At 38.9% G+C, this 140947-nt stretch overlaps 11 protein-coding genes and 1 non-coding gene across 15 annotated transcripts in view; 7 read left to right on the top strand and 5 right to left on the bottom strand.

Annotated features, from left to right (window-relative positions):
- The window catches only part of celf3a (cugbp, Elav-like family member 3a), a 46406-nt gene extending 36234 nt beyond the window's left edge, over positions 1-10172 (bottom strand). Inside the window, exons 1-3 of the mRNA XM_088010342.1 lie at positions 10039-10172; positions 3409-3561; positions 881-963 (exon numbers count right to left, since the gene is read on the bottom strand). Of these exons, the coding sequence (XP_087866468.1) occupies positions 881-963; positions 3409-3553 (228 nt within the window). The 5' untranslated portion in view covers positions 3554-3561; positions 10039-10172. The remainder of the gene's footprint in view (positions 1-880; positions 964-3408; positions 3562-10038) is intronic.
- On the bottom strand, positions 6936-27766 carry rprd2a (regulation of nuclear pre-mRNA domain containing 2a). Of its 2 annotated transcripts, XR_015764638.1 has the most exons (11): positions 26940-27766; positions 20722-20851; positions 19823-19974; positions 19077-19129; positions 18862-18988; positions 18589-18764; positions 18108-18450; positions 17083-17448; positions 16470-16640; positions 14577-16368; positions 6936-10248 (listed from the first exon to the last, which is right to left on the bottom strand). XR_015764638.1 is itself a non-coding variant. In XM_014987715.2 (10 exons), the coding sequence occupies exons 1-10, from the start codon at positions 27100-27102 to the stop codon at positions 14789-14791; spliced, it is 3261 nt and encodes a 1086-aa protein (XP_014843201.2). In that variant the 5' UTR covers positions 27103-27766; the 3' UTR covers positions 13877-14788. The 2 variants fall into 2 exon arrangements, 1 of the variants encoding a protein (XP_014843201.2); XM_014987715.2 differs by lacking the exon at positions 6936-10248 and having other exon boundaries at positions 13877-16368.
- A 908-nt stretch (positions 27767-28674) lies between these two features.
- ciarta (circadian associated repressor of transcription a) lies at positions 28675-36155 on the bottom strand. The gene is made up of 6 exons (XM_014987718.2): positions 35942-36155; positions 32491-32757; positions 32334-32409; positions 32181-32259; positions 31930-32083; positions 28675-30466 (listed from the first exon to the last, which is right to left on the bottom strand). The coding sequence occupies exons 2-6, from the start codon at positions 32755-32757 to the stop codon at positions 30083-30085; spliced, it is 960 nt and encodes a 319-aa protein (XP_014843204.1). The 5' UTR covers positions 35942-36155; the 3' UTR covers positions 28675-30082.
- A 4275-nt stretch (positions 36156-40430) lies between these two features.
- Positions 40431-42240, bottom strand: mrps21 (mitochondrial ribosomal protein S21). Its single transcript, XM_088010340.1, has 2 exons — positions 42085-42240; positions 40431-40938 (listed from the first exon to the last, which is right to left on the bottom strand). The coding sequence occupies exons 1-2, from the start codon at positions 42165-42167 to the stop codon at positions 40758-40760; spliced, it is 264 nt and encodes an 87-aa protein (XP_087866466.1). The 5' UTR covers positions 42168-42240; the 3' UTR covers positions 40431-40757.
- Positions 42241-45880: 3640 nt separating this feature from the next.
- Positions 45881-52790, top strand: crabp2b (cellular retinoic acid binding protein 2, b). The gene is made up of 4 exons (XM_014987719.2): positions 45881-46085; positions 49688-49866; positions 50882-50998; positions 52462-52790. The coding sequence occupies exons 1-4, from the start codon at positions 46004-46006 to the stop codon at positions 52510-52512; spliced, it is 429 nt and encodes a 142-aa protein (XP_014843205.2). The 5' UTR covers positions 45881-46003; the 3' UTR covers positions 52513-52790.
- Positions 52791-57318: 4528 nt separating this feature from the next.
- scamp3 (secretory carrier membrane protein 3) lies at positions 57319-65069 on the top strand. Its single transcript, XM_014987720.2, has 9 exons — positions 57319-57752; positions 57943-58023; positions 59129-59239; positions 60046-60166; positions 60321-60449; positions 61461-61620; positions 61719-61820; positions 63407-63524; positions 64377-65069. The coding sequence occupies exons 1-9, from the start codon at positions 57699-57701 to the stop codon at positions 64509-64511; spliced, it is 1011 nt and encodes a 336-aa protein (XP_014843206.2). The 5' UTR covers positions 57319-57698; the 3' UTR covers positions 64512-65069.
- A 141-nt stretch (positions 65070-65210) lies between these two features.
- Positions 65211-74139, top strand: rnf115b (ring finger protein 115b). Its single transcript, XM_088010336.1, has 9 exons — positions 65211-67110; positions 68521-68579; positions 69992-70052; positions 70138-70328; positions 71914-71982; positions 72091-72169; positions 72305-72398; positions 73344-73459; positions 73589-74139. The coding sequence occupies exons 1-9, from the start codon at positions 67033-67035 to the stop codon at positions 73712-73714; spliced, it is 873 nt and encodes a 290-aa protein (XP_087866462.1). The 5' UTR covers positions 65211-67032; the 3' UTR covers positions 73715-74139.
- Positions 74140-75885: 1746 nt separating this feature from the next.
- On the top strand, positions 75886-111066 carry ash1l (ASH1 like histone lysine methyltransferase). 3 transcript variants are annotated; one of them, XM_014987725.2, is made up of 27 exons: positions 75886-76040; positions 76974-77094; positions 82377-83156; positions 85151-89507; positions 93484-94150; positions 94242-94412; positions 94534-94628; positions 94857-94930; positions 95025-95070; positions 95436-95544; positions 95666-95872; positions 95972-96112; positions 98693-98801; positions 99216-99365; positions 99652-99719; positions 100051-100217; positions 100351-100503; positions 101425-101479; positions 101760-101892; positions 103161-103430; positions 103552-103638; positions 103744-103834; positions 104626-104764; positions 104851-105023; positions 105174-105340; positions 106919-107372; positions 108627-111066. In XM_014987725.2, the coding sequence occupies exons 3-27, from the start codon at positions 82557-82559 to the stop codon at positions 108716-108718; spliced, it is 8775 nt and encodes a 2924-aa protein (XP_014843211.2). In that variant the 5' UTR covers positions 75886-76040; positions 76974-77094; positions 82377-82556; the 3' UTR covers positions 108719-111066. The 3 variants fall into 3 exon arrangements, with proteins under 3 accessions (XP_014843211.2, XP_014843209.2, XP_014843210.2); XM_014987723.2 differs by having other exon boundaries at positions 106919-107399; XM_014987724.2 differs by having other exon boundaries at positions 75886-76244; positions 106919-107399.
- A 118-nt stretch (positions 111067-111184) lies between these two features.
- On the top strand, positions 111185-118440 carry lrrc71 (leucine rich repeat containing 71). The gene is made up of 17 exons (XM_014987726.2): positions 111185-112027; positions 112699-112749; positions 112816-112944; positions 113239-113346; positions 114439-114514; positions 114601-114672; positions 114828-114896; positions 114998-115157; positions 115241-115324; positions 115466-115537; positions 116460-116561; positions 116644-116695; positions 116777-116850; positions 116939-116965; positions 117054-117162; positions 117405-117499; positions 118275-118440. Exons 1-17 carry the CDS (start codon positions 111961-111963, stop codon positions 118392-118394), a joined length of 1467 nt encoding a protein of 488 aa, XP_014843212.1. The 5' UTR covers positions 111185-111960; the 3' UTR covers positions 118395-118440.
- Positions 118441-119236: 796 nt separating this feature from the next.
- On the top strand, positions 119237-121328 carry rps27.1 (ribosomal protein S27, isoform 1). Its single transcript, XM_014987733.2, has 4 exons — positions 119237-119344; positions 119960-120068; positions 120161-120271; positions 121075-121328. The coding sequence occupies exons 1-4, from the start codon at positions 119339-119341 to the stop codon at positions 121101-121103; spliced, it is 255 nt and encodes an 84-aa protein (XP_014843219.1). The 5' UTR covers positions 119237-119338; the 3' UTR covers positions 121104-121328.
- Positions 120784-120913, top strand: LOC148156445 (small nucleolar RNA SNORA35). The gene has a single exon (XR_015764721.1). It is a non-coding gene; the product is annotated as a small nucleolar RNA SNORA35 (small nucleolar RNA).
- A 2324-nt stretch (positions 121329-123652) lies between the features above and the next one.
- On the bottom strand, positions 123653-134046 carry LOC106918179 (small conductance calcium-activated potassium channel protein 2-like). The gene is made up of 9 exons (XM_014987730.2): positions 133186-134046; positions 132381-132476; positions 130312-130599; positions 129594-129715; positions 128240-128381; positions 128050-128160; positions 126611-126738; positions 125485-125554; positions 123653-123992 (listed from the first exon to the last, which is right to left on the bottom strand). Exons 1-9 carry the CDS (start codon positions 134044-134046, stop codon positions 123768-123770), a joined length of 2043 nt encoding a protein of 680 aa, XP_014843216.2. The 3' UTR covers positions 123653-123767.
- Positions 134047-140947: the final 6901 nt, after the last annotated feature.

The following is a 140947-nucleotide window of genomic DNA, read 5'->3' as shown; positions in this document are numbered from 1 at the left end:
ATTGACCTAAGACAATAAATTCTTAGTCTGATTTCATGTCAATGACATAAGTGTATGCAACTAATTAATATCTACCATCATATGAGAAATAATGGCAGCATTTATTCTACAACGTGTTTAAGATATTTTTATATTTTTATTTTAACATGAATTATGTGATACTAAAAGTAATCTCTAGATGCAACCCTAAATTACACATCCTCTTCTCTCTTCCCTCAAAAGTTACAGTCTTCTTTTCAGCTGACATTCCAGAGTGGGAAAAAAAAGACATGAATGATGTAGATTTGAACAAAAATAACCAAAAGGAAACGGGGGTGATGCCTTGTTAGTAAAAAAGGAAGCACAGCACAGCAGCAAACTCTGGGAGCGCACACTCTTTCTTAGTAATTCCTTGCCTTGTCGCTTTGTCTCTCATATAGGCGGTTATTATAGAGACGCGGCTGTCATGTCATATTTAGCTCTGGAAATGTCATTTGGCAGCACACCTGCTGCCTGGCTATGCTAATAAAGCTAGGTTTAACTTTGATTAGAATCCAGAGAGAAGAAGTGGGGGCAGAAGAGAAGAGGAACGTCAACGAGATTAAGAGCTGGAAGAGTCACTCCAGCGGTGAGCCTCATGCAGACATCTCTCTCGACCCGTGACATGTCAGTGCGATGACTCATGCCTTAGCTGGATGGATATGTCTGGATGCATCACATATGAAACATAAGAGGAAGAGCAGCCCCTGACCTTTCCTGGAACATATCGGCTAAAGGGTGAAGTCAAGCCCACATGTCAAACTTGGTTTAAATTCCTTGTGTCCACACGCGTCTGTGTTTGTGTGTTCCGATAGCCCGACCCGACAGTTACCCCGGCTGAAAAAGACAATGACACACTTACCCCTGGTAGGGTCTTCTGCTCGTGCAATGCATTCTGGGCTTTGAGGGCTGATTCTCGTGCACAGTACGTGAGGAAGGCACATCCTGGAGAGAGAGAGAGGCAGGAGGTGGAGAATCACATGTATGCTGTGATTGAATTCAAATCAGTTCAGTCTGCGTGCAAAGCTGAAACAAAAATCGTCTCAAGGCACTTCACTTCAAGGCGAGCGATCACGATATTTTGTGGTGCAATTGTGATAACGATAAAAGTGACGAAAATAACTGTACGGCGGTGAGGGCATGCCACGGCATGCGTAGCTCCACAAATACAAAAGGGGCTCTTGAAAAACATTCCCACTTGTAATATGCTTCTTTAGGACACCAGTCAAATAAATAAGTTTGATTTATATATATATATATAACTGCACTTAATCATATTTTCAAATTGATTGATATCTATTGATGAGAAAAGAAAATGGTAGAAGAAGCCACAAAGTTGAAGATATCAATAGCAATGTCCAAGAAAGAGACATAACATTGTAGAACTGACCCGGAAGAACTTTCTAGAGAAAAGAAAACGATAACTCTGTGGCTTTGTCCTGGAAAGCTAAACGCAAAAGTGATGTGGCTCGTCTCCTTTCTATGGGAAAGACACTTAAAGTTAAAAAGAGCAGCAGCTCCTTCGGTTGCTTTGTCCAGGAAGGAAAACATTTGATCAGGGTTACTTTCTATGAGAAAGAAAAAGAAGACTTTATCGTGCCAATAGCTCTGCCAGTCGATTCATCCAGGAAAGAACGGCACACAGCCGACAACACAAAATCTTACCAAGTATTTTTTGGTCCCATTTCTAAATATCCTAGTGTACTTGAAACAAAATGAACTTTCAAATAATTTTTGAGCAAGATGTATGGGTTTGTTTGAAGTAAGTAATTCCTTAAAAGAACATTAATACTGGTAGATTATTTCACTTGTAAGACTTTCTTCCCATTGTTGTAGGTTTTAAGTTACTTTTGTCTTATTTTAAGTGCACAATGATATTTGCATTAGAAACTAGACTAAAAATAATAGTGAGATTTTGTGTTTTTGCAGTGCGCCTAAGCAGAGAAGCCCTGATCCATGAATACTTTCTATTGACAAAAATAAAAACAACTTTAAAGACTTAATGGAAGCCGTAGCTTCTTCAATGTCTTTGTCCATAAAAGACACAGCTAAAGACTAAACTAAAGGCTACTTTTAGTTTAAACTGTAAGAATAGGATAGTGACAGCAACAGCTCATTCAAATGCTCCGTCCAACAAAGAAACATCAAAACACAAAGAGTGCTTTCCATGGGGAAATAAAACAAAGAAAGTTCATACAATGAAATATTTAGCTTTTTTTTCATGCCCAGTATGTTGTTCTGTAAATGAATGTTGACTGAAAACATAAAGACAAACCGCTCTTAGTTTTTAAAGCCGTGTGAGATGCCTGATCATAAAGTCTGGAGACACAAGTGTGAGCTTTTAATATCACTCCGCTCCAGCACAATGTATGCAGTCCCACATAATAGAGAAAGGCTTTCATTAACCTTTAAAGCTCCCTCACATCATGAATATGTAAATATATGCAGAATAGGTGTTATAGGTGTTGGAAGGCTGATACCACCTGGCCCATACGTCTCCCAAACGACTGATGCTTTTTGTGTTGTTGGGGTTTTGTTGGTTTTTTTTTTTCTTTTTTAATTGAAGAGCCTTTTTGTTTTCCCTCCATCTGATTTGCATTAGAAATGACAGTAAGGATCATTGTTCATCTTAGATCGCTTCCCTGGCCCCTGTCCATCTGTCAAATGAGATTTGTTGATTTTTCTTGCAAAATATGAACAGCCAGCTCGCCATGTGATTGTCTTGAGTGTTCAACTTTTGCAAAAGATTTTGTATTAATTCAGCTGGTCCAGGATGTTGTCGTTGAGCAGCAGTTAATAAGGAGAAATCTTTGTGTTTAGAGGTAAAATGTAACATCTTAAGCTAAAAGTGAACTCCGTGATTAAACCCTGAGGTAAAAAAAAAAAACTCCTAATCTAATAGTCCCTTTACTGGCTTTAACATTTTTATTCAGCCGTGTCATTTTCAGCATTAAATCTGGACATGACAAACGGTCAAAGCCTTTATGTGCCTTTGATGCTAGACTTAGTGTTATGCTTCTTGTTCTCAGTCACAAAGCCAAATTAATATTCCTTTTGATGAGCATCGTCATAAAAAGCACTCCTGCACTTTTTCAAACATGGTCTTGCCTTCATTTATTGATCAATTCTGCACAATACCTTTTCTCTGACCTCAAAGAGATGAGTCATCTTTAAAGAAACATGTCCCCCCCAGAATAAGACTTCCCAACAGAGTCTGCAATCAATTTAGGGGTTAATGCCAGAGATCCTCGTTAGATCGATGGCACACTGTGTCTTTGGTGAGACGGTCGTTTAACGTAAATCATATTTCGCAGAATCCATTTGCAAATGAAAATTACAGCTGCAGACAATTTTTGCGACCTTACACTTTGTTCTGACGGAGGCGTTTACCTTTGTGCATCCCCGTGTACTTGTCCTTTATCACCGTTAACTCGTAGATCTTCCCAAACTGTTCGAAGATGGGCTTCAGGTCCTTCTCCTCCAGGTTTCGGGGTATCTGCCCGATGAAGAGCTTGATTGCGTCAGGCTCCTTCATTGAGAAGTCTAAAGAGGAACAAAACACACACACACACATATTTATAACAGAAACATAGAGTGGAGGCGTTCAGGAGCCTGGAGGCTTAAATTCACACTGCACAGGAGGTGCAAACAGGAGGCCGGGGATGGAGGTGCAGATGGGAGCGTTCAGTTGAAATGGCTGGCTGAAACGATGGTTTGTACTTTCTCTGTGAAATGTACATCGTGATCCTAATAATGTGGATTCTGGCAAACACGAAATTCACCAACAAAGTTGCATCGTGTTAAAACAAATGTAAAAATCAGTTGCTACAGCTTCCTAATCAGAAAGGAAGGCTTTGATGCATCGTATTTTGGATGCTCTGCGTTCACATAATAATACAGTTAGGCCTGTTGACTGACTCCTGATTTAGCTTTTGCTAAAGCTAACAGAAAAGTCCACATGTCATGATGGGCAACAATGAGTGGAGCTGGAAGATGCAAGTTAATCGTGACATTCCGATATTCAAAATAGCACAAAATGTTGCAAGACAGTGATGAGCAAATAGCGCACACATGAAACACAACGACCATGCAATGCCAAATGTATCACATTTGACATTTGAGGCCTCGTCTACCTCCTTCACAAAGTTATTACATTTTGGTAAGTATAATAAAATGGCTGCAAAAGCCTTATGTAATAGTTATAAAACAAAATTTAAAGATTTTAAAGACTTAACCCTTTTGTTATTTCTGATACAATTATTTATCTGCTAAAGTACTTTCCTCAACAATCTGCTGCAGCAAGTAAATGTGCTTTTTAATTAGTAAACGCAAGTATCAGTCAGTGTTGCGTTACAGAATAAACGTTTTTGGTTCTCTAACAATTAAACGAGCGCAAAAGCCTGATGTACTGAATACGATACAAACAAATTTAGAAAACAAGGCGACCAAAAACGGTTCCTGTTGAATAACGAAATACATTCGATACTTTTTTAATCTGAATTTTCTGATGATTAGGGCTTTAAAATGACACCAGAGGTATCATTTTTGATACAATTATCTTCTAGACAGAAAAAAAAGTTAGCACTTTCTTGAAAATCTGCTTACAAAACACATTTTTGGTTCTACAAATTAAATAACTGGAAGGTCTACTTCATCAGGTATATGACAAAAAAAAAAGACAAAATCCTATTTGGTGTCATTTTTGTTGTCTTGCAAAGGCACCCAGGTTCTCATTTCATCAAAATTTAAAACGGTATATAAACGTATGAAACCACAGAAATATATATAAAAAAAAGAACAAACATATACCATTGTGCATAAAATAGAAGTAAAAGAAAGCAAAATATATAGACAAATATATTAAACTGCATGTAAACAACAGCAAAACTGCCCAGTATTGAACATCAGTACCACAGCTGCATGTTTTTCTTAACATTTTGTGCCCCTAAAACAGTCTAGGATGATTACATCAGAGGGATCTTAAAACCTACAACAAAAGCTAATTTTATACACATAGTCATAAAGTTTGCTTCTGGGAGAACTGCAAGCTATTTCTCAATTTAAAAATAAAACTTCTAAAGCAGAAAAAGGCACAGTTCAACAATATGCTTTGAATAAAAACGCACAAAAAACAAAACAATCAGTAAAAAATAAAATAAAATAAATATATATATATATATATATATATATATATATATATATATATATATATATATATATAAATGCTGTTCCCTTTTAGGGGATTTTTTTTTTTTTTTTGGTATAATGGATAGCACACCCGCTCTTTTCCCTGCATTATAACCATATTTTTATACGATTTTTTTTTTCCATTACTGTAGCCTAAACCAAATCCTTCCTGTGGATTTGTGGCAGATTTGAGCTCAACATGACAGCGTGTCAGTCAGCACAGCTGGAGAGCTCTTTGTCAAGACATCGGTGACAACAACAATGACCTGGACGCGATTTCACGCATTTGAGCATAAAAACACTCATAAAAAAAAACACACACACACACACACACACACACACAAAACAAAGAGTTGAGAGAATAATACCTGTGGTGCTGGTCGTGGTATTTAAAAAAAAAATCGGAGTGATCTGATTTGATGTGTCTTCCTTCCTTCCTGTTGTTTGGTTATTATTATTTCTCAGTTCATCTGTCCGTCTCTGAATCCTGTAACAAGTTAGGCCCGCACGCCCCCTAAAACAACACAACTAACATCCAGCCGAGGTCCTTTATTCGGCATGAGCGAATTTTACGAGATCTCGGTTTTTTTCCGCTACTGTTTTCCACACAGATGCCCTGGATTTCTCTTTTCTTGAATAGAGAGGAAGGGGGTGGGGGGAGGTGAAAAAAAAAATAAAATAAAAAAAATAAAACAAATCTCCTACTGGCGTGGCTAAAGAGAGGGTCTTGTGACAGATGAGTCTTTAGACTTCCCTAATTCAGCGGACCGTAGGGAATTGGCAGTCTGGCTGGCTGTCCTCTCCTCTTCCCTGTGTGTCTGTACTCCTTTTGACGTCGTAAGCCGGTGTCTCCCTCCCTGTCCATCTCAGCTCCATCCCTCCCCCTGGCTGCTTGAGCCGTGATGTCTGCCGCCAGGGCCCGTCGCTAAATTACCGGCACCAGTGGAGGAAAAAAAAAAGTATGTGCTGCAAAAACAGGGGACGCTCCTGCTTACAATGTGTTTTGCGCTTACAAACAAAGCTTGCGCTACACTTAAATGTTTCCTAATTTCCACTTTTTTTTCTAAAGTGGAAATTAGCGATGACTACTGAGGTCGTTTTAAAAAGAAATTACAAAAGGGATTTAAGTATGGCGGATGTTCAGGGAGGAGCTTTAAATATTAAACATGATTTTCAGTTGAGGTGGATGTTAATGCGCTCCATTTAGTCCGCTGGTACGCTTGTATTTATAGACGGAAATACAATTTTGTACAATTGCATTGGTTAAAATTGAAGAAGCAAAGAGAGAGAGAGAGAGAGAGACGGGGGAAATTTGCATTATTTTTTGTTTTCCATTTTTGGCTTCATTTTTGTAAATTCCATAAAATCTGGCCAGCTTGTGTGGTTAGTTTTGTTTTCCTTACATTTTTAAAAAAGCCTCTAAAACCAGACAAAGGAATCTGTGTCCCTTCTACATTTTTTGTCATTGACAAATCTTTTGATTTCTCCATACTTTTCTATAGTAAAATTACATTTTATTTCACTGTTTTATTTTATTCCCCTGATTTTCACTGGTGTGAAGAAACAACTGAAAAAATCTTTCAAATGTAATGGGAAAAAAATGCACGTGTAGGGTCAGATCCTTCAAATCAAATTACAAATCTCATCTTTTTTCTCAACAACGACTTTAATCGTTTAAAGTTAACATCTAAGGTGATTATGCACGGTGAGAAATTAAGATCAGATTGGCATTCATGAAAATAAACTATCTTTTATTATGATGCAAAACATAACACTTCTACAGCAATGTTTTAGGAAAATGTGTGTCCAGGCGACCCAGTTGAAAATTATATTGAACCAGAATGAGTTCCTGCAAATAGTTGACACGATTTACAAGCTCTATAAAACATTTTTTTCAAAATCTATTTGCATGCATGCATGCATACATGAGATGGGAGAGAAATATAAAAAAATAGTCAGCAATAAAACTGATAGTATCTGATGTGGTGGGAAGAATAAATAAAGTAAAACCCTTTAAGAAAAAATCATTTTGAAGACATTTTGTCCATCCCAATCTTTGCACAGGTGGAGATAAATAAAAGGAAGGGGCACTAGACGGTTACACTGAGATTTCCCCAATTCACACGTAAAATTGTACTCCTGATAAAGAAATAACATCTTTTAGGCACAGAACACAACCTGTTGGAGACATTGTGTTCAGAAAGGTAGCGTTTATTTTTTCTTCTTCTTCTTCTTCCTGAAGGTTTTCCGTTTTTCCCGTAGCCTGTAAAACGCAGTCGGTCCCTGACATCAAGCGCTTTCAAATCCGCCTTTTGTTCTCGCCGTGGAGCTGGCCGTGGTTCTGAAATGAATCCTCTCAACTCGTGTCACATCACCGGGGATGAAGGGAACGTTCTCTGAGAGGGGCTGAAGGATGAAGAGGGTGGGGGGAACAGCAGCAGCAACAAACGTTATTTAAATGTTATTTGACGACACGCACAGAGACTCTCGGGGTTACACGCCCTCTCTGAGATTTGGGCAGCATGTAAACAATGAGCCCACATGACAGCGGGCTGCACACACCCCGGCACACATGCGCACACGCAGAGACTTCAAAGGAGTCACGATCTGGACGTGCGGGGCTCAAACCGCAAAAAAACACGACGGTGGTTATATTAAACTGAACCTATGCGAACAAATATCCCTCTTTTTCCATCAATTCCTTCATTTCCCTGCGCTACAGTTCCCCTTTAGCTCGTCTCGGAGGTTAAGAACCGCCATCTGCCGTCAGTCACCAAATCCGGTCTAAGCCTGTGCTGCAGTTGTTGCCGAGACCCGATTCTTACACAGTTGATCGGGTATTAATTGTTCATGCAAGTGCTTCGGAAACGTGATCTGTGTCATATACGCGCAGCGGCTGGAGGTTTGAAACCAACACTGACATCTGGTGACGAGCTTTATAACCCACACGATGACGGCAGAAGAGCTTTCATTATTAATATCCAGCGTAAGAACAGTAAACAGATGTTGCGTGAGTGGATTTTGCTGTTTTATTCGCTTTTAAAAGCAGATGCACGGAGTCAGAGCTTATAAATGTAGTGCGGAATACCTCAAACGCCCCAGCAGCAATAAAGGATTTACTAAAAGTAGTGCACGGATTAAATTAGGCTTTTGTGGCTGCTTTTAAACTGCATATTACCGCAAACAACTGGTCATAACTCGCATATGACGATATTTCTCCCTTGATTTTCACGTCAAGATATATGTATTTTATTAAGAACAGAGAAATTCGGGTATAAAATCATACATAGATTGCATCATAGCTCTTCATGTGCAATGACAATGAACTTTTTCACATGTAGTCATGACTAAACAACCTGCTTTGATGGGTTTCAATGGGATTTGATGTGCCAGAGGTCCTAAAGTGCCACCGTCTTATGACTTTTGGATGCATTCCTGCTCCAACAAACCCGAAACAAAATCCCCCTTACTGGAATGTTAGCGAGTTTTACAAAAACCTGGTTATCAACAGTTCCTTTGATTCAGGTGTGTTGGAGCAGGCATGCATCTAAAAGATGCAGGACAGTGGCGTTCAAGGTTCTGAGCTGCAGACCCTTGTCGTCGTTGTGAATAGGCCTTTTGCTTGCTTCCCTCGTTAATGCTTATTTCAAATAAAAATAAATTACACAAAGGTAGAGTCTGTTCACTAATTCAGTGTGGGTGGGGGGAAACCCACAAAAAGAATCTTATAGTAGTTTTTACTGTCTTACATGAGTCTCAAATCTATGACTTTGTTTTCTAAAAATCAATCAATTTCTCATCTAATTGTGATTGAAGACATCTTTAAAAAAAAAAAAAAAGAAAAAAGAAAAGTTTTAGTCAGTAAAAAAATACGCAACTGCAAAACTTAGAAAAAGCTACTTTCCTTTAGTGACAAATTCTAAACATTTTGCAGCAGGGAAATATATATATATATTTTTTCTGATGATGATTTGGGGAAATTTGCTCACAAACAAAAGAACAGCCTTGAATTTTTATGGAAGTTTGATTTTAATATGAACATACAGGATAGATTAAATCAAAAAGTAAAAGAAAAGAAATAAATATTTGCATGTTACTGACTGAACAAAGCATTCGATCTCCAACACCAGCCTTCTTTGTTAAGCACAATGTTAAGATGTTTCTTCCAGTCGATCAGCAGGTTTGGACACATCTCAGTTGGTATTTTGGACATTTTTTTTCTGCTCTTAAACTCTTTAAACTCTTCGCGTTTACCAGATACCACTTGGCAACGCAAAGCCAAGCTGCTCCAGGATCCTAAAGTGATTCTTTTTAAGTTTTTTTTTTTTAAATAAAAGTCCTAACTGGCAGCTTTGCCCGTCTGAGCCTAAAGATGAATACAATTGAAGGGCAATTTTGTTTACAGAGCCTATATAATGCAGTTTTTATTTATTGTTTTAATAAATAAAACAATTGTTTAATTGTTCAATTAAACAATTGTTTGTTTTGCTCATTTACTTTAGATATTGAAAATGTCTTCCAGTTCCAACGTCAAATGAAATGAACGTTTGTTGATCTGTTAGAGGATGCATTTGCAATATTATGCCTTTTTCATTACATTCGCTGAAAATGGTTTCAGAACGACAAAATGATTGTTTATTGCAGCGACTTCTGAGACAAAATATCGTCGAGCAAAATTTGGTTTCATGGGCCGGCCCTGGAAACACCAACCAAACTCGACACAAGCCAAAAACGACACTCAGGAAAACCTGGAAACGCCCAACTCCAAATCAGATTTTCTTTTTGCCCAGCCTGTCTTTGATTGTTTAGATTTTTCCCACTTTTGACACTCACTGTGGTTTCTGAAGGGTTGGAAACTCGGAGCTTGCTCAGCTTGCCGCGGCGCTCAGCATTCGTTACAGACCGTGAAGAGCCATCATCACCGGGAGCAGAGCAGGATTCAAAGAAGCCCTCACTTCCATCAGCTAACATGTGGCACAGCAGAGTTTTTTTTTTCTTCTTCTTCTTCCATCACATCAGACACATCAAAGTGGCTCTGGATCCCTGAGGATGAGAACAGGAGGGGAGGGAGGAGAGAGTAGTGTTAAAATTCAAGGAAAGCAGGTCTATTCCAAAAAAAAAAAAAAAAAAAAAACATTATTTCTCACTTTGTCGTGCAAAACCTGTGCTATACATAAGCATCCTCTTGGTGAAAACACGTCAATTAATTGCTACATTTCTTTCAAAGAGTCTGTGATGTAAAAGATCCCAGAAAGGATCTGCTGACACCTGAACATGTGCCTCCTCATCTACTGTTCCCAATTAGTTTTACGATTTCGTTTCTCACACATAACTCTCAAAAAACCCCGATGTTTCCCATTTACTTTTATTAGCATGTACCTTTTTGTTGTTTTTTTTAACAATCTCATCTGCTTCCGTTTTTTTTTTTTTTTTTGTCATTATGTAGTTAAAGTAGTTCTGACTGCAGCTGATCTGTAAAACCCCAGCCTAACACAAGATCATTTTAATTATAAGAAATGTAAAGAAATGCAAAAGAACATCCTAAGGAGTTGCAGGATAACATAATGATTACATCATTACCGGTTTGAATTTAAAATAAATGACCAGTTAAAACAGCGTCAATTTAGATCCTGGGTAAATCCATTTTATAACCTGTTCCTGTTTCTGAATAATTGGCTCTACTGAAAAGGTAATTTTGGTCATTTTCTGGGCTAATTTAACACATATGTCCAGAAACCTAAACTTTTATGCAACTAATTACAGCCAAACGAGAATAGCACGACAATTTGCTCACTTCCTGTTGAGTAGAAAGTGATTTTTGTGGCCAAATTAAATGAGATCAATACACACACACACACACACACACACACACACACACACACACACAGAAGTGTGCATTTGCTAAACTGCAAATCTAAAAATGTCAACTTAGGAGAAAATGCTCTATTTTTCCTCATGTAAAACAGCCAAACAGTAAAAAAAAAAAAAAAATTAAACCTCTTATTTTCTAAGTTGTTCACGTCAACATTAAGAGCTGTTTATATTTTTATTTTCTTAAGTCGTTTTAAAGTTGTCCCTACAATTTGTTGACTAATTATCTGTCCGTTTCTAATATCTTGAGTGGACGATACATGGTTCAGATATTAAAAAGCAAAAGTTTAAATGTAAATATGTAAGAAGTAGAATTAGATTAATAATCTACCGTACAGCAAGTTTTCAAATAATTTTATTTTCGGAATAACCTTATTAGCGTTATGTTTTTATGTCTGTCAAACTGTTGTCTTTGTTTTTTTTTCTCATAGATGAAACAACAGAAAATTAATAATTTAATGACAGACTTCTGGTAAAGTATCAAAAGATCCATTCAAAACTAGTTCTTGATGTTTGTTCAAAGTAGAAAAATACTGATTCATCTTAGTTTAAGAGTCTCGATATTCCTTAAAGATATACACAGTAATGACCAAACTTTAGCAATGTTCTACCTGAACCCTGAGGTTTCGGAGGGCCTAAACTCTTTTGATCTCAAATTGTTTTTTAATGTACCTTCAGTGTATAAAATGTTTGAAAAGAACAGTTTAAGTTTTGATAAGCTGTGGTATTTAAATTTCTTAAATACACTATTATTTTCCAATCTCACGTTAAATTTAATCTAATCCCCAAACAAAAAGCTGCAGCAACATTTCAGGTAGTTTGTCGCGTGGATAAACATTTCCAAAATGAAGTCTAAAACCTTGATATAACTTGTACTAAACTATCAACCTATTTTAGTTTGCATACTTAAATTAAACTTGTGTAACAAAACAAAAACTAGCTGTAGCCCAGCAGGCCACATCCTACTAAATAAGGCCCAGAACATTTGAAAATTCTCTAAAAAAAAATAGTCTGGAGCTGGACTAAAAATGTGTAAAAAATAAAAATAAATAAAAAGCAGCTAAAGTTCAAGGCATCTGCACAATTTTTTATGTACAGTTAAGAAAAAGATTACCTCCCCTTTAAAATTTGAATTTAGAAAAAAAATTAAGAGGAAGAAAAAACATTTCTAAATGAACTAGTTTTAAAAAAGAAGCAGGAACACGGTGGTGGAAGTATTATGCTATTGGGTCAAAAATGGAGGGGAAAAAAAAGATCAGACCTTTTTATTGAGGCGTAGCAAAAACTGCTGCTTAATTCGGTGCTGTTGTTCACAAAGCAGGACAGGGTCATAAAAATAAACCACAATGGTCTTAAATTTCAAACAAATCATCATTAAGCTAAACATTTCAAAGAGTTCGGAAAGAAAACTAGTGAGAGATCTCTCTAAAGTCCCCAGAACAACTGCTAAGATAATAATGAATGATTAAGTCAAGTCAAGAAATAGTGTCAAAGATCATTCTGCGCAGGAACAGACTCAGCAGGAGAAAAACTCTGCAGAGGTGACACCTCCAAGCCAGACTGAAGTATGTTAAAGACAGCTTGAAGGAGCATTGTGTGTTGGAAGCATTTGTTTAGATGAGACCATGTTTTCAGAATGGAAAGGAGTCAAGTCTGAAGATTTAAACGAGAACTTTGCTTCCTTGAACAGGTTAGGGTACGTCTACGGACTTTACAAAAGTCCGTAGACGTACATTAAATTGTTTCCGTGCAAAATCATTCTTAGATAAGATTTTGCCTGTTTTGAGCTCCTTTCAGAATGAGCTGTCCCAAAGCTCTCCCAACTCAATGTTTACTATGTGAAAATGGCTGCAAACAAATGCTCGTCTTCGAAAAGCAGAAGTAGACCAACAAAAATGCAGCAGTGGTTTCTGAATAGTAAGTTAACAACAAAGCACTTGTCTTTTTCAGTAGCTATTGTACAGCGCATAAAGTCGTAAAACTATTTAAAATTATCAATGAAATGTTTTTGAATAGAATTTGAAAACCAGAAGACCAAAGATCCTGGAGCTCAGCCCGGTTGCTAGGTGACGGGCTGGGCTAGGCTGGAGTTGCTAGGTAATGGCGCAGTGCCCGTAGAATGTGGCGCAACATTCTGGACGTTTATGAAACGGCTGATTTTTCAGACACCAAAAACATTAACTTATTGCCAAAAAACTAAGTTTTTTTTTTTTTAACCTTATTGGTTTTCTAAAGAGCTTAGGCCGTTTCAGAAACAGTAGAAACCCAAATGGAAGTATAAAACCGCGCCAAATGTAAACGTTGTTCCCGATAGCAAACAACCGCTTTGTCTTCCTACATCACAACCACCGGAAACATGTCGCTTCACCTCAAAAACTACGCCTGCTGGGCAAATGTTGACGCTATAAGCAATGACATGAAGGAGAAATTGAGATAAAAAAAAAAATCAGTGCCAGAAGGTTATAAACTCTGAAGGACCTAGGGAGATTTGGTGCAAAAGAAGAACGGGCCGAGTTTCGACATTAGACGTGTCAGAAACAAACGACTGCAGGTCAGAGAAGTTAATAGATTTAACTCGTTTCGTGTAACCTTTTTATTTATGCGCGTAAAAAAAAAAAAAAAAAAAAAAAACAGCAGTCAAAATCTTTATGAGGGGGAGGTAATAATTTAAATAACTGTACCCTCCGTCACATTAGAAAAGTCCCTGGTGTATTATTTAAAAAAAAAAAAAAAAAAAAAAACTAAGTCCAAATTTAAAACAAACAAAGCGTAAAAGTTAAGAGAAAGGAAACAACACACATTTCAAACTCAGATTTTTATTAGTCAGTACAATGAAATAAAAACTGATAATATCTTCACCTCCTGCAGATATTTACTCCTCGGGGATGTTGGTGATGAACGATGAAGGAACAAAAAAACACCTGACGCCTCCCACCTTTCTCGATTTGCGGCGTTCTCCTTTTGAGAAACTTAACTGAGATGTAAAACTTATCACTGAAGACATCTTGGCGCACTGGCTGAAGGAGCGAGCATGGCTTCACAAATAGGACATTTCCAAGTTTGAACAATGAAAAGAAATAACGATTAACCAACTATGTTGTCGGAAAAGGCAACGTAATATTTTTTCTTTAAGCACACCAAAATGAATTAAAGTGGGATTTAAATTAATATTTGACAAAAATAACTACCGCTATACTGCGGATTTGGAAGGCAAGCAGTTAAAACCGCTCGACGGGAACTAAATTAGAGGAAAACAACATGACAGCAACTACATTTTCTGCTAGCTGGTAGCAAAATTAATGGTCAATAGGCCTGGAGGAACAGAAATATGAGGGACGGTCTGTGAGGAGTAAACCTACAGCTGACTGCATGTGAACTGATTCAATCTAACCTTTATTAAGCTAACGACTTTTACAAGTTGAACATTTAATGCGGTGACTCATACTGGAACAAAAACAACACAAAAACTGAATTATATACGTATATATTTATATATCCACCTCTGATTTTCTTTAATCTTCTGTCTTCACAGCTCAGCAGCCTTCTCGGAGCGTCCCGGGATCTTGTCCGTTTTTCCCTCTTCGCCGCCATTTTTTTCCTTCTCGGTTTCTTAGCTTCTGAACTGTCCGTTGGTGCCCACTGGGATCTGCACAGCTTTAACAGAGTTTGGACTTCAACTCTCTTGATTAGCTACAGATTCAAGTCGGAGCGGTCAGTACCGCGGGGGAGGGAAGGGTCTTTTTGGAGGGAACATCGGACCCCCTCCTCTCGGGCCGGGCCGCTTGCCTCTGAATCTCGGGTCGGGGCCGTTGAAACGGGGGAAAGGCGCGCGAGGCGGGCCTCTGGGGGGCGGATGCCGGGCTAAGTGTGGGGGCCGAGGCGGAGGGGGCCGCTGGATAGGGTGGCGCATTTCGTGGCGAGGAGGAGGCGGCCGCCTCGGCGCGAACTGACGGGGAGGAGTGGGGTTGTGCTGCTCATGGGCAAAGTAAGGGTCCCTTGGAGGGGAGAGCGGGGGAGAGAGGTGCCCTCCGCCTCGTGGGTACGGGTGAGGAGGACGAGGACGAGGAGGACTCCCAGGTCTGAAATACGCATCATCAGGTGGATAGTAGGGATCATCATGGAGGAAATGCTCATCATCATGGTAATGCATTTCCTCCTGGTGAGGTTGCTGCGGGCGATGCGGGTCATGGAACAGATCATCCGGGTGATGCAGTGACGTATGCTGATGGTCATGAACCACCATGTTGCTGAAGCTGTCGCCTCTGCTCCCGATGTTGGGTGCAGGCTCCTGCTGTGGGGGCTTCATCAGACCACCCACCGGGTGCGTCAGCAGGGGTTTGAAAGTAGGTGGCGGTGGTGGGGGCGGTACTTTTGGGACTGGAGGAAGAGTAGCTCTAAAGAAAGCAGGGGCAACGGGCGGAAGCTGCTCCGGAGTTTGCTCTTGTTGGTAGGGGTACAGTCCTGTTGTGTTGTCTCTAAGTCCCGGCGCCAACATGTTGTAGCCGCCAGGCTGCCGAGAGCTCCCGTCAGGGTGGGGATCACCAAACCAACTCTGTTCATTTGCCCTCTGAAAGCCCTCAATTGTCTGTGAGCCCCCAGCGCCACCTGCAGCTCCAGGCCCTCCTGGATGCATGGCAACATGTTGGTAATGTGCAGCTGGCGCAGGAATCCCGCTCTCCACCATCTCCTGATTGCCAAAGGGGAAGGGCTGGAAGACCTGCCCGTTTTGAGCCAAGCCTGGCCGCGGGTGAGCTACATGTCGGGGGTTGTTGAGGTTCTTATTCTCAAATGCTACAGGAAGAGCATTGGCTGCTTTGTCAACAGATGACGTATTCTTCCCAGAAGGGAATGGGACCGCCACCGGCTTGTCCATGATCTCATCTTGAGTGGGAGTGCCTCCTCCCTCGTCCCTCACTGGCGTTCCCTCCTGGTTGTCTGTGCCAGTTACTGGGCTAAAACTCTCCCCTCGCACAGCCGGGTTTGTTGGAAAACTCTGGTCGAACGCACTGAACACGGGATTCCCCTGCAGGAAGTTGTGTATTTTCGACTCTAAGCTCGAAGAGGAAATAGACAGTTCTGGATCTGTACTCAAATCCATGTCTCTGTGCAGAGCCTGGACCAAGGCAGAGGCTTTAGGGGTCGGTTGAGAGTTCTGCTGTGCAGGTGGTGGAACGGAGAGAGACGCGCTCCGAGGAGGTGCTGCTGATGCAGATGAGGATGGGTGAGAGGAAGCAATCTTGCCTGGAGGGAACGGGTCCGGGGCCATATTTGGAGATAGTAGAGGAGTGACACCTAGATGAAAAAAGAGACACGGAGAGAGAACACAAATGAGCATTTACCGCAAGTTTACTGCTTTCAACATGAAATCTAAAATAAAACAGATGATAACCAACCCTTCAAACTGCTTTGGCTCTGAACTTTGGACAGGGCACTCAGAAGGTCTGCAGGACTCACATCCACCTTGGAGAGGATGTTCACCAGGGAACTGGCATCCTGAGGGACTAACGGAGCGGAGGGTTTGGGTAACAATGGTGGAGCTGCAGGACGATTCTCCACTGCAGCTGCTGCAAGACAGAACAGGCAGGACAGTCAGTTACACTGTTATGACAACACATATTTATATTTGTCTGTAAATACAGATGTGTGTGTATTTGTATTTATTTGTCGTTTTACCTCTGTTTTTCATTTTGATTATTCTTAAATGAAGAAAAACGTAACACTTTTGCAATAAGTAGGAATGTTGACATTGTGAAAAATATGCAAAAAAAAAAGAAAAAATATAAAAGCATATGATTGGCAACCTTAATGGCAAGAACATTATGTCTAAATGAATACTTAATCTAATTTTGTTGTGGAAATTCAATACAGTTGCTATACAAAACATGGAAAGACTGCTAAAAGCTGCATTTTTTATATGTACATTTAAAACACAAGTTGTCATTTTTAGCTAAAACATCACAAAAATGAAGCTTAAAAAAACACACACAAAAAACAACCAGTACTCACTTGTAGTCTTCATGACTGGGCCCAAGCTGTTGAGGATGGAGCCAATTTTACCCAAATCAACACTTTCCAAGGCAGCTACAGAAACGGCTGCAAGAGGAGCTGCAGAAGCAGCTGCAGGAGCAGACGCAGGAGCAGTTGAAAGGATGTTTGTGGGAGCATCTGCAGGTGAAGGGATGAGCGGAGGAACGGCTGAGGAAGCGGTTGTTGGGATGGTCGCAGGAAGAGCTGCAGGAACTTCTGCAGGAACAGCTGCAGAAGAAGCTGCAGGAGTTTTTAGCTGCGGCCCGGTTGCTGCTGACGGCTCAGTCTTTGCAGGGATTGGAGTAGACACCGCTGGCTGGGTGAGGGATTGTTTTTGCTCCTCAACTGAAATGAAAGAGGTGATAGAAAATATCCAGTAATGAAGCAGTAAAGGCATTTTACACACCCAGCAAGGTCTTTACTTTTTTTCTTTTTTTTAAAAAACAATGTAGCTGAGATATTCATTTTATATTGTACACAAAGTCCACACGAACCTGTTGAATTACACCAGAGGGCATTGTTATAAACATGCCAAACCCATAGGGGGCAGTGTAGCACAAAGCTAAAACTTATGGCAGCCCTTGAAAACAAACACAACTTCCTCTTATGAATGAAATATGGAACCTGGAGGTAAAAACATAAATGAAAAATAAGAAAGCAAATAAACAAAATCAGAACCTCTCTAATAATCGCCAAACAATAACAGTGGTCACACGTGTGAAGTCAGCGCAACATTATTTGTTGCAGAAGGTAATGAGCGGACATCTAAATCTCAGGTTTCCAATGTAAACACATAAACGCAAATAAGGAGAATTGTCACATCTTCAGTTTGGCCGGAGTTTTTATGAGTAATTGTTTTTAGTGACATTAAACGTAATTCATGAGTGCATGTAAAATTTATTCGGTTTCCAAGACATTCGGCCACGTGTGGAGAAAACCTGAATGCGTCATTGTACATTAGCTTCCATAAATTAAATCACACAGGTAACTAAAAACCGTTGTACCTATGATCCCACCACTGTCCATTTCGTCCTCAGAGAGCTCCATGTCCTCCACTTCCCGGTTGTCGTCCTCCCCAATGGGCTCCGCTTGTCTCGGGGACGCTCCGGGAGAAGACAGAGGACTTGGTGCCGGAGGCTCGGCGTCGTCCTCCATAACCGAACCGTCCAGGTCTGGATCAGGGTTAGCCAAGTCCAGGCCATGGAACGGAGACTCGGATCCGGTCGGGGACGGAGCGTCTGCGGTAGGGGAAGGTATGGGCGACTCGTCCAGGTCCGGCAAGGTGGACTTCAGGGCGTCCAGCTTACGTTTGAGGTGGGAAACCCGATTTGCGAAGGTTTGGTAGGCCTGAAGAAAACAGAGAGAGTTATCATTTATGAACAAGTTTGGGAGTGGCTTACAAATATGACAATAAATCTTCATTCCTTTGACATTTTAATATAAGCATAAAACAGACACCTGACATCTAAGACATTAAATACTTACATTAGCAACAATCTTGACCTCTTTGTACTGCATCTCGTAGAAGATGTCCGCATTCCCAAGAGCTTCAAGAAGCGCAGGGCCAGTTTTGCTTTGTTTCTCAAAAAACTTGACAAACTCGTGCAGCTGAGCGCTTCCCTCCTCAAAGTCTCTGGAGAACTTTTTTCCTCCTGCTTTATCTGCAAGAATGGATCACAAAAGAGTGATTGTGAGGAAAACATGACTGAATTTTGAGGTAAAAACCGTCTTAGATTGTGCAGCACTGAATGTAGGCACCTTTGAGTTTCCTGAGAGCTTCGGAGCTGAAGATGTCCACCCTCATGGCAGCCAGCTGTTTTTCTCTGATGTCAACTTCCTCCAGAGATTTCTTGTACTTGGTCAGCTGGTCGATAAAGGCTTGAGGCTGAAGCAGGAGGAGTCGCATTCTCAGATCGATATTTAGGTTAAATGGACACAGAAAGGTCTACTGTGCTTATGGAGGTCTCACTCACCACAAACTCAGCAACAACCTTGGATCGCAGATCAGCTTTAGACTCAACTGGAGCTTTAAAAACATGGAAATTAACAAACTGGACTTAATAACTCATATTTGTAGCAGCACACATCAATCACAATTACATTTAACACATGAAAAAAGATAAAAGTATAAGCGCATTAGGGCTTTATTGGGCCTGTCACGATAAATTTTGCTGGATGATAAATTGTCCCAGCAATTATTGTGATAAATGATAATATTGTTTATCACAATATGATTTTTTTTAAGTAATATGCTGATACTAGCAAAACTGTCCTCTCAAACAGCAATAAACTTTAATTTTTGAAGACTAAAATACTGAAAATGGAGGATATTTTAAGTATCCAAAGCAGAATTTATCAAGCAATTAATTGATAAATTGCTTATTGCAGCAGGCTAAGGCGATATGGAATTAGAATTTTACCGAAATATCTTGTGGTATTTTAGCACAATAACGATAAAAATTCAAAAACTATTTGTTACGTCTCTATAGGTAAATGTAACTGCGCTCTCTTGGAACAAATAGTGGAGAAAGCACCAAAAATAAAACTGCCAATCATACTATTGTTTTTGTTTTTTTTAATTTAACATCATTAATTGAAATGTGTTGATACAACAATAAATCAAAACAATTAACATGGTGAGAAACTTTCCATGGTAAATGATAAACAGTACAACACGAGTAGCCAAATTTAGAGTTTGGAGGATTAATGCTGCGCTCACTTTTTTGCTCCACAGGCGTCTCGGGAGGCGACTCTTCTTTGACCAGGACATTCCTGAGATCAGAGACCAGCGTCCCCGAATAGACGTCCCTCTCCTCCCAGATGGTCAGGATCCTCTCCACGGATTTCATCGTCTTGGGGTCGCCCTCGAGTCTGGGGAGAAAACAGAGAGGCGAGACCAAAACAACAGTGAGGGATGTTAGAGCTGTAACGAGTACAGACCATTTTTACTCACAATGTGGAAGTCATTTTACTGGGATTGTTTTTTAATCAACTCCGTCAATCATACCAGGTTCAAAATTGTTGGTTAAAACCAAGATGGACATTTTAGGACCTGGCATGTGTCCTTCAGGGCGTTTTCACACCTGATAGTCCGGCAAACTCGGTTCAATTGGGGAACAAAGTTACAAAATTTGTTACATGCATGTTCAATACACATCTCATATCTTCTGATTTTTATTTTGCCATGAGTTTTGTGGTGGGAAATTTTATTATCTGATGTGTTCTTCATACAACCTCACAATGATGTTTTACAACACAATCTCCTCTTCTGATCGTAATAAAACGTGTTGGTATTTTGTATTTATGATGCAAAATATTACAGACAAAAAGCTTTTTCATGTTTCGACTTATTTAAAAAGTGTTCGGTTGAGAAGGTCAAACTAGTCTACTCGTCCGCCATGGAAATTGCATTAGCAAATTGTTCCCCTCTGGTGTATTTTTCTTAACCTCAATGAGGTTTGTGAGCGCCTACCATCAGTTCCAGCCTTGCTGTGCAGGAGGAAACATCATCCACATTTTTATTTCTAGAACAAATTTCACAATCAACCAGGGGAAGGGAGTTTTTTTCTGCAGAACCCCGACGACGTCCGGTCTTCTTTGTTGCCAAAAACGACTTACTTGACCAGCTGGAAGGCGTCCGGCAGCACCTCGGCAAACGCGGTGCGGTAATTGATGGCGTTCTTCCTTTTGCAATTCTGAATGACGTCGTTGGCGAGGTACAGCAGGTTCAGTCTGTGGGAGGCGTTGGCTGCAGAGAAAAGAACAACATTAGTGTGACCAAAAGAAACTCGTCCTTTTAAAGACACTGAACTGCTTTCAGAATCCCCAATCCGCCAACGGTAACTACTGAATCAGAATCAGAAAATCTCATGTAGTCCATATGACATAATATATTATTTGATCTGGACTGGCAACAGATCAAAGATGAAAACAAATGTGATTTAATGAAAGAAAAAAAAAAAGAATAAAGAAATGTGAATGTAGAGGTTTGATGTAGGGATGAGCAATTAAAGTGATGAAAAATAACTACTTATTACTTTTTTATGAGGTAACTGGTGTGGCTGTGATAGCATGATGCAGCCACAATAACCCACAAACACAAATACTGCTCCTAAGAAACATTCCCATTTGTAATATGCATCTTTTGGACACCAGTCATAGAAAAATTAGATTTCTTTACCACTAAACTGCATACACTAACATCATTTAATCATATTTTCACATTTATTGCCATTTACTAACATTCTCATTGAACAAACAGTTGGAAAAAATAGTGAAACTAGAAAATCCGAACAACATGGAGACTTTGGTTGCTTTTAAACATCAATAATTAGACTTTATTGTGATAAAAATAAATCTAAATTCTCATCATGATAAGAATTAATCATGAAAAATTATAAACAATACAATAAATGCCCACTAACCAGTAATAGACTATTGCTTAGTGTCCCTACACAAAGAAAATTTGAAATTATTTGGCCAAAAAGTTGTAACAAATCAGTATTTTTAGTCCCAATTTACTAGCTACATTTATTATTTCTAAAATAAAAAATAAAAAAACACTAGAAAACACATTGTTTCATTATAAATTAATAAATATTGAATCAGTGGTTGTATTGTGGGTTTAATATAAATAATTTTAAACAGAGAATTCTTTTTTTCAATTTTATCAGAACGTTAAACTACAAAGTCATGTAAACCCAAACTCAACAATTTACAGAAAAGTGGTAACATTTCCACAAACAGCATAAAAGCCATAAGGTTTAAGATAGACGTGATATTTTACAAAGAGAGTTTAAAATCCATTATTTGTTTACCAGTTTCATGCACAGAAAGAAATCAGAAATCAGAAGGAAAGAAATTACTAGAAATTCAGGAATAAGAAGTTTGTAAAAAGCAAAAGTTTTAATACATTCAAATACTCTGTCACAGTTTCCAAAGGTTTAAGTCTTTTTTTTACTGAGAGGCCTAAAGGGTAACTGAGTTTTCTACAGTAATATGAAGCACAATCAAGCTTGAAACTGCAAATTGTTGTCCTGTAGCTACACTTTTGTGTTTTGATCCAAAAAAAGCAGAAAATCCAGCATTTTAATGCCTCAAATGATCAAAACACTTGCAAGTAGTAACATTTCCAAGGTGAATTATCAGCAATGTTTTATTATAATCTTGCTAGTAGAAATAGTGACCGTACTCACAGAACGGCAACTCAAAACGACAAGTTCAGGATGCAACAAAAGTGACCAAAACACCAGATAATTCAACTGTAACATCTTCACTTTAGACATGATGAAAAATCAGCTCTGGTTTCACCAAAAGACCGTTTAATAAAGTGGATATCTGCACTTGTAACTCTGACATATAAACTGCACAAACACAAATACATTTGAGGATAAAGGGACAAAAAATAATAATAAATAAAAGCAATAATTTGGTGTGCACAATTAAACAATTAGCTGAAGCACCTTTTATTGAAGTCCAAGAGTCAGTTTTTTTTAATCTGATTAACCATTAGGGACAAAAGGATAACTGGGTTGAATAATTAATTACAATCATAAAAAGTTCTTAGGTAAAATGAAATTTCCACAAATGTAAAAACTCCACAGCGTCTTAGTAAAACAGGAACCTTTAAAGCACCAAATGTTACGAGTAGCTATAAATTAGAAATAAAAATAGATTAAAAATGTAAAATGTGTCAACTGTGGAAATTTTTTTTTTCAAATTAATTGAAAACAGTAATCAAGCCTTTAACCTAATAAGGGCAATAATAAAAACAAAAATCAAGATCTTTATCTACTTGACTCAGACGTTTCAAAACAAATTTCATCTGAATATAATTTTTTTTTTTTTAGATGCCTCAAAATGAGACAAAACAAAATAATGTAGGAGAAAATTCTGATGAAGGGTTTAATTTCAGATTTTTATAGACTAGAGATATCCTAAGTCTCAATTTATACAGTTTAAATTAGCTGAGCTGAGCCATAAATCGATTAAATCTTCTCTTTTTCAAGATTTAATGTTTGGAAAATCTGGATTTTTCTTTTTTTTTTTCCCACCAACGCTCTTCTTGGATTTCCATAATTCAGACTGATGTTAGCACACCCAACAACCACCATCTCGTTTGACAAGAATATTTACCAGCTTCTGTTTATTTTGACTCTGAATTCAACTTTTTTTTAAAAGATATTTTCTGTCATTTGTATTTTTTTTTTTAAAGGAAAGAAATGAGGCGAAAAAAGCCGTTAAAATTGGAAATCAAATTTGGTGTAAAACGTTAGACAAATCTGAGATTTTATTTTTAAGCCATACCTTTTAAATGGTTAATGTATAAAACAGTGGTAGATGTAAATATAATGGTGATGCTATGATCTGTGCACAAAAACAATACAAGACTAACTTAAAAGTAACATTTTATCAATATGCAGAAGCTAAAAAGTAAATAATTCCTTACTATTGGTGAAACAGTACTTGTTCTATTGGCAGATAAATTAACATATGGAAAAAGTGTCTTGTTATAATTGAAATAATCTGCCAATGGAACAAGTACTTTTTCACCAATATTAAGGGATTATTGACTTAAAACAAGCCTCTATATCTTGCTAAAAAGCTTCTTTTAAGTTAGTTGTGTCTCATTTCAAGTTTACTAAGATATTTGTACTAGAAGCTAGACCAAACTACTTGGTAAGATTTTGTGGTTTTACAGTCAAATCAATGGAAAAAATATATATATATTGGGATCAGAGAAATCAGGCCCTGCTTCAAAATATTGACCTGTTTTATTGCTTTTTTTTTATTTACATTTGGTGAAAGCCTCCTTGTCATCACCCTAATCTTTAGCTCTGACTCTGGCTAGAGAGCTACAAAAAAAAAAAATCACTTCCAGTGAGAGGAAGCATGTTGGTAACTTTAGATCAACATGAAACGACCGATTCAAAAATAATGTTGTTATTGCAGCTTTTTTATGCTTTTCTCTGCTTTCAAATGAGCCACACCAGATAAATGTTGAATCAGAGGTAGGAAAAGCCAGGAAATTATTTATTGTGGCCTTAGTTTTTCCACGTCATAAAAACCCGAGATTTTAAAAGTGTTTTGCAAAAGTTTTGTATTCACCATAGATGAAACGACTCCCTCTCAGACCTGAAAAGGCCTTTTCATTTAAATGATGTTGTAATTATCGTATGTACACTTCTTTTTCTGGAGAGAGAAAAATTATTTGGGTGGAACCAGATAATTGGGATTTCCAGAAGATGAAAAGCTTTTCTCTTTTCAAACAGGAGTTTATCATTTGTGGATAAATTGTACAATACAGAAAGAAAGTATGAAAACAAGTAAGTCAAAAACAGCAATATAAAGCTACACAATGTATTTTACAGACATAAAACAGAAAAATGTTTATTTTTTTTCATGAAATATTGATAACAAAAGCCTAACAGAATCAATGACTAATTTAGTGTAATCTGTAATTGCTTTGCGTTCTGCCATCCTTCAACTTCCCAAACTTCATCAAAAAGCCATTTTCTGAAACTTATTCATCTTTCAAAAGTATTTATCTTACACCAGTCAGTAGCTTTATAGAATCATAATTGACCATTTTCACCTTAAAATAATCAGGAGCTGGTGGCTTTCATACAATCTGGTGAAAATATCGTCACATTAAAAAGCATCTTGACATGTTAATGGGAATTTACTATTTTCCAGTCAATTTAGGGGTTCACTCAAGCATCCCTACGTTTTAAACTGAGAGGATATGTTCGTTTTTTTAGTAAGTGATGGTTACCGTCGGGCAATATTTCGCCGCTGTTGCTTTTATCATCAAAATGTTCTCTCCACTCTTTGAAAGCTTTTACAACTTTTACTAAAATCTGTTAGTACCTTTGAACATAAAGAGAGGAAAAAGTCCAACCAACTCTAATGAAAAAAAATAAAATAAAATAAAAAATTACAGTTTATCCATGTCCTGAAAACGGCCAGAGCCAAAGACTGTTAAATTCTGATCTTTGGCCGGTCAACCAGTGCCTTACTAAAACAAAGACAATAATTAACTGTACCTTGACTCCTCAACTAAAGACAAATATGTGCTTACCAGAAACAACTGAGTGACTAAATGACACCAATATTCATTGATAATCATACACTGGGAATAAATTAATGATTTGGAAAAACCTGAGTTCTCAAGCAGCACTTTAAACAGTTTTGTTTTAAAATGCAAGTCGTGCACCGACTCCTGATTCAAATCATAATTATACGAAACCCAAATTAATCGTTCTTGTCAAAACTATTTTCAAACGCTCCAACAAAACCAACCTGATTTTAAAATGTTTATGCTGTAAAAGCAACCAGAGAGTCTCAACATGCTACCACTAAAAAGGTCTTCTTTAAAAAAAAAAAAAGAAAAAGAGCCGATCTGATCCTCTCCCCTGGACAGCTGTCACATTACCTGTGATCAACAATGGTTCACCTCAGAACTCATCAATCAGAAAACCATTAACAACCCCATATTAAAAAAACAATAACATCTCAGCACATCATAAAGAAGCAAAAACGCATCTTTTAAAATTTCTGCTTGGAAATTGGAACAATCTGTGTTGTTGTAGCAAGTTGCAGGTAATAATTGTCCAAAACATACAATTGTTTTGTGTACACCCTCATACATAGAGTTACTCCAGAACGTCCTGAGATTATAAATTATTAGACCAAATTTAAAACATTTGCAAAGTCTTGCATGAAAAACACTGTATGCACCGAAAGGAAAATTACATTACATTTTTATGGATGGTTCTCACCACTAACACACAGACTGACTGAACACATTTTTATTTATTTTTTTACCTAGATGATTTATTTTCAAAAATCCTCATGTTACAGTGGCTCTGGAGGTTTGGATTAGATCATCCCAGAGATTATCTAAACAGCCAGGTAATCCTGGGCAAAAGTGGAACAAGCTCAGAGGACAGGACAGATGTATAAATAAGAGAATAAGTGTCTAAACTTTCCATCTTTCTAGTAATGTGACAGGAGCTGGACACTGTCCCGATGAGGTGAGGGTTGGATAGACGGAAAAAATGGATTAGTGGATGGACAAACAGATAAGATGGTCAACAATTAGACAAATCCTTTCAGTGCACGTCTTACAGTTTGGTCTCAAAGACAAAAATACACTTATCTATAAATCACTGACTGGCTCAGCACCAAAACACATTAAAGGCCTGTTGTCGTCATGTCACGTTTCCAGAGACTCAAGTCTTCTGGTTCTGGTTCTGCTCTGCATCCCCAAGATCAGAACCAAACATGGAGAAGCAGCGTTCAGCTTCTAAGCTCCACGAATCTGGGACAAACTTCCGGAAAACTGCAAAACTACTGAAACACTTAGTTTCTCTAAATCGAGGCAAAAACACTCATTTGGTTGATGATGTTGCCTTAATAATAGATGGAACATCATTTATTTTAGTCTATTCCAACTTTCCCCCGTTATATCACTGCAGCGTAATGTTTTTGCTTGTTTGTCGAATGTTTTGTTTACATCTTGTAAAGCAATTTAAATTGCCTTGTTATTGAAAATCAACTTGCCTTGTGCATTTTATCTTTTCAAAGTGATTCAGACCAGAAAAACACCTAATGAAGTTCGAGACTGTAGAAACATAGTGTAAGTAACTTGGACTTTAAGCAAGAACTGACGAATGCTAGTAACTCTTTAAAAGCGGTGAAATAGCCCTTTCCTGAAGTAAACCTTAAAGTAGATGCAAACCTTAGCCTAATCTTTACACAATGCAATCGTTTCATTGATAAAACCAGTTCCGATCAGGTAAAGTGGGCTTCAGGTAGGTGGTAAAGCTACTCACATTTCCTCAAACACTTCATCCACTGGCGCACAATGAGGCTGTGGTACTTCTTGTTGTCTATGCACCATGTTGACAGTCCCTGGATGGAGTCCATCGTGTTGGTCAGACCTCTGAACCTCTTGTCCAGTGTGGCTTCCAAAGATCCTCCTGTTCCTGCTGCCATGTCCACAGAAGCCAATCTCTATCACTCCAACATTAACTTAGCTTGGGTTAGCACTTAGCTTAGCATGCTAGCTCAACCTTACACAAACAGCATCGCGTTCAAAAGCCGCTCGGCAGCCTCCCGCTGTAATTTCACACAAAATTAAAATTCGGCTTAGTTCTTTTTAATCCTCTCTTCCTGTTTAAAAGTTATCCAAAGTGAGATTCTTTCCCAGAGATAATTTGTCAAATCATTTAACACTTATGGTTAAAACTTAGCGCCTTGTGACATCCTGGTACACGGACAAACACTTCCGAAACACGCTATCTGTAGCGCCCCCTGGTGTATAGGAATGTAATATTAAATATGGAGCCCCACCTCCTGCGTTTTATTTATAACGCAGGACTTTTTTTTTTCTTTTTCTGCACCAAAATAGTACCATGTAAAATGTTTAAACCATGCCTAATGTCTACTTTTTTTGCAATGGTGCAAAAATATATACATTTCAAAGTAGTTTTATACGCTTCACGTATAGATATGAGTTTGGAAAACGGACATCGCAACCAGTGTTTTTCTTCTGCTTCACGGGAAGAAGTGGGAAACACCTAAGGAGTTTCAGCAATAACTGCAACAAGGTATTGAGCGATTAAGAGAGCAGGAAACAAACGAACAGCCCACTCTTTTTATTTTTATTCATAGAAAAAGTTTAAGCCCATTTAACACATTCCTTCAACTTCAAATTTATTATTTTGTGTTGGTCTGTTACTGTAATGTGGAAAACGTCAGAGTGTGTAAATAATCTTGAAGGTGTTTTATTAAAAACTCCAAACCAGCAAATGGAGTTAATAAATCATTTCAGTCTTTTAATATCTAAAAAGATTTTTCAAGCACTCGCCAGTAAGGACAATATGATTTACAAGAAACAAAGAAATGGCCTCAACAAAAAAACAACTGGACCTTTTTAAAACGTACAACTGCAAAGAGAGAACTTTTGTCTTATTTCACAATTATAGTCACATATTACAGTTTAACAACAAAAACACCGAGTTTCATTGTACACATGTTGTTCTCTGCCTTGTGCTTACCGTTTCTACATGAAGTAACATTGAATTATCCAAAATAATGAAGCCTGAGAAACACCTGCACAAAAAGCACATCTGGTTTGCAGTGACACGTTTTCTTTAAATCATTTATAAAAATTATGCACTTGATTGTTCTTTGTTGTATAATTTTCACTGTTATTTATGTTTATATGTAAGGCTCTGACGATGACAAACCATCAGAGAAGTCATTCAACATGAATGAAACTTCACCAAAATGTTTTTAAAAGAGTAAAAATGATGAGTTCAGAAATGGAAATGGTTCAGTTCCTTTCATCTTTACCACGTTTCTTATTGCACTTACAGTGTTGCCAATTTTATGAAATAATAGTGATAAATCCGTTAAAATGAGGCACAGAAGTTGGTTTCTACTTCCGCATCATGCTTGCTTTTAGTATATATTATGCTACTATTCTTCAAATGTTTCCCTGCACAGTGACACGTGTTTATAATTCAAGTACCTCTGAGGTGCAACACAAACCAGCCGATGGAATTAAAAATATCAAGTAATGCTTTTATAAATAATCTCACAACTTTGTTGATGTTCACAGACGTGTAACATTTCCTCATTTTCATCCAAAGTGCAGATACACAAACTCAGATGCACACAGGCATAAATATTTTAAGTTGTTTGCTACAAATTTCCACTGCAACATATTTCCAATAAAAGCAAAAGGTGGCAACTCATACGATAAATAGCACAATATGCAGAATCGAATTTAGCCGAGTATTTCTTTTCTTTTTTTTGCTCACGTGTTTTTGCAGAAAAACCCTTTTCCTTTTCATATTAAGTGGAGAAGCAAAGCTAAAATAAATAAAATATTTGTGACATCATTATAAGCCACTTACAATTTGAGAATGTAAAAATGTCTTTGTTTGGCACATCTTGGGAGAAGTTGCATGTCTTTCCTACATCATTTAGTTCCATCTGTAAAAACGCTGGACAGTGTGAGATAATGTAAGTCAGCAAGATGACAAAATCTACCAGAAAGTAACTTAATCGTAGCTGGAAGCAGAAAATGGGCAAAGGAAGCTCCTTTTCAATTTTGGAGCGTCTCCAAGTCACTTAAAGAAAACTATATGTAAAATAGTCATAAATATCAGCTTTTGAAGGCGATGTGACTGATGAGAGCTTGACTTCTTGTAAATGTAATATTAATACAGTAAAATTCTCTTAGAAATCCAAGGAAGCTGCAAATTATTATTATTTTTTTACTTTTACAATTTGCCAGAAATCAGCAATGAGGCTACTACTACTGCAGGACAGAGTAAAAAATATTAACGGTATGTGACAAATGTTATCCCCTGTCTAATACTTTTATTTATTTATTTTTTTTAATCCTTTGCCATTACTTTTTGGGCTGCCTTAAAATATGTAAAAGTACAAAACAGTAAAAATCTGCTTTATTGCACAAGAAATATCAAATATTTCTAAGCTATTTTAACTCGGTTCTCCACAAAGCATCACCTTCCTACAAACAGCAGCTTCTGAAATAATAATAACAATAACAATAAAATCATTATTGGTATTATTTTCAGAATGCTGTGCTGCTACTTTTCAGGCTGTCGTATATTATGAAAAAAATATAAAAACAGTAAAAACGGCTTTAACACACAAGAAATATAATAAAAAAATTCAAGCTCCTTCAACTTAGTGTCATAGAAAAACATTACCTTCCTGCAAACAACAACAACTCCTAATAAAAATAATATAACACGGCCACTTTAGGAAAAGAAACCCAGAGAGTCGGGGGTTAATAAGTATCTTCCTCCACCTCCTCTGGTTTAATGTGCCTTGCAGGCATGGCAGACTGGCTTCAAGCCAAACCTTATACTTATGTAATCCGGTCCGCCCTCCAGCTGAGGTACCTCCATGTGATAGCAAGGTCAGCCTCAGCCAGTTAAGGTGAGTCAGTCGTAGGAACGCTGTTGCTCGAAGACACCACGCAGTCCTGCGTAGCTGGGCTGCGGCGCGAGGAGGGCAGAAAGATCTCAGTGCGCTTCGGGTTCTCGCTTCCTCTCGTGCTACATATATAAGCCCTGCTTAAAGGGCCAGTCCTGTCTGTAAACCTTTGCCCTGCTGAGCAGTTATCCACTTCTGTGTCAGCAGTTTTCTCCTCTGACGTGATCTGATTTTCTGGAGCTAGAGGAAGACATGTCGGAGCGGCGGCGGTGTCGAGTGAAGAGGCAGCGTGGCACCTCTCGTGTTCTCTGTGTTGACGGTGGCTTTGCTTCGCCGGGAGTCTGTCGGCAACATCGGGGTCTGACCAGCTCAGCTTTCTCTTCTGCAGAGGAAAAAATAGAACCAAATGTTGCTACTGTTAAAAAAAAAAAAAAAAAGTCTTGGAGGAAATAACAAGCTTGAATTACAAAAACACCACATCACGGATAACAGATGTATGAACGGGGTATAGCTAAACATAATTTATTTCCCTTTAAAGGTGATCTCTGTTTACTAAACTGTCCTTAATATAAAGTGACAAAAAAAGTATACATACTCCTTACACCTTTTTAAGTTATAATCACAAACTTGAATGTATTTTGTTTTCTGTAATAGACCAACACAAAGTTGTGAATAACACACATGGTTTTGAAAATACAGAATACATGATTTTAGGCATACATCTGTATTTAGTCACCCACAGAATGATGCTGCCGCCACCATGCAGCGATGGTGACTTTATCATCTTTGAACCTTCTTCTCCAGTCTCAGTTTTTTGCAGGTTTTCTTCCAAAATTACGCTTTATTTAGCTCCACCCATCTTCCCAATAACACCGAGAAGCTTTCCTGGCTGTGCAGAAAGGAACCCATCCTTGCAGCATGATACTGCCACCACCGTGTTTCAGTATGAGGATGTGGTGTTTAGAGTGATGGATTGTGTTAATTCTCCTCTACACAAACATCTATTTTTTGCAACCTCACCATGCTTCTCCACAGCCTTATCATTGATCTGATTGTTGTTGGTCTTCATAATACCCTAAAGTTATTTTAAAATAACATCTGGATTTATACTCAGATGAAATTACACACATGAAAGACATGAACTGAAATTTATTTCGTTACCAGAGAAAACCTGGGATGAACACAAACTTGCTGACATTTTTCCAATTTCATTGGTTTAAAAAACTGTTTATTATTTTGCATCTAGTGCACATTTATTCATTACTTTGTGTTGGTCAGTCACAGGCCTGTCAGGATGAGAAATTATTCCAATAATGATAATATTGTCATTTTTGAGACAATTGTTAACAGATGTAATGATAAAGACATTTCACCCACTTATAGGTGGGTAAACTTTAATTTACAACATTCAAACCTCTAATAAATATTCAGAATAACCAACAGAATAAATAAAATGGATTATGAAGTCTATGTATATAAAATTGCCCTTCAGACTATAATTATAATAAAGCTCAGACAGACAATACCACTAGTAAGGACTTTTGTAAAATAAAAATAAAAATTCAAAATGGCAGCTTTTCAATTATTTTAAAGAGCAGAATTAAGCAAACTACACAAACAAGAATGCAAATGGTAATTATTGCACTCATTTTAATTTCTCATGCGATTAATTGATTTATTGCTTATTGTGACAGACTTAGTCGATCACATGAAACCCAAACACAACATGCTGAAGCTTATAGCATGTCGACATTGGAAAAAGTTTAATTATATTGTTTGACATCAATAAACTTTTCCCATTGTTTCTAAAGGCACCAGCATGGATTAATGTCATTTGATTCTCACCTTGACCGGCATGTGGAGCTGATTTTTCCTCCGATGTAAAGCAAGTGAGGCAGAGCTGGTCTGCTTGGATTTGTCCTTGGACTTGAACGACCCCTGAGGAAACCACATTGTGAGCAGCATCTCTATCTGCAGCAGATTCTGGAGGTATTTCTCACTGCAACACAAATCAATGTCGAAACTATTAGTATTAGCAATAATGACATATTTGCTGGAGTTGTTTAATTTAGAAGCACTTTTTTTTTTTTTTTTACCCCATTTCAGGTTTCTGTAGAATCCCAAGAATTCGCTGTAATCTGTCTATGGCAACACTCTGCTGAAAGCTGGTTAAGCCTATGAACATACATCAGAATGTCAGACAAGTTGGTTTATTACACAGCAATATTTGGTGTAATTAATCCACAAACCTTTGTCAAACCGTCCAGTCTGTAATCCCTTTAGAAGCTCCAGCAAAGGGCGGATATACCTGTGCAAATCAGCACACTGAAAATACAGACAGACACATTTTGTTATGAAAATGAAACACTAGGAGGAGAAAGCTTGTTTTAGTGAAACTGTGCTCACTTTCTTAGCGAAGGTCAAGTCTCCTGGAGTTGATGACCTCAGTGCAGCCGCTTCAGGAGACAAATGTTTGGCTTCATCCGGGTATAGTTCACATTGATCGCCATTAAACTTTGAGTGCAGCGAGCTTTTTAATACGCCGTCCCCTTCTCCCTCAGAGAAGATGTCTGCCTCGTCCTCAGTCTGCTCGCTTTCGCTGGGGGGGAAGCTTGGGGTGGAGGGAAGCGAGTCATAAGACGGCCATTTGGAAGATTTACCTAATGAATTCATCTGCGGAGACATACAGAGTTAGTGCATGATGGTTATTGTTATTGTTGTATAAATGATCTGCACTGAAACTTATTTCACTCCTAAAAACTGCAGGAAAAATGCAAAGTATTTCAAATACTGACGGGAACATATTTTTTAATACACGTCACTTTTTGCTTTCAGTGAAAAAGTGTCCACAGAGAAGAAAGAAAAAGCAAGTCGCCATAAAAGTGTCCGAGTCTGTTGTGGCATACACTCCAGTTCACTCCTTAAAAGTCGCGATAAACAATCATAACTGAAAATGTCACCAGTCAAAGAGGAAAGGACGTCATATTTTGGGGAAACATGAAAACGTACATCAGGGTTTACACCAGCCTGGCGGGCCACCAGGCTTTACTTGCATTCCCTCCAGGCTACGCATTGTTTATTTATTTCTTTTAAGGTTTTTTTATGTTTCCCCTTTTTGAGACTTTATAGTTGATGAACATTGAACTGCAAACGTACCATAACTTCAATGTCACTAAAAGAAAACAACTGCTGTAAATGCTAGCTATTATTTAAGCACAATGAATTCAGGATATCTGTACTTGTAATTTAAGCATTGACACTTGCGATTGAGTGCAGCATAAGAAGTTTTAAAAGATGAAGAGGCAATAAGGTGGTAAAGTCATAAAGAAACTACCACTAAGTTGGCCAGAAGAAATACTTTCAATAAATCCTTGTTAAGATGTAAATAAGGATTTTGGTCACAACTAGCTGGATAACCTCCTGACTACCAGTAGTTCATTTTTGTCCTCTGTAGAGGACATTTCTAAACTTGAATATCTCCCACCCTCTGCATTCTACTGAATTAATTCCTTTTGGTATCTGGAGAGGACATTTAGGGCTTTTCAATGATACCACATATGAAGGGGTGGGACTTTTGTTCGTATCTTTTTCTAATACATAAAAATTGTGTTCATCAGTAATAACACATTTTATTGGAAGAGACAAAGTAAGTGCATAAAACCTTTTATTACCTTACAAAGAATGTGGGATTTTAAAAAAATGGTGATTGGACAATATTTTTTTTCCTGGTAGTCAGGAGGATAAACAACTCATAATCTAAAGTTGACCATATATTCAAAGCAGAAAGACATTTACATTGTTTATTTATTTATATTTCAGAGTTAATCACATAATGGTTGTTTTTCTACTTAATCAATCTATATTCTTCAATAAATGGCACAAATTTCCACACTGCCATGTGCATATTAAAACCAATATCAGTATACCAATTGTACAGACCTGTGACTAATGTCTGGCTCGTGTTTGAGTAACCGTAACGTAATGAAGATAAGTGATCAATTTTGACAGTTTATTACACTGGGACACAGCAAAAAGAACACCTGTACCACAGGTGAATAAACTCAGAAACGTCAGCGTAAAGACACATAAAAGATACTTTCTGTTCTGCTATAAAGAGATTTAAACTTTCTCTGTGTTATTCTTATGAGAGAGGATGGGGAAAAAAGAGACTGCATTATGTCAATTTTGATTTTATTAGGAGTATTGTTTTGACAAATTATTAAACCTTTTCTCGTCAGAAAAAGAACATTTGTTATTTTACAAATTTCTATAGAATATGAATTTTTTAAACTATTTGAAATTAAGACAAAATTACCTGCAAGAACCTCTCTTTAGCCTTGCCATTGGTCTGTATCTGTAATTGTTTGTTGCCATTTGCTTTGCGTAATTTGCTAAAAACTAAACTATTACAACGGTCACCTAAAGAAACACAGTTTTTAAATTTAGAACAGAAAACTACCACTTTTTTATTCTGCCAGACTCCAACCTCATACAGTTTATTTCTTTTGTTTTTATTTTGAGTTCAGCAAAACACCAATATAGATAACCAAGATATAATTTGGTGCATAACGGGGAACTATCTTGTAATTCATTTTCTGTTGGGAACATGTAGCACATTTTTCTCCATTCATGGTCCGACTTTGTGAAAGGTTGAGAAAAAAAAGTTTGCATAATTTTGTATGCACTATGGCTAAAGACAATTGAATAGGCTAAAGTTGGAAGCACAAAGTAATTTGCCAAACGAATATTGGTATCGTCTGGTAATGCAAGCAAATATTGGAATTGGCCCATTTTCCCATTATCACCTCTGATCAGTGATCAGCAGGTCAGACACTAAAAATGGTCTCCCCCCACACCCCTAGTTCTGAGTCAAGAACTTTTTTGTTCTTGAATCAGAACTTTTTAGTTCTGATTCAACTTTTTAATTGAATCAGAACTAAAAAGTTAGAAAACTCACATAAATGTTTATACATATGCAGAAGAGAAAAAATATTGTAAAAGCCGTTCAGTAATAAACAGTAGGCTCAACAAGCACTTGTTAAAAGTAAAAGTGGGGGACTGACTGTATAGGGACGGACATCACCTAACCCTTGGTTTCTGTGATTACCAAAATAAATTTGCAATTCACAAAAAACTACACCAAAGGTATTCCACACATATACAATATACCTATGAACAATTTCACACACAAAAACACAAACTAGAATGTGTCAACATTGACTGACGAATGTTGTATATGTGCACATGGAGGAATTGTCATTAGGAAAATCATGAATAAAAATATGGGACTGACTTTGTATTGTAAAATATAACAAAAATGGAAAGACCCTAACCAGCCAGCCAGTGGTCGGTGGACGGACAATGAAACAAGTTTACATAATGGAATAAAATCTGCAGCTGAAAATTGATTTCTTCATTGGAGATGGAGGATAACCCCTCAGAACCGTATTTTTATTTGGTAGGTGCCGTGTCAGAAATTGTTTTCTTTCTAGTTACTATACATTATTTTTGCGGTACGAAGTTTAAAATGGGGGGGAAACTGTTACACAAGAGTCACAAGGGGGTGCCTAAAAAGTTCACAACAAGCCTGGAAATAAATCATTTGAGACACGCACACTTATACAACACTCCTCTGCTCGTATAAAACCTATGTCCTCATCTGTTAATGAATTTCCCCACATTTTCAATCCAGTCAAGTTAATAGAGAACAGTTTAACCCATTTTTTTCTTTAAGAATGAACCACCAATGTTTAAATATATGACTGTTTTAAGCACGCTTTTCCTATACTGCTTCTCCACCTCCAAATATATATCTGTGGACGTCAAATAATCAGACGTGCAAAGACGTAGTTCTTACCTTTCTGCTAGAAGAATCCAGAAACTAACTTTGCAAACTCTACTTTCAGAAACTGTTCCCCACAAGCGGAGGGAACTTGAGCACAGAGCTAGCGGTGAATAAGCTCAGCTGTGAATCCCGTCTTGTTCTCCGGTTCAGCTTCGGCTCCTCCCTGTTCCTCCAGTCGACTGTGTCTCGCTTTTCCTCCACTCACTCCCCATACGAACAAACAGTACCAGAACGGAGAAGCTCAACGGCCGCCGCACGTGCGCCAAAGGGTACGGCGCTGCGATTGGACGAGAAGCGAGAGCGCTCTCATTGGACGGAAGCCTCAACCAATCGGCGCTATCCTTAGTTTCGGGTTGGTCTGTACACGCGGTGACACCGCCTCACCTCCGAGATCCGCACGTGTGAGTGTTGTGGCTCGTTGAAGAGGGGAGCTGCACGCGGCTGCTGCTGGCAAGTGTTGAAAATTTTAGCTTTTCATAACAGGGTCACATTTGGCCTCTTCCAATGGATACAACGCAACAAATGAATAAGAGAAACAGCAGGTCACGTTTAGAGTGTATTATTCAGAGACACTCCATTATATCAGTGTTTTCACCCTTTTTTTTATCAGCCAGTCACATTATCCAGTAAGTCTCCAATTGTGGTAAATATGTAGACTGAAGACAGCAACGTGACTTAAATAGCACTGTGAAAGAAAAAGGCTATACATCTATGATTTCACTTTTTTTTTCTCGTTTACAGGTCAATAGACACTGCATGGTATAAATTGTCTTCCTTGGAGTGAAACTTTAACTTTAATCATTCAATAATCCCAAGTATTTATTCATAAATGTGAGCTTCACTGTAAAATATTTTGAAAATGTAATGAAAGTTTCTCGTGTGAATAGTTTATTAGGAATTCTTTCTGTTTCTATTTACAGTTGTTGCATTGTTCTTGTGTTTTTGATCATGCTCATTTGGAGTTTTAAAACCTTAAAAGCGAAGAAATACACTATTAATGACTTGTTTTGCTTCTAGTTGGTAGCACAACATAACAGTTATGCTTAGTTTGGCTCTAAACCTCAGATCTGGGATTCACGTCACAACCAAGTTAACTTGGTGTACTGGTTTGTTTTGACCCTGGAACATTTTTTGGTGCTTTGCTGTTTCAGTCCTTTCGTAGCTATTTTGGGAGAGGGGGTCAAAGTCAAAGTCTGGACCTGAATACATGTGAGATGCTGTGGCCTGACCTGCAAATAAGTTGTTCATGCCCAAAAAATCTTCAGCGTAACTGAATTAAAACAATTCTGCAAAAATAGACGGAGTCAAAATTCCTCCACACTGGTATAAAAGGCTCATTACCAGTTGATGCAGGCATTTGATGGGAGTTGCTGCTTCCACCTGTTGCATAACCAGTTATTACCTTCAGAGAAACAACTACCTCCACACATTTAAGCTTGTCTATTTTGGGTGGCTTTTGTAAAAATGTATTATGTGTTTGTTCGAGTTTATCTTCATCTTATATTGAACAATATTAGGTGATCTGAAGCACTAAAGTGAAGTGAAATCTTTATGGGGAAAGGGGACGTTTTCACAGCACTGTATGAAATAAACAATGCAAATTTAAGCATTTTATTTCTATAAAGTTGTCATTACTAAATTTCACAAAATTGGGATACATATTTGCAGACTGTTTGAAGTTTCCATAGAGAGGGCTCTAAATTAAGTCCAGCAGAATTACATAATAGCACATAGACTGAAGGAGTGAATCACTAATTCAGTGCACATGAGATACTCAAAAGAAAGGATGTGAAAACTATGGAGAATAAAAAAAAATCTTCTAATCAGAATGATAATTATTAAACGGTAAAGTCAATATGACAGAATAAAAGGAAAAGGCACTGCTGCTAAAATTCTGGGTGTGAAGGAGAAAGTTCAAACATGGCTAACTTTTTTAAACAGTAGCAATCAACCGAACACATATCACCTGAAAGATCAGAGAACCAGAGTTTCCTGTTAGACCGTACAGTAGAGGCGTCAGGTGCAGATCAGCAGTGTACCTTTTTATGGCTTTTTGTTGCAACAGGCTTGACAAGTGTTTTGATATTTGCACAGGAACACTTTGTTCAGGAATTTTTTTTTTCCCTTTTTGATTGCGACACAGCAGATATTGTAACCATGCAAACACACACAGTCACAGCAACCTGCTGATAAAGAACCCAGGGAAGCAGTACAGTACGGCCATTACCAAAGGTTCTATCTGCAGACAGAGCCTCAGTGTACTGAGGGAATAAACCTCCTGATTTGTTGGAATCTGTCTGAATTTCTGAGCACTTATCACAGAAACAATCTTACACTGTACATGCTGTCTAATCTACAGATAAGTGATGACAGCCCAAGTTTTCACCTTTACCTCAGTTGGCATTCGTCCCTGCACATGCTTGTGTGCAGGTTGTAACAGAGCCAGCAAAAACATTTACATATTTCTCAATAATAATGCTGTCAATACATAAGCAACTCAGCAACATAATTGAAATAACTTTAACTTGTTAATGTATTTAATTTTAACCATCAAAGAGGTCAGACATGATCTTAGTTTCTGTGAGTCATCGTTTCTTTGAACTTTGTCACACGTGTTTGCAGAGAATACAAAATTGAAAGTTACATTTCTGTCTGAACAGGAGCAGAACTTTTGAACTGATTGTCTTTGTCAGCTGCCTGAAAGAAAGAAAAAAAACTGTCAAGTTACTTGCTTTGTTCCAGTAATAAGGACTCAAATCCACTACAGTTCCCATTTCATGTCTTCATTTTCCAATTTTCTCAAAGTAAGTTGATTTGCCATTTGTTTGTCCAAAAAATATCTGCCTCTGAAAAAGAACAGAACAGTTTCAACTCCTCATCTCCATTAAATGCAGTAAGTATGGAAAACAAAATGTGCAATGGTCGTTCATTAGGCTGTACTTGACAAAGAACATAATCAAAAAGTTTCAGAAGAAGAAAGAAAACAAAGACATTTTCTCCTTGAACTTCATTTATCTCTGGTAATTGCACATTGTAAAACCTTGTAATTGTCTTGTAACTTAAGCATTCTGTAAGAATTTAGTGTATTTTTTTGTTTTGTTTTTTAAAATCTACATAGACTTTTAATTATTTTTTTTGTTAAAGACAAAAAAATTATTGTAATAATTGTGAGCTGAAAGAAAAATTTCTCAAAACATGTGTGGGTTATGTCTGTTATGTCAGAGAGCACCTGTGAGAAAACATTTTCAAGTCTTGCCACAGAATCCTAACTGGATTTAGGTGTGGACTTTGACTGGACCATCCTAAAACAGGGATATGTTTTGATCCAAGTCATTCTATTATGATTAGGATCACTATGCTGCTGGAGACACACCATCTAATATTACACTATTACATCAGACCAATAAGAAAATAAGGGGTTAATAGAAATATATATTTACTACTTGTTATGAGGTTCTTACTTTCAAAAAGTACTTTCAATCTGACAAAGAGGCCTCATAAGAACACATTGTAATTCATGGACTATGACTATAATTTATTTAAAGACTCCAGTTCCAACAAGTACACTGTATTCTGACAATCTATCTTGCTAGCAAGTAACTGCCAACAGGTTGTAGGAGTTATATTTCATAAAAATCAATTAGCATCCAGCTCAAATAATGCAGAGCATTTCATTCAAGCTTCCTTGTTAAACTAGGAACAAGCAATGGCAAAATCTCTGTTCAAAGTCAGTTTCATGTCAGTTATAAAAATGTATTCCACTTAAATTGTTTCTCACTGTCATGAGAACACAACAGGCATTATATAGCATTTTCAAAATTATTGGCCTTTTGGTAAATATGTATAAAAAGATTTAAACTAATTGATCTCGGTTGTAACAGCAGCAGTCCAGCTTTAATTTGAGCACATTTATTGTTCCAGATGTGGAGCCAAGATGTGGAGCCAAGATGTGGAGCCAACAGCTCCACATCTGGGCAAAAGAGGCGATGTTCCACAGTAACTTGCCCTGTGACATGTGCAGCTGTGAGATCAGACAAAAGCTCAAGTTGTTCCACTGTAACAACACTGACATTCAGAAGATATTAAATCGTAAAATGTTTTCTCAAATCTGATTAAAAGTTAGCATTTTATATGTAAAGGGAAGACTATTGCAAGCAAAATGCTTCAGCAAATGTAAGTTTCAGGCAGTTTGTAGTCATTTATTCATTTTTTATGATTACATTCCTTAGATTAACTTGAGTTCACAGACTACATGACTTGGCATACAAATTCAAAATCCATAAAATTGTAGCCTATATATTTAAGGGAAGACTATTTATGGTTGATCCTTTTTTTTTTTTTTTTTTTTTTTTTAAACTTAAACAAAACTTTAAGTGACTGGTCTGGAAGCATATGTAATCAACAAGGCTCTTTTTTGTTTGCTTTTAGCAGCAACTAAAAATTATAAACCTAAACTTCTCATAATTGACATAAATTCTTCAAAAACAAGTGTCAAGAGATCTCAGGTACAATTATTTTATTAACACAACTTTAGATGACAGATGAACAAAATGAAAGGAGACAAGAAAGTATCACATCTAGGTGGTCTTCCTGTGGCTGCAGGGGAGAAAACAACCACAACGTGGTAACACCAGAGATTACTGAGTGTGGATAAATGTTCATCTTTCACAGCTTGGATGAAACAAGAAAGTTGCAGAAAACCATCAGCCTTTTTTTTTTTTTTTCCAAATGAATGAACATCTAAAAATGTTCTTCAATTTGCTTTTGTCCATTCCCATCAGATGTAACACATAGCTAGTGTCGTCCTTCTTCAACACATTCAATCTCCCTAGCAACCGAGCCAGGGATCCTCTCTGTTTGTCCTGGAGACAAAAGCAATCTTTCGTGCCATTTCCGTGTGGTAAATGCGCCTGCAGTTCTCAAAGTTTTTCCGCTGTCGCTCTCGGCAGGGCTTCTCGAAGTAGCGTTTGCGCTTCACCGCGTCAATGATCCCATCCTGGGTTAGGATTCTGGGGGATGTCGAGAAAAAAAAAAAAAAGGGTGAACAGCTAAGTGAGGAAACACCAAATTCAAAACAAGGAGCTCTGGAAAGGGATACTGTCAGTTTCCAGTTTCTGTATTTCACAACAATCCCAGGTGGCATAAATCTCCTCCATGAAACAAATCTCTTTAAAATAAATCTGACTTAAACATTTTAATTTGTACTATACTTACTCAGACATTTTGGAAACAAGAATGGTGGTTGAGAATCTGTTATGTGGGTGGGCCTGTTTTCCCTTTCAAATAAGCTTTTATTACATGCAGAACAGATTACTAGTCTTCATGAAAATCCTGGCAAAACTACAGCAAAATGTAAATGTCTTTGCATTTATAAATTATTTTTAAGGTGCTACTGATATTTGAGATCAATATTTTTTCCTAATCAGAATAATCAGATCTGATTTTATTGTAAAATCCATCCAAACCCTTCTTTCCTTGAAATAATGCCTACAGAAAAGCTAAAACAAAAGTCCACAATGTTGTACTGGTAAATACAACACTGTATTTACCAGTGTGGCTTTCACCTTTGTAATAACCTTTCTAAACACCTGAGAGATCCCAGTGATGAAGGAATAAATAATAAGGAATTTGAATAATTGTATTTCATGTACTTTACTATTTTTGTTTTATTGCAGTTAAATTTGATGCGCGTTGTTTGAATGACATAAAAGTTTAGTTTAACTCTTATTTACTTCCTAATTTTCATTCTTTTAAATCTAATGTCTCGACACCATAATTAACAACTGTCCAACGACATAATTAGCTCATTAGATTTGTGCGTGTGTGTTCTTATTGGCTTCTCTAGTTAGAAGAACTTCCTGCTGACCTCTTCGTTCATAAACAGTGCTCCATAAATAGTTCGTCCCAATAAATTAGAGTATTTTTGGAAACCAAGTTGTGACACACTTCAAATCCCTTGTCAAATACATTTAAAGGTATTTATTGATCTTGCGTAACAAAACGGAAAGAAATCCATAAATGTGTCGCCTCTCCTGCGCAGTCGCACTGTATGACCCTGAACTACTAGCTCGCGCTAGCCTGGCTAGCATTAGCGTTCAGTTCCCATCAGCTAAACTGATATTAAAATGAAATTAGCATGAATTTGTGAATTTAACCTGTTCAAGGTCTTGTACGCGATATCGACATCGCCATCTTGGACCATCACCGTCCGAGCTATGAAGCGTAGGTGCCGCGCCATGATGAGGCAGGAGCTTCCCTTATTTGTTTCCGGCGTGCAACGACTAACTGGGAAAGGTTCCGGATTCAAGAGTGTGGGGTTAAACAATCGCTAGGTGGCGCGTCATTCAAATAACCTCCCTATTTGAGTGATACTAATATGAAAACTCACAATTCTAGTATTATGTACCTAGTTACTTCTGTTTTACACAATATTCTTGCAATTACCCAATATTTAAAAAAAAAAAGATTTATAAAGTTTGTGCTTTTGAATCTATTCAGACCATTTTTCCAGTCTAAAATGTCAACATAGATGTTAAGAAAGCATACTAGCATGTATGTATGTATTAAAAATTACTGAGTTCATACAAGGTACAATGACTGACAGAGTATTGAATGATGTTGTTACCATAGTAACAAGCAGAAGGATTAGATTAAGCTATCCATCAGGTCTGGATCAGATGGGACGCCTGTGGAAACATGAGGCACACCATTCACCTCACAAAAGCACTCATGATATTATCTATTCAGGTTGGGTAAGCTCCTCTCCAAGTGGCAGCAACCTTGAGATACAGTATAATCCTGTTTGAGTTGCAGCAAGATTGAAACTATTCTCAAATGCTGAGTTTCTTAAAAACATAAAATAAAAATGGGGTAGGGGACCACATAAAACACTTACATGGCATCACTACCTAAACTGGGACTCAGATAAAAAGACAACAGTGGCAGCTTTGAGTTTAGAAGAGGATGGGGATAATGGGCTTGATGATACACTAACCCTGGACACTGGAGCACTGCTATGACAACAAATCTGGCCAAATATGTGCTTCCCTCATAGTGATCTTCTATTTTCGCAGGGTATAATAACAAGCTCCTAATCAGAACAGATCTAAGTAATGTGTACAGAGTGGGACTAAATCTGTAGTGAGCAGAGAAGGAAGTCAAGATTTGAAGCCTTTAATTGACCTAATTGTTAATATGTATACTTTTAATAACACAAAGAGACAAAACATCTGACATTTGACACCAATGTAAAGTCTAGACTGAAGACACTTTGTTGTTGTAAAGCAGTCTTACGAAGAGGATGCTCAGGGTTGTCCATCATTTTTTTGATTTTATGAGAAATTGTTTTTTGCACAATAACCTTTACAGTGGCTCTCAAAAGTTTTTAAAATCAAGAAATCGAGACCATCATAAATCTTTTACAAACCCTTTTCCATACATAATTCAGCATTTATCTTGTACACTTCAAACAATGATCAAACAAGAAAGGAGAAAATGAAGTAGATATTTTCATTACTTTGTTGGAACACCTTTTGATTTAAATCAAAATTCAATCTTTTTTTCGCCATAGCAGAAAACATTTAATATTTTTCTCAAACTTTTGAAAACTTTCTCAAAATCTGTTGAGAACTTCTGTTGTTCAGTTAACGCCAGAGACTTTCTAGGTTTTGTCCTGGATTCAAGCTGGGTAACTTAAATTTTTTTTCTCATCAAGTTATTCTTTTGATGGTGTTTGGACACACTGTGACACTGAAAAATGACATATCTCATGTTCGGCTTTGTAGCAGACACCTGAAGGATTTTGCGCTGGTATTTTAGAACTGTTCATAGCTTCATTGGTCAATAAAATCCAGCTAACCTCATCTTAACTGATCACATTTTAAAAGACAAAATATACACGTTTCTGGTGTGATGTGCGACTATGTGGATAAAAACAGGACTTAGAGGAGAAAAAGTTGGCTCTGTATCCGTTTAAATGATGTAAGGAGGGACAGTTAAGATGTCGACAAACGACAGCAGCTGCTCTTGTTTCTGGTAAGTAACTCTTGTTTTTATTGAGTGTGTGTACAACTGTTGGCTGCAAAGAATTTGCCTCCTGGGGAACATTAAAATCCCTTTGAAACATGAAGCCTTTGTAGAACCTAAAGCACATGTTAAAAACCTCTGATGCACATTACTGTGCAGTTGTCAAAAGCTATCACTCATTTTTTCTAATTCACCTTTTAGTAATTTAATGATTGTTTCTGATTGTCTTGATTCCTGCAACTATGAAAATAAATTTACTTTCCTCTCAAACATCAGTGAGAGTGACAGTTTATTATATTCAATAAATTAGATGAAACTTTTTAGGTAATTATAACAAACTTCAACCTAACTATCTGCTTTGCACCATTTGTTTTGCATAATTTTTGTGCAAAACTATAAGTGTAAGATTTTTAAAATAACTTAAAACGTACAATTTGTGTACTTGGTCTTAATAATTTCAAGAGATGTAACTGTTGTTTTGTATTTGAGAATGATTGAAAAAAAAATCTAATTGGATCTAATCTAATTTTTTTGAACAGTCATGTTTCAAAATGCTTGCTATAATTGTAAAAAAAAAAAAAAAAAAACAACCAGGAATTCATTTAGTACTTGGAACTCTATTTGAGACTGAAGATGCTTGGAAAGAATAAATAGGTTTACCAGATGTCCAATGTGTGCAATTTTTCTAAGAATTATCCCGCATCAAACAAGCTTTAGCAACAAACATTGGGCCATTTTTCAAGTCACACATAGAAACTCCCATCATTGGTTAATTTCCAGCCCATTTCCATATGGAGACCATATGGAAAAGTTGGATGATTTATGATCTTTAAAGCCCCAGTTGATATTTCACGGTCAAAAATGGGCTACTGATCCCAGCTTTGGGAACCAGTGAACCACATAAGGAGCCATTTGTGGCCCTTTGGCTGAATTTGCGCAGTCCCCAAACTGCAATTCAAGAATAACAACTAATTTTTCCGTCCAGATTGAGTACTTGATGGAAATAGAGACTTTTTATTTGTAAAAAGGGTAAAATTATTACTGACATATGTTTCTTTAAAAAGGTAAAACGCTAAAAACAACACAAAGTATTTGTCTTTTTTTTAATCAGGTTATTATTATAAGTAGAATAATGTTTATCCCGAGACTTTTACAGAAAAGCCGACTTTAACTGCAGCCAAATCAGTTTTTATCTGACTTATTAAAATTGGCTAAATATTGGCTAAATTAGATCACATTTTTAAAGAAAGTGACCCCAATCTCTTTTTTATACTTAGAATAAATTTGTTCAGTCGAGCCAAAAACAAAGTGAAAACTAGATGTCTTTCTTTTAATACAAAACCGCTTTTTTAATTTTTGGATCTACAATGAATAATGTAAAAACAGACAACTTTATTTGCTTTATTTTAGTTTTTTTTTTTTTATTATTTTCTTGGCCACCGTTTACATTTGACCCAACAATTTTGGCCCATGTGATAAAGCAGGAGATCTATCGGATCCATCTCCTGCTGCAGTGACGCCACCTGCTGGACATCTTATCTTTTGCTCTTCCAACTGAACAAAACCTTCACACCGGATCTGATTTCACATTCCAGCTCTTCAACATTGAACTGTTAATTTCTCCCCCCGTTTCTCCTTTCACGAGTAATGTCTAAATGTGGAGTTCTCATTTGTGCCTTGCGTGAACACGGCTAGCAACATTGCACCATTCATCCAATAAAAGAAACAAAAACAATTAACACATTTCTTAGCTGTTAATCAGCATCAAAGGTCTTACTGGAAGTGCATTTTTTCCCAGCTCGTATCCAAATCTTTCACCACGCTGCAAGAGGTGGAGGGTGTAGATGGGCTCTGGAGGGTTTGGGGGGGAAGTCCCCCCCATTCCCCCCCCACCAGTCTCTGCATTGGCTGGGTCAGCATCAGATTCGGCCGAGCCGAGGGGCCAATGAATGGAGGCGCAGATGCAAGCGGAGGAGACGGCTTTTTAGGAACGGACGCACACAGAGCGGAGTGCTCACAATCAGACTGCTGCTCTAATCTGCACCCGAAATGGAGAACAAAGTGACAGATTTCTCTGGAAAATGGAAAATGAAGTCATCGGAAAACTTCGAGGAGCTTTTGAAAGCTCTGGGTGAGTTACTAGTTATTACATTTTGTTATTGTGACGCATTGCTCTGTGATTTGGATACACTTTCAAAAACCTGCATGCTCACAACTACGGAACTATCAGGTTGCAAGCTTTGTTCACGTTTTTAATGCTGCTGATTATTCATTAATTGTTTTCTAGTTCAACCCTGCATGTGCAAATTTTTAACCCGCTCTTATTTTCTCTATACTTTGTCTCTATCTTCCCAATTATATATATTAAAAAAAAGAAATAAAAAAAAACTATGAATCTGATCTTCAGTTCGCAGTTTTCAATGTTTTCTGAAGTTCTTTTAAAGTTTTTCCATTTTCTTTCTTTTAGTGAATAATGAGCCAAAGACCTCTAGAAAATCTGGAAAACTCAAGATTTTTTTTAAGGCATTGCTTTAAAATCTGCACAAGAAAATTGATGCCTCTCATTGCAAACAAAATTTTGCGAACCTTTCATGAATTTTAATTGCAGAAAATCCACACTGCTTTGAAGTAAACAAAAATCAAGTGTTACGCTTTGAATGCCTTGCCAGAATCCAGGTATATGTCCTCACTGCAGGGGACAAAGGTCAAACGAGGGCCACATCATGGCATCCGTTAAAAATCTGAGGTCTAATTTCCTGTGGACAAAAGTTAGATTAGACTCATCTAAAGCAGTGTCCTCCTCATGTGGTTGTAATTACAGCCAATGTAAACTGAACTAAGCCTTACATGGGCCCCAGCAGCCAGCCAACGCTGAGCCTGACTTTCCTTCTCCGTCTCCCTAAGGCCCCGGGCAATCCTGAGCTTTTTGTGTGTGTGTGTGTGTGTGTGTGTGTGTGTGTGCGTGTGTGTGTGTGTGTGTGTGTGTGTGTGTGTGTGTGTGTGTGTGTGTGTGTGTGTGTGTGAGAGAGTAGGTTACCTCCTCTAAGTACCAAAGCATGAGCAAATATGGTCTAAACTGAATCAGATATCTGAGTTGTCTTGATCCCTCTGAAGTGAGGCCAACTGACATGAATGACGGCAGAAGATTAGGTGTATTCTTCATCATTAGACATCTATAAAACAAACTGAACAATTTGAGAATGTTCTGTTTTCATACTTTTTATTCAACATGAGTAAATACAAAAAGTATTTTTTATTTATTGGAGGGGGGAAACACCTGAAATAAGACAAAACCAATGTACAAAGAGCTTTTCAGCAAAACACAGCAGCTAATTCTTGAATATTGATATAAAAAAAAGTACTAGATCCACTGGTAAATAATTATACTCATAATATGTAAAAAATGTCTTGTTAAGTGAAATAGTTGAAATGACTTTATTCACCCCACAGGATTCCAACTTCCCTTCCTTTTTATTATCAGTATATGTAATGATAAACACGTGATCAATGTCAACAGAATGTTCAATACTTTCACTGAAGTCTGACCCAGAACCGCACAGCATTCTGGGGGATGTAGGCAGAGGAAAGAGGAAAAACTTTAGCTGCTCAATCTCTCACAGCTAGTCAAGCAAGGATGGTGGAATCAACTAACTCACTCACTCTTTGGTTACCTAGCAACGAGTGGTTACCTAGCAACGACATGTTGAGTAACTCGCCCAGCAGCAGTTTAAGGTTTCACCACAGTGCCTCATAACTGCTTAAAAATAAAATAATCAATGGCATGGAGTGAAAACTTAGGAAAAAACAGAAAAGATCACATCACTAGTTTAGCAGTACTTTAGGTATTTAAAACAAAAATAAACTAATCAATAACTATTGGTATCAACTGATATGAAATGCTTATTGTGAAAAGTTTTTTTAGCCATATCGGCCCAGTCCTACTTTTTTTTTTATAATAGTCTCTTATTGTAAAATATCTTAAGGTCATATGAACTTTGAGACCTTTTTTCACATTTTTTGCCTCAGTGTTTCCTCATCGTGGTCGGAGTAGATGTTTCTACATTGCTCCATTGGATTGACACTATATAGATTCCTGCTAGTAGTGCCCGCCAATTTAAAACAGGCTAGTAAAATCCAGGAAACATCCCTAACATTCTGACTTAAACAACGAGTCCAAACCCATCTGAGGCTTTAAAGGCTTGTATTAGTCATCCTTGGATGCTCTTACAACAGCTTTAGTTCGCCGATGCATATCTCACTCTGGTTTCTAGGCTTCCATCCGGGGTACAGTAGGTTGTGTATTTGCACAAGAATTAAACCAGAATGTTTGCAACCTTATGCCAAGGACGTGATTTTTCTACAGAGAACCGAACACAAACGCTTTCTGATGACGACATTTGGTAAACATCCTCACCGCAGCCTCATATTTTCAAGGATATGCAAAGTGTAACAGTGCTGTTCTTTTTTGTTTTTGCATCCACATTCCCAGGTTTTTCTAATTTTGCTTCATATGGGAAACAAAATTGTCGCACCTTTATGGTGCTGGAACATCTTGTTTGCATTAAACCGGGGAGGTTAACATCATTTTGTTTTTCATAGAAAGAACCTCTGTTAATTTCACCAAAGTGAAAAAGAAATTGGGAGAAATCAACCCTCTTTTATCTTTGCGCAGTATTATTTTATTGCTGTTTCTGTAATTTGTGGCACATTGAAATATAGCAGATGTTGTGCCTTGTTCCTATTTAGCGCAAATTATGGAGACTAAAAAGCCTTTTTGAGGCATGATGATTGATTTGAAGAGATTCATTCTTGGTTTTGGTTCATTCCGAGTAATAAATCACAAATGATTGTTTCCCTTTGCTACTAGCACTTGCAAAAAAAAAAAAAAAAAACATTCAGAAATTATGCAAGATTACAAGTCGTTATGGAAACAACCAAACCCAAAACACTGAGGGGAGAACATTGTGAAATTTATTTTGTTGTTGCTTTATCAAAGCGTCTATTGACTCCCAAAATATCAGATAACATGGTTTCAATGAGCCCAGGGCAAGAAAGAAAATTCCATCCATTCTTTGCTCAGTGCCTTATTACCACAGGACGCTTTTATATGTGCTAAACTTTCATAAAACAGAACTGAAGGCAGATACTGATTCATCCTGATGGATTATTTACCACAATAACATTGAAAACCACTGGCATGCACAGCTGTGATTATACATTATGGACCACAGCTGCCAGCTTGGCTTTAGCTCTATGTGTAACCCTCCTCTATGGTCGACTTCGCGACAGAGACATTCAGGCTCAACGTATTTATTCCAAGAAAAGATCAAATCAAGTTGGTGGTTAACATCAGTCCAGCAGCTTCTGCCCCACAGTAACAAATGGCAACAGAAAAAAAGGGGAGGAGCTGTCAGTTACCGGTTACTACGGTAACCACCAACTGTCAAGAGCAGTTCAGTTCATTTTATTTTGGTAAATTATCAGCATTAAACACAAGAAATGAAAACAATAGCTATAAACAAACCCATAATTTACCCAAAAAAGGAATAGGCTGAAGCCAAAGCTTATACTTGCCTACCCCGTTCATATACTTAGCAGCCTACGTCTGAAGAAGCAACTTCTTGACTAAACGAAATAAATTCAAAGAATAAATAAACACATTTTGACAAACTTCACATTAATAATATTTTGTATATTAAAATAAAACCCTGTTACATATGTGTGAATCCGTAGGTGTTAATGGGTTCCTGAGGAAGATTGCAGTGGCGGCGGCGTCCAGCCCGGCAGTGGAAATCACCCAGGAAGGAGAAACCTTCTCCATTAAAACATCCACCAGCGTCCGCACCACCAATGTGTCTTTCACCGTGGGCCAGTCCTTCAACGAGGCCACGGTGGATGGACGGCCATGCACGGTACGCATCGTTTTGCTTCTCACAAAGCATTCCTCTATAAAGCTGTTATTACGTGCATACCAGAATCTGCTCAAGGACAGAGCAACTGGCGGCAGCTCTGCCTAAAAGGTAACATGTGGAAATAATTTTGGGCGAAACTCAAGAGTCAGTCTGAGGGATTTTACGCAGAGATCTGTTCTTGATTTCTTTGAGCTGAATGAGTGATGATCATGGTTCCTGACTGCTTGTAAAGTTTTTCTCACAGAGACCGACTAGCAGTCTCAACCATGCCTGATCAAAATTAATTGTCAAAAGAGGCTTTGGGTCAGTTTGTCCCTCTGATAGCTCACATACAAACATGTTTTATTGTCCTGTTTTCTATTTAGTTCTGTCATGCAGACCATGTTGTACTAAAACTATTGCATTCTCTGCAAAAACACAAAATCTTACCAAGTATTTTCAGTCCAAAATTACTCATATGTCTGGCAGAATTAGATTTGAAATTATGTCCATTTAACCCAGAAGCTTATTTGTTCTATTATCATCCAAATGATCATCCAAATGATAATAGAACAATGTCACTTAGGGGAAAAAAATGTTTTCTATTTACATTTTATTAAATATCTGACATATTAGAAATGATTTATAAGTGAAAAATCTTTGTTGCTATTACAGCAATAAAATTCAGTTCAGTTCAAAAGTTCTTTATGAATCCCAGAGAGAAATGAAATGTCGTTATAACTGTAGTTTTATTCAAGGAGTTGTAGCAGTCTGTGTTCCAGTGGTTCAGAAAAAGCCTCAGACTTAAGACACTCTGTATTAAAACTACTTCATGAAGAGGATGTTCAGTGTTAGGATAATTATACAAACCCTGCCTATAATTATTATCCTTACTTTAAACCTTAGTCTACCAGAGGAATGACTAATTTTGCTTACATTATGTGAGCAGATTAAAGAAAATTGTAGGCTATGAAATTACACACGCTGCATTTCAAAGGTCTGGTTTAAGTTTTTCTTCTCTTTTGAATCCCTGTAGAGTTTTCCAAAGTGGGAGACAGACCGAAAGATTAGCTGTGAACAGACTTTACCAAAAGGTGATGGACTGAAGACCGCGTGGACCAGAGAACTGACCAATGACGGAGAGCTCATACTGGTAATTATTTTGTCTACACTACAAATACTACACAACTTTGCAGAGGTAAATAGGAAAACTAGATGCCTGACTACACTTACAACTGTAAGGTAGTATGAATTATTCTGTGGTCAGTTATTCGAATGGTTTTAGAGAGCTAAGTTTCTAGTTTTCTACATTTATTTGTTCTGGAAGCATACATTTGAAACCAGATATTCTAGGCGCAGACTGGGATCTTTCTGCATGGAGTTTGTATAATCTCACAATGAATGCATGGGTTCTTTCCATATGCATGTACCTTAATTTTTGGAGACATGTCCTGTGGTCTCATTTAGATAAAATTTAAGTGTTTAGTGTGGCAGCATCATGTTGTGAGTCTGTTTTGCTGCAAGAGGAAGTGCTGCACTTCACAAAACAGATGGGTTAATAAAAAAAAGAACATTATATGGAAATACTTAAGCAAAAAAAGGTCCTCTTAAAGTGGGCTGAGAGCCAAAAAAGCCAATGTTTTGGAGTGTCACCACAACACCTTGACCTTTGTCCCCCTTTAGGGACTGAGAAGGTCCCTAAAGAGGCAAACAAGATGGCCGACAAACACGACTTTCTTAAAACAGTTCTATCAGGAGGAATGAGCCAAAACACCAGCAAACCACAGTGAGAAATTGTTGAAAGATTCCCCAAAATGTTTGATACAAGTCATTGAGGTTAAAAGGAAATTGTACTACAAAGAATTTTGAAAAAATATGTAATAATTTAGGCATTTAGCGAATAGAAATAGTTGTAACAATCATAACTGACCTAAAACAGAAAGGTTTTGCCTGATTTAATTCCAGACAAAAAGAAAGAAATGTTACATATCTTTTTGTAAACAATGTACATCTGATTTCAACTATATGTTTCTAATATTACCAAGTTCCTAGTTTGGGGTGTTTTAAGGATCTTGGATATAATTCCTAACTATTTTTCTAGTGCTCTAGTTTTCTAAGACTGTAATGCCCAGCTCAAATGAAACACCTGTGTCACAATCTTTTAACAATTTAATTTAAAATGGAAATCTCTAAAGCACAGAGTTATTTGAACTCAGTCGATTAGGACTTTCAGACATTCCGGTTTGAGCTGGACTCACAACACAAGGTGTAAAAACTTCCTTCAAACATCTGTCCAGTAATAATAAGATGCTATATTATTACTGATTATCCTTATTCTGCAAACTAAAAGTAGATTTGACATTAACTTGTGAAATTTTCTCATTTATTTAACCAATGTTAACTGGATCAAATGTACAATACGTCAAAAGAAAAACATCAAACAGTTACTGCTAGGGTGTGGTGTTAAAGAAAACTCCATATGAAATTATATAGTTCCTACTACAACGCAGGCCATACACTCAGATTTTCTTTGTATTTTAAACAATAAATTAAACAACTACACAAAGAAAGTCTCAGAAGTGAAACCCTTTGCTCTTTCTGTCTGTTTTCTTTCAGACGATGACTGCCGGGGACGTTGTCTGCACCAGAGTTTATGAAAGGGAATGAGGACATTTTTACTGAGTACTGTCATATAATACTTCTGTTTGCCTTTTCATGCATGGTTTTCATTTACTCGGCTTGGTTTCTTCATCCTCATCCTCCTCCCAGCCACTCAGTCCTGGTCAAGTCTTTCCCCAACCAATGAACTGGACAGAAAGGCAAGAAACTGCCTTTAGCATGAACATTTTCTCTTATGGTATGATTTAATCAAGATATACATTCCATTTTATTTCTTTATCCCTGTGCCTTTATTAGTTTGAATTTTAATAAACTATTTTATATGATTTTTAATGTTTACTGATTATTTTTTGAGCTTTTGCTGCTGCCGTTGCACCTTCGTCACTTGTTTCCTTATAACTTGTCATTGCTACCCTGTCTTTTTTTCCTTTTTTAATCTCCAGAGGCGTTTTTCTTCTCATTTCCATACCGTGTCCTCTGTGCGCCCTCTGTCATCAAAGCTGACTACAATATGCACTTGATTAGTACCAAAAAACTCCCGAGGATGGTTCATATTTTCTAAACTTTGCAACAAGACACTTGGCACAGGCAAGGGGGAAACAGGGAGTGGAGAGGAAAATGAGTAAGAGAAGGAGAGAGGGTGGCCATGAGAAAATGAAATCATTGCATCTGGAGTGGTTATGCTTGCTCTGTAACAAGAAAGTGTTCCGTTTTTCGCTCTTCTCTCTGATTTTTCACACAGGTATGAGGAGTTATTAGGCCTCCTCATGAGCATACCTCAGACTTAGACTCGTTTTGGACAACATAGACGCAAATATTTGCATACTTAGAGTTTAAATTTGAGATCTAACAACTTTAACAGTCCTGCATTTTCAGACAAACTCTTCGCCTTTTATGAAAAATGAGCCTCGGGGGGTCTACCCGGCACTTCCTGATTGGAGGACGGCGACGGTTCACAGGCAGCGATGGTTTTTCCAGGTTTTTAAACAGCATGTAGACCAACTCCCCTGTGATCTGTCTCCCCGAGTACATACACACACAAAGTGCTGAGAAAGCAGCCAGAGCTCATGGCCTCCTTTAAGCTGAATATTCTCAGACACATCAGTGGTCAGATGTGTTTGTTTGACTGTCTCCGACGCCGCTCTGACTGAACATTCGATCCAGGTAAAATACATCTGTGTTATTGTGTGATCTCTTCCAAGAGTCTGAGATTATTAATGAGGCGGAAAGGGAGAAAAAACTCTGCATGTGCTGGACTTTGTTTGCAATCGCTGCAATGCGTGAGCTCCTTTGGTTTGATACAATAAAATCCAAGATGATGTGACCTGCAGCTAAGGAAATACAAGTGGCTCTTTGGTCCTTCCATAATGATTCTTAATAACTTTGGCAGAAAATTAAAAGATACTAATTAATGTTTTTAAGTGCGGATATAATAAACTTTTTAAACAACTTTTCAAACTTTTTTGCCCTGAAATTCCACAAAGAAGGACACTAAAAATACCAGTGATATTTTTTAGGTTTTCAGTTAAATAGATGGCATATTGTTAATTTGCAGTGTCAGCTTTCTTTTCAAATATCCTGCTGCTCCAGAAGGAAAACTCTTCTGCCAATTCCAACTCCAGTATCACTGTTGCTGCTGACGTACATAGAAAACCTTTTGTGAAAGTTGCAGTGTTTTAGTCTTGAAACTGAATAAAACACCTAACCCAGCAGTTTTCTTTCAACTAGAACTCTCTTAGATCGTCATTTCGAGATTTAAGCTCTTAGGTCTGACACAAAAACCGTCATCATTCTCTTCTTTGTGAGATAACGTTTGTTTATTAATGCATGTTAACCTAAATGTTTGTAGACAGTTGTAGGAAATCAGAGCACTCAGAGAAAATCAAGAGGTGCATGGGAAAATCATAAAAACTCCACAAACTCTGAACCTTTTTTTTTTTTGTACAGAGTAAAAGGGGTAACAGCCACACTGAGAAAGAATGAAATTGCTGTAATTTTCATAAATAACTTGTATGTTTCTAGCTCAACTTTGTTTTCTTTTTTAAAGTAACAACTATTATGAAGTCAAAAATGTCTCAGAGGTTGTAGATCAAAAGTACACTAATAAGTTAAGAGTTATTAGAAACAACATAATTGTGCAATGCTTTCACAAAGCTTCACCATCTTCAACATGTGTCACAGCCAGAAGCTTTGTTTGCAGTGGCGTCACTGAACCCCATATTATTGTGTAAGTGCTCATCAAAACCACAGTACTTGGTGTACAGTGCTGCACTCTGATGTTGGTTTCCTGGTGTTTGCTCAAGAACTGAACCAGCCACATGTGTTCACCTCCCAACCCCCCCCAAAAAAGTCCAAACACAAAATTCTACTGAAATGACCTCTTTGACAAACGATTGTGTGCCTCAGTGGAGCAGTTTGGAGCTGTTCCTCCTTAGGCGGGTCATTTTCCACACACAACTGTTATGCCAGTTCATTCCTCAGGCAGTGATGTCATGGAGAACTGCTTTGCTCAGTTGGATGAGGTGGAATGCTGCGGTTTCAGGACAACGGGTCCGCTCCGATTCAACGATTGATTGAGAACCAGATGGACGGATCGGGAGATGTTTAGTGACAAGAGCCTGGTAACCGAGAAACAGGAAGTCAAACAAAACTTTGACTTCTAATTGATCATCGGAACAATTGTGATCAAGCTGTGGGATGTATTTTTTTTTTTTATAACTGCGACTCTTATCAGTTTGGATCATCCATAGACTGAAATATCTCATATTAAGTCAGATTGGATGTAGTACATGTAGAAACATTTGTTTTTAAGTTCTGGTCTCAGATTTGGGCCATTCTAAAGCATAAAAACTCTCCATTCTCAATCATTTCATTGTAGTTCTGGTTATATGTTGAGTGAGATTGGGTAGGGGTGAGTTGAGTACTCAAGTTAGAGTAGCACTACTTTAATATATTTTTACACAAGTAAAATTAAGAGTCAAGGAAGTTACTCAAGTAAGAGTAAAACAAGTATTTGGTGAAAAAGCTACTCAGATACTGAGTAACTGATTGAAAGATCAATCATTTAATATATAAAAACGACATCATCCGACAGACAAAAAACATAAAGTTATGAGGAAATGTTGGTATTTTAAAGCCCAAAGTGAAAATAAGTTATAACTTAATTACAAATTAATAAAATCAGGCAAGTGAAACATTAAATTGTTTTTCAATGTAAAACTTATTAAAATTGAACATAAATTGCAGGTGTGTGTCTGTGTCTGGTGAATCTTTGGTTAAAACAAGTTTCTTCTTTATTCAGTGAAGTTACTCACTGTGCATTTATATAGTATCTATAAATTTCATTCAAGTAAGATACTTCATAATAAAATTACCTAAGTACAGTGTAGTAAAAATATTCAATTCCCCCCCCCCCCAAAAAAAAAGTTACAAAGCAACTTGTAAATGTAAATTACACTCTTTTGGACTCCATTTTCTAAGTAGAAGACTATAAATTATGCAATGGATTCTGGGAATAAAGGTAAAAGAGACTCATGCTATCCACACGTATCAGATCTTAATAAAATAAAATTAAATAAAATAATATTACATTGATTGATGCATGTGAAGAGATGTCCCAGGAGAGGAGAGATAAATCAAGCAGGTTTGGGGATTTGGAGTTTGAACATTTGTAACAAAATCTCATGACCGTCCTCATCCATGTGACCCCATGAGGAGAAGATTAAAAGAGAGTAGGGCTGATTGTCCGAGGGCAGCAGGGCATGAAATGTGGATAAATGTGCATAAACTGGTGAACATGGAAAAAAAAATCTTGTCTGCTGCTGTTCAATCTGAGATTACGGAGATAATGGATGAGGAGCTATACTGCCTTTCAAAGTTGGTGTCCCCCCTCCCCCACAATAATATTTATTCATAAACTGTAAGAAGTTATAAAAAGTGCTTAACAGTTTTAAATTAAGAGGCAGAGTTCAATTAAACTGGGTATTTAAATCTCACTTGTGTCATCTGCAATAAGCAATGAACAAGAGGGACATCTACTGGTAAAAGTGATAATTACCTTTTTTGATCTAGTTTGACATTTAGGCGTCCTTTTCCTCCTCCTCTGGTAATTAGGGATAGAGTTATGAGGTATTTATAATCATACATTTCAGATAACATTATATGATCATTAATAATATTAGAAAAATGAAAGAGCTGAGCCGTTCTTTGGATATGGTGATATGTAATTTTAATTACAGTGGCTGAAATGGGTCTCCAGCATGGGTGGTCCTAGACAGGGGCCAACGGGGACCGGTGTCCCTGTAGTAGAGCTGTTCGTGGCTGCTGCTATTGCTCTTGTACTGAGGAGATAATATGAAATCAGTTTCTTATGGTGATATGTGCTAGCAGAGAAACTGCAAATAATTGGTCCCTTAGATTGCTTTCATCTTTTACCTTCACAATTTTACTTTAATAAAGCATTAAAAATTAAAGGGTGGCACTTTTAGCTTTAGCAGCTAAGCTGCTATAGCTCAGTTAGGGGTCTGCATCCTGCAGCTAAGGAGCAACAAGTGACTCTTCGACACAATTAATTAATTAATATTAACTTCATATATTAATTGATGAAATATTGCACTACTTTTTTGTTTCATTTTATGGCCCCATGAAAAAAAAAACATTGGCTTCTCAAATAAATTTGGTTTAGAACAACCAAAACCAATATTTACTATAAATAACTACAACATATTTCCCTTTAAAATAAAATGCTAACTTTATTTTTATTATTATTATTATTATTATTATTATTATTATTATTATTATTATTTAGAACATGTCTGTTTTCTCGCCCCCCACCTTTCCCACGTGACTCCATGCCGCAGCAGAAGTCACGTGACCACTTCTTCTTGTTTTCCTGTAGCAGAAAATATCTGATTTCCTCCGCTCTTCCTTGACTTCACAAGACTATTATCGAGACGTTAGCGGCTAATGCAGACACAGAAACGCCTTTCCAGCCACTAGTCATTAGTCTAAATACAAAAGATGAGCAACGAGCCACCAATGTAGCTATCTATAGCTGACCGGATAACCCGACAGCAGCAAGCGACATCTGCCTTTTTCTTTCTTTTTTTTTTTTTTTTTTTTTTGACAAGAAACTGAAACTAAATCCTCGATAAATCTGCTTGGCTTGTTAGCATTAGCTTAGCTTCTTTTTCCCCTAACGTTTACATCAGCTGTAGGAGGCAGTGGACGCTGTCATGTCGAAATATACCAGCTTCCCCGAACCGACGGAGGACCAGAACCCTTTCCAGGTGGGTGACAGGAAGCTTGTGGGGGTCCTGACGGATGACAGATCTCTGCTGCTGCTCATGTGACCTGCTGGGCCCATCTGTCCTCTTTAGTGACTTGCCTATTCGCATTGTAGCTTTTGTAAACCGATGTGGCAGAGGGAATTCAACCAGTGTTATAGCTGTTATAATGTAGTTTGTTTTTGTCTGCTAGGACCCTGCTGTGACTCAGCATAGCAGCAACACCGAGTATGCAACACTGGACCTTTACAACCCGTTTGATAAACCAGCTGGGGTGAGTGTATTACATGGATTGTGTGAAAAAAATATTGCATTTTTAGATTTTTTCCCCCCCCGCCTTTTGTCATTGAAGTTAAGGGTTAGCATCATCCGTCTGTTCCTCTATCCATCTGTCACGCAGTTAATCTGTCGATTATTCCTTATTTCTTTAGTTTTTGCTTTTCTCTGGTTCCATTTCCTTTAATCCAGACCAGAGTAGAAATATTTTATAGTGAACTTTTATGTCTAAATGTACTTAAAAATGTATACAAACTATGTGTAAGATGCTAATCAACTTGCACAGTTCTGTACAAGAGCTAATGCTAATGCTGCGAGAGCATTTGAAGTTTTACTACTACAATTGCATGTCAATAAATTTGAATATTACTGAAAAGTTTATTTATTGAGTAACTCATTAAGTGAAACGCTTTATATATGTGTTAGTTTATCAGAATTGTTTATTTATTTGAGTTTAATATGATGAGTTTCAGCTTAATTAGAAGATTAGAATTTTGCACCAGAACAATTAAAGCCTCATCGGAATATATTTTCAAAGTTATTGAGATGTACCTGTATATTTTACATTACAGCTTGTGATTTATAGATACAAAGTTGGTCAGTATCCATTCTGTAGACAAAAGTTCACAGATTGTAATTAAAATGTTCTTTGTAACATCTGAGCTGAGCAAGTCCTGTTTAAAACTTTTCACAGAACTCCACTATTGATTTTGCAAAAAGGTTAGACCATTTTCATCATTTTAAAATTTAATTGTTCAGGTAAACCTTGCTCCTTTTAAGCACACCATAATGAAAAAGCAGCTGAGTCAGGAATTTTACACAGAAATGTGCTTATAAATATGATTATATAGATCTGTAAAACTCAGACGTCTAACCATTGATTGTTTTAGTGCTGACAAGCATCAAAGTGAAACACTGTTCAAATTAAATATCTGTAACATCATTTAGCTGTGTTCAAAAAGTCTAATTGGTTTTCTTAACATTACTGTATTCTGCTGCTATGAAGAATTTCCAAATGAGTAGTTTAAAGTAACTTAAATGTCTTTTTTATTGACATTTATGGACGTGTGTTTCTTCTTTCTTTCTAAACAAATGCGTTGCAGCCTCCACCGCCATATGAAGCCTCGTCTCCGTCTTCACCTCCGCCTGCGCAGACGCCGCCCAGCAGAACGACACCCACTGAGCCTCGCAACTATGGCTCTTATAACGCACAGGTACTCATGTTGTGAGGTCAATACTATGCTTTTATTTCAGTGGGAGCTAGGTGCCCATATAGATCTGACAGAGAGGACATACTTACAGTGACTTGCAAGAATATTTACATCCATTGAACTGTTTCAACATATTTTAATTTTAATTTTGTTTGACAGACCAACAGAAAGTAGTTATTAATTGTTAAATAGATTGTGGAAACAATGTGCATTGGTCCCTGGAAAAGACAAGTGTTTTGTTGTTGCAAGAAATCACTTGCTGCATTCTTGTTGGTTGTGCAGGAGGCTCTACTGCTGCTTTTCAAAGATGTACGGTTTTATAATTGTGCATCTGTTTGCAGTAGCTGCTGGAGAAGACAAGTGTTTTGCTGTTTCCTTACCATCCAGAAATCACTTGCTGCATTCTTGTTGGTTGTGCAGGAGGCTCCACTTTTACTTTTCAGAGATGCACATTTGTATAATTGTGCGCCTCTTTGCAGCCGTTTTCACCTGTGAATGTAGATGTTGATTTGGGGGCGTGGCCAGTAGCACATTATTTGGATTTAAAGTGACAGGAGGCCCTTCTTTTGAAAAGAACTCAAAATAGGCAAAACTGAGCAGACTCAAATGTCATTATCTAAGAATGATTTTCTGCAAAAAAAAAAATGTTACACACATGTTTTGTATATCCCATAGACCTATCCTAACCTGTTCATCATTTGGATCTGCAGCTAACACATGTACATGTCCACTATCATTATTTAAGTAGTAAAAGCAGACTTTTAATGTGGAAATTGACTTTCCGTTTGCCTGCTGTCTCTGTGTGTAAGCCTGCAGTGAATGCCACCACAGCGGAGCTCCTGAAGAAGCAGGAGGAGCTCGAGAGGAAAGCCCAGGAGCTGGAGAGGCGGGAACGGGAGCTGCAGTCACACAGCCTCGGCCCTGGAGCCTGTAAGACGCAACCAATTTTTTATGATTTTGTTTGTAAGGTGGAATGTCTCCTACTGGTTCCCTCTGAGATTTCTGCTACGCTGGGTTTATCAGATAAATATATAAAAGGCTTTGCACTTTCTTTGGGTTTACCTGTTTCTGTTTTCTTCTGCAGCTCGTCAGAATAATTGGCCCCCTCTGCCTTCGTTCTGTCCTGTGGGGCCCTGCTTCTACCAAGACATTAACGTGGAGATCAGCCAGCGCTTCCAGCGAACTGTCACCATCATGTACTACTTCTGGATGTGTGAGTTTATCTCTGAAATATATACTGTTGAAATGTAATAAACTTTGGTTTTCTTGTGGGTTTAACTTCACGATCTGGGCCTGATAAAAAGTATGACTCAAAAAGTTGAGAACAAACCCGTGAGAAGAAGTTCATATCGCATGCGGTTCTGCTCGGATGTTTATATAAACTCACAATAGACACAAGTCCTATAATGTTTATTTTCTCTAATTCTCCAGTTTTCTATGATTTAACTTATAGACTCAAATATATATGTACAACTAGAGCTTAAACTAACAATTATTTTAGTAATTTATTATTTTGTCAACTATTCTGGCAATTAATCAAACAAAAAGTGGACACATTCTGCAGATTTTTTTATTTAACCATTTAAACCGTTTTTTTTAAAACAATGCAAATAAATAATTCAATTCATCTTCAAATAAGAAAATCAACATTTTATTCCCTGAAGTGCAACAACATTCCTTTAGTGTACGCTTGATCATTTGCATCTATACTTAATTTTATTTAATTACGCTTTGGGGTCAATAAGGTTCTTTTGAATTTGAATTAAATTCAATCTGCAGCTAAGAATATATCAATACCATCTAGTGCTAATCTGTTGATTATTTTTTGCATTAATACATTAATAATTTGATAACAAAAGGTACTTAGTAGATTTTTTTTCCAATGCCCAGAAATCACATCACTATTCAAAAACTACATTTTGAATGCAAGTAAATTACACACAAAAATGCTGCTTTGACACAAATTTTGTTGAAAGGTTGTTGAAAGGTAATTTGAGAAAAAAAAATCTTTAGAAAAATTTAAATTCACCCCAAAAATACAAGATCTCACTATAATATATGTTGCTATTTACAGACGAAGGACTCAGGAGAGATTAAATCTAATTTGAAATGATGTTGGTTGTTCTTCTTAAACCAAATCCTGACACGCTGGTTTGTTTCTGTGTGCAAACGGGACGGGTTTAGAGTCTTTGTTAATATTTTTTCTGTCTTTTCCAACATGCAGTCTCCGCGTTCACGCTCGTCTTCAACCTGATCTCGTCCCTGGCCATGTTCTGCGCCGACACGACCAACGGTTCCGGCTTCGGCCTTTCCATTCTCTGGGCCCTCCTCTTCACGCCCTGCTCCTTTGTCTGCTGGTACCGACCCGTGTATAAAGCCTTCAGGTGAATCGCAGCTGCTCATCAGCTCTCGTGTTCAGATGAAAATATTGTTTTGACTGTTGTTAATTGCTGTGTGTTTTTATTTATTTCTTCTCTTGCAGGAGTGACAGCTCCTTCAACTTCTTTATCTTTTTCTTCATCTTCTTTGCCCAAGTCTGCGTCTTTGTCATCATGACTATTGGGATTCCCGGATCAGGATTCAGGTATAAATGCATTTTTCTCCTTAATTAGAGAAATGTATCTCCAGGAAGGGGAACGATGCTGTAGTTGTATTTTAGATCCCAATAATTTAATCTCTCCTCACAATAACAACATTTTCTTTTCTTGTCATGAAATGATGATTTTTAAATGGGAAAAGGTCGGTTTCTTAGTTTGAATTAAAAACAAAATCAAGTATATAGTTACAGAGCAAAACACAAGTAAGGTCACATAAAATCAAGCATGGAAAATAAGAAAGAACTGAAAGTTTTTAAATAAAATGCTGCAAGGTTGGTAGAACAGGAATGCTTTGAGTTTGCTTTTAAAGTGAGACGCTGTAGTTACTGATCAGAGGCATCCAGAGAGCAGAACCATAATGACTTAAAGAACCGAGAGCCGATCTGGAGTTGATTTTGTGTGTAACAGGACCTTTACTTGAAGACCAGAAGGGCCTGTCTGGGATACATTTAGGAAGGGGTCGGGTCACTGAAAGCTTTAAAAACGATACAAAGCTTATTAAATCTCTTCACTGTAAGTCGGTGGAGAGACTTTTAGATTGTTCTCAAACTTTTAGGTTCCAGTCAAAAGCCTAGCTGCATCCATTTAAATTTATTAAATGGACGTTTTAAGTTTTCAGAAAAGAGTGCAATACAGGAATTATAATTTAGTGGAAATAAAGCCGTAAATATGTACATATTTTTTAATCAGGATGTGTCAGGAATGATGCGACTTTTCTTATGATATTTTTCTAAGATAATGAAATTTGGTCTGTTTGAAAATGAAGATCATAATTCATAATCAGTTTATGTGAAGTTTATGGGAAGCTCGCAGGGTATAACCATAGCCAACAGCAGATTCAACAAAAAATACTGGCACATTCTGCAGATTTCCCACTTAAGCATTTTAAACAATATTAGAAATGCACTAAATGATGCAAATAATTACATTACGTTTTTGAATAACAAAAAAAGCAGCCTAAAATGCAGTAACATAGCATGCTTTAGTGCACAAATGATCATTTGTAGCAAAGGATGCATCTGCAGCTACAAAATACTGTCTACTAATCCGTTTATATATTTTTTTATTAACAATTGGACAGCAAAATATGCTTAAATGGAAATTTCTTGTTACATAATTTGAACCAGGTGAAGCTAAAATGTCATTTTAGGAGTTCTGGGTAGAACAGACGTTTACACATTTTGTATATGTTTGGCTTAATTACCACTCTGCCTGTGTCGTTATTTCATTAAATTGCCTTATTTTGCGTCTGTATACTCCAGTTAACGATTAATCAATTACTAAATTCGTTGACAATTACTTCAATAATTGATTAATTCCATTAATCGTTTCAGCCCTAGTTCAATTGCAGTTTTGTGCTCATTTAACTGTAGAAAACTCCTTGGATGGACCACTCATAAACTACATGTTTCGTGCTAAATTGGTTATAACAGATCAATCTCTTTCTTGGATTTAATTTAATTCACTGCATTTGTATCCTAAGAGAGACAAGCACATCAAAACGTCTTGGTATCGTCATGATTTTCTCGTTCTTATCGTCACTCTTAGTTTCTCTCACTATTTTTCTACCCAGCGGCTGGATTGTGAGCCTGGCTCTTCTGAATAAAAGCACTGGCGTTGGCGTGCTCATGATTTTGAATGCCACCCTCTTCACTGCCCAGACCGCCATGGGGGTTTTCCTGCTGAAGAAGGTCAGTAGCTTTCTATTTGTAGGGTGAATCCAAAGTTGGACGCACACGTTAAGGCTGCATTTTGACAGAATGCTCCTCAGATTGTGTGTGTGTGTGTGTTTTTTTTTAATAGATCCATTACCTCTATTTCCATAGAGATTTGATCTAATTAATTGCTGTAAACTTAAACCTGGCTACTTGGCAATCTTTTACTGCCAACCCACAGATAGTGTTTATGGCTTACTTTGACTAGGATTACGTTGTAACTTTTTCTTTGTGTTTCTGTTCCTGAATTTTGAATAAGGGGATTTTTGATTCTGTTATTAAAAGTAACAGCTAATAATAAAAAGCTTTGATTGGCCATTTTTCATCACTCTAAACTTAAAGTATGAATTTTAAAGCAGATGTTTAACAGCCTTGCTCTTGAAAAACATAAAAAACTACTTCCTATTCGTTTTCACTATTTGGTTTTAAGGTGTGGTGTGCTTGTTGCAAAAAAACTTTTGTGATAATCGAAAATAAAGCCAGGAAGAAAATCCACAAATCTTGGCTAAAAAATTATACCTTAAGTCAATTTGAGCCTTAATGTTGTCTTGGATTGATGTTTTGAGTATTTTTCCACAAGTGCTGCAGTTTTGGTCGATTCCTCCAGACATAACTGCTGTAACTGAGTCAGGTTTGTAAGCCAACATCATTGTTTTGTGTCCAAAGTGTGGCCCGTGGGCTCATACATCCAGCAGATAGCAAGCTGCCTCTTAGAAAAGCCACATATCAGGTTCAGGGTGTCGTTTTCACTCTCATTGTTCCGATAATATGACAATGAATTGCTGCACATATCAGGTGTCAGTGTACTCTTCTTCTTCTCCGCCTCAGATCCACAGCATGTACCGGCAAACCGATGCCAGCTTCCAGAAGGCTCAGGCTGAGTTCGCCACCGGAGTCATGTCCAATCAGGCCGTACGCCAAGCAGCTGCCTCTGCTGCCCAGGGGGCCTTCACCGCACCTTGATAGGAGAACGGGATGAGGCGCCGCTTCTGGATCGGTGGAGAGTCGCTTCTGCGAAAGCGGGGGTCTGCTGAAATACCTCCGAGAAAGTTCAAATTTGAGTAGTCGTGCATGAGTTTTCGGGTTTTGAGAGTGTACAGGATGAGCTGCGCACATTGCCAAAATGAGTTAACCAAAAACGCAAAGGTTGAAATTGTGTAAAATATAAAAACAGTGCTGTCAAATTGTCGGAGGAGGAAGGAAACAATGCTGCCTGTGTACCCAGCTTGTTGAAATACCTACATTTATGTTGAAATGTTGCCACTTTTCCCTTCATATCTTCATATCGACAACTCATCCATACATCCTAAAATAGTGTTTTTGTTTTGCTTAAGTGTTAAATAACAAAATATTTAGTTGTTGTTACAGATATGAATACTACTTAGCTCTGCTGCCAAATCTTCTCACACTGTAAAGAGGAAATGTTTTGTTTCTGATATATGTGATTGTTTTGTTGAAGCCTAATGTGATTAAGATTATAACTGTTTTGGTTTTAATTAAAAAAGAAATATTGCCATGCTTTCACAGTCTACAGCTGCTTTCACTGCTTTAGTTGAATTGCAAAAATAATTACTTTTAAATAAAAACAATGATTTGATCAGAATGGCTCTTTGCCCAGGGTGCCTCTGTGTTAGGGGATAGCATTGAGTTGGCCAGTATTCAGTGGTTTATTTGCATTTCTTATATTTGGATTCGTAGTCATTTATATCTTCTTCTGTAGATGTTTTAAAATTATTTCCTTTGAACTTCCCTTTACTGAGAAATTCACAGACGGCAGCCATTTGTCATGTATGTTGTAGGTCAGGCTGAGGGTATTTTAAGATGTGATAAAACGTCAAAGCCTTATCGCTCTTCTCTGAAGTTGTGTAAAAATGTTGCCCGTTTTATTCTTTTTGTAGTTTAGGCAATTAAAAATAAAATTGTTTTGAAGACCACTATTACATATTCTCTGTTAAGGAAGTTAAGTACCTATGTTGTTATGTTTCTGTTTTTGGCATCAAGAGGATGTAGTGTAGAAAACAGAATATTTAGACAATTTTAACATGAATTGAATTATTTAAATCTGATTACAGCGTCTTCAGCAGTTTATATTTGTGTGAGGAACATGTAAAAAAAAAAAAAGATTCTTACTTTCAAAGGCAAGTTTACAGATTTTGTCACATTAAATGTTTCAGATCAAATTCACACTACAGCCTGAAGTGACCCAATTCTGATTTTTTTTTTTACATAATGCGACCTGTATCCGATCTTTTCATGGCAGTGTGAACAGCACAGGTCAAATTCTTTTTCGAATGTGACCCATATGCGATACGTATCCGATTCAAATGCGACCTAACGTCCAGGTCACATTCATCCGAACTGAACGTCACTGATTCTCAACAAATCTCACTGCGTCCTGATATGTGCAAAAAAAGAAAAACAACAATCTTGACGGACTATATGGGGATTTAAGTTGTTAATATGCTGCTCCGGCCGGGCAACAACTTCAAATATGTAAGCTAAGCTCCACCGTTAGCCTCCATGTTTACTTCCGCAAACACTGAGCACTTCTTCTTTTTATGGCGGTTGGCAGAACACTGAGAACGCTGACGCTATTGCGCCCTCTAGTGCGCATGCAGAACGCATACAGGTCGCATTTACTGGCAGTGTGAACGGCCCCGGCAAAAAAATCGGAATTGCCAAAAAATCGTAATTGGGTCACTTCAGGCTGCAGTGTGAACGCACCCATAGAATACAATTGCAAATGCAAAAAACAGACTATTATTTTGGCAGAATTGTATAATGGTGGTCTGAGGATACTTTATATCATCTAGACAAGTTGCTGTAATTGATCAAACCTTTAATCCTAGTTTCTACCAGAAAAATCTGAGGGAAATGTCCAACCAACCATCGCGTAGCAACAGCATCAGCAAGTCTACCTCTGAATTAATTAATAAAAGAAAACTAAATAAAGAGTGGCCAAGTAAAAGTCTGGACTTAATTGCTGTGGTGTGAAATTGAAAAGGTCATTAATGCTTAAAAACCCTCAGAAAAAAATTGCATGTGGGGAATTTATCCTTGATTCTGTAAAAACACAATATTAAAATGTGTCCACTCAATGTTTGTATTTAAAATACATTGTTGATTGTTCAATCAATAGTCGAGTTTGAAAAAAAACAAAAACAAAGTGTTCAAATAAATCATTCTGAATCATTTAAAGCCTTGAATTACAATGACATTAACACCCATGAGGGGCCCAGAGGAAGAGGCTCGCCCAGGGCGGCATTCATCCAAGAAACGCCCCTGGAAACACTGAAAACAGTGGAAAGGACCTGCAAGCCTGGTGTCACTTTTTTTTTTTTTTTTTTTTTTTTTACTTATTTAAATTTTCTTTGTTGTTTTATATTTATTTGTTGCTTTCCTAACCGTGCTGATACTTTTTGCTATTTTATTTTTTGAGTGAGGGGACTGAGAGAGCAACGTCAGACAGTTCCTCACTGTAAACATGGCGGAGGCAGCGGACACACCACAACACCGGTTTTACTGCCACTTCTGCAGGAAAGAGACGGAGCCCCAACTGCCGGTGGGTCTTTTTATATATATATATACATATATATATATGTAGCGTTATTGTCATTAATCTTTTAATTTAAGATTTACAGATTTACTGTCTGCTTCCTTTACAAAATGCACTTTTAATCCCTCATAATTCGCCTCAGAATTATAATAAAGTGAAATCTCTTAAATAAACAGCCTTTAATAGATACTTGGAGGCAGGTCTTGTGCGTGTAGTAGCATGAAACTCTTAAATTAGATGGTGCGAGTAAAATCTGGTAATTCACTTTGCCATATTTAGAAGCGCTTCTGCTCTGTCCAGTTGTCTGCTGTCAGCTGCGTGTCAAACACGAAGGGAGTGCTGTGGGTGTGCGCACTGCTAGCACACACACACACACACACACACACACACACACACACACACACACACACACACACACACACGCACGCACCACCGATAATTCATACAAACCACACAACACTGAAACTCTGTGATCCAATCTGATTTTTCTGAAGGTTTAGATAAAAACTGTTCATTTGGAATTTTCTAGGAGAAGAAGCGAACATAGGAAAACAATATATGGCAAGCCGTTGTATCATTTATGTTTACCGAGCTTATGGGATTCTCCCCAAGGCAGCATACTACAGAGGTAATACAGTATTTTTTTTTTCATGATAGTGCCTCCTACTATTTCAGGTCACCCAGTCATTGTCTTTATTTAGTATATATATAAAAATGGAAATTGTAGGTCCTTTTAGCCTATATGTGTAGTCCAAATTTAACCTGAGCAAAGGTATTGAAAGTCAAGCGTATTTAGTCTATTTGCCAAGCTTTCAACCACCATTAGACATCTGTATGCATCTTTATTTTTCTACCATATTTGATGTATTTCAACAGAAGGCAATGTCAGCTGTCCTACAGATTTTCAGACAAGTTTTTCTTAATCTGATTTTTGTGTACTGAACATTTCCACGATAAAATCTGTAGTCTTTTCAGAGATTAAAATTTCTGGAAAAACTGCAACAAAATCATTTATGCAGTAAGAAATGCAGCTATTTTAAAATTTCTATGCCATTAATTTAATTTATTTATATCATAGATTGGGCTGTCACATTTGCCCAAATATAAGTTGTCTGAAGATATTTAGAGGTCATAAAAAGCCAAATTATTTGACATTTAACAGCGGTTTGATTCAGTATTGCCTCAGAGCGCAACTTGTGGTAAATGTAGAATGACAAGCATCTGCTTTGTTTACAACGTCGCTAATAATCCGGAGCGTAAATCAGATCAAACCCCTGCAGCCAGAACCAGCATTTTTCTTGGAAGAAACCATTGCGGGAATAAACCTCAGCAGATACAGCAGATGATTAAAAACCCAGAGGCATTGCTATGAAATGAGACGAGGAGATTTCTGAAGATGAACTTGTTTTCTTTCAGGATTTGGTCTGCCCCACATGCGAGTCCGACTTCATCGAGGAGGTAACAGAAGACTCCAGGTAAAAAACTGAATGCGCAATATCACATTTTTCTCTCAGTTTTGACGATGTAGTTGGGAGTTTGCCTTATGAAAGTATGCATTACTGAAGATATTTGATATTAAATCATGTGAAAACCTCAGGAAAACCTTCAGTCTTCTAAGGTTCTCAAAAGAACCTGGGAATATAGAGTCTTTACTTAAGTAATTTGGATCTTTTATTCATACATTTAAACCAAACTTTTCCCGGGCTGAAATGTTTGTGCAACAAACAGATTCAATTTATTTCCAAAACAAGAACCGGATGCAGAAGTTTTGATTTATCCTTATTGACAGACAAAGCAAGCATTGAGCAATTTTGCGAAAAAGACAAAAAAAATCTTTGGAGGAGCTAAGATGAGATTTTCAAAAATTAGACAAAAATGTTGAGCAAAGAAGAGGTAGTATTATGATGTGGGTCTCGTTCATCTAATCCTCGCTTGTGGAAAGTTGGACGCAATGTTGTTCTCCAACAGGACAATGGACCTTAATAAAAGTTGGCTGACATTAATTTTCTGAAATGGCCCCAAACTTAAAAGCTTTATAAATTCATGGACTTTGTTTCAAAGCAGTTTATGTCAGTCATAAATATGCTGGAAGCTTATTGGCGACTGCAAAAACTGCTACTCTGCACCTTGCTAAGAGACATTTAGCCAAATTAGTTAGAGTGTATGTACATATTTGAGCCTGTGTGCAAAATATTAGAGAAAATCTGCAACAAGTGCTAAGCTATGCACCCTGTTCTTGTTTTTCATCATTAAACTTGATAATCCCAGCACTCAAAAAACAAACAAACAAAAAAAAACGTGATGATCTGACGTAGTCTTTCTAAAGTTCCAGAGTTTATTTTGAACTTCCATCCAGTCTTGCATTCATAAAGTGAAAGTTTTCAAATATATTAACAAATTAATTAAAATGTATTAAATGTAGCTCTTGGAGCAAAAAGTGAATAACAATTGAATTTTGCAGGGTTCCCCAAAATATTATTTAGAATTAATTATTTTTTGTTTCTTTTTAACAGACCTTTTCATTAAAAAGACACTCATCATACTGGATCCTATTTTGCTCCACCTTTGACCAGTTAAACACATTCAACACCTACTTTTGTTTCCAGATTACGTATCCAAGCTTTCTCTTCCTTTATTTTAGTACGTCATTCAAAAAGACATTCACATTATGCTTTTTTTAATGGATAGTTTGATTTATCCTGAAACAGAGAAGGAACTTTTAGCTTGCCAGTCGGTGCACCCTGGGGCCTTTAGTAGGAGGAAAATTAGGTGCCGAATTTGGTCAGAATCCCCCAAATTCCTTCGACTGCAGAAAGTAAATCCTCCTGCAATCTTTTAAGAGAAAGATGCTCTCCTAATTTTTTTTCTTTTTTGTGTGTGTGTAAAGTTTCCTGCGGGACAGAGCGTCGTCAGTAACAAATGCAGAGTCAAACTTGCAGTTGCCAGACGTACGTGAAAGTAATTGCGTCGTAACAATGGCTCCTTTGTGCCTCAGCCTTTGTGTGACAATTTTCTCTGGTCTCCCTTTGCAAGATATGGCAGCTGGTGTTCATGGAGCGCTCCGCCCTGCTGTCCCACCCGCCCTCCTCCGAGTCCCGCCCAGAGGACAACCAGCAGGTATCTCCGGCGTCCCCGGTCGTTACAGAGCTGCAGGAACAGGACTCGCCTTTTAACTCCGAGCAGGACGAGTCTTCCAGGCCTGAGCAAATCCCCGCTGTATACGGGTATGTTTGTAGACACTTCAGCGATACAGGGAACTGTGTTTGGCTTCCTGGCTCAATATTTGTCCAGTTTTTCTGAAGTTTTTTTAGACATACTTCTATTGCTATTGGTCTAACAAAAGACAATATTTAGGTAGTTTCTTTAGTTAAACCTCTTAACTCATGAAAAGGTAAAAAAAAAAAAACATGTTGCATGCATGCACAACACAAAACCTGGTAAAAAACAAAACAAACAAAAAAACTAAACATTATAAAGGACATATTTTTGTTCCTTGTGACCAGCATAAAAAAACGTGTTCCCAATTCTCATGCCCTTCTCCAGTCCTTGAGAATCACTGTCCCGCATCATTTTCATGCATCCCTGCTTTAGACGTCTGAGGCAGCTCAGTGAATATCTGTAATGTTTAACCTTTCATGAGAATTTCATTCTGTCTAGTGTATTTTTGCAGAAGCAAGTGGCTTCCTAAAACAGCTGCTAGCTGAAAGTGTAGGCTGAAGTGTTAATGCTTGTTCTCATTTCTTAAAACATGACTTTCACGTACTATTCATTTGGGTTTAATACAGTGTTTCTCAATTCCGGTCCTCACGCCCCCCCTGCCCTGCATGTTTTAGATGTTTCCCTTCTGCCACACACCTGGATTCAATATTTTGGTGATTAACAGGCCTCTGCATTACTTGAAGGTCATGCAATCATTTGAATCAGCTGTTCTGGAGTAGAGGCACATCTAAAACATGCAGAGCAGGGGGGCCTGAGGACTGGAATTGAGAAGCCCTGGTTTAATAGGACACATATTTGTATTGAATGTCCTCAAAACAGATGTTAAGATTTGGCTCTTATCTGGAGAATGATTGTGTTGAAAAGTTTTTATTTCTTTGTGTTAAAAGCCTCATTAGAAGTTGTGGTGATGAAGATGCGTGCCAATGCACTCCACACCAAAACATTACAGGAATCTGGTTTCAATTCCCACGTTTTCCGCTTCTGGTGGCATCTAATATGCACCAATAAATATACCAATAAATAAATGCTCCTTAGCTTTTGACCAGTTTTTTTACTATTTGAGACGTCGATCAGTTCTGTATTGTTTTTTTTTCTTTTACAGTGATTAAACCAAAACAATCCGTTTCTTTTGGCGTTTCTCCTTTCACAACAAAGGAGGGTTGCAAGTTTTTGTTTTGGTGGCCTGCAGGGGGCACTGTTTAGTCCAAACTGGATAAACATTTTCAAATGTTAATACTTTTAATTTATATAGGGCCTTTTTAGTGCCTCCCCACTGAGAAAGTTGATTTTTATTTCTGTTTTTGTGACGGTCATCTTCCATTTTAGGCGATACTTTTGACTTTAAACATTCAACTTCTTACTGTGTGAACGACTGAATGTGGTATGAAGAATTTTTGGAAGGAACGGACAGAAAATAAGTGAAAACTAGTTTTAGAAAACCTCTAGAACTTGCAATGTTTATTGTAAAACCACGAGAATGTCTTGTATTATTTTAAAAACATTTATCATGTTGGTTTGAAGCAGCTTAAAACCAAGTGAAAGTTTTCTAAGTCAGACGTTTCACTGCTTGGTTTTGCTCTCACTCAAAAGGATCATGCAGCAGGTCTTTTCTGAACTGTTAGCCACCAGCGGAAGCTCTTCTTCTACTCCAACCGAACTGTGAGCATGCTTTTCTTTTTCATTACTGGTTTTGATTCACGTCAGTTGCTTTTGATTTCACTCTGACTTCGTGTGAGACACTTCCACTCTTTTGCTTTGCCCCCTTAGATCAAGCATGATGCAGTTGTATTCAAACCCGGGAGATTATGCGTGGGGACAGGGAGGCCTCGACGCGGTCGTCACAGAGGTCAGTAACAGCAAAGTTACTGACCACTGGAGTACCACAGCATGCAAATCTAGACACACACGGCTTCTTATGTGAAGCACCAAAGTAGTTTAGATATTATTTATTGTATCATATGGTGTACTTCCTCTCATCCAGTTATTAGAGCGGCTGGAGAACACGGGTCCACCGCCGGCTGAACAGGAGATGATCTCATTGCTGCCCAGTGTTTGCGTCTCTCAAGAACAGATAGGTGGGAATTTTAGCACGGCATGCTGATGTACGTTTGGCCTTATGGCTTTTTAAACAAAGCTTTGTTTCATGATAGAAGTAATTTCCTTCTGTATTTCCCCTTTTCAGCCATTCATCACACTTTTCTAGTCTATGCTGTCCTTCTGTGAGGTGACCTGTTGCTTCCTTGAACAGATTAGGATATATTTATGGGCTTCACAAAACATGTTCTGTTACATCTTTTGCACAAAATCATTCCTAGATGATGAGATTTCAGTTTGTTCAGTTCTGTCTATTCTGAGCTCCTTTCAGAATGAGTTATTGTTTTAAGGCCTCTTGTCACTTTATATTCAAATAAGCTGTTGTTGACCACACTGCTAACTCAACATTTACACTCGCATGTGAAAATGGCTGCAAACAGATCCGCAGTGATACAGCCGTACGTTTTGAAAAGCAGAAGTGCAGCCTCATACACAACCTTCAATAACTCACCAAGTGGTTTTCTGAATGTTAATTCAACAACAAAACACTTGTCTTATCCAGTAGCCATTGTACAACACATACAGGGGTAAAACCAGCTCACCAAATGTGCTGGAGTTCCCCTGGGAATGCTATGTAACGGTGCAGTGTGACTCAACAATCGGGAACTGCTTCGTTTTCCAGAAACTAAAAAACATTAAGTTAGGGGCGTTGTGGTGGCGCAGGGGTTAAGCATAAACCATACATGGATGCTTTAGTCCTTGACGTGACTGTTGCAGGTTCAATTCCTGGTCTGGAGACCCTTGCCCCATGTCCTCCCAAGAAGCACCCAGCAGTTTGCTTCTAAAAGCTGCTGTTTTAGAAGCAGTTGAGACTCAAATGGAAGTACAAAAACATGCAAAATGTAAATGTTGCATAGTAGGTTCCCTTCAAAGGACTCAGGGTAACAAACATGCTTGTACTAATATATTTTTCTCTTTTTTTTCAGACTGCCGACTAGAATGTCCAGTTTGCAGGGAGGAGTATTCGCTTGCCGAATCTGTCAGGAAGCTTCCCTGCCACCACTTCTTCCACAGCGACTGCATAGTACCCTGGTTGGAGCTGGTGAGGATAAAAACTGGCATGCTTGCAAACTATCAACATGACACACTAATCTGGATGCAGAAATTTTCCACTTGTGCTTCATCGCAAATTCATGTGCAGTGATCAAAAGGTTTCCTCTCCTCTTTCCAGCATGACACCTGCCCAGTGTGCCGCAAAAGTCTCGACGGCGTCGACAACAACCTCCCGCCCACATCGCAGCAGCCCCAAGACGAGCTCTCTGACAGGCAAGAGCAACAAGAGAGGGAGGCGATTTGAGCAACGACTCTTCGTGTTGGATCAGCCGCTTTTAAATAAAACACATTACATGCACCGCAGTTCTGACTGCAGCTTAAGCCTTCACGTCATTCACGCGTCTCCGTGAAGGACCTTCATGTTTTCTGCTCTAAGGAAAATGCTATTTTATGCCACGGCTCCCAAGAAGCACCCAGCAGTTTGCTTGACAACATCCTGAGCGGGTGTGCTCTTCTCACTGCGCTGCTCGCTGAGGCAGTTTTCTGAATGACTGACTTTGATGTGACGAACTAATAACCACTGCGCTGCTAGTGGCTGTCAAAATGATGGGCTCTTACAGAGTTATGGGGAAACACTTTTACAATATTGTCTTGGTAAGACAGTTTCAGGATTTTGTTGACCTTTAACCAAGTTAAAGCAGCTATTAAAGCTTAACCCTGTGACCTCCACTCTTTGTACATACTTGTGTTTTATAATGTGATAAACACAAGCAGGTGTTGCAGTCTGTTTCAGTGGTTAGTGAGGTTAACATGGCTGAACATGTAGCTGAATCCTTCTGTATTTTGGGCCTGATTTGGTACAAAAATAATTATAATAATTTCATATTGGCCAATAGAAACTGTTTAACATTTTATGACAAGTGCATGATGAATGAAAGAATATAAAGAACCCTGTTTTCAGTATACAAAAGATGAGAAAATCATCCAAACATAAACATATTTTTGTAATTTAATTAAATACAAGAAAGTCATAATATTATATAGATGCTTTACACACACAGTGATGTTTGGCAAGAATTTATGTCCAGTAATAAATGCATGAAATTATTTTTTTTTGTAGTAGCACCAGATTTTAGGATTTCTCTTTAGTTCTAGTAAAAAGACCACTAATTTTGATACTATTTACCCAGAATGCCCTGTGCTATAGTCCACTTCCTGCTTTTAGAGCAGTCTCTGGCCCGCTTTCATCCACATATGCATTCAAACCGCACCAGAGTTACTTCAGCCGAATCGATACCTGGGTTCAATTAAAGCAAAAAAGGGCTGTTGCAAAAGCACCCTTAAATGCAAGCAATTTTCTTGTTTGTTTCCAAAAATAGCTCGATTTTTTTCAAAAATTTGATTTGCTTTTGTTTTTACGTTTCTAATACCAATAACATAAAGTCAACAGCAAAAATAATTAGAAAGTCGGGCTGTTTTCTTGCATTCTAACACCCCATATTTTCATATTATATTCTATTAGTCCATATTTCAACTTGTGCAACCAAAGTATTTGCTTTATCCTGCCCATATGTGGTAGTATTAACTGTTTGACACCAATGCATTAAAAAAAATGCAACAAAACTTTTTAAAAACACTATTACTCACTCTGATAATCTGTTTTTGATGAATGGTAAAATGCCATGGGGTTGTCCGATGGTGTTATACGTTGAGGTTGGAACAAATAGCACTTGCTAAAGTCAGTATAAATTCATAATAGAATTAGATATCTACATAGGTGTATGAGAAAGTGAATTTTTTTTGTTTCCATTAGCAATTAATACAAGTTTTAATTTTATAGCAGAATTCATTTTTTTCTGAATTCTTAGTTTAATCTCAAAATATCAGAATTCTGACCTTTTTTTTAAATTCTCCAGAATTATTATTTTTTTAAGTTAGAATTTGAAGATTAAAGACAAAATCTGAGAAGAGAATCAAAATAGAATACTTTTTTTCAGAGTTGCATATTTTCCCACCATTTAGTTGAGAAGTTTTGAATTCCTAATGAGGCACTATCAGTTTATTTTTCTGAATTTCAGCTCAGAAACTCCAGCTTCTGGGGACAAATAAAATAAGCCCCATAATTTTTTTATGTTATACCAATATGTTCGTTTTTACAGTGTGCAGTCCGTTTATTTAAAGGCTTTTGTGCTGAGTTCACGTCCTATGTCTGTGCTGTTAATGTACTGTAACGTTACGTTGACCCTCTGTGGTGGCTAACCTAGGCGGTTCCGAGAGTCTGACAGTTGACTGCTGCATACCAGCGAACACACCCTGAACTAACCCACAAAACAACTCTTCACGGTAACCTAGAATAGCTGCAAAAAACGGTACAAATATTTTTTTTTCAGTGACCAAGGACCGCAGGAACCGCTCACAACAGACATTTCCACTCCTCTCCTCCTCCCTCCCTCCCTCCCGTGTGGGACTCAGAATGCCCGTGTTGTACACACACAGTAGCGATACGGAGCTGAGCAGACATGGAGGCCCGATTAACGAGAGAGGCCCGCGCTGACACATCCAGGCCCAGCTAACGGAGACTCGTAGTGGATCTCAGAGCTCCTCTGGAGATATTACCGTCACCAGTCGCTGTAAGGGAAAACGGTTTTACCCGCTACGGAGGGAGAAATTACAGGGAGACCCATTTCGGGTTTCTGTTGATTCAACGCAGCCGCCATTTTGTTGACAGTTTTTTTTAATAACCTTACACGGCTCTGCATCTGCTGTTTTTTTTCCACCACTGGAACATAACCTACATTTTTTAAAATTGCTATTCGGAGTCGAAGTGATTATAAGTGCGTATTTGAAACCGAATTTGGACATTTTTCCCCCTTGGTTGTAGCCCCAGTATAGCTACTGCATCGTTAGCCGCTGTAGCTGAGATGTAGTAACACGAGTGACTACGAGAATGTGACGGAGATGCAAGATTATGGACATCACTTATCCCCGAGTTGTGACATTTACTTTCGGTCACCGCAAATTGTCTTAAAGCTGTAGGCGTTTGCTGCTCGTTTCTAGCCTAACTAGAGCGTTGGTTGCTGTTGTTGCTGGGTGGAATTAGCTTAAATCGCTATTAAACTGGCTTCTGATTGATAGCTAGTTAGCAACTGCCAGTGCCATTGATACATAAGGACCGTCTATTATTGGACGAGCGTTAGCTGGCAGTTTGCTCCATAATAAACGAACACATTTGTTAATGTAGGAGTTATATTAATCGCAAATTGACCAATTCATCCCCGTGTATTTTTAATGTTCTGCCAGCTATAATCGGAAGTATTTAAACACGTTTTTGAGAGGATGCTTTACATGTTGGCACTCAAAATCCACCTTCGTAACTTTATGTTTTGAACCGCTCCTGGCACAAAATCGCTAACTTTTGTGAATCCACGGGGATTTCTTTGTGCCTTTTTATTTATTTATTTATTTAAATCTTTAATAGCTGCAGGCGCTTTGCTTAGATTTGTATATGTAAGCAGCAATCTCAATTCCAGATCTGATTGTGTTTTTGGTTCTACTATTTCCAGCAGTTGGAAGCTAAATCATCATAATAATAGTAATAAAATGTGGCCACCACGTTGATGCGTACATGAGGACAGGACACAGAGCCAAATGATGTGAACGCCGTTTCTGGACAAATTTTCAAAGGTGAGTGTTTTCAAAGATGCTCTTTATAAGACGCGATCAGGGGTAAATAATGCTGCCTGCTCTTGTTTTGTCTGTGTAACCGAGGCACAGTTTGCATCATGTTAATTTCTCAGCACGATTAAATCTATTCTAAGTCATTTCTCATCTTAATTCAATCAACATCTCATTTGTCTGGACATGGATTTCCTCAGAAATATTAGTATGACTGAACGGCCAGTAGCTGCTGAAGAGCTAATCCCAGGAGGGTCTGTGTTGACTGTACAGGAAACTAAATGCCTATTATGTTATTTGCCGTTTGTTTTCACATAATGTACTTAATAAATCAGAATACACATAAAATATGCCCGTCGTTTCACACAGCAAAGCATTGCTGCAGAGCATGCCTGCATGCTTCAGATCTGACTGACACCTGTCATCTCCGATGCGTTTTATTTATACCCTACTACAATGCAGCTTCGGGTTGAAAACATCACAGCTGCTTCTTTGCTCTTAAGGGTCACACTCAGTTCTGGTTATATAGCCCTGCTCCATTGTTAGGCGATGCACAGTGAAGGTAGTACTAAAGGAATTTGGCTGGTTCCTCCCTCTGAGCGGGGCTCAGTCTGTGCAAATACCGATGGAGTAAAAAGCCCTGGTGGAAATGACAGGGCAGACGCCAGCCCCTCATGTGAATGATGTGGTGGAGGGTGGAGGTTGGTGAGTGGGTGGGTTGGATACTATTGCTCTGGCCACAGGGAAATCAGCAGTTATGAACAACGTGTGCAAAAGCGAGGAGAGAGTGAAAGGCGGGGAGGGTGAGAGGGAAGAAATGGGAGGGGGCGCGGGAAGTTGTTTACTACGTTCCTCCAAGCTCTGTCGTCTTATTCGGTTGTTGGTCTGATATTTATTATGAATCCCCTGTTATTCAGATTGTTTGTTCTCACTTTATGTACCGTTCTTTGCATTTTTAAGTCTCGGCTGTTGAAAGACAAAGCAAACAGTTGACAAGCTGACTGATATCCTAAAAGCAGTGGTGTTGTTGTTGCACAGATCTCTAGAGTAACCGATAATGAAATGACTGTTTTGTAGTCTTGCGCAAAAGCTGAAGTACCTTCATGCTCAACTTGAAAATGACAGACTTTAGGGGCTGGGGATTACTGATCTGAGATTAGACCGAAGATCATTCTGGTGGCATTACTAACAGCAAAAGTACCACTGACTGACTTGTCTTAGTCGTTGAAAGGTGAAAGAAGTGATCTGACTCGCTTGGATTTGGGCGCCTGATTTTTGAGTTAGGCGCTAAAGTTGCCTTTTTACATATAGTGCCCTTAAGTATTCTTACTCTTTGAACTTTTCCACTTTTTTTTCCCTGTTACAACCACAACTGTAGTGTACTTTATGGGATAAACTATGTCTTTTATTTATATGTTTATTTTTTTAAACCAGCAAAAATCTGGAAGGTGTGGTGTTAATTTCTGTCCAGCCTGAGCAAAACCTGGAAAATCAAATGTTTTGAAATTGCCTTATTAGTTAATAAAATCCATTTATGTGCAATTTAATCTCAGTATAAATCCAGATGTTGTGCGAAAGCCTTCCTAGTCAATAGTCGACAAGCAGCATCATGAAGATATAGGAACACACCAGAAATCTATGATAAGTTATAAAACTATCCCATTTCACGCTTCTCATTCTCTGTGACAGAGACTTAGTTTTGTAAACTTACAAAGACACGGCCATCCACCTAAACTGACATGGAGAGCCTTTTTATCCAGAGAAGCAGCCAAGAGGCTCATGGTGACTCTGGAGGAGCTGTGAAACTCCACAGCTCAGGCTGTAGAGTTTGTCAACAGGAAGAAAGTTTGTCATGCAAAGCTGGAATTTAAGGAAGCGAGGCAAGAAGAAAGCAATTACTGAAAAATGTTAATGAGGCCTAATTTATATATCCAGTCCACTCTATTGTCCAATACTCCCATTCGAAGGGTGACACCAAACCCAAAGCACACAATGAAAACAGAGTGTCAGATCACAAACAGGGAATGACAAACAGTAATGTTTGTTTTTAAGGGGAGACCTGCTGGTTTTAAAAATCTATCATTATGATTAATCTCTCAGGGATGACAAACATACAAAAACTGCTTTGATTTCCTGGTGAAAAGTAACTTTTACATTTAGTTCTTTTTTTTTTTTTTCTCCTGAGTAGTTTCTGACAAACCAGCACACTGTTGCCCCCTTTGAGGCTTTACTGTGTACCAGTTTCCTAATAATAGGACCAAATTAGGATGCATTCTTTATAATTTTGTTGTATTTGCATCAAGGCTTGCTGTTATAAAATGACTAAACTTTTCCATTGTACTCTGTTATATTCTATTCAAGCTGGCTTAAAATAGTACAACATCCAATTCCAAGGTCCGTTAAGTGTATAGCAGAAAACTAATATCGTACAAAAGTCTGAACACCTCATCTTCTCCGTAAAAGTTGGCAGTGGCAGTATCTTTCTGTGGGAATTTTCTTCAGCAGCTTTAGGAAGAGTGGTCAAAGATTGCAGGAAGGTGGCTGAAGCGAAATACGGGGTGATCGACAAGGGGCCACTGAATGCAAATGTACACCACACTTTTCAGATTTTTTTGTAAAATGAAAAAAAAAAAAATTCCTTCAGTTCATAATTAGGCATTACTTTGTGGCACCAAAAAAAAGGTGAAAGAAATTCAGTCAGACGTTGGATGCAGTTTTCTCATCAGTGCAAATGTTTTAGTGTGCAAGAATGTGAAACGTATTTGTCTCCGTGTTTAAGGAGGATGCAAGCAACAGCGTCAGTCGAGTGGGTGATTGGGAGGAAATGTGTTTTTGATTAACGTTTCAAAACCATGTATAGTTTGTGTGCTGTGACTAGTGCTTTCCAAGTTTGCGAAATCGCTCAAAGGGGGCTTTAAAAAAAAAAAAAAAAAAAAAAAGCACCACAAGGGTGAACAGATTGATTGAGTGTTGAAGAAGTAGGGAGGTGTGAGTTAACTGTGGTATGTGCAACAAGGGGGGAGTGTGACGTTTTGAAGCAAAAAGCTGAAATTGGAGTAAACACCGAAAAGAAAGCAGCAGAAAAATCTTCAGGCTTCATAGAATCCAAAAGTTACGCTTCATTTGCTTTGTGGTTCAACTGAAAACATATCAACTTCTGTTTTTTTTTTGAGTCGTAATCCAAAGCAAACATTGTTAAAGGCTAGACGTACGACCGATTCCTTTTTTTTTTTTTTTTTTTTTTTTACCCTCGTCTTGCTGACGGTGATGCTTAACTGATGGGTCGTCTTATTTGACTTTCCTGAGGCTCCATTAAAGTGGCTCTTTTACTGCCCCGCTCTAATGTAGGGTGCAGGAAAACTGCTGGCACATCGATGCCTAATCGCTCACTCTCAGTTGCGGCTGTGAGAGGAGAGAGGCTGGGAAAGGCTGCCGGATCGTCTGTCTAGTCCCAGAGGACCCAATGTGCTGAGGTCACAGTTCTGAATTGCCTCCAAATGACTTCACAAAGAGAAAGCACCTGCTTGGGGGCGAATCTGCCTAAATCACTCAGTGCCTGCAGGGAGCCGTAGACAACTTCATTGAATCGGGCTGCCCTCTGTGGAGGGCAATTAACAATCATTCTGCTGTTTGTTGCTGGGCTAACGCAGTTCACCAAGTATTAGAGCTTGTAATTCTGCATCTTTTTGGGGTTTTTTGCAAATATGTCAAGATATGACACTACAGGAGACAGTTGGCTCTGGGCCTCTTGGGATTTGTATATCGCAGGTGGAAAATGGCAAAGGAGCTGGAGCCCTGATGTTGGATTTCTTATGTGGAAGAGCCGCGGCTGTGCAAGTGGGTCACACATTATTCTAGGCTGTGAACAGAGCACACCATAAAAAGCCACCTAGGCTGAAAGAGGGGCACTCTCGAAGTAAAAGGATGATTAGAAATGGTTTTCTGCATCTGTTCTACGTTACTCACAAGGTGCGTTTTGGGTGTAGATTGTAACTGCTGGTGCTGTGAGAACCAAGAACTGCTGCTTTGGAAGCATTTTAAAACTAGAAGCCCCTTATGTCCTGGTAATTTGTTAGATTTCATCAGCAATACTTGTTACAGCAATTCTAGAGTGCAACTCGAGTTCAAAAACAGTGAAATCAAACCAATATCGCGATGAATTGGTTATTCAAATTTAGCAGCCGATTAATCGTTCACTGGAGTATACAGACTCAAAAAAAGGCCATCTTATAAAAACAACAACTTACTCAACATATGCAAACAGCCATCGCTATCTACAATAACTCTTTGAAAAATTTAAATTAATATGAGTTATAACAACATTTAATTTCCCTTTCTTTATAAATAAAGCATTTTTGAATTGGAATTTAAAATTTTGATCAGTAATTAAGCAAAAACTGTACAAAAACATGTTGGATTTAAGATAAAACAAACGTGTACAATGTGCCAACTTTTGTATCCGATTAATTGTCAGAATAGTCGATAAACTAATCAATTACTAATATAACCAATAATTGCTGCCATACAATGCATTTGGTTTTTCATAACAGTTATTGTTTAAAAGCTAACAATAGTCAACAGAAAGTCAAAGTTTACAAAATCACTTCAAACTCCTTGGAAAGGTGAAGCTATGCCAAACATTAGATTTATCTCAGGCAAGTATTTGTATGTAAGGGGAGAGAGATCTTGCTATAATTACAATCCAGTGTTTTACATCAATTACTTTTGGTTGTGTCGCCGTGGTAACACTCTGCAACAGAGCTGAAGAGTTTTCCTACAAGAGGTTTTTGGTTCAGTTTTAGTAAATTGAAGTTTGTTCACCCGAAAACTCTGTTGGAGACCAGTTAAGCGATCGCTGGTCCACTTGCAAGCAGCGTCGGTTTGCACGCAAGTAAACCCTGGTGCAGTTTGCTTATCATAACTGCCAAGAAAACCAGAGAAAGGAAGTGATATCTCTTGATATAAAAACACAAGTGTGATGTGAAATCTGTTAAAATCTTTCTCTGCAGCCGCAGTCTCTCCGTCTATGCCATCTTTTTGTTGCACACCTCACCTGCTGCTCATACAGGGCAGCTTCTTGTGAGAGAGCCCCCAGCTGCATGACATTCTCAAGGTGGTTTGACCCACTTTCAAAAGTGCAGTGTTGGCTTTGTCTTTCCAATCGAACTGAGAGCAGCTCATGCAGTTTGCCTTTTGGCTTTAAGGCCTTCTTGCAGTTGTTCTGTTGTTGTTGTTGTGTTGGATTCATTCTTGACCTCTTTTTCTTATTTTACTTGTCTCTGTTTATACAGTTGAAGGTCGGAGAAAGAGGGCTGGATTGCCAAGAAGGGAGAGAAGCCACTTCAAAAGAAGGAGACCTTCCCCCTTACTGTTATCCCCGTCCCCTATTCCCCCCCTTCATTCCTATCCCATTCCCATCCAAGAAATCTACCTGACATACCCAACAATCATCCACACCCCCTAAAGTTCTGATGGATCAGAAGGTTCAGGGGCAAACTGCAACGCCACCCTTACTTCTCTCTGCTGCTGTCTCAGCGGAGCGAGAGAAGGAGGGAGGAGGTGGGAAAAAAGAAGAAGAGAATGAAAAAAAGCAAGAGAGGGAGAAAGAGGGAACTGCCGCCGGTCCTCCTGGCGCAGGTGGACCTGGAGACCCCGGAGGGGACCAGTCCCATTTCTCCATCACGGAGAGCAGCCTGTCCGAGGGAAACGTCAAGCTTAAGATCGGCCTGCAGGCAAAACGCATGAAGAAGCCCCCGAAGAGCTTGGAGAACTACGTGTGCCGACCCGCCTTCAGGGCCACCGTGAGGCACACGAGTCGTGGAGGAGGCAGCGCCCGTGGAAACCGGGCAGTGGCCGCCGGCGATGGCGCTAGCGGTCGGAGCCAAAGCCCTTCAAAGAGCCAAGGGAAGGAGAGGGAAAAGAGTCCGAGTTTGAAAAAAGCACCAGCTACATCGTCTTCACTAGCCCCCTCTGGTAAAGCTATTACTCCGTCTTCTCCTGCTGCTCCGCCTGGCATCACAAAGACTCCATCGCCCTCCCAAGTAAACGGCGGGAGTGCACCAGCTAAAAAGGTACGAGCAGACAAGCTTCAAACTTTGTGTTTTAAGTTCAAATGCACACAATTTGATCTAAATTGTTGTGTTAAAGTTGTATTAAAGTGAACTGCTTCAATGCTTTGTATGTGTTTGAAAACACAGTAGCTTCACAGTGTAGTAAAATAACACAATATTTATTAATCAATATTATATTTACTCATTCTGCATGTTCTGGACTTCAGTCTGTCTTATATTCTTGTTCAAGATAAACATTTGTGGACAGAACTTGCAGAAAAAGTTGTTGTCCTCCTTTGTAAACTTGAACATCATAATTTTTAGTGACTAGTGTTTCAGCTGCTCTCAACTTGCTAGGCACATAAGGATGCAACAGCCTCTAAAGTCCTTATTTTAACATGAACCTCATTGTAAAGGCTAAATACAGTTATATTTTTAGGAAAAATACAGATTTGCTGGATCATCAAAATAATTTACACACACTAATAATAATTTTTCAATCTTTACGCACTAAAATAGAATGTAATAAAAATACAAAAACATTTCTGCAGCTGCCCGCCTCACTAGAAGTGCCCCTGACAGAATCACAGACAGGAAACCGATACCAAGTATCATGAGTTCATTTCAGTCAGGGAATTAGTCACGGATCATTTTAATCAGGACATTTCTACTAAATTGTGCTCAAAGTTGTGCTTATTCATCTTCCGTGAAATATTTTTTTCGGAGCGGTGGAAAGACGAAGCTGACTTAGTAATTACTGTGTTATTGCACAAACAAAGAGAAGGACTTAAATTGCTCTTTAGATTTCATTGTGTTTCCAGTTGCTCTCCCTCTATTCATCGTGTCACCCCTCCAATCTTCGTCCGTCTGTTCCAGCTCGTCTCTGTCCTTCCCACTGCCGCTGCTTTCCAACCCCCCAATTCCCATATGACCCCTCTCAACACCTCTCCCTTACTGTCCCCAATCTGACCTCACTCTGTAGCTCCTCCCTGCTTTCCCTGGCCAAACATGTGCAGCAGAAGTGGCTTGAAAATTTGGTCACTGAAAATGAAATTCATGAACTAATCTTTGCCTTTTGAAGCAGGGCAATATGGCTTAAAAATATATAAATTTCTTCTTCTACCAATTTAGACTTCCAACGTTAGTCAGTTTGTTCCTCATTTTTTTTCCCTTAAAAAATTTAAAAAATGGCTTTTATTTGAATAATTCCTAATGTGAGTTGACCTGAATTCAAAGTTGAAATGAATAGAAGCTGTAAAACACGCTTCAAAAACAAGATAGTAGTTCTTCAATGGGCTACGGTCTCTCTGGAAGCCCAAGGAGTGCATTGGTGAAAAAATATTAAGATTTTCCAAATATTTAATCTTCAAAAACAGCAATTTTGATTAAAATCGATTTATCACCTACATGGGACACAGTGACACTGCCCAAAATACTAAATGTCACAGAGTGTAGGAAAAGAGAGGGAAGAATAAAATATTCATATTTTGCATATATGATGCGTTTGTCATTATTGTTGCCTTTGCAAGAATGTTTAATATTTTGCTACCCTAGACTGGGACGGACATTCTCTTTCCAGCTTTGTACAATCAAGACTACAATGGAATGGCTTAGCTCGAAAAACATATATATTTGAGTGGCCCAGTCAAAGTTCAGGCCTTATTACAATTTGGAAACTGTGTTAAAACCTGGAAATTAACGTCTGAAAAAAAAAACAAAAAAAACAAAAAACACTTGCCATGCCATGTGACTGAACTGGTTCTATTTTGAAAAGAACAGCTGGATAAAGATAATTACAGTATTTAGAAACTGAAAGAGATTAAACACTTGCAGCTATAATTCCAGTAAAATCCTCTTCCTTGACATGATGACTCAGGTTCCTGAATATAAATGCACGCCACACTTTCCAGATTTTTATTTGTGAAAAACATGCATCTTTTTCTTTCCAGGTTCAACATTTAGATGCTACTTTGTGTCTGTCGCCATCACTTACATATATATTATTTTTCATGCAGGGTCCATCAAAGGTAGACTGCAAGGCCGATTCAAAGTCGGATACAAAGTCAGTTGCTACTGCATCAGAAAGACCCCTCAACCTTCACCGACTGCCGCCAGACAATAAAACTCATTCCTCTGGGAAGAAAACACCAACTCCACAAACCAACTCAAGGACATCTTCACCTTCTTCGCCACCAACTGCATCAAAAGAGCCGACCTTTGAAGGCGTCAAACCTCCTCATTACACTTATAGCATGGAAGGTCAGAGAGACAAGGACAAGGGTGTCCAGAGTTGTGGACCACCCACTGTCACTGAGAAATTAGCCCAGCTTATAGCAACCTGCCCACCCTCAAAGACTCCTAAGCCAACTAAACCCACAAAAACAGATCCAAATCCTCCTCTTCCAAGCTCAGGCTTCATGGCTCCCACAGCCAAGCAGCGAGACAGGGCAATGGCCAATAGGAACACATATTCAAGACTAATGCACCTTTCCCCTCCACCGCCGGTGTCCAGACCTCCTGGTCGGCCTTACGGCTCCAGGAACAGAGATGGCGTCCCAGAAAATTCACCCACCCTGACGCAGCTGAGGAAGGAGGACTCGGATGGGGCAGGGAAAGCTATTGTTACCAACATCCACAACAGTATTGCTATAGGCAACAGCAGAAGTCGCAGCAGCAGCCCTGCATTCACTCACAGCCGCCCCACAGTCTTATCTAAGGATGCTAACTACGACGGCAGCAACAGCTCTAGTGGTCTATCCAAGTCACTGTCACGTGGCACTCACAGCTTGCCATCTTCTCCATCTTGCCCAGTTTCTTCATCTTCCTCCTCCATCTCAGCTGAACAGAGGACAGTGACTGCAGTAAGTCACCTGGGCTCCCCTGCTCCCTCACAAGGACACCACGCACAGGAGTCCCTGGCCCTAGCAGAGGAAAGTAGGGCAGGTGAGAGGGAGCAGGGTGGCGACAGCCCCAGAGACCTAAACAAGTGCCCTCCTACAGCAGGAATAGGAAAACCAGAGGGAAAAGATAAAGTGGGAAGTAATCAATCACTGCATGTGGAGAGGGGCAGAAGCTCCAGTCCCAAAAAGCGCAGTCCTAACAGAGATAGTAGCCAACCGAGGCGAACCGCCAGTCCTCCTGAACCCATTAGACAAAGGGTGCCTTCAGCATCTGAGCCAGATGACGAAGAAAGCCCACCAACGCCCCATAGAGACGATTCACCCGATTCATCCCTGGACTCGCCAGATGAGCAGGATAGTAAACCCCTAAAGAAACGCAGGGGAAGAAAACCCCGCTGGGTTATGAACAAGCCGCAGACTTTGCTAGCAAGTCAGGACGGTCTCTTCAATGAGAACAAAACCAGCATGTCTTTGTCTTCAAGTTTAGACGTGCTATCTCCACCAGTTAAAAGACCAGTAGGAAGACCACCAAACCCGAATAAGATCAAACCAAACCCCATGCCACACAGTTCAATGTCGCAGCTGTTTCCACCCCAACCTAGGAAAAGGGGACGGCCAAAGTTCAAAATGCCAAGGCTCGATGCCCCAGCTCCAGGGAACCCCTCTTATAAGCTGGCCTCTTCCAAGGTCTTTTCGTCTCTGCTGAAGTCCAAAGAAGAGCAGGACCCACCTGTTCTTCACCCAGAGGTAGACCTAAACCCTCCTAAGCCCATACCTAGAAAACGTGGACGTCCCAAACGCCTTCCTCCGACCTTACCCCAAGAGGGTCAGCCTCCCACGTTGGCTCCTGAGGCAGGAGACATGGGAGACAAGCGGTTCTGTAGCAAAGGAAACGGGCAGCTCATTATGAAAACTATTATCGGCAAAATCAATAAGATGAAAAGCGTGAAGCGGAAACGTATTCTGAATCAAATCCTGTTGGGTCCAAGAACGGAGGAAACTCCTAAAAACAACACGGTCGGAGTGGTTAACTCTACAGAAGCTACTACCCAGTCCTTGTCCTCCCTGGCTGCTTCTTTTGGGGGGAAATTAGGGCCGCAAATTAACGTTAGTAAAAAGGGAACAATATACATGGGTAAGAGGAGAGGACGTAAACCAAAATCTGTATCCAGTTTCAATGCCTCGTCACCAGAACCCTTCCTGTCTCCGAACACCACTTCTCCTCTACATCACCACTCGCAGTCCCAGCAGCACCAGCTGTCCTCGGAGGTGTTTCCCTCACCCTCCCTGTCGCAGTCCAGTGGCGGCCACAGTCCCATCAGTGATGCCAGCTTTGTGGAACCCAGCTCGGTGCACTTTTCCCACTATTCTAGCTCCCATCATAACCACAGCACGTTTTCCTTCCCTCCCCCAACCTTTTCAGTCCCCAGTAAAGTCTTGGGCTCCACGTCGTCTACAATAGCTTCCCAGAAAAAGTCTTCTTGCCGCGGGTACCCTCATCATCATCATTACAGGCAGCAGTTTCATTACCATAAGCTTTCTCCTCCAAGGCCGCTCCACCCAACCTCCCCTGCTCCTCTCAGCGAGCTAAAGGAAGCCACTCCTTCACCAGTCAGTGAGTCGCACAGTGAGGAGACGGTGCCCAGCGACAGCGGCATAGGAACAGACAACAACAGCACATCTGACCGAGGAGAGAAAGCCGGAGGGACAGCAGGCTTGGGCGGAATCGCTTTGCCAGCAGCAATGGGTGGTGGGTTGTTAATGCCCGGTGTAATGAGCTCAGCAATGGCCCCGGGAATGGGCCTAAACTCCAGGGGCAGGCGCCGCCACTCTGCCGTGCTCATAGAGCACCCCTCGCCATCTCCGTCGCCCCATGGAACGAGGTCTTCACCTGATCCCAGGAGGCCGCATCCGGCGGCTCCCACCTCAACGTTGTTGGGACACAAGGAAAAACACAAGCACAAGTGCAAACGCCGCAACCACGGATGCCCGGGCTACGACAAGATGAAGAGGCAGAAGAGGAAACGAAAGAAGAAGTACTTGCAGCTGCGGTCCCGACGGCTTGACCCCGACTTCCTGGCCGAGTTGGACGAGATCGTCGTGATGCTGAGTGAGATCCGGATATCGCACCGTTCCACGGGGCACCGCCTCGGCAGTGGGATCAGCATGGTGGCAGGAACGAGTCGGATGCCAGGGCTGGGGAGCAGAGCTGCTGGCGGACTCGGGGGCCCTAGCGGCCCCCCTCCTCATCATTACGTTCACAGGGACCTCCTTCCCACAATCTTCAGGGTTAACTTTGGCAGGTTTTACTCTCACCCCGCGTACTCCTGTGACCCTTTGCACTACGTCCGTAAACCAGACATGAAGAAGAAACGCGGACGGCCTCCGAAGTTAAGAGAATCCATGTCTGAGGTCCCTTTTGTCCCTGGCCTTGGATTCCCTCTCTCCAGTGGAGGTTTCTACCACCCCTCGTACGGGGTCCCCTACTCCTCAGGGCCCCTGGGGTTGGGCTATTACAGAGGCTTTCCTCCTGCAAACGCCCTATATCCTCACCCCCACCACCAGTCGCCTCACACAGCTCCTTCTCACCACTCCCACCACTCACCATCTTTCCCTCCCCCTCCACCCACATCCTACATGCACCATCACCACCCCTCGCATCTCCTCCTAAACCCCTCAAAGTTCCACAAGAAGAAGCATAAGCTGCTCAGGCAGGAGTACCTGGGCGGAGGGAGGCCCCCCGTCCTGTTCCCACCCATGTCCTCCGAGCTGTCCTTCAACTGGCATCACAAACACAAACACAGGCACAAACACAGAGAGCGGTGCTCTGAGGAAGACCGGGAGGAAGTGCCGAGGAGCGGATCGGCGAGCCGGGTCAGCGCAGGACTTTCTGACAAAGGAGCTGCTAGCAAAGGAGAGCGAGTCGGAGGTCTGGGAATGACCGAGTCGTTACAGAGATGCAGGTTTGGAAGGGATACCTCAGGCACCACTACGAGTAAACAAGCTTCTGCCAACTCCCCCTCCTCCTCCTCATCTTCATCTGCAGAAAGATATAAACGCAAAGAGAGCTCCATGTCCTGTCTAGGACCGTCTAGGCTAACACTAGACAGCAGCTCAAAGGGCCATCAGGGCGTTGCGTCCTGGTTTCGGATGGGCAGCACGGACGCAGACTACTCTAAGCTTTCACGGAGTCAGATGGCCGTCGGCCAGGGGTCGTTCTCAGATGGACGGGCAGGAGAACCTGCAGGCTGCTCAGACAGCGAGGATGACGAGCCTCTCACTCCCACAGAGGACGTAGAAGCTCATGATTCTCCTAATCTGACAAATCTGTTTGCCTCAGCTCTGACACGGACTTCGCTGAAGGGAGGAAGGAGCAGAAAGAGTGAGATAGTTACAGAAAGCTCCGGCTTTTCTCACCTGGATCGTCCAATGAGAAAGGACCGTTCGACATTGGCTGAAAGGAGAGATTTAGGTGAGTCCGGTTTTACTCTGCAAATAGATCCTTGACATGACTTGCGTGTTATCTTGTCAGAGGGAATTTTTCCCCCCTTTTAAGTAGTTTAATCTGTTCATGATTATAGTCCGTACGGTCTATGGTCACTTAATCTCCAATGAAGTGAATAAATGAAGAGTTATTTCATTTTAAGTCTTTAAGGCATCTTTTTATTTTAGTTTTCTATTTTACAAAGAAACCAAACACATTCCCACAGTTGTTTTAAAGCTGGTAATATAACAGGAAGACCATTGCCCACCAATTTGTGTGTTGTCTAATGTCCTAAATGTCAGAAACGTAGGAATTTTATTGCGAAGACTAGAAATAATAATGGTGAAAAGAATACAGTGGATTAATTCACTCTCTCCATAAACTCTTATACCTGCCTATTTTAATATACCAAATATACTCCAACTACAAAGAACTGGATTGACCACTAATAGTGTGTCAAGTTGCGTTTGATCTAAGTGGCTGAAATGCAACTAGCTTCCCAAATTGCATTTTCTTTTAAATATTTTATATATGAGTTAGGTGGGGGGAGAAGGTAGAGCAACTGTTAACTGCCATTATTCGGAGAGTAAAGGTAAAAATGATAAAAATGTAAAAACATTTTTTATGAAAATGTAAAATGAGATTAAAGGTGTCAAAGGTTTGTGGGCTAAATATTTGCTATTTAGGGGAAAAAAACAATTATTTAACAAACTTTAATTATAAGAAGTTTAAAAAAATTAAATATGAAGCATTTTCTGTCAAATCAGAAGACAGCTCGTGTTTTTTTTTCTGTTTTGTGGAACACACAGTTAATAAAGGATGACTTTAAAATATAAAATGTATAGGAAACCCCAAATTTTGTTTGAACTTGCAGCTTGTTATGGCATTTTTTATTTTCATGCACTGCCACATGGCACAGCAAGTGGGCCCTAATTTCTTGTTTGATCTCCACACATGGGTGAATGTGTGCATCATGAAACCTTTATTGTGTGTTGGAGGTTGTTCTGTGGTCACTGCCGGAGCCCGACATGCTTCAGTTGTGGCTACAACAAACAAAACTTCTAAAATATAAGTTCTGCATGTGTAGTCCTCACAACTGTCTACCATTGAAAAATTAAAATAAGATCCAAAAGGCAGTTTAAGTTGATTAAGAAGTGCATATATCTTCTGTAGACACTGAGTATTTGATTTGGTAACTTACAATGTGCGTTTACTTTTAAGTGCTTTGCAAAAGTCTTAACGCTTCTTTAATTCTTCACTTTTTTGTCACATGACCAGGAATTTATCTAAATGTTATGAGGTTGACAAAGTATTGAATTACTGAAGTGGAAGGAAAAGGATACCTTAATTTGAAACAGTTTTACAAAGTGCCAGCTACTTTAAGCTGCTTTAAATTTGATACCTTTGAATAAAATCCTGTGCATCCAACTGCAATGTGGGGAACAAAACAATGTTAGTGCAGAAGGCACTGTGGTAGAGCTACAATAAAAGTTTATTAATGTGTTGGGATGGCCCAATCAAAGCCCAGAGCTACATTCAGTTGATAATTGACTTAAAAAGAAAAACAATTTAAAGCAATGTTGTCCATCCAGCTTGACTTGACTGCGGTTACATGGAGGAAACCGGCCAAACTTTGAGTGTTCAGATGTGGAAAGCTGATCAAGACGTTGCTAGACAAGGTTGCAGCTGCGGTCGCAATTTTTTATTTATTTATCTTTTTAAGTTTGACTCGGGAGAGCTGAATAAAAATTTACACTTTACCTTTTAGATTCTTATTCCACTGGACAGTTATGCACTAATTTGTGTTGGTTTATCACATAATTGTTGTAATGTGACAAAATGTATTTGGAAGTAATTGTAATTGCACCAGCAGCTCCCAAACCTGTACAGAGGATCAAACTTAGAGCAAGGTCGATGCACCATTTTTTTCAGAGATTACTAACGTAGTTGGAAGTGTTTTGCTAACACATTTATCCCAGATGTTTCTCTCAAAAGACTGCAATCTGAGTCTGTAGATCTGCCCAGCACCTGGATTGAAGTAATGTTGCTAACGTTGCTTATGGGACTGTTACACATCTTGCAATATTGAAACTTTGCGATACTTTTCGTTGAGGTGACGGAAGATAAAGGCCTTTTGGCTGGATACATTTGATCTTTTAAGATGAACCCAATATCATGTCGTTACACCCAGAGTCGATTCCTCTGAACGCTAAGTCACTTTCACTCCGAATGCAGCGATGCTCTGTGTGAGCAATGGTAAACCGTGTTAATGAGCGTGGCCCCGTGTTTATATGCATGTCTGCTGAGTAAGATGGGACGTTAAAAGGTCCCTGTGGAGGCAGTTCAAAACAAGCTGAGTAATCCTGGATTAGAGCGTAGGACTTGGGGTCAACCGGCGGTCACAGACGGCATGGTGACAGCAGAGGAGGCCAAGAGTAGAGAATCTGGGGAATTGGCTGGAGCACAAGACAAGCAGGGAATGACAGATCAGATAAATACACACCGACAGGGGAGAAGGAAATGGAAAAGGCTGGTGTGGGCACAATTGGCAACGCATACTACTGCACAGTACGATGAAGTTTTATATCAACGTTGCTTTAAATAAAAAAAAAAGCATTTCTGTGTCTTAATTCTGATTCCCTTGAGAACTGAGATTATTTTGGTGCAGATTAGTCCACTTGCAATCTAAAATACGGTTATTTTGAATATGGGCAAATATTTCTCCCAGTAAGCACCATAAGGGGTTTAATTTTACTTTCAGCACCTGAAAATCTGTTCTCTAGAACAAGTAGATTAATTTAATCTAAGATTGGTGCAGTGCAGAATTGAAACACTGAGTTTCTTGCAGTAGTTTAACTTATACTGAAAAAAACTAAGCTAGAAAATTCTAGAGATGAGCAAATATTGCAAAAAAAAAAAAAAAAAAAGTCCTGGAAAAAAATCTGAATATTTTTTCTGTATGTCTTAAGATAATTGCACCAGCAGCTCCCAAACCTGTACAGAGGATCAAACTTAGAGCAAGTCCGACGAGTCGAACAGTTCTGAGCATTCCTCCTGGATTGTACCCAGCTGGCTGTCTTGGCAACAGATATGTGCTGAACTTTCACCCCTTCACTCATACATTTTCGGGATTTAGGCAAATTCCTTTATAAACAGTTTGGATTGCATGTAATATTGCTTTTAACTTCAAATCTTGTTACCACTCCTGTTCATGTTTATTTAGATGTGATTGCACTTTGCAGCAGATCATAATCTTTTTTGGGCAGATTTCATTTATTAAATGTTGGGGGCGGGGGGGGAAACACAGGAGAGTAAACTTTTTCAAATATTTTTTTTCATAAAGTAAGATGAAGCTTGCTGTCAATCACCCTTTTATTTAATTAAAAATAAAGGAAGTAAAAGTATATTCCCACTGCATCATACCAAATCATGCAGTAAAAACTCTGAGGTGTTTCATGGTATTTATGTAAATATTCAAAGCACTGCTGTTATTAAAATGAGAAAAACAATTATTCCCACTGCTGCTCTGTTATGCTTATATTTTCTCTGTTTACAGCAACACAGATATAGAAAGTTATTAGCTGATTGTCCACTTGGGCATCTAATATGCAGTGTTAACAGAAGGGGCAGTTTCGGGGCGGCATCTCATCAGGGGGTGGCATGAGACCTCCCACCCCCTCGAAGCAGAAACTCTGCTTGGCCTATTTTTCTTTTTTTTTTTTTTTTGTCACCAAAATATTTCCAGTCAGTCCAGTTTGTGTGTACACTGCATTACACAACAGAAGGTGGGGGAAGGGTCTGCTCTTCGTCATTCAATGCTCAGTTTCCTTCAGGCAGTGTTTTCTGCGTCTCATCAGAAGGACGTTAAAACATAAGAATGGCGTGAAGGAAAATGGATAACCTTTTTATTATGCATATCAAATAATGATGCGATTGTGGTGGGTTTCTGTGTTCGTTTTCCCAGGGTCATCAGTTCAGGCCAGAGGCATTGCTCTGGCGACTTCCGACGGACCTGAGGGATCCCTGCACAGCCGGCAGCAGCTGCACCACCAGTCCTCTCTGTTTCACTCCCACGTCTCTCCGGGTTCTTCCTGCCTGTCTCCCTCCCAGGACTTCTGCCTGGACGCCTCCCTTTCCCACCGCTCTCATCGGGTACAGACGTCCAAGCACAGCCTGCATCATGTCAACAAAATCCTGCGTGCCAAAAAGCTGCAGAGACAGGCTCGAACAGGTAACAACGTGGTGAAGAAGAGGGGCCCGGGCCGCCCCAGGAAGTACCCGCTGCCCTCCCCTCCTCCTTCCCCGCCCCCTGAGGTGGAGTTAACTCAGTCCGCGCACAGGGACGGCGGGGTGGAGCGGCTAGCCGGTCAGAGAGGGTGGGAGGAGGATACTGTTACAGATGCTATTGAGTCCGTGGTCCAGGGTCAGCATAGAAAAGGTCAGAAGAGGGCGCATGTGGAGGCCGAGGGGGACGAAGAAGAGGAAGAGCAAGCCGAAGAAGACCCGGTGGCAGAGGAAGTCGAGGAGCAACCGCCCGACAGAGAGGAGAGCCAGACGAACATGCTGCATAGATCCAGAACCGGGACAGGAAGAAGCTGGCCCGCAGAGGAGGAACATCAGCACATTCAGGGGTATGCCACGCCTTAAAGCTTCAGCTACCGAGGTTTTTAAAAAATATTTATGTACGTTTTGTTGTTCCCTAACTTTTGGTTCTATCTGTAGTTCCACAGAAAGCAAGCCGGACGGCCAGTGCTCCACTGAACTCTCAGGCGCCGTCTCCAAGGAGCAGGCTGCACCCATCAGCAGCAGCCAGCGAGAGAAGAAAGCGGCCCGACTCCCAAAGAAGAAGTTCCAGAAAGCAGGACTCTATTCTGATGTGTACAAGACTGAGGAGTGAGTCCCAAAGGAAACTTACTCAATGTTTTTTTTTCTTCATGATGCTGTTATGGTTTTCTACATTTTAAAGGGCTGCTTTTATGTAGTATAATTGTTTTGTTTGTTTGTTTTTTTAAAGCCCTCGCAGTCAGCTTTTGCAGCTAAAAAAGGAGAAGCTGGAATACATACCTGGAGAGCATGAATATGGATTGTTTCCTGCTCCAATACATGTTGGTAAGTTAAGATAATCTGCTTTGATATTTAGGTGAAACCTTTTCTTCATGTTGACGACATGGATATGATTTTATTGTTCTCAATCTTAATAAGGAAGTCTACAACACAGAAGATACATTTTATTGTTGTTTTAAATAAAATTATTTTCTTGAATGGAGATAAAAGCTACAGTGTGATATTTAAAAAAATATTTGCTGTAATTTCACGGCTTTTGTTTTTGTTTTACAGGGAAGTACCTGAGACAAAAGAGGATTGATTTCCAGTTGCCTTATGACATCTTATGGTTGTGGAAACATGATCAGGTGATACATCTTGTTAAGCAGGAAGTTTTTTAAGCTTTTTATTTTATATGCCATTTAATTAAAATGTCTGTTTTTTTTTTCGTTTACTTCTTAGCTTTACAAGAGACCCGATGTCCCTCTTTACAAAAAGATCAGATCAAGTGAGTAACTTTGCATTTGCTCTAATCAAAACTTCCTAGTGCGGTCTTTGAGTAGGCCACTGTTAATGTTTGCCAATGACAAATAAGTGTTTTTGTAGCAGTTGCTGCAAAAATTTGGACTAGTTTAGAAAAATACAGAATCTAAACTGTTTTTCAGGTCTAAATACGTGTAGAAAAGACAGTTCTGTCTGTTTCTCTATCTCCCTGATTAACTCTTTGTCTGATGTAAATTTCTGACAAGCATTTTGTTCTATATAAAATTAAAGTGAACAGTAAATAATCAGTGCTGGAAAACCCTTGAATTGTGACATGAAAACTGTGTTGGTGCCATTAAGACCTGTAACTGTCATGTTTATGTGTCACAGACGTGTATGTAGATGTGAAGCCTCTCTATGGGTACGAAATGACTACATGCAACTGCAGAGCTCCAGAGACTTCAACCGAAAAAGGATGCCTGGACGATTGCTTGAATAGGTACAGAAACTTTACGACAACGCCTGTTGAGTAATAGTTGGTCTACGAACAGAATTCCAAAAATATTACACATCGTGCCGCTAAAAAAAAAAAAAAAAAAATCTAATTCTGATTTTCCCAGGATGAGCTTTGCAGAGTGCTCCCCCAGTGCCTGTCCTTGCGGCGACCAGTGCGACAACCAGCACATCCAGAGACACGAGTGGGTCCAGTGTCTGGAGCGTTTCCGCGCCGAGGGAAAAGGTTGGGGAATCCGCACTAAGGAGCCCCTCCGAGCCGGTCAGTTCATCATCGAATACCTGGGGGAAGTGGTCAGCGAGCAGGAGTTCAGGTGAGACCGTCGGACCGTTTTCAGACGGCTTCTTTCATTCTAAAGGCGACACGAGTCCTGAGTTTGAAGCTATTCCGCTTCGTCTCTGGTGTGTTTTAGGAACCGAATGATGGAGCAATACCACAACGGCCACTACTGTTTGAACCTTGACAGCGGGATGGTGATTGACAGTTTCCATATGGGCAATGAGGCACGCTTCATAAACCACAGCTGTGAACCAAACTGCGAGATGCAGAAGTGGTGGGTGTCATGATAACTTGAAGCGGGTTCTTTCAAAGCCCTTCTCTGCTGTCCTGAAATAAATTTATCCAACACTTTTTTGGATGAGCTTCTGCTGCAAGGTGTTGGGAGCTGGTCGCTCACCCAAATCTGGTTAATCCTGCTTCCGTTACTTCTGTGCATCTTAAATATTCCATTTCGGTTAAGTTTAATATGCCTGAAGCTGCTCTAAATGGCCAGTCGAATTAAATTACAACGAATATTAAGCCATGGAGATCAAGGAAGATGTATGAGAGAAGCTGGAAGTTGTTACAGCTTTACAGTACAGTATTTGGTTTTCTAAGTGCTCACATCAGTCAGTAATTAGATTGGAAATTGCCCGTTTAGCTAAAAGCTACTTTATTTCTGGCAATTTAGGACAGATGTGCAGGTTTCTACGTTCTTTAGGAGACAAACTAAGGAGGAAATAGCTTAAATTGCTGGTATTTGATTCCTACACAAGTCTTGATTTAACTATTTTTGAAGGTAACATAGATGCCTGGTTGTTCTATAAAATCGTGCTATGAGAAAATACATAGTACCGCCCCTTTAAGAAATCTCACAAACAATTTCAGACAACTAGAGCCAATAGGTGAGAGATATGGAATAATGTAGGTTTGAAGCATTCAACAACAAGATTCCGACATGGAGTTCATCCATCATTTGTTATTTTGAGAAGAGCAGAAGTGCTGATGTTAAAGCTGCACTTTCACTTTTTTAAAGTCAGATCTCTGCATTTTAATGATGTCATCACTTACATTTACGAAGAGCTCAGAGGCAGATGCATCTTTGCAGGTTTGTGGTGGAAACGTTTTGTGAAATTTGCTCCCGAGCTTTTAAAATGGATCAAAAGTGTCTTTATGTCTGGAAAACATCTGGATTTTGACACGCAAAATGAACAACCTTAAGGTTTTCATTGCCCCTTTAACGTTGCTTTTATGCAGATGTTTCTGTCAGTATTTGACTATAGAATTTTTCTTTTTTTTAAAAAAAGCCAGAGGTGTAACCTAAAACATAGATAAGTTGCTTGAGTGCAAACATGGAAACGTTGATCTAGTTTGGGTAACTGAAAGTGCGTCTCGCAGGTGTGCCTCTTTGGAAATGAGAAGGCTCTACCTCGAAGCCGCAGCCCCGTAATTTTGTTTGCAGCGGTAATCTGATGAGGTCACCTTGCTTCTCGACACTACGCGGCCACATAAACAGTTTAAGGTCACTTTCTCCCTGTCGAAACAGTTCACCGCTCCTCCAAGAGCCTCTTCGTGTTGCATGTCAGAGGCTTGTCTGGACAAGCGCCTGATTCTCCACAAGTGAAACCGTCTGAAACATTTTGTCACCACCTTTTTCGCCCTCGGAGGATTTGGCCTTTGCCCTCAAACCGCGATGCCCTCTCATGACGTAGGACGCGAATCTGTGAGGACGAAATGTGGAGTTGAAATGTAAAAATCCTCTTCAAGGTTGGAGGATTTTCAGCACAAAGCCAGTCAAGTCGTTCATCTTGTCACAGAAGAGAGATTGTAAGCAAACCAGGCCTTAGATACAGCTTTGGTGCTTGAAGACAGTGTGCTGAAGCAGCTTTTTTCCGCCTGTTGACGGAATAAATTATTAGGCGCCTGGCAAACAGAATAATGTGCTTTGTTCTTTAAGGAATAGTAAAGCTGGGACACAGCTTTCGTTCGGACAGGAGAAAAACGGGAGTGAAAATATAAAGACCCCTCAGTGTCAGTGTAGCTGTCAGTATGACGTTTTTATTAAAGCTAAGACTGCTGGAGTAAGGATATGTAAATTTGTTTTCCATCAATCTTTGGTAGACTTTGATGTTCATCCTCCACAACTCAATAAAACCACAAAAAAAATGGAAGCAAAATAACCAGAGATTTTCGCTTTAAAATGTTCATATATTGTATTTTTGGCTTGATTACCATTTTTATCAAGTAACAGCGCTGTGTTTTTAAAGCAGCATTCTGTATTTAACAGCAGAATTACGTAGTTACAGAAGCTTTAAATTAAAAATTTTAGTTATAGATGCTCTGATCAGGCTGGTTTCCCGGCTGATGCCATTCATTTCTTTTTTTCTTGGAGGTCTGACCTGTCAGTTCAGATGTCGACCATATGCTTTTGTTTTTTTTAGTATTAAGTGGACTATATTATGCAAAAAAAAAAATATATATATATATATATATATATATATATATATATATATATATATATATATATATATATATATATATATTATTTTTATTAAGCTCCACATAGATCCATCAGTGCTCAAACTGTTGGTTAATGTATTTAAACTCTGAAAATGGTGGAAATTAGTAGTTTTTATATATTTGAATAATATAAAAAAAGGAAACTTTTTTCAGAGCTAGTCATATGAAAATTGGAGCATCTCTAATTTTAAAACTGAAACGCAAACATGCACAAACAGATCATATTTAAATGCATGCTTGTTTGATAATGCAACAAATACCTTTTTATAATGTTTCACAAAAAAGGGGGGCGGGGGGGGCAAATTTACAGGTTTTTATACATTTATGTAAGAAACCTCTTTGTCTCGTTTTGCAGGTCAGTGAACGGGGTTTACAGAATCGGTCTCTTTGCTCTGAAGGACATCCACAGCGGCACTGAACTCACCTACGACTACAACTTTCATTCCTTCAACACGGAGGAACAGGTGAAACATTGGCTAACATTTTCACCTCTATTTTTGTTTTCTGTAACAATTCTCATCTCATCAAAGGAGTTTGTAAATTATTAATAGTGACGAGGGAAGCAGGTCATACGAAACGGATTCAAGTTTAAGTTTAGCTCAGAAAACTGAGATAAGCTAAGTAGTGTTTATTTATCTCAGTGATCTGAGATTAAACTTGGTTTACCCTTCCAATAGAAAAGCACAAAAGAAATGCATAGAAACCAGTTACTTATGTCTGGTCAGTAGGTGCATTTGTTTGTCTTAAAATTTCCTTTCTAGTTTTAAAAATATATTTTTCTGCTCCTTCCTTCTTAGCGGAACCCATTTATCTGGATTTAATACTAATTATAACTTTCTTCCCACTTTGTTTCTCCTTTTTTTTTTTTCTCTCTGCAGCAAGTCTGCAAGTGCGGCTCGGAGAGCTGCCGGGGCATCATCGGAGGGAAGAGCCAGCGCATCAACGGCCTCCCGGGAAAAACCGGAGGCGCTCGGAGGCTGGGCCGACTCAAGGAGAAGAGGAAGTCAAAACACCAACTCAAAAAGAGAGTGAGTGGTCCAAGTAATGCTTTCGTCAAAGAAAAGTTCATCTGAGAACATTTTTTTGGATAGTTTATTTTCAGTGCTACCTGTGACCTCTTGTTATCCAAGTTAGGATTTGGGTGAAAACTGTGATCTTACTGGAGGCACAATTTCCTCTTCTTGGCTCACAGTTGATCTGTGTAGCTCACAATGTTTCTATAAAGTATCACAGAATTGCCTGAAAAGGGTTTTCTTCTTACTTCATTGGTTGTGTTTAAGGTATGGTCTTAAGTTTGGTTTTCTTTAACTTCAGGAGGAAGAGTCCAGTGACAGCAACAGGTTTTATCCACATCTCATGAAGCCCATGTCTAACAGAGAGAGGTACGAGTTTCCTTAGAGCCTAGTTTTAAATTCTGTGACTACAATATGTTATATTAGCAGATTTTTGTATTCAGCTTTTGTTGTAATAGAGATATCTACCATAAGCTGCATTTTACAAATGATCTCCACTTGCATTGATGGGGATTTTACTGTGGATAGTACTTTCTCTGTTATTACCGCCTTATTAAGCAGAGCAGTGTCTAAAAAGTATCATTTGACCCTTGATTAGTTAGATAAAATCATTATCAGTAATATGTTACCCTGTGGAGCTTCTGTTAGATAAAAGCTAAACTTTCATACTCACTGACTTCTTCTCTCCTACCATGATCAGAAACTTTGTGCTGAAGCACAGCGTGTTTCTCCTGCGAAACTGGGAGAAGATGAGAGAGAAACAGGAGCTTCAGAAGAGAGAGGGAGAAAGAGAGCGGGACCCCAGCAGCATCTCGATGTACGCTCGCTGGGGAGGAGTTATCCGAGACGATGGCAACATCAAGTCAGGTTAGTTAACAGGCAGGGAGTTCTGAAGTGAAAGCAACAATCCAAAAAACAAAAACGCTAAAGATTGGCATTGATTTTATTTTCCTGCTGCCTCACCTGAACTGTTTCTAATACGCATCGGTTCTTTTTCTAGATGTGTTCCTGACCCAGTTCTCAGCTCTGCAGACGTCGCGGTCGGTTCGGACTCGGAGACTCGCTGCCGCTGAAGAAAACACAGAAGTGACACGCACCGCGCGTCTGGCGCACATCTTCAAAGAGATCTGTGACATGATCACCAGCTACAAAGGTCAGCGGAGGGAAACGCCATGATTTATTCTGCTTTTTCACCAACACACAGGCCACTGGCATGTTGTACCAAATCATCTACCTAATGCAGATTTAAAATGCTTAATTTAACTCAAGTATGAGATGTTGACCTCAAACTTGAGTTTGTGGGGATACAAAAATTTGAAGCTCATTACTGACTCTGTTTTTGACATTGAGGGGAAATTAAAACTTTTTTTTTATTTTTATGAAGAGCAGAATAACAAAATCAAAAACCAGTAGGACTATTTTTATTGTCATTTTGGGTAGCACTTCCTGCCGGAAGTGTTCATGTTCTCGGTGGAAGTTTGAACCTTTGATAAATCTTTGCCGGTTTCTTAACAGCGTAAACAAGAATCGATGTAAACTTTCCAGATGTGCAGCAGTCCAGTTAAACCTGTGTGCTTCTATGGATCATATTTTCTTTACTGATCAAACTGAGTCAACAGGGAAGTTTATGAGGTGTAAAATGTGCGGGACGTGTGATGTTCTCCTGTTAGCTCTGGCTACCAGCTGCAGAAGTGAGAAGTAACGAGGCTATCAGCTAGTTGGTAATAATTAACCCGGTAAAGTTAAGTTATGTAGTCCAGCATGTATCGGGAACTATGTTGACCTTTTCAAATTCCTCATAAACAACATTGTTGATGTCTTGGACACAGTTTGTGTGCTGTTGCACAGATTGCATTCGAGCTAATGGACTCCCTTTAGAGGGGGAATTTGGGAAGATAAAGGCAGCTTGTTTTTTCTTTTTTTTTTAATCAAATTTGTCACCATAAATGTCTGTAACAGTTGTGGAAAATCCACTTCAGCGTCTGTACAAATGTTGGAGAAATGTTTTCATTTTTTTAATCCCGTAATGGTTCAAATGAAGCCGTTAATAAAATGATTTCCTTGCCATTTGCAGACTCATCGGGACAAATCCTTGCTGCTCCGCTGGTGAACCTGCCATCCAGGAAGAGGTGAAACTCTGTTTTCCTGTCAGCACTGTTACTTCTGTGTTTGTGTACAGCGCCCACACAGTGTAACAGTTTTATCTTTCGCCACGCATTTGAGCCGTGAAAGCGTGTGTGTCCAGTATTGATGGCTATCAGCTGGTGTCAAAACAGAAGCAGCACTTGCAGTAAAGCTGCTCTGGTGGCTCAGCGAGTGTCGGCACGGATTCATACGCTTGTTTTTGTTGTAATCAGAGGCGAGGACTTTTAACTGGGGACTAATGCCTTTGTGCCGGTGTGCCAACAGGAACAGCCAGTACTATGAGAAGGTGTCCGACCCTCTGGACCTGAGTACCATAGAGAAGCAAATCCTCACCGGCCATTATAAGACGGTGGAAGCATTCGACACAGACATGCTCAAAGTGTTTCGCAACGCTGAGGTAAGCTGGTTTGCCTCCATTGCCGAGTCTCGGCTTTTTCCCACTTCAGTCTTTAATGCTGTGGTGGCAAAAATAATCACATTAGGCGGCACAGTTTTCATTATAAGTAAAGTGTTTGTTGCATTTTGCTTGACTTAAGTTTGCACAAATGAGTCTGTAAGGCTTAATTAAAAAAATCTGAATCGATGCATTAGAGCTCAGAGAAAACCTGGAGTCAGTCTCAGCACCAGGTTAAATATTTTGCATGAAATGAAGGATAAGTTTGTGCATTTAGTCTTGATGAGGCACTGAAAAAGAGGAGAGTTCAGCTTAACTCACTCCTATCTCGCTGGATTAGAAATCAAAATGATTGTTCAGCTCCACCCAGCCCTTTGTAATCAGCCAGTAGTTTTTTATTTCCTACCTTTCTCGTTCACACGGCACTTGAACTGGATTTTTACTTCTTGCTTTCTGATATTCAAGTCCAATCTGCAGGCCCCTTTGACTTCTTTCTCTGTAGCTGAACTGTTTAAATAAGGGCCACTTGAAAGCTCTTGAGGTCGATTAGTCTTTGAGTCAGAGGAGTTTGAAGTGGGTGTATAAATTAGCATCACCTCTTCTTGTCGAGGGTTTATTTTATTTTATTTTATTTTTTTTTGTGGAGTGAATTTTCTTTACACTTTGTGCTGAGGGGAGCTTTTGGCCTTTTATGTGAAAATTCACATAGTTTGGAATAAATTTGCCCTTTTCTGTTATCTTAGTCCTGCAGGTCATTCATGACGGATCTGGAAGCAAAACAAATGAAAGGCTTTACTAAATACTGAATGGAAGAGGATTAAAAAAATCTATTAAAATTCGTTTTTTTCCCTCAGAATTTAAATTCTGTGCCAAACTCAAAATCCAAATAAATAACTACATATTCTTAGATGCATGTCAATTGTGTTGTTGGTATATGAAAAGAATCACATAGCTGTTTGGTAAAGGATCTGTAAACCTGGACTTTATCCACACTGATGGAAGCCTGTCCCAAATTCATTTCGTAGATTTGAGTTTTAAGACTGATGATTAACAATTTAAACGATTCTGATTCAGAGAATAAAAAGTCAGAATTCTGAGATTAAAGTCTGATTTATTGTATTTTTTCCTCTGGCCCCAATCCTCCTCTGTACATGGCTGCTAGAGTTAATATATACGTGTTTTTGTTGTTGTTGTTGTTGTTGTTGTTTCTTGTAATTACATTTCCTTTTACTAATATGGAAAGCACCGGGTGTTTTTTTTCCTCTCTGCAGAAGTATTATGGCAGGAAGTCGTCGGTGGGCCGGGACGTGTGCCGGCTGAGGAAGGCTTACTACAGCGCCCGGAACGAAGCCGCCGTCCAGATCGACGAGATCGTGGGCGAGACCGCCAGCGAGGCCGACAGCTCGGACTCGCTGGAGCGCGACCACGTTCACCACCACGGAGGCGGGTCGGGGTCGCACGACAAGGACGACGACGTCATCCGTTGCATCTGCGGGATGTACAAAGATGAAGGAGTGATGATCCAATGTGAAAAGTGCATGGTTAGTACATGAAAAGCAGCTGGAAGAGAAAGTTGAGATCAAATGTGATTGTTTGAATCAGCAGCAGCTGGCCGCTAAGATGCTTCAGACTGTTTTTTTTTGTTTTGTTTTGTAATGAAAGGTGTGGCAGCATTGTGACTGCATGCGTCTGGAGACCGAAGTGGAGCACTACCTGTGTGAGCAGTGTGACCCTCGACCTGTAGACAGGGTATGTCTCTCTCTGTTACAGATTCGTTTATTTCATATCTCCTTTTTTTTTTTGTGCCGGTTATATTGCTTCCTTCTCACTCTGCATGTGTTGTCGTGACAACAGGAGGTTCCCATGATCCCCCAGCCCAGCTACGCTCAGGCTGGCTCCATCTACTACATATGTCTCCTTAGAGATGACCTGCTGTTACACCAAGGTATGGAAACAGAAGAACCAGCAACCCAGAGCTCATTCTGTTTATGGCTCATCTCTGTAAATAATATGCTTAAAACATTTTACACATTTGAAGTTCAAACCAGGGTTAAGTTATGAAGCAATTTCCCAAGCTTTCATGAAGCAGCAAATGTAAAAATTTTGCTTTTATGAGACTTACTTTTGACCCTAGACACGTCCTGAAAGATGAACCCTCTCTTTGTACTAATCTTATCAATCCAATATTCTTGCATGTTGTGTTTGGTTGGCATTTGGACCACAGGATAGTGAGTCATTTTGCGGCTTTTACATCATCGATGTGAGACTTGTGTCATAATTCTGCATCAGGAAAAGCCAGACGCTGTAAATCTGGATGCAAACAATGGCTGAGAATTATAGTTATGAAATCATGAAAGAAATGAAGCACATCACAGTCCCATCACTGCTGGCTCTGAATACACATCCAAACAGGCTTCCATACAGAAACTGTAGTCAATACTCCACAAAAGGTCATTGCTAATTCTTGTCCTTTTTTTTTTTTTCTATTCGCTTCCTTCGTGTTGTTATGAGACATAAACGTCTCCATCCGTTAGAGCTTCTGTAAACTATGCGCTGCTGTGTGACGTCAACATTCTTCTGTGCGTTCGGGACGTAAACCGTTCACACAGAAATCTCATCGTGGTTGTGCTTTAATTAGCAGTATGAACAACCACGCAAAAAAAAAAAAAAGAATGAACTTGAGCATGAAAACTGCCAGTGCTTTTGTTTGTAATGCGATGCGTTTGTTGCGAGCAGGTGACTGTGTGTACCTGATGAGAGACAGCCGGCGCAGCCCTGAAGGCCAACCCGTCCGGCAGTCTTACCGTCTCCTGTCCCACATCAACCGGGAGAAACTCGACATCTTCCGGATCGAGAAGCTGTGGAAGAACGAAAAGTAAGTTCACATCCGTAACGAGGCGATGTTCCGTGAAATGCATGAAACTGATTATATTGCTCTGTCTATCCACACAAACTCCGAAGGGGCGAGCGCTTTGCTTTTGGTCATCACTACTTCCGTCCCCATGAGACGCACCATTCCCCGTCGCGGCGTTTCTACCAGAACGAGCTGTTCCGCATGCCGCTGTACGAGATCATCCCCCTGGAGGCGGTGGTGGCCACGTGCTGCGTCCTCGATCTTTACACCTACTGCAAAGGTAAAGGGAAAACACAAATTTAGACGACCAAGCCACAGAGATAAGTACATGTTTTTTTTTCTCCTCCTAAACGTGTCATTAGGAAGCAGGATCGAGCTGGGGTCAGATTTTCCCCTAATCATAGAAATTATGCACTCGTTCCTCCCACAGGCAGGCCAAAAGGCGTGAAGGAGCACGACGTGTACATCTGCGATTATCGCCTGGACAAATCGGCCCACCTGTTCTACAAGATCCATCGGAACCGCTACCCCGTCTGCACCAAGCCGTACGCCTTCAACCACTTCCCCAAGCGGCTCACGCCCAAAAGAGACTTCTCGGTGAGACTCGGGACGTTTTGTTGCCTTTTTTTTTTTTTTCTGGGATCTGCTTCCATTTTAAAAACGGTGACAAAGTGCTCTCATTATTTACGTGGCCTGCAGCAAACGCCTCGCTTAGTGTTTGGGCTAACCAGAAACAAATGAGGCAAACCGCATTGTTTTTATTGCAACCTGAGGGGAAACCGCAGTGAGATACACGTTTCATTGCTGTTTGCTTGTTAAAGCAACAGAGGATGCAAAGCTGGAGGCAATTTAAATAACAAGCAGGAGGTTTCTGTTACAAAGATGGTGTAATTTGTAACGTAATTGTATGGACATAGTGTCTTTGTCGGGAAATTTAAACTGGTCTGTTGGTTACGGTTTGTACGAGTGCTTCAAGTCCTGGAAAATACTTCTGCTTAGTATTTCCAAGCTTTGGAAAGTGCTTGATTTTCATGTGAAGTCCTTGAAAGTGCTTCATTTTCAAACTGCACATTTTTTAAGCCTAAATTTGGAAAACTTTATTTACAGTTGAATCCAGATATTTTTATATGCATCTTTTTTTTCCTCACTGTCTGAAGTTAAATCAGACTAAGCTTCTCTTGTTTTAGGTCAGTTAGAATTGCCAAATGAGTCAATGACTTGATGATCATTTCATATTTTATGCTTTAACGAAAAATATTAAAATTGGTCCTTTTTTTAGTATTTTGTAATCAGGTCAGTCAAGTGTAAAGTTATGTGTCAGAAAAAAATGAAACACATAAAATGTTGCTATATTTTAGTTTAATTTGTTCATGCTGTAGAATGTAGAATACTATCACAAAAGATACAATAATCTCACGATACGATACACGATATTCTGCTCACGATACGATATATATTGTGAGATTTAGCAAACGATATAATTTTGCGATTTTCTGAAAGATTTTAGAGGGACAGAGTGATTTTGGTGGCATTTTGTGACTGTTATAGAGTTGGATTGAATTAATTTAACTGAAAACAGATTAAAAGCACCAACTACACAATACCTGGCTCTGGTTGGACATGGACACAGACTTAAAGTCGACAGCTGGACAAAATGAATCAAAGAAGTGGTGAGAAAAAACATGTTTAATTGAAACAGTACACACTGTAGCTTACATGCATTTGTAAAGTAAATAAAGTGCACCAAGTACCCTGCTCTGAATAGTTTGATACCTTTTAACCTTGACACTTAACATCTGAAGGAATCACTCTAAGCCTGATGACCTAATCACTCTCCTGGTGAAGCAAGCAGTGAGTGAGCAAGGTGACAGTTGGATGTTACGATACTCGCAGATGAATATCGATTTTTTTCTAGGAAAGAAAATATCGATATATATCGCGATATCGATATTATTACACAGCCCTATTAACAACAGTAATAAGGTATATGTAATAGTGAATTAAAATGGTCATTTTTTTAGTTCATTTGTATTGTTTTTATCTCCAAAGTTTGGTGCTGGAAAAATTTTAAGATTTACCTTGAAAAGTGCTTGAATTTTGCTGTGGGAGAAATGTACGAACACTGATTAGTTTTTCATCTGTGTGAATATTGTTTTGACGTTTATGTCCCTCCAGCCTCATTATGTTCCTGACAACTATAAGAGGAACGGAGGCCGGTCTGCCTGGAAAAGCGAACGATCCAAAGAAGCGGCTGGCTGCGAGGACGACGGCTCCTCCTGCGACCGCGGCGACGACTTCCCCCACGGGGCGGAGGACGGACGGTCGCTGGAGGACGACGTGGACATGGCGCCGGAGGAACCTGAACACCTTCCAGCCAAACAGAGACAAAAGGAAAGAGCGAGACCAGGAGACGACGAGGAGGACGAGGAGGAGGAGGAAGGGCTGGAGGCCGGGGTGCGGAAAGAGATCGGGGAGGGTTCTGAAGACCGGATAGGGGAGATGCTCGAACTCCCTTTGTCTTCGGCCTCCTCGCCTCTCCACCACCCGGCGCTGAGCCGGAGGGAGGCTCAAAGGGAACGGCTCAACAAGATCCTGCTGGACCTGCTGCACAGGGCGCCCAGCAAGAACGGTGAGGGACCGGGAGCAAAGCAGGGGGGTAGGTCAACAGATGCATGGCTGCTCGCTCATGCATTCACACACTGATGAGAAGTTACTCCTGCACTTCTTCAGATGCACTCTTTGATTCTCCTTCACGTTTATCATATTCTAAGAGAATTTAACCAACATTTTCAGTTCCTATTTGTTGATCATTTATTTAATAAATACACACATGAGCTCAACAACATATATATTTATTGTTTTTTAATGTTATTGATGTTATTCAACCATTGGATTAGTATAAAGTGCTAATCAGTTTCCAGGCATTTCATGAACACCTGATCACTCATTTAAAGTAGAAACATTTCTTTAGAAGCGTAAACTGCAGATGCTGACATTACCGTTGGGGACGTCTGTGTTTGCTGCTACATGTTTAGCATCGAGATGCTATTTTAGGTTTGATTAGCTTCAGTGATATGCTAACTCTTTCTTGCACAGCTTGCACACAATACTCTTTTCCAGCGTCTTATCAGATTGTTTTTTGAAGCATAAATTAATCCCCAGCAGCTTCGTCGTCCATCGACGTCGTTTGAACCTCCTTTCTCTGTGTTTCCAGCTGGAAGTCGACCAGCTTTGCACAGTTTTTTCTCATTTGGAAAAAAAAAAAAAAAAGCTGAAGCTCAGTCAGATTGTAGGGAGACATGAATTTCTCCATTACATTTAGATCTTTGTCTTCCTTACACTTAAATATGATTTGATCTTAAAGATTTCAGTGTAGAATTGTTGTGTTTCTGGAATGTGAACTTAAGCCAGGTTTTCTTGCCCTTTATTTTTCTCCCATTTATCCTGCTGAAAAAAAAAACAATTCCCACAGCATGCTGCCTCCAGCACCGTGTTTTACTGTGGATATGGTATGTTCAGAGTGATGTTACTTGTCAGACATGCCACTTTGGACTTTTTCCACAGCTCTGATTATTTGTTTACATTTCAAAAGTTGACACAATTTCTTGCCAGGTTGTTTTATGAAAAACTGAGCCAATTTACTCGGGTTTTTAGCTGCATTGCTGAACTCTTATATAAAAGGGCCTAAAGGCTAAATTATGACAATAACTAACTGTAAAATAGATTTGAACCAAGTCTGGAACTGCTTGGGTAGTGAAGGTGGCTGTAAATCATAGGTATGTCAATTTCTCCCTCAATTACAACAGAATATGAGCATTTCTTTATTTTAATTTTTTTTTTTTCTAAAAAGCTTCTAAATTTTCCTCTTTCTCCTCCCCTCTAGCTATTGATGTCACCTATCTCCTCGAGGAAGGAGCAGGACGGCGGTTACGGCGAAGGACGCTCGGATTTGCAGATTTTGTCGTCAGAAAGTAACGGTTTTGACGTGCCTGTCGAACGCACGCCCCCTTTCGCTGCTGCGAAAAGACGCCAGGAGGCGAAGGGAAATTGAGCATCGTTGCCTATCCTACCTTTATGGATCACAGAGCATCCAACGGCGTCGCATCTTCAGAGTTGACCTCTTCCAAGACAGTGACCTCAGCTCTGAGACGGTGGAAGAGGTGCAGAAGTTCTGACTCGAAGGAAGTTCCACCTTAAAGTGGAGAAAACCGGCCCGGTCTTCTTATTTAAGTATATCATGCAAAACTTATTTTTTATTTTATTTTTTTTAAATTGAACATAGGAAAAATAACCCATGCACTTAAATGCATCGAACATTAGAAATCATGGGTTGATGAATATTGCTTGCCGGCATTGGAAAACAAAACGGTCGGTACTGAACAGGGACGGACAGAGGGACGGGAGATGTTTTGTCGTTCACTTCCTCACGAGTCCTGAATTATTGTTCTTCATCATGAGATCTCGCTGCAATGATGAAAACGTAAAAGATGAGAGAGGGAACTGGCTTATAGGAGAAAATGTAAAGCTGAGCGGTGTGCTCTGATGCTGCGCTTTAGAGAGAGAGAACAAGGGTGGAGAACTGCACTTTTGGTACCTTGGATATTGTGAAGCTCTGTGCAATGCATCCGCCATGAAAATACACTAACACTCTCTCAGTATTGTCTGCAGCCTGACAAAAGCAAGTTTAAAAACATAAATTTCTTTTTCTTCCTGTTTTTATTTTATTTTTCCCTCAAAGTAGCTCATTTAGAAGCAGAAGAGACCTGTGGCGTGGCTTTGGAATCGAGTTTGAGCTTCTGTCAAAAGTGTCTTATTATTTTTAACTCAGCCGCGAGGCAGTCGGCTTCGCCGCGTCCCCTGTGTTTCTTTTATTTTTTAAGAAGCAAAACGATTCACCAGCTTAAATCGGGCAGCGACGGGAGGAGGGAGGGCGCCGGCTTTAACTAACGCCTTACACAGCCGCCACCGTCTCCCACTGCCTTGTGTGCAAGGGTGTGTGTGCGTGTGTGTGTGTGTTTGTCTGCCAGATTTTGTGAAAATATACCTTTTTAAAAAAAAACGTGAAAAAAATTAAGGGCTCGATGGCAATTAACAGTTTTAAGAAAACAATACTTAACATGAAATGTATCGTGACGGTCATATTTTCTTATATTCTGTGAGACGGGCGGGGCAGTGGATACTATATATGTGGAGCAAGGAATGACTTGCAACTTTTTTTTTTTTTTTTTTTTGTCTTTGGACTGATTGCCATGGAGAATGTTTGTTTAAAAAAAAGAAAAAAAGAAGACGACGTATTTGATGTGATTTCCTTTTTCCCTGCGATGTCCCGGTGCGGCAAGCTGAAAGAAATGATGAGAACAGGAAGGAGGAAGAGAACAGGAAGCTGTACAGTGCCAAGTTGTGTAAATATACACTCTTTACATTAAGAAGTGTCTCCAAAAGCAATATCTTGAAAATGGATTTTGGTTATTATTGTACTGTACAGGACTCAGCCCTAAATGTATTATTATTATTATTATTATATTATTATTATTATTATAATTTCTTCGGTATGTATTACTATAATGAAGACACTTAAGCTCTGAGGAACATGTTTTTTTGTAATGTCCAGAAATTCTCACCATAACAGTCCTGATGACATGAAATTTAAGCTGAGTTGTTAGTTTGTTTTTATTTTTTGCCTATAAATTAAGTCCACCTGTAAAGTGCATGAGCAAGAATGTCAGAAGGCGTTGGGATGCGACAGTGACTCTGCAACGACACCTTTCGTCACTGAATTTTGTTAATAATATAACTTTTTTAAGGAGGAATCTTCTCCTTGTTTTTTTGCTGCAAAGTGTTGAACACTAAAAAAACAAACCAACATAAAAATGTTAAGATATTTTTAAACGCTGACAGGAAAACAAAAAGTAAAGCTGTCAGAAACGATATCATGCTATTATAAATATATATAAATATATATAAATATATTTTTTGTTTTTCTTTCAAATAGGAAAACGGTTCCGTTTTGTGATAGCGGTCATTGTATGATGCTTGTACTTGTATTTGTGTGTTTTGTGTGATCCGTTTAGTTATTTTTAGACAATCACAAAATAAGATGCAAGCATTGTAAATGGCAGACTGACGGACATTTTGTGATGTGTACAGTTTGTCAAAACAACAACAAAAAAAAGAGAAAAAACTTCTTCCACTCGTTCAAAGTTTGTAATTACGATTCTTAAGTCATGAAAAAAATGCTGTTGGTTTTTACTTTTTCGTTTTATATTTGTTTTTTTTTGTTTTTTTGTTTTTCTAATAAAAAGCACTACATTATTGTGAATACATATGGTGTCTAATGTTGTGGTTCTCAACCAGAAAAAGGTGAAGCAAGGATGAGACTCTTTGCAGACTGGAAAAACCGTCTGAATTACGATGTGGGGAAAAAAGTGATCTGCAGAATATTTAAACTTTGACAGCTGTAAAATATCTGCCACAAATTAAGGAGGATGTTTTGTATTTATGATTTAAAAAAGGTGAGTAAACGACTGAGAACCTTGGATATACTTGACTTGTTACAGGATAAATGCATAGAAACCCTGGAAAGAATATATTTATTTATTGGCTCCTTGTCCTCTCTCAACATGTCCTGGTGTACAAAATGCTAGCTCAAATTTAAGAGCTTAAGTGTTGAAGACCAGAACTGTTACAATTCAATACATCAATAAAGTTTTAAATAAATATTTTTTTAAATAAACTTGAAAAGGCATATGATAAATAAATGCATGTGATAAGTATAGTCTGTAAATGAGTAATTATATTTAAAAGGTTTGTAAAATAGTTCATTAAAATTAAGAGCAAGTTCATTTTATAAAATGCTACATTTATTTTGTGATATGCTGTAGAACAAAAAATATAAAATTAACTACTGTAACATTTCTATGTAGTTTAGTGAAACTGAAATATTATAGAATTATTTATTACAATATTATTGAAATAACTTAACCTTACACAACAAGAAGCTAATTGTCATTTCGTTAAAAAATCGCAAGAAAGAGGAAAAATTAACACAAAGGTAAAAATCGCAAATTCAGCAAATGTAAGTCTCGCGATAGGAACTGGGAGCCTGGACTCCGAGCCTGGTTGCCCTGGTAACGGGGCGACTTCCAGGTTTAACTCGGTTTTTTTGGTAAATTTAACGGTTTCACACAGATAGTTCGGGTCAGTTCAACAAGTCAATAATGTCCAGGAAAAAACAGCCGAAGGATAAAGTAGTCCAAGATGTCGAGGAAACGCCGAAAGTCACAGGTTGGCTAAATAATGTCTGAGTGATTTAATCATTACTCGACAAGCTAACATTATGCTATTACAACTGTCTCTTAAAAAGTTTAAATAATCTGTATGCAGTGTAAGCAAATGGCCTATCTTTATCACGTGTTGCGGTAGTGATTTACAGCTCTAACTCTTTAGTCGTGTAAATATAATATATCTGATCCTCTTCCTTTAAGGTAGCTGTGTCTTATTAAAATCTATGTTTCCAGCACATTTTAGTTCAAAACAATAAATCTAAAATTAGATCTATGCTAATTTATTTAAATTTAAAGTAATAAAGCAGTTCATGCCTAATTTCCTTTTTGGATTGATAAAGTACTATTGGATTAAATTAAACTGAATTTTATTTAATATGCAAAGCAAAAATAAATTACTTAATATGTGCTTCTTTGATGTCATTGAAAAGTGTCACTGCTCAGTCATTTAGATAACTAATTAAAAGTTTAAACTGCATTCTCTTCACACACAAAAAATATTCTAGTGGAATTATAAGCAGCAAAAATATCAATATTAATCTCAAATCCTTTCCTATTTTCTGTGATCTAGGAAAAAAAATCTGGTTTAGTGTTTTCCTTTTCCTTTCTTTCTGTTTTTTTTTTCTTTCTTTGTTTTGCAAACTAGACCAAAAATCCTCTGTTGTTCCGCAGATACAAAAAGTCACCAGCAACATCCTGAGCCAATACCAGTGCAGACCTTTGGTAAGCCATGATGTTCTCATTCTGAAGGCTGTTCAGTCACTGACTAATAATTACCCCGTCCTACAGATGATTATCACTGCACAGGAAATGTGGAGGTTGACTTCCCTATGCTTTGTTCCCTTCTGAACATGAAGCCAGTCCCACCAGTAATACGTCAAATCCCACCCGCTATTGACTCTGAAGTCGCATTTAAAGGTAAGAAAGTACTGAGCTGCTTCTGTTCTGGACAGAAAAAACACCAAAGTGTTATTATTCCTCAGATGTTTCCACATTTTGCCAGTGTGGTTTATTGGGAACTTTTATTTAAAACCATCGGTTTCCTTCCCCCTTACTATCAAGCTCTACTTAGCACTGATCTACACCATGTAAGCCCAATAAAAACTAAATTCAGAATATAGATATCACTAACTGTGCTGGATGTGTGCGCATGTAGTGGAATGCCATCTTTAAGCTGCTGCTTTCTGATGATCAACATAATTTCACCTACAGAAGATGAGGATTTAAAGGGGTCTGGTGTGCCTCTCAGGGGTACGCCATGTTTATGCATTGAGCTGGAAAATGACGACCCCAATTGTACCAGGAAGATGAAGATTTCAGGTGAGAATTAAACATTCAAGGGAACTCAGGATCATACACCTACTTTAAGCACTTACTAATTGCATGAGTTTATTTATCTTGTTTGTTTAAGTTTTCTGATTAATTATGGAGATAAAAATGCTTAAATAGACTTCTAATTTAATTTAAGTTTATGTAATTTGCTGAAGCTTTGACATTATACCCTACTTCCATTCACTGTGGCTCTAAGTGAACAACTCTTATTATGTTTGATAAATTATATTAAACCAAGATAACTATGAGTGACCTCTCAATGTGTATATTGTGTCTTACAGCCACATTGTCTTGCAGTAGATTATAAATGACATACAAATAACTTTATGCCACCAGTCCTCAATGTGATCACAAAGCATCCCTGGTGCAGAGTTTCACTTATTTGTAGGATTAGCAAAAGTTATTCAAGCTAAAATGACTAGACATGCTTTTATTATGTTATTGAATTAATAGCACAGTATGCAGTATTATACGTTAGGGTGTTCCTGACCTGAAAAGCATCACTGTAGCATAACTGAAGTGATTTCTTCTGTTTTTAAAAGTAAAAAAATAAAGACAACATATACTATATTTTGTAAGTAGAAAGATCAACTGGCTAAAATGAAAAGGATGAAGATGTTTTTCATGCTGTTTAAGCTGTTTTGTCAATTTAATAGCACAAGCTTTATTGTAGAACACTGAGATATCAACTGAAAGTTGTGTGATTAAAAAAGGTGGAAGATTTTTTTTTGTTAGAAATAAAAAGTCCATAATCAATTTGTTGAGAAATCACACTTTGTTGGAATGACTGCTGCAAGTTTTTAGAGGTGTGTCTCTTCTACAGACCGTCCATTTTCCATTCGAACGTGAAGAAAACGTCTTGTTATAGGGGAAATAATCTGCCAGCAGAACGAGTACGTTTTACCAGTACTCAAGAATTCCTCACTTAAAACATGCAGAGAAGTTACTTTTGAGTTGGTTTTGCTTTATTTCAAGAGTAGCGAGAAACTGAGACGAATACTTGGTGAGATTTTGTGTTTTTTGCAGCGTGGGTCCTGCAGACCTGCAGTAACTATTGTCCCATTCGTCCTGAATGTGCAGGATGGAAGATGAACTATAAGATCTTCAAAGCAGTTCTGAAGATGCTCTCGTCCATGCCCACCCTGCAGTGTCTTCAGTGAGTAATGAGCAGGTGCAGCGGGGAGCCGAGCCCCTGCCGTCTGCTTGTCGTTTGTTAGCGTAACGCTGTCCACTGTGCCGCAGCTTCTGGCAGGCCGCTCTGTCAGACCCAATGGTAATCTCCCTCGCAAACACGTCTCTGGGCTCCAACCTCAGGTGAGAGCGTTCGGTGGCACCGAAACTGTGCGACGTTGTTTTAATTTGCAGCTCCCCGGGAGACAAGTCAGAAAATACTTGTGGATTTGCAAGTGAATTTGCTCTGAAATATGCAGGATTAACTGATCCAGCTTGTTAACTCTGCCTTGTGGTAGAGCTGTGACACTGGAGGGTAATCCGCTTCTACAGAATAGCTTCTACCTTCTGCTCTCTGAAGACAGCAAGTGAGTCTCACACACACACACACACACACAAGATCCAGCCACTAACAACCCGCGCTTTTGCATAAATGCGTCCAAATTCACGTCACGTCTCTTTGGTCAAGCCTCACCCACTTGTCACTGCGGAACAATCAGATCGGGGAGGAAGGGGCCCGTCTGATCGGTTCGGCTCTCTCCACCTGTAAATCTGCTAACAAGAACCTCCTGTCACTCAACCTGGCGTTCAACAATATTGGGGATGCAGGTGCCGCGCATATTGCACAGGTATAATCCAGAGCTGATCCACGTTCCCCCCGGATGTTCCCATCAGAGCTGCTGATATGTTTTCCACTCCTTTTCCCTCCCAGGGCCTGAGGCTGAATAATACTTTAGTCATTCTGTCGCTGGCCAACAATAAAATCGGAGACGCAGGAGCTGCCCATCTGGCTATGGTATCTGTTTACCTTAAAGACTTTAACTGCCAGATAATGCATTTAAACTTGCAGTTAAGACGTCCTTAATCATATTCGGCTTACTGGATTAGATATTACACGATTTAATAACCCTCCAGCGCTAAGCATTTCCATTTTTAGACATTCGGGGAGTTAACTCTACTACATGAGGAGATTGTGGAAAGGAGGAGGATGATGCTGCACAAACTACAGGTTGGAAGTTTTGACAGCTACACTAACACACACGGCTACATTTCGTAAGACCTTAAGCAGCCTAATCCAATCTTTTATTTCTCAGCTTATGACATTTTTTTTTAGGATTTTTAAACATCTGAATTAATTGTGATCAGAAGTACTGTTTAAAAAGTTTTTATTTCTAAAATATTCAGGCTTTTTACGATTGAAGCACACACATTGTTCCTCACTGAATAACTCATGTTTCATCGCAGCTGCAAAGTTTAATTTATTTTCATTTCATGATAGAGCAACAGAAAAACATCTGAAAAGTGTGTTCTGCATTTTTATTCATCTCCTTTACTCGGTACTTTGCTGAGCCACATTTTCTACAATTACAGCTTTGGATATTTTCACCAGTTTTCCACATCTAAAAAATGAGATATTTACTCATTCCTTTTTGCCTGGTTGCACACACAGCATCTTTAAATGTCAATGTTCATGTCAGACACAGATTTTTACTGATTTACTTTGACTAGACAGTCAATATGCTCTTATAAAATCATGTTTTTCATTAACTCAACTCAATGAGTGCAAAGCACTCTATTTATTCCACAAAGAATTATGTTTTCAACTATGATTATTTTGAAAAAGGTACTTTTAACTTGACAAACAAGCCTTATCTGAATGCAGATTGTAGCTTACTAAATTTGACTCTTAATTGCACTTGAAATATAACAGCTTAACAAATATCACACCAAAGCAGTGCATTGTGAAAGCTGCATTCAATCTATTGTGTCTCAACACCTGGCCTTGCTTTAATCTTCTCCATATCTTCACCTCTGACCTTTCCGCTGGGCTCCTCATGCTTACGTGATGCCGTTTGGTCTCTAATGTTCTCTGACCAACCTCTGAGGAACTAATGTCGTGTTGATTCTCTGCTTTTTGGCATTTCTTGCAGTCTTCTCTCAGGGCGGACCTGGAGCAAACAGCTGGCGGCCATCTTTCTGCCATCCACAGCGCTTCAGGCAAAGGGGAGGCCAAGAGCTCAAACAAAAAAAAGGCAATATATATAAATATTATAAGACTGAAAGCAAATGTTCACGTAGCCATCATAACTTAAAATCATCTAATATATTAATCAGAATAAACCTGCAAAAAAAGATGAAAAAACAGCCGACAGCAAAGTCAAGAAGGGTAATCGTCACTGACACATTTCACCAGTTCCTCAGCTACACCGTCTGGTTTCTCGTAGCCGTCTTTTCAAATTTTCCCCAGGCCCAGAAGGAAAGAGACCCCAAAGCAGAAATACAAAGTCTGGAGGCAAAGAGAAGCTGTCGTCTCCTCACGAGGTGCTTGAAACGCTTCACCACATCTGAACGTATTCAGACAATTTACAAGTTGTTTTTCTCCTACACCGTTGTCTCTTTTTCCTTGCAGGATAAATCAAGTTGCAACCTGATTGAGGTTTGGCTGGCAGCTGCAATATCTCCATACAGCAACACGTTGGCAAATGGACCCGAGTTGAATTTGCTGTCTTTGTCTGCACAATCAGGGAGAAGGTCTGGAGACAGGAAACCCCCTGCTGGTGCAGTCTGTGCATCGCAGGGACGGCGTGCTCTACATGCCTGGGAACACAACGCTCACCTCGCTCAATCTAGCAGGTCAGGTACAAAAATGTTCACATCCCAACGCATATATATTAACATTTGCAGACAGGACAGTTTTACTCTGATTATCTGAATGTTTTTTTATGTAGATGTTTTTTAAGCTCCTACTCTGTGTTTAATATGCATTTTGCAAAATTAGATTTCTATGTATAGTAATTTATTCGCTGAAGGAAGTTTTGAGCCTCTACTTTTCTAAGGATTTGTGATGCCTTACAAATTTATATTTGTTTGTGTAGGGAACAAAATTACAGAGAAGTCCCTGCCTCTGTTCCTGGCATCTCTGGAAAGGCAGGAGGAGGTGGGAGGAAACTTGCAGCGTCTCATTCTGCAGGTTTGTTTAACATCTTAAATTGGTTATTTTCAATGTGGGTAATTGTCTCTTTCTGCTCAGTTTTTTAAGTTGTACACATTTGTTTTTGTTTATCTTTGCTCTTCAAGTCACTTGGAATAATATTACATAGCATACAAGTAAATTAAACTGCATTTTAATTATTTTTTTATGATATGTCCATATTTCATGAAAGCACAATAGTTAAATAAACTTTTTCCAAAATAGTTTGCATCCTGCGGTTGTAAAATCAAGGTACAAAATAGGAGACAAAATGACCGAGGTCCAACATCTGCTCTTATTTTTGTCTTTTTTTTTTTTTTTGAGTGTTTCTCAGTAAAATTCCTGAATAATTTGTTTCACCTCCATTTGCAATTTTAGGATATTATTTACTAAAATATATGTTTAACCACATCAGATAGTATGTACTGGAAAGCCAAGCAATTTAGTTTAATTACCTTAATATTTAATATTTTAGTTTCAGGTATTTACATTTTTTAAAATGAATTAACTAGTAATGTTTTGTCACTTAACCTCTTCAATTTGAATCATATTTCTGCCTGAAGGTCTTCCTGCTTTTGGTACCACATCCATTTTAATTGCTATATATTCCTCTGAATTAATATTGCGGTGGATTGTTTTGGTTGTCTCAGACTTTTCAGCTGCAGCGTCCTACTTAATTCTGACAACTTATCTTTATTTTAGCAACCAACATTCACATCTGACACCTAATGAATATGTATTTGTTACGGTTTTGATGTCTTTCTCTCATGCACAGAGAAACCTCTTCCCTGCGGACGCTGAGTGTTACATAAAGATAAAAGAAATGAAGGCCCTGGCAGATCGTCTGGTCGAACAGAACCCTGTACCGACGGAAGAGGAGGCGAAGGAAACATAGTGCTCAGCAACTCCGATAAAGGAATAAATGTTACAGTACTACTTTTCTACGAGTTTCTTTTTGCAATGCAAAAGACGAGGAAGAAATATTAAACATTTTACTCTGGGAAAGGTCTTTGAGCAGCAACTTTGAATTATTTAGAACAATTCAAAATCACTAGAATTGAAAATGGTCAGTAGTGAAATTTTCCTTGTAGTCAGGTGAAAAAACACACATTCTCTGGGATAATATCAGTACAGAAATCAATTAGAAAATGATCAGACAAAAATGACAATCACATTTTAAATTTATCTAAGCAATAGTTTGAGTAATAGAGTTTTTCACAACTCAAATACAAGTACAAATACTGCATGAATTACACTAGAGTTCTTTGATAAAAGTCCATTCATTCATTCAGACTGCTCAAAGTCCAAATCTAAATCTAACTGAGATTATTTTGCAAGACTTGAAGTATTTATACATTCTCTATCCAATTTGAAATAACCTTTAATATTTGAGTAAACATTCAAGTATTATTGTAACTAAAATTAAACTGTTATTTTATACATAGGGAAAACAATGTATTTTTTATTGCTTTTGGATGAATTAATGGACTTATAACGAGATCTAAAAGAAAGAATAAAACAACGCAACACAAATGATCGATTTGTGTTGCAGATATGCAGTTTTTTTTTTATTTAATCAATAAAAAACTGCATATCTAGATCCAACGAATTGCAAGTTTAAATAACCACTAAAAGCTTCTTCAGAATCGTCATTGTACTTACAAAATGTTCAGTAAATAACAATTCAACAGCTGTTAAAAGATGTTTTTGACCTTACCAATATGGCCTCCATGTTGCTACAATGTCGTCACGTCCGGGCTGTGCTCAGGAGAACCACCAATATGAACCTCTCGCTTCCGGTGATTCCTCCTTTTCGGCAGCGGCTATTTACTCGCCAACATGCCAGTGAGTATCAGAAGGCGGATGAAATCCGTCATTTATGCTTCAAATCGATTATTAGAGACATAGTACAGGGCTGAACAGTTTCAGAAGAAATTACTGCTTCGATTCGTGCCACTTTGAGTCGGTTTAATCCGGGCGAAGATGCTGGTTTTTAATCATTTTTCAGACCATCTCGAGCGCGTTGTGAGACAAGATGGCTGCGCGCACACCGCAAACATGGAGCCAGTTTATCAGAGAAGCTGAATAGAGACACCGGATGATAATTATCGTAGTTTAACCTCGATAATAAGGTTTAGAGTTACCTAAACACCCGTTTGTAGTTATGTAAACATTGTTTTGTAATAAATACGCAGAGTGTTATCTAATGTAGGAAAGGTAGGCCAAGACGTGGGCCCGAGCGGGCCAACGCAGCGATGCTAAAGCTGAGCCAGACGTGTGTCGGCCTCATTTTTAGCCAAATAATTAAGTCAATATGCAATGCGTCACAAGTTTTTGTAAACTTAAATCTTTACAAAAACTATTATTGATTTTTGAGTCCTTGCTTTACATTTTTTGTCTCGCTTTATGTCGCTGATCACGTTTAGTGACGTCTATTTCATTTCCTCCTTTGTAATTTAGCTCGCAAAAGACTTGTTGCACCCATCCCCTGAGGAGGAGAAGAGGAGGCACAAGAAGAAGCGTCTCGTCCAGAGTCCCAACTCTTACTTTATGGATGTCAAATGTCCAGGTATGTTCGTTTTTGCACATCTTTTTGTAGATGCAAGTAAATCAATCAGGATCAGGATTGTAAAACTCGAATTTATTTGTTTTTTTCTGCAGGATGCTACAAGATCACGACGGTGTTCAGCCATGCTCAGACAGTGGTGCTGTGTGTGGGCTGTTCAACAGTCCTGTGTCAGCCAACTGGAGGCAAAGCGCGTCTCACAGAGGGTCAGTATCTGCACACAAACACCAGTTAAAAATGTGGCATGTACATTTCAAACTGTTTCTTGTTTTTACATTAATTAAAAGGGGCAGGATTGGAGCTGGCATTGAAATATTTATGTTGCAGTTGAGTTCTTAAACTAGATATTTCTAGATAAACTATATACCATTTGTAAACTCAAGTCTTTCTGCACATTTTGGTAAAGCTTGGACTTTGATTAAAACATTTTTCAGATGTTTAAGCTTGAGAAAACATAATCATATATATATATATATATTTCCCATATTTGACGCCCTTCCCCATAGCTTAAAAATCATATGTAGACAGACCTCTGGTTTTCCATCTGTTTGCAAAGCCCCCATATTTTAAATTATAAAAACTTCAAAAGTATCTGGTTTAAATTCCTAATAAATCTAAATAAAGACCGAGATATTATTATAGTAAATTATTTTTACATTTTTGTGTAAATTTCAGTTACTATGAAGAGTTTGCCAAGGATTATTTGCCACAGTTTTCCCCGCACTGCTAAGTGACTGGACTTCCTCCATCGTGGTTTTCCAATCTCATTCCAGTGCCAGATTAACCTCAGTTTGCAGAAGGGTTGAGCTCCAACCATGGCTTCCCCCTTTCGAAGGCTGAGGACAAACCAAATGTAACTTTGTAGACTCTGAAATATTCCAGTAAAACCAGGACAGATCCTGATCCGCAGCTCTACGCCACACAATAGCCGTGCCCAGTCGGCAATATTTCTGCTCGGTGAGGCTCCTCTTTTGTCAGCGTTGGGCTAACGTGTCGTTTCCTCCGGCAGGGTGCTCATTCAGGAGGAAGCAGCACTAACTGTTCTCCCTGAAGCTGGAGGGGAGAGGAGGGGATGGACCGGTTGATATCAGCGTCTCCTGCCTCCGGGACGACTGCGACGGCGGAACCTGTGGTCCCGACTTGAAACAAGAAGAAGGAAGAAGACAGGGGACGCGTTTCCACTGTTCATGTTGACCAATTGGTTGTTGCTGTAACTCCACCCTCCAACCCCGTCTCTCTTAATAAAATGTTGTTTTGGCTAAAGCAAGGAATCCCTGTGTGCTTCTTACTGCATTTCCACTTAGTTTATTGATTCATATCCTGTAAAATGAATCTCTGCCTTTGGTAAAGTTAATTTGTGTAACACTTTATTTGAAGGGATGTAAATAAGACTGACATGATGCTGTAATGAACACAAATGTTTGACAGTAATTGTCATTTGGTAATTAATGACACTTTTAACATAAAGTTGCCTTGTAAGTGTCATTAACCTACTGAATGATAAACATTCATGGTTATGACACGTCATGTCAGTTTTATGAACGGGCCTTAAAATAAAGTATTTTCTAAACTGGGTCTAAGTTAGCATCACTACTAACTCCATAAAGTGACATTAGTATTGACTACATAGTGTCACAAGTTCAGCTTTACTGAAAATTTGGCAAAAGAAATTATTTAAATGCAGGAATTTAGGCTGAATGGTAAAATTTCCACATATAACATACAGCTCTAAAGAAAAATATGAAGAAACCACTGCAGTGAACAGCACTGAAAACCTGGTTATTCCACCAAACACTGATTTCTGAACTCTTCCTGAGTTAAAACAGTATTGCTGTTTCTAAATGAATATAAACTTGTTTTCTTTGCATTATTTGAAGTCTGAAAGCACTGTAACTTTTCATTATTTTGACCATTTCTCAATTTCTGCAAATACTACATTTTTGCTTGGAATTTCTGAGACATGTCAGTAGTTTATAGAATAAAAGAACAATGTTCATTTTACTCAATCGTGTAGATATAAAGAGTAAAATCAGAGAAAATAAATCTCATCGTAGAAGGAATTCATGAAGCGCTTACTTTATTATATCAGTTAGGAGGACAGATGATCAGATCACAATCCTGTCAATCCTTCCACTAAACATTCTATTAATAAGCTTGTTTACATGACTTTGGATAGTTTTTTTGTTGTTTTTTTTTAGCAATTATCTTCCAAATTGTGGAGGGTGTCAAGACTGCAGTTTCACCAAATATTTATTTATATATATTTTGTTCTGTTGTGATATCTTTTCATTTTCCACAGGACTGAGTTTTTGGTTTTCATTACTTTGAGGAAAGCCAACTTTTTTGAAGTGGTGAAACAAATTAACTGCTAGATGATTTTCAAATTTATTCCAGCAAAACTGCTCTGAAAACTGAAAAATGTCTTTTACAAATCATCAGAATCTATTTGGAAACATTCACAAAAGTGTTGCTTTATAATTTTAGAAACATAACCCAAAATGTGAATCTATTCTACTGAAATTCATAGAATGTTACACAAACAGACATAAAAAATATAAATTTGAGTTTGGCAAAGTGTAAAATATGTTGCATGCTTTCAATATGATACCAAGCTGTTAAAATGTATGAAGTGTTTATTTCACGGTCAGAAAAATGCAGATTTTACAGATGAGGAAAAACAGTTTCTTAAAAGAAAAACAAAAAAACAAAAACAGATGCTTAAAAACAATTAAATAACCTGAAGAAAAATAGTCCACAGGGTGTCAACTGTAAAATTTTACTTGATTAGGATCAACTTTAAACCTGTAATGGTGCGTTCACACCAAACGCGTTTTGAGCGTCAGGCGCATCTGTTTTACATGCAACATTGACTGCGTTCACACTGCAGCCTGAAGTGATACGTATCCGATACGTATCCGATTCAAATGCGACCTAACCTCCAGGTCGCATTCATCCAACCTGAACATCACTGATACTCTACAAACGTCACTATTCTGCGCTCTGTTTCGCGCAAGCGCGAAGAACAACAACAACAACAGCCATGATGGACTGTATTGGGGATTAAGTTGTTAATATGCTGCTCCGGCCGGACAACAACTTCAAAATCGTAAGCTATGCTACCGTCCATGTTTACTTCCGCAAATACTGAGCTCTTCTTCTTTTTATGGCGGTTGGCAGAACTCAGAACGTTGACGCTATTGCGCCCTCTACTGCGCATGCGGGACACTTTCAGGTCATTTGCCCGTTCAGACTGCAGAGGGCCGTTTGTCGTGTTTCGAGCGTCTAGCGTGGGGGGATTTGAACCGTTTGGAGCGTATGCATTCAACGCGTCCGACGCTCCACTTTGTAAACCAGACGCGCCTGGCGCTCTAAACGCGATTGGTGTGAACGCACCAAAAGTGCACACGCGTTGAACTTGAAGAGTCAGACGAGTTTGTTGTGAACTCACCATTAGACTTTAATATCTTGCAAATCCAGTTTAATATCAGTGAAACGTTTTGTGTTAGTCCAGGAGAAATACCTTGAGAAGAAGTGAGCTGGGACAAATTTCTACATGTTTGTATTTCTGCTACATATAATGTTTTTTTTATATATATATAAATAACACTTGAGTCAGGAAATCTGCCCCAGCATGGCCACCATAGCGCAATTTTCAATAGAAACCTCCTGAAACCGGGTTCTCCTCCTCCCCACTGTGCCTTTCTACCCCTCTGCTCCGCTCACACACTCGCTCTTCTCCTCCCTCTCCCTCAGCAGGTGGCGGATGGAGGAGTTCTGCGTGGACAGCGTGCTGGACAGCAGCGGCATCAGGCACCGGAAGCCCTCCCTCAGCTCCTCCACATTCTTCACCAGGCTGCTGATGTTCGAGTTCAGCTCCCCCCTGCAGCCCTGCACCTCCGCCAGCACGTCGTACATCAGGCTCTGCATCTGTGCGCCAGTTTGGTGGAGGAGTTAGACCAACGCTCGATCGAGGATTTGTTTTGAGGGAGTCACAGTTGCAGCCAAAACAATTCAATCTTCAATTTAGAAAAATTTGGTTTATTAGCAAAATTCGCAACTGTTCAGGTGTTTGCTGTAAACGAATTCAGACAGTCATGTTCCATGAATTGAATTAGAGGATGCGTCCTATTGAGACTCCTTTGTCAGATACAAAACAGGTAATTTGTGAAAACATTGATCTCTGAGCTACTACTGCCATCTGAAGAAATGCACCACTCCCGGTCAAAAACAACCAATAAGAGCCAGGAGGAGGGTCTTAGCGCTGTCAATCAACCTCATATACTCCCTGCTAAACATGCTAATGGCGGAAAAACAACTTACTTCTATAGGAAAACTTGTGGCCATGCTAACTACACCAAGCACTCATGACAAGTTTGGTTGATGAGAAGAAGCTGCAGCAAGGGGAAAAGTGTGAGCAGCGTGTACATGGACCTGATTGAGATCGCTAAGACCCTCCTCTTGGCTCTGATTGGTTGTTTTTGAAAAATCTAGCAGACGAGCTTGATTTTTTTCACAGATTATTTGTCTCATACCATACTGCTATGACATAGGGATAGTTTTAAGTTATGTAAAAAATAAATAAATAAAAGTTACATACTGCAGCTTTAATGTTAATTCTCCTGCTGTTCGCTGATCGGCCTGGTAGAAATTCAACCAAAGAAATCCAATACAGTGGGAGAAATCTCAGTCAGGGTAGTGAAGGGAGATTTGAATCAAACAGAATTGCGTAGGACGGCAAATTGCCAGATTAGAAAGATTTGTAAGAACGTTAGTGGTCAAAAAAATCCTCCATGAACTGCAAAGGACCAGCACCAGCAAAAGCCTGGTCCAAAAGCACAAGCAAAATCACACGACTCAAAACCAGAACTTTTAGTCATTCGTCAGCATATCTGGACATTAAAAATGAAGCATACATGAAAGTACTTCCTGTTGAGAGTGAGGCAGGGCGGCGGCTCGTTGATGCTGGGGATCAGCAACCTTTGCAACCCTGAGAGCCTTTTCTGCCTTTGGTCTGTTTATAGTTACACAAACTACTTGAAACAAATTAACTTATTTAGCTTAGCTCAGTAAGATAATTTGATTTTAAAATTAAAGAGTATTTTTTATTTTTGTTTTCAAGTTATAAAATAAAAACACTTTTTTGAGATTGTAAATAGGATCCTTCAGGAATGCTGAGCAAAGCTGACGTCTTGGTCAAAAGAGCAAACCAATCTCTCGTAAGAAGTAAAGATGCTGAGTAATTTTGAGGCTGCACTTGAGGCACTTTGGGTTGAGTTTAGAGAGCCAACTAGATTTAGTTTGATTTGTTTATTGCAAACACCTTCAATGCTTCTTTATTTTGCTCATAAACCTAAATTTTTGGGGGTGTTGAATAATTTTAGGTGCAACCGCACATGATGCCTTCACTTGCCTCTCTCACCTTGCAGAGGTCAACGAGCGTGTTCCCCTGATCTGCAAGGATCCTCTTCTCCATCTTCACTCTCCGTAACCTGAAGGTGGAGAGACAGTCATAAATGCAGCTGTAAGGAATCTGTAGGAATCACTTGGAAAAAAATTATTCAAAATGTCTGAATGCTTTTCATTTTTGTCACTTTGTCCCCAGCAAGCTCCAATGGATTTTTATTTTCATGATTGGATGGTTTTAAGGTGGGAAAAAGATGAATAATTTTAATTTTTTATCAATAAAAATCTGAAAAGTGTGCATGCATTTCTGTTCAGTCCCCTTTATTTTGTCACCCCTAAATAAGCCCCAGAGAAACCAATTTTTTTTTTCAGAAGCCACCTAATTAGGAAATAGAGTTCACATTAGTTTAGATTTCCATTTGTGAAGGTGTCAGAGGTTTGTTGGAGAACATTAGTGAACAATCTGTGTCATGAAGGGAAAACATGAGAACAAATGATTGGTATAAGAAATAATCTGCCAGTGGAGCTAGAATTTAAAAAAAAAATCAACATTAAAGAATTATTAACGTAAAAATGAGCTGCTATTTCTTGCTGAAAAGTTACTTGTAAGTTACTTTTATCTTATTTCAAGTGTACTAAAATATTTGCATTAGAAACTAGTGATATTGTGTAACTTTAGTTTGAGTATGTTCTCTTTTAAAGTTGAATCATTTAAATGTCAATCACTGATTCTGCACATAAATTACATCAAAATTAAATATTTCCTTCCTAAGAGTTTAACTGTAGAGCTGTATATTCTGTGCCAAGCTCACATATGCTAACACTGGGCAAATAAAAATGTTTAGATACAATAAACTTAATTTACTTTAAAATAAATACCTCCTAAACATAGAAAGACCGCAAACACAGATGCACTGTAGAGTAACACTAAAATGTATTTAAATTCCAAATTAAATCAGAATTTCGTGCTTTACAATTTATTGACACCAGGTTTATAGATATGAAACAGAAAAGGAGGAACCTGCAAAAAGAAACAAAAAAAACTTGATAAATCATATTCCACATGCTACTCATTCTGCTCTGTGGGATCGGAGGATAAATGGAAACCAGATTCAAAAGGCGGCAGGTTCCCGTGCTCTTACTGGTGGATGGCCAGCAGCAGCTTCCTCTGGTGCATGCGGACTCTGGTGTGGTCTCTTTCTCTTGACAGCTTAGTGTACTTGTAGATGAGCCAAGTCTCTCTCAGCACATTCGCTGCTGCAATTTTTATCTGGTGAAAGGGCGCAGAAAATCACGAGGAGTTATTGCGTGTTTATGCACATAACCTCTAAGTGCTGTTTTTACGGGACGTGCTGACTAACACCAACAAACCGTATATATTACTGAGAGCCACATAAGTCGTTTGGACTCATTATTGACTTTCATATTGAAAATAGATTGTAAATAAATCCTCCAGGTTGGCGTCTGCGTCTTTCTGAATCCCTTTCTGTTGGATTCTTACTAACCTACGCAAACATTTTACCCCAGTTGCATATTTTTCCACAATTTTTCATGTCAGTCTTTATTAAAGACGTCAAAAAAGGTGAGAAAACATGTATGTTAATCATTGGGCTGAAACTATTACTTGGAATAGTTGGAATAAGTGGCAGTTTTAGCTTCAAATGGTTCAAATTCACGTTTTATTGTCTTTTAGGCAATAAAATGTTTATTTTCTAATTTTAAAAAAAGGAATTGGGTTGATTATTTTAATATTTTAACCCCTTTAGATGTAATTTAAACAAATATTTTATCAAATATTTTATCCAACAAAATGTTCAGCATTGCAATAAAGGGAAAAATTATTTTTTTTACTAGCAGTTCGACACAGTCAGAGTTTACACTGCTAAAAAAAACACAAGCATAAAAATTTAATAAAATAAGTTATTGTTTAATTTAATATTTTAACCCTCTATAGGCCTAATGTACACACAAATGTTTTATCTAATTTATTTTTACACTCTTTGCAATTAGTTCAAGAAAGTCAGAGTTTATATTCATAAAAAACCATCAGCATAAAAATACAATAAATTAATTGTGAAATCACAAATACGCTATAAAATCCTGTCGAATACTTTTTTCTTTGCACAGTAACAATTAATAATTGTTATCCCAACTCCTGGTGTTCATTGAGTTTAGCTTTCAGAAGGTCATACAATTTAATCATAGAAAATATTTTCAAAATAATTTTACGTACTATCGCTGGAAATACTTGAAATTATACCGAGAGCAATTTCAATAGGCTCATAAATAGATATTTTAATGGAAAATAAACAATTACTCCTCTTCTTCCCTGCAGAGAAATGCTTGTCTTCTCTGATGACTGAAGCTCATATCAAGTTAAGATTTAAAAACGTGAATATTCTAAATCCTCAGCAACAAGAATCATTCAAATTGAACAGTTTAAACCCAGAAATACACCACGCCCCTTCCAGAGGATGTGGGATCGAATATGATATATAAAAAGGTCAGAAACGTGTAGAAGGTGCCAATTTTGACAACTAAATATAACAGTTTTGTTGCAGCTGTAGTTGTTAGCATTCACCCTCTTGGAGATGTGAGAGTCCATCATGAAGTTGTGGACGTGCTTCTCAGCTCGGGTCAACTCCAGCTTCCTGGCCACCACCGCCACCACCAGGACCGTGCATCCCGCCCCCTGTTGAGACACCAGTATTCAGGGTTTGATGGGACTGGATGGACTTCACGGTGGATCAAACTCCCCGCCTCTGTCTCACCATGATCCCGGTGAGGAGGCAGATGCTGCGGCCGCAGTAAGTGTGAGGGACCACGTCTCCGTAACCGATGGACAGGAAGGTGACGGAGACCATCCACAGGGCCTCCATGTAGTTGCTGCTAAGGTCTCTGTAATTGTGGTGCCTGTCGGGACAAACAAGACAATTTTCTTCCCCCTGCCAACCCAATGATGGCATAGTTAGTTTGAAAAAGTAACTTGATTACTGGTTACCCCTTAAAAATGAGTATCAAGTAGTTACTTTACTGATCATTTTATTTTAAATAATCAAATAAAATAGTTCAAAAGTAGTTTAAAAGTAACGACTTTTAAGATAGATTACAGGTTACGTTTTCAGTTACTTTTAGTAGCCGCCGACAGCGCCCCCTGCTGCTTCAGCACAAAAATGCCAATTAGGAATTTACAAAAATAAATACTAATTCATGTTAGTTTACATAAGCCAAAAAAAGCAATATAAATACAGACAAAAATTGGTGTAAAAGTTACAATTTGTCATGTATTAATGTTTGTGACATTTTATTCAAGGAAATTGTAATCTGAGCATCAGCAATCGGCTAGTATGCCTGATCTGGGATCGACTGGTAATGTCTCCGTCCTCCACTAGGGGGCTTTCTTCGAAATAGGCCTACAAAAAATAACTCGTTATTTTGTCCCACTTACTTTCAAGGGTGTAGAAATTGCACTTTGTTGCCAGCATGTCGATATTGTAATTTTTTAAGCTGAAAACAAACTCAAAATATTTCCTGTATTTCCGGCTAGAAATCGCGCATTTGTCTCCTCCCGCCATTGTTTACGTTTGTGTCGCTGCGTGGGATTACACGAAGCAGGAGGGGGAAAGTAAGTATGGATGTTTTTAAATAGTGAAATGACACAGTGATTTGGATAAGTAACTTTAATCTGGTTTCTGGTTTGGAAATAGTAGCACGTTAGGTAACTTGTTACTGAAAAAAGCGGTCGGGTTAGCGCACTGCGTTACGACGTCACGGTGCCAGCCCTTACTGATGTCTTACTTTGTTAGGTGTGAAGTCATTTTTCATTTCTTACAAACCACAAACGGTAATTAAAACAAACCTAATAAATAATGGCATATCAATATGCACCACACAAGGATGTGGCCCCTGGGCTGGAACCAGTTTTGGCACCCTTATTCACTGAGGACAAATTATTTCACTAATGCAAATTACAAGTACTTCTATAAAGAAAGTTGGGAAACTATTTATCAATTTTGAAACTCCTTCAAAATAGGAATAAGTTCTGACTTATAGACTTTTTAGTTCAGCAAACTAAAACCAGAAATTATGCGACGCTTCCACATCAGATGCTCTCCACACACATACCTCTCACACACATGCAGGCCCCACGCCGCCACAATCCACAGAGAAACACTGAAAATCATCAGGACAGTGCCAGGATAGGTGGTCATCAACGTTTTTCCCACAAAGCGGGTGTTGAAGTGGATCTGGCGATAATAAAAAATCCCCTCATTACATCATCATTTTGACACAAGAGCACTACTTAGCCAGACTACTTAGAGTAGCACCTGTCAGATAATCCTTACATAACACAGAGGAGATGAGGGATAAGAAAACTTGTTCGCAATCTGGCTCGATACATGGACAGTAGGTTTGGTTTTGCAGAGGAGGGAGGGATGCAGACGTCATTTTCATCACTTTTATATTGCGGTTACAAGGGAGGGATTAGCCAGGTGGACATGTTGAGATATGGAAATGAAAGCGGGCACATAAAGGAGTCAGTGAGGGACACGTCTGGCATGTGAAACCAGCAGGGTTCGTGAAAGTGAAAACTGTTAGTCACACCTCAAGCGTCACACTTCTACAGACCTCTCGGCCCACCTAGACACAACAAGATATAAACAGATGAGGATGAAATGTACAAAACTGAAGGGCAGCTCAAGTCACTGTCCAAAATAGACTCCAAATTTCACGAATCATACCCTAAGCAGGTTGCTTCTTGAATTTGTCTTCTTGATTCAATTTACACAAAATTCAGTTAGGCCAGATTAAAGAAAGCATGTCAAGGAGTTTACGCCCCCACCTTGTTCAGGGCTCCGATGCTTCGGGAGGCCGTGTCCGTGAAGAGGCGGCTGTGCAGCATCATGGCCCGACCCAGCAGGTACAGTCTCAGAAACATGGGCAAAGCCAGCATGATCTCCAGCTCGGTCTCAGAGAGGGTTGTGCGGACTTTGGTCTTCTGGAAGTATGCCACTATTCCCACCGGATAAGGATGGATGGCCACTATGAAGAGCTCCAAGACGATCAGGGCGAAGCGGTCGGTTGTCATGGCTATTCTCCAGTCCTCTGCACCAATGTCATGAACGTAGAGCTGTCACAAGGAAGAGAAGAAATTATTTAGCTGAAGCAATTCTTCCGTCCAGAGTCGGATTTAGTTGTGGTCTACACAAAATCTTTATGTCTAGTTTGTAGTGCAAATATCTTATTTCACATTGAATAAGACAAAACTAACTTGCAATAAACTTTTCAGTTAGAAATATGAGGTTGTTTTAAGACGATGACTCCTCAATATTTATGAAACAGTATTAGTTCACTTATAGGAAGATATTTTCCCCAGTGACAGTATAACTAATACATTTTAAAATCAGTATTAAGGAATTATTTACTTAAAACAAGTTCATATATCTTGCTGAAAAGTTACTTGTGAATTAGTTTTGTCTTATTTCAAATGTATTAAGATAAGAGCACTAGAAACTAGACCAAAAATACTTGGTAAAATGTTGGTGTTTTTTCAGTGTACTGATCAAAACTAATCAAAACTTTTCCCATTGAAAAGAGGAATACCACAGAGTAACCCCTTTAGCCCACTGTTATTCTAATTAGCTGTTGAATTGAGGGCGACAAAACATTAATGTAAAGGTTAGATTGGTGGTAAATAGTTTTTGTTTTATTACTGGACTGCCAACAGTCTTTCTGAAAGATATGCTGGTCCCAGTTCAGAGAGAATATGAATCCCAACCAATATGTGTATGTGGGCCCTATGTGAATTTGGAAGGATACTAATTGGGACTTTAAAGTTTCTTCTAATAAAGGACAACATTGGGCAAAAGGGAATTAGAAATGCACAACATATCCCAGTTTTTACCCAAAGTTGTTCTAAACCAATTTCTATTATTCTACACATTAAACCTATTGTGACAATTAACATAGGACCATTATTTAACCTGTGGACGATCCATTTTTCCCCATATGGTCCCCATGAGTAAACATATTCCTTTCTTCTATGTCTTCATAAGAATGTAGTTGCCAGATTTGGACAATATCAGTTTTATCTATTTAAAAATGTCCATGCCAAACAAACTAGAATAATTTGAGGAGTACTTTTCAAAGTATGTTCCTCATTTAGCTCATTTTTTTTTTATAATTGCAACTCAGACACCCCAGCCAGCAACATTCACTGCAGAAACACAAAATCTAAACAATTTCTGTTTGGTTTCTTGTGCAAATATCTTAGTATTCTTAAAATAAGACAAAACTAACATACAAGTAACTTTTCAGCAAGATATAGGAGCTTGCTTTTAGTAAAAAAAACAAACAAAAAAAACATTAATATTGACAAAAAATGTTCTTTCCATTGGCAGATTTCTTTACTTATAGCAAGAGAAAAACATCTTGCTTTCTATAGTTTTACTTGTTTGGAGAAGGGTGTCTTAGTTGGTGATCTTTACCAGATTACAAACTTCAAGGAAAGGTTAATCTACCTTATTTATAATTAAATAAGAAAACTAAATCAGGATGGGGGGGAAAAAAAACAATATTTAAGGATCAGTCCTTAAATATTGTCCTGCTTTCCTTCAGCACTGGGTCACGGTGCTAAACCAGGTCAGCAGTGATTGGAAAATCAGAAAGCAGGTTGTATAACGCGCTCCTCTGAGGGTGAGGTGTTGAGTTTGTTAAAAAAAAAAAAAAAAGCGCCATTTCAAAACACTCAACTCTGAAACATTTATTTGAAACAATTTGAGAAAGAATTTTCCAACAGATAAGAAACTTTTTAAATGTTACAGAGAAATGGTTGGAGTCTTTAATTTAAAAGATTTTAAGAGACACATTGGGGATAATTTTTGGTTACGTAAGAATGAGCAGCTGGGTCACCTGCACCTCACAGCAGTGGTACGCCACGATGAGGCCCAACAGGACGAGCGTAGAAAAACTGATGACTGACTTGAAACACAGCGAGTAGATGGAGCTCTGCAGGAGAAGCAGCACATGGAGAATTATTCACATTCAACCTGTTTAAATCAGTTTGAAGAAACAAAATCAGAACAACCGAATAAAAGCAACTTCAAAACAATACAAATTCTGCTACAGTGCGTTATTATTATTATTGTATATATTTTTTTGCATTAATTGCAAAAACAAAATCTTGCCAAGTATTTTTGGTATAATTGCTGTAGAACATTTTGAAGTAAGACAGTAACTTTTCACCATTATATAGGAACTTGTTTTTAGTAAAAAAAAAAAAAAATCCTTATTTCACTTATATCAAGACATTTTTTTCTTGTTATAAGTAAAATAATCTGCAAGTGGAACTAGCACTTTTTCATCAATATTAAGAAATCATTGGCCTAAAACAAACTCCTATATCTTGCTGAAAAGTTACTTGTAAGTTAGTTTTGTCTTATTTCAAGTGTAATAAGACAAACTAGTCGAAGGTACTGTGTTTGCTGCACCCTAACATTAACCCCAGAAAGCTCAGAGTTTTTTGAACATATTGTGCATGTAATATATGCACATGGTGACAAATACAACTATTTCAGGGATGTAAAAGTGAGGAAACAGCCGTAGTCCTGTGTAACTGTCTATAAAATTGCCTTTTCCTGCTGTTTATAACATCATGACGACATACTAAAGATGCAGCTGTGCGGTGTGATCTGTTGCACTCCAGAAGCCCTCTGACCTTGCTGTAGATGCTCCAGGACAGCTCCGTCTCCATCACCATCATGACCACCCCGAACAGCCCCACCGCCAGGGCGCAGTCGTTCAGCCGCTGCCTCCTCAGGAACAGGGACCTCCTGCGGACCAGCCGCCAGCCGATGTTGTGCGTCCGCGAGTACGAGTCCTTCTTGGCGTCTTCCTTGCGTTTGGGGCTGTGCTGAGGACTGGGGCTGGGGCTCCTGGTGAAGCGCTTGGCCCCTGGCAGCGGCCCCTTGGCCTCCCCCAGGTGCTGGTGGTACTGCAGCGCCTTGTGCTTGTGCTGCTGCTGTTGGAGGTTGTCGTCCTTGCTGGTGATGATGATCTCTGGGAGGCTCTGGCGGTCGTGCATCTCCAGAGAAACGTTTCCTGGCTTGCGATACCCTCGACCGTCAACATCCCTGAGATCCAGGTTGGACCTGCTGTGGCCCTTGAAGGGCGATCCGCAGGGGGACATGGGCACGTCGGTGAAGGACGTAACCGTCTCCTGGAGTCTGTTTGCACTCAGAGTTTTAGTTTTGCTCTGGTGATTGCGCTCGTTCACGCCTGGATTTTGCGGCCGTTTCTCGCATTTTTTCTCTTTGCCCTTGGTTTTCTCTCTCCTCCTGTTGGATCGAGGCGTCGCAGTGACGTAGAGGTGGCCATTGTACAAAGGCGTGGTAGCCAGGGCCTGGGTTCTGTCCAGCCATGCCGTGTGGTCGATGGGTGTCTGGACTGTGTGGTGAATCCCACATTGGGGCGAGTAGGCCTGAGGTGGGGCGACCATCCTCGGTGGCAGGAGGGGCCGGTGGTCCTCCAGCTCGTCTCCATCCGCCACCGTTGAGTTCATTGACGGAGAATGGTCCATGGGGAAGAGATGCTTTTAAGGTTCAAGCAGAAGACGAGGGAATACGTTAGACAAAACAAACACAAAGGTAAAAAGAGTCTGAACAGATGGTAGCAGCAGTTGGACGGAAAATTGCAGCTGAAGTTTAGCGAGCAGAGATTTTTCACATCTTTCACATCTCTACGCCTCACATATGCTCACGTTTAAAAAAATTCAGGCATATAAAGGTTGTCTCACTTTGTATGGAAGAGGATTAGGGCCACTGAGAAAAAAATCTGGCTTTTTCTCTGAAGTCTGACTTTTAATCTCAGGAGATTAAAGTCATAATTCCGAGATTAAAGAAAAAATTCTGCGAATAAAGTGGGTATTGTGAGATTGAAGAGTTCTTACTTTAATTCTGAGATTAAAGTCAGAATTGTGAGAAAAAAAGTGAGAATTCAGAGAAAAATGTTGAGTTCTGAGATTAAAGAATTCCTTAGTCACAGAATTAAATGGGACAATTTGAGAATTCTGACTAATTCGGAGATTAAAATCAGCATCCTGAGAAAAAAATTGCAAGTTCTGAGGAAAAGTCAGAATTCTGCGATTTAAGTGGGAATTCTGAGATTAAAGCGTCCTTTAATCTCAGGATTCTGACTTTACCTTTGAGTTTAAAGTCAGCATTCTGGGAAAAAAAAGTGAGAATTTTGAGAAAAAAGTCAGAATTCTGTGATCTAAGTCTGAATTCAGAGAAAAAAAAGTCTGATTTATTTCTTTGCAAGTGGCCCTAATCCTCTTCCGTACCCCTGCAGAGCCAAATGTTTTCTTCTATTGTTTTTGATCCTACCTTACTGTCCAGGCTTGGGTCTCAAAGCAATGCTCAGCGAGGATTAAAAACGGCTTTGTTTGCTTGTTTCCCACCGAAGTATTTCAGCCCTCAGTCCTGAAGGTCACATTCGCCCGAATCACAAAGATCTTCAGCGTGAACTCCTTAAAAGGTCTCAACAGGATCATTTTCATTCGAGAACGTTCAAACAAAGATTCAGCACCATTCGGCTTGGTTGCATTCACAGCCTAATATTCCCAACGTCCGCTCCCTTCATGTGTGAACTTTCCCTGCGGATCCCACCAGAGCTCCTCCCATGGATTCGGCTGAAGCTCAAGAACTTCCCCTGAACACGTTGAGTTGGACTCGTTGATATCCATCACATCTAAAGACATTCATTCAGTCGCTCTGTGATCGTCAGGGCTTCTTCCTTAAAGCTCGGCTGGGGCTTAATGACAGCAAGGACTAAGTTGCAGATGTTGCAAAGGCAACGACTGGGTCATCTGTCAGAGGGGATTGGCAGACTTCATCCCGCCGGATGGTTTGTGTGTACATGTGCACAAATGTGAATGTGCAAAGACCCCTGGGGCCGAAGATCAAGCTGGAAATGTTTTTAAACTCAACCCAGAAATGGCATTTTACTGCATTTCATCTATAATCTCTTTAATTGGACTCATTATTTTCATGAGAGAAGTGTGTTTTTGAAACACTTTGGGGAAAAAGAAGACGTAATCCTCAATCAGTTCAGCAGATTAGCATTGAAGATTATTCAGGTGAAATAGAGATTGTGGGGTGATGAGATTATGAAATATCAAATATGCCAGCCGATTCAAGCAATAGGGTGGAGTATTAAAGGCCAGAGGCATAACAATGACATTCAGCATCATGAATTTATCTAAATCCGTGTGACAGATGGGTGCAAAGATAATAGAGCGGCCTCTGACTGGAAAGACCCAAGAAGCAAAGGGTGGGTGGAGCGCAACTGGATAGTAGCGGGATAACAAAAAAAAACCTGTATTTAATCTGTAGACACCGTCTATTTAAAGATGGATTGAGGGAGAGTAGAGGGAGAGTAACAGCAGGTATCATCCACCCTGATTTTGCCTTCTTCAGACGCTCTTCCAGATGTTTATTACAGTGTTTTGAAGTATTCAGAGCTCACTGTGTTATTTTGGGGCGATTTTTATGTTAGATATCAACAGGAATAGTACTGTGAAGAGGAAGGGAAAATATACACAAAACAATTTCAAACAAGTTTTGCAGGCATTTGCAAGTAGGCCTCCTGATTATACACTTTGTTGAATCACCTTGTGCTGCAGCAACATCTGTTTAGCTAGTCAAATTTAAATCTGACTCAAAATTAGCTAGAAAGCTAGTGTTAGCTTAAATGCTATCATTAAGATGTTGGCTTAACACTAGCATGTTGGATAACATTAACTTAATTCATTAACTGGGTAACTTTAGTTTTCAGGTCAAAATTAGCTAAAAGCGAATGCTAGCTTTAATGCTGTCGTTATCATGTTGGCTTAACACTGCCATATTGAGTCGTCTCAATTCTTTTTCGTTTTCACTTGTTTTCACCTTGTACCCTGCCTTTAAATTTCACAAATTTCTTACCAATTAGCATGTTTCCTTGCGAATAAGCACTTTGTTCCACATGCTTGCTGATAACGCAACTGAGATAAGATAAAATATGCATCTATATTTGTGCATGAAAACAATAGACTCTTTTCAAGAAATTAAAAATATGATTATTAGAAACAACAGCAGGGATATTATTTAAAATAAAAAAACCTAAATTAACTGCATCAATGTAAGCTTTCAGGTTTTTTGTTAGCAGTGATGGTTATAAAGTCTTACAGCTGCTGGGAGGAATGATCTGCAATAATGCTCCTTTGTGCACCTAGGACGTGACAAACAAAAAAATTTAAAATTTTAATATTATTAAAAAACAACAGCAGGGATATCATTTCAAATAAAAAACTTAAAATAACAGCATTGATGTAAGCGTCCAGTTTTTTTGGGAGCAATGATGCTGATGGGAGGAAGGATTTGCGATAACGCTCCTTTGTGCACCTAGGATGAAACAAACATCTGGTGTGAATCAGTCTTCTGACAGTCTTTTCAGTCTTCTGTTTATGGAAAAACTGAATACTGCATATAATTCTAGTTCCACACAAAAAGCAATTAAAATACTTTAAAGTGTTTGTATATAATGTGACAAAATGTGGGAAGTCTCAGTTTGTATAAATACTTTTATATTTTATATTTCAATATTCTAATTCCTTATCATTGCAGGCAGTTTTTGATTAAATCTCTCACTCAGCACAGAAAAACATAAAAAAATCTACCCCATTTAGTTTGTTTTTATAGGGAAAAAACTACTGCATCCTCACTGTGTTCTAGTTACACACACCCACAAATGTTTCTAAATTATGTTGTCCTAAATTATACACATCTGCAAGGCTTCAAATTAATTCAAGCCTCCTGCCAAAAGCTTGTAAATCCACACTGCTGTAGTTGGTAGCTGAGTGTCAATTCTTCTGGGCTTCGTGGACAGAAGCCAGCACATTTTCAGTTAGTCTCCTCTGCTGCAAATCCTCCTCTGACTGTTAAGAAAGTGAAACGAATCAGGGGATATTTTCAGCCTCCCTAATTGCTGGGGCTGGTAAGTGGCAAATCTGCTTCGTGCCCTAAATCTTCAGCGTGTGCCAGTTTATCTTCTGGTCAGGTTAATTGCTTCGGTCTGATCTGCTGGGAGGAAAAAAGATAAACAAGACTCACTTGGAGAGGTAACAAATAGGACTTAAGAAGTCAAAGGTTGTGATTAGAGACTAAGGAAGTGTCCTACATTTTTGGGTAGAGTCGATTGAGAAATTATGAAGATGCAAAGCGACAGAAGATGACACAAGTAAAGTTGATTTAGCTCTGGCCAAAATATAGCTGAAGGTCTCCTGTAAGATCCCAAAACATCAACAGACTGATCTAATGAGTGTTACAATCTAAAATGCATGAGCCAAAAACAGATCAGAACCCATCTATGAAACAACACTGAGAGCAGTTGTCTGCACACACTTCAAAGGAAACTGAAAGCGGAAAAGCAGCCACAGTTATTTTTGATCCTGCTGCCTTCTGGCATCTAATACAGAAATATCCACAGTGATACCAGCAGACTCTGCATGTAGTTACATTGTTTTGCAGCTTAAATGAATGTTGAACCCCTAATATTTTATGTATGAAACCCAGAGGGCTTAGGGTAAAATATTGTTGTACAGGATGCTGTTGTTCATTAAATTAAATATGTTATTGTGAAATTCTGCAGACCTCTTTGGTGGAAAATGCCATTACAGTGTAGTGACTGTATTATTCTGATGATCATGTTATGTCTTATTTTAATGCTTATGAAGAACATCAAATGAACCAGTCTGAGCTGCACACCCAGATTAGATTATGTTTTCTGCAGCCAGACTGTCTCTCCAGACGTGAATAATCTGTCCTGGGTATGAAAATAATGTGTTGAGTCTGTCTGACAGAGCTTTTTACTCTGCTGTGTTAATGAGTGTCTAATCTGGTAAGCTCTCATATCCTGTACAAGGTATTAATAAACCATGACAGTGCTTGACATTTTTTTACTTAACACATCAAAAAAGTCAAAGAATGTTAAGCTGATTTGTCCAGATGATCACTAACTGATTGATCAGCCAACCAACCAACAATTTGACCAAAGAATGGGCCAACTGACTGACCAACCAATGAATCCCAAACCAATGACCAACCAACCAACCCCTAATGTTCATATGAATCCCCAAACCAATGACCAACCAACCAACCAACCAACCAACCAACCAACCAACCAACCAACCAACCAACCAACCAACCAACCAACCAACCAACGACCAACCAATGAATCCCCAAACCAATGACCAACCAACTAACCAATGACCAACCAAACAACCCCTAATGTTCATATGAATCCCCAAACCAATGACCACCAACCAACCAACCAACCAACTAACCAACCAGCCAACCAACCAACAACCAATGAATCCCCAAAACAATAACCAACCAACCAACCCCCAAACCAATGACCAACCAACCCCCAAACCAATGACCAACCAACCCCCAAACCAATGACCAACCAACCCCCAAACCAATGACCAACCAACCCCCAAACCAATGACCAACTAACCCCCAAACCAATGACCAACCAACCAACCAACTAACCAACCAGCCAACCAACCAACAACCAATGAATCCCCAAAACAATAACAAACCAACCAACCCCCAAACCAATGACCAACCAACCCCCAAACCAATGACCAACTAACCCCCAAACCAATGACCAACCAACCCCCAAACCAATGACCAACTAACCCCCAAACCAATGACCAACCAACCAACCAACCAATGACCGACCAACCAACCAACCAACCAACCAACCAACCAACCAACCAACCAACCAACCCCCAAACCAATGACCAACCAATGGATCAACCAACCAACTACCCAGCAATTTACCTAACTAGCAAAATATAGAAACTGAGTGGAAAAAGTAAGTACAACCTTGCATTTTCACACAATTTTAGACCGGAAGCAGTGGCCAAGTGCTGCCTTTGCATTTAATTAATTGACCAACAGTAGCCTATAAAAGCAGGGATTTTGTCTGTTAGAGGTTCCAGTCTGCATGTATGTGTTAACACAATGCCAAGATGGAAAGACATGAGGAATGACTATAGTTAAGCATTTGTTTCTGTCTATTTGGTTTATAAAAGCATTTGTACTTTATTTGTTTATTTTTCTACACGGATAGATAATTATGTGAGGAAAACGTTCAAGATAGCTGCCGGTGTTAAGGTAAATCATCAAATCTTATTTCATCACCCGATGCTATAAACACATAAATATTACCTGAACTAAGCTCATAGTCCACACAGGCCTGCAGCCCAAATGGCTTTGTCTGAACCTTATCACTTGGAGCCAGTTTAAGGGGACTCTATTTGTTTAATATATGTTCTGATTTATTTTGAGCTTTAGAAGATGGTATGCTATTTGGCACTTCTTTTATTTGAAAGTTGTAGCCAGTTTTTGACAACAAATCACTTTCCGCCAAAGAAACACTTTGCCAGATCCACTATTCCACACATTTTATTGGATTACAGTCCACTTTGTCCTCCTCCTGGACTTGCTGCAACAGGATGTAACTGAAATCCATTGGAGCAGAACTTCATCAACTTAACTCCAGTCCGGACAACAGAAAAAAGCCACTCTGACAAAATCAGACTTCACAGGGAAGTGCTGGTTTTGTCGATAACATCCTATTAAGTGGAGGGGACATGTCAGCGTAGGAAAGGGCCTAATCCAATCAGCTGGGTAATTAAAAACACACAGCACAGCAGGAGCAATGGCAGATGGCTGATGGCTGCATTGTCAGGTGTGGCATTCAGCATTTAGCACAGTGGAGCATTAAGTGTGCTCAACCAGAATAAAGTGAATTTAACAGCAAGTTTTAATGCAGAGGCTCATCATCCAGATACACCTCATTATTTAAAGAGACAGTTCCAAACTCCCGATCAATGAGAATACAAGAACGGATAAACAATGTTTTTATATAAATAAAAACTGTTTTTTTGGGGCCCCTGTCAGTTAAATTAACAATATTGTTGTTTTTACTTGTTTTTGGCAGTAAAAGTTAAATGTTACCACTCCTAGACCTGAGTCTGCATTGTTGACCGCAGTACAAGACCAAGTAACGCGCTACTGTAAACTAAGTAACCCTTCGCAGACTTTTAGGTGAAAATAAGCAATACGATTAAATCAATAAATCAAGTTTATTTGTATAAACGTTTCAACAAGGCAGTTCAAAGTGCTTTACATCATAAAAATACAAAAATACAAAGTCAGAAGACACCACACAGTCAACAATTAGGAAAACCAGTAAACATTACATAATGTCAAGTGCCGTCATTACACATTATGTGACATTAACCGAAACTAAATTTTTTAGGTTAATTGCGTGCATTAATGTTGACAGCAGTAATATTTGAGAATGTTTTCTTTTTTGCATTTTTACTTTTAGTGCAATTTTAAGTCTGCTTCAAACCTTGCTTCAAATCGCAG

The sequence above is a fragment of the Poecilia mexicana genome, unplaced genomic scaffold, assembly GCF_051168715.1.
Source record: "Poecilia mexicana isolate PSO_F unplaced genomic scaffold, ASM5116871v1 scaffold_11, whole genome shotgun sequence".
Classification (NCBI taxonomy): Eukaryota; Metazoa; Chordata; class Actinopteri; order Cyprinodontiformes; family Poeciliidae; genus Poecilia; species Poecilia mexicana.
The sequence above is the reverse complement of the archived record's forward strand: the minus strand, read 5'-3'. Positions and strand labels throughout refer to the sequence as shown.

Coding starts and splice junctions, on each gene's coding strand:
- lrrc71 (XM_014987726.2), top strand. CDS start 111,961: ATGTCCAGGAAAAAACAGCCGAAGGATAAAGTAGTCCAAGATGTCGAG. Junction 114,897..114,997: donor CTGCTCTCTGAAGACAGCAA/GTGAGTCTCACA, acceptor TCTTTGGTCAAG/CCTCACCCACTTGTCACTGC. Junction 116,696..116,776: donor CGACAGCAAAGTCAAGAAGG/GTAATCGTCACT, acceptor AATTTTCCCCAG/GCCCAGAAGGAAAGAGACCC.
- ciarta (XM_014987718.2), bottom strand. CDS start 32,757: ATGAATTCATTAGGTAAATCTTCCAAATGGCCGTCTTATGACTCGCTT. Junction 32,260..32,333: donor GACTGGACGGTTTGACAAAG/GTTTGTGGATTA, acceptor GTATGTTCATAG/GCTTAACCAGCTTTCAGCAG. Junction 30,467..31,929: donor AGCTCCACATGCCGGTCAAG/GTGAGAATCAAA, acceptor TTTCCTCTGCAG/AAGAGAAAGCTGAGCTGGTC.
- mrps21 (XM_088010340.1), bottom strand. CDS start 42,167: ATGGCGCGGCACCTACGCTTCATAGCTCGGACGGTGATGGTCCAAGAT. Junction 40,939..42,084: donor GCGTACAAGACCTTGAACAG/GTTAAATTCACA, acceptor GACATCCCCCAG/AATCCTAACCCAGGATGGGA.
- rnf115b (XM_088010336.1), top strand. CDS start 67,033: ATGGCGGAGGCAGCGGACACACCACAACACCGGTTTTACTGCCACTTC. Junction 67,111..68,520: donor AGACGGAGCCCCAACTGCCG/GTGGGTCTTTTT, acceptor GTTTTCTTTCAG/GATTTGGTCTGCCCCACATG. Junction 70,053..70,137: donor CAAACTTGCAGTTGCCAGAC/GTACGTGAAAGT, acceptor TCCCTTTGCAAG/ATATGGCAGCTGGTGTTCAT.
- rps27.1 (XM_014987733.2), top strand. Junction 120,069..120,160: donor TATGGATGTCAAATGTCCAG/GTATGTTCGTTT, acceptor TTTTTTCTGCAG/GATGCTACAAGATCACGACG. Junction 120,272..121,074: donor CAAAGCGCGTCTCACAGAGG/GTCAGTATCTGC, acceptor TTCCTCCGGCAG/GGTGCTCATTCAGGAGGAAG.
- ash1l (XM_014987723.2), top strand. CDS start 82,557: ATGGATCAGAAGGTTCAGGGGCAAACTGCAACGCCACCCTTACTTCTC. Junction 103,639..103,743: donor ACCCTCGACCTGTAGACAGG/GTATGTCTCTCT, acceptor TCGTGACAACAG/GAGGTTCCCATGATCCCCCA. Junction 104,765..104,850: donor AAGCTGTGGAAGAACGAAAA/GTAAGTTCACAT, acceptor CAAACTCCGAAG/GGGCGAGCGCTTTGCTTTTG.
- rprd2a (XM_014987715.2), bottom strand. CDS start 27,102: ATGGCAGCAGGAACAGGAGGATCTTTGGAAGCCACACTGGACAAGAGG. Junction 18,989..19,076: donor AGGTTGTTGCTGAGTTTGTG/GTGAGTGAGACC, acceptor CTCCTGCTTCAG/CCTCAAGCCTTTATCGACCA. Junction 17,449..18,107: donor GGACAGTGGTGGGATCATAG/GTACAACGGTTT, acceptor CTTTCATTTCAG/TTGAGGAGCAAAAACAATCC.
- scamp3 (XM_014987720.2), top strand. CDS start 57,699: ATGTCGAAATATACCAGCTTCCCCGAACCGACGGAGGACCAGAACCCT. Junction 57,753..57,942: donor AGGACCAGAACCCTTTCCAG/GTGGGTGACAGG, acceptor TTTGTCTGCTAG/GACCCTGCTGTGACTCAGCA. Junction 61,621..61,718: donor CCCGTGTATAAAGCCTTCAG/GTGAATCGCAGC, acceptor CTTCTCTTGCAG/GAGTGACAGCTCCTTCAACT.
- crabp2b (XM_014987719.2), top strand. CDS start 46,004: ATGGAGAACAAAGTGACAGATTTCTCTGGAAAATGGAAAATGAAGTCA. Junction 49,867..50,881: donor TGGATGGACGGCCATGCACG/GTACGCATCGTT, acceptor GAATCCCTGTAG/AGTTTTCCAAAGTGGGAGAC. Junction 50,999..52,461: donor ATGACGGAGAGCTCATACTG/GTAATTATTTTG, acceptor GTTTTCTTTCAG/ACGATGACTGCCGGGGACGT.
- LOC106918179 (XM_014987730.2), bottom strand. CDS start 134,046: ATGGACCATTCTCCGTCAATGAACTCAACGGTGGCGGATGGAGACGAG. Junction 128,382..129,593: donor GGCCTGCATGTGTGTGAGAG/GTATGTGTGTGG, acceptor TTGTCCCGACAG/GCACCACAATTACAGAGACC. Junction 126,739..128,049: donor ACTCTCACATCTCCAAGAGG/GTGAATGCTAAC, acceptor CCCTTTCACCAG/ATAAAAATTGCAGCAGCGAA.